The sequence below is a fragment of the Cervus elaphus genome, chromosome 19 (assembly GCF_910594005.1).
Source record: "Cervus elaphus chromosome 19, mCerEla1.1, whole genome shotgun sequence".
NCBI lineage: Eukaryota > Metazoa > Chordata > Mammalia > Artiodactyla > Cervidae > Cervus > Cervus elaphus.
This window is the reverse complement of record NC_057833.1, coordinates 14361992-14465724: the sequence shown is the minus strand read 5'-3', so window position 1 is coordinate 14465724 and position 103733 is coordinate 14361992. Positions and strand designations below refer to the sequence as shown.

The window sequence follows — 103733 nt, the reverse complement described above, 5'->3', positions numbered from 1 at the left end:
GACTACTAGAATAAAATGATACTGGAATGGTTATTGAGGGAGAATGCCTGGTCTTTTGTCAGGCAGATCATTAAGAAAGACTAACTTTCTAATAAAAGAAAAAATAAACAAATGGGCTCTAATCAAACGTATAAGCTTTTTTACAGCAAAGGAAACTATAAGCAAAATGAAAAGACAACCTAAGGACTGGGCAAAAATATTTGCAAATGATGCAGTTAACAAGGGTTTAATTTCTAAAATATGCAAACAGATCGTACAACTCAATAATGAAAAAAAAAAGCAATCAAAAAATGGGCAGAAGACCTAAATAGACATTTCTCTAAAGAAGACATACAGATGGCCAACAGGCACGTGAAAAGATGCTCAACATTGCTAATTATTAGAGAAAAGTAAATCAAAACTACAATGAGATACCACCTCACACTGGACAGAATGGTCATCATTCAGTTCAGTTCAGTTCAGTCGCTCAGTCGTGTCCGACTCTTTGAGACTCCATGAACTGCAGCACGCCAGACCTCCCTGTCCATCACCAACTCCCGGGGTTTACTCAAACCCATGTCCATCGAGTCGGCGATGCCATCCAGCAATGGTCATCATTAAAAGTGTACAAATAATAAATGTTGGAGAGAGTACGGAGGAAAAGAAACAGTCTTACATTCTTGGTGGGAATGTAAATTGGTGCAGCCACAATGGAAAATAATATAGAGATTCCTCAAAAAACAGAGTTGCCATATGATCCTGCAATCCCACTTCTGGGCATATTCCAGAGAAAACTATAATTCAAAAAGACACATGCACCTCAGTGTTCATAACAGCACTATTTACAATAGCCAAGACATGGGAGCAACCTAACTGTCCATTGACAGATGAATGAATAAAGAAGATGTGGTACATATATGCAATGGAATACTACTCAGCCATAAAAGAATAAAATAATGTCATTTGCAGCAACACGGATAGACCTAGAGATTGTCATACTGAGTGAAGTAAGTCAGGAGGAGGACAAATAATACATGATATCACTTATATGTGGAATCTAAAATAGGACACAAATGAACTCATTTTCTAAATAGAAATAGACTCACAGACATAGAGAATGGACTTGTGGTTGCCAGCGGCAGAGGGGGGGAGGGGTGGACAGGGAGTTTGGGATTTAGCAAATGCAAGCTATTATATACAAAATGAGTAAACAACAAGGTCCTGCTATATAGCACAGGGAACTATACTCAATATCCTGGGATAAACCATAATGGACAAGATATGAAAAAGAATCTGTGTGTATGTATAACTGAATCACTTTGCTGGGCAGCAGAAATTAACACAACATTGTAAATTGACTACAATAACCCAGCTCTAAAATGGGCAAAGGACTTGGATAGACATTTTTCCAAAGCAGATATACAAGTAGACAATGAACACATGAAATGACTCTTAACATCCTTTGTTATTAGGGGAATGGAAAAAAAAAAAACACCTTAAGATACTTCACATCCACTAGAATGGCTATAATGATAAAAATAGAAAATAACAAAGATGGCAAAGATGTAGAGAAATTGGAATCCTTATAAATTGCTGATATTGTGAAAGTGGTACAGTCACTTTGGAAAATACAGTAATTTGGCACTTCTTCAAAATTTAAAGAGTTACTGTGTGTGTGAGTTTCTCAGTCATGTCCAACTCTGAAACCTCATGGATTGTAGCCCAACAGGCCCCTCTGTCCATGGAATTTTCCAGGCAAGAATACTAGAGTAGGTCACCATTCCCTTCTACAGGAGATCTTCCAACCCAGGGATTCAACCCCCATCTGTTACATCTCCTGCATTAGCAAATTAGCAAGTGGGTTCTTTACCACTAGCGCCACCTGGGAAACCCAAAGAGTTATATAACCTAGCAATTATATGGAAGAGAAATAAAGTATATATTCATACAGGTATATACTCAAGAGGAATGAAAACATATAGTCATATAAAAACTTGTATACAAATGTTCATAGCAATATTATTCATAAAAGATAAAAAGTGAAACAGTTCAAATATCCATTAACAGATGCATGCATAAGCAAAACGTAGTATATACATACAATGGAATATCATTTTGCCATAAAGAGGAATCAAATACTATTACATACTACAACATGGATGACCTTGAAAACATAATGCCAAGGAAAAGAAGCTAAACACGGTTGGCTATGTCATTCAGTTTATATTAGACACAAATCCATAGATACTGAAACTAGACAATTTTTTTTGCCAAGGACTGGAGAAAGGGGCAAGGAGAATAACTGCCAACAGGTACAGGGTTTCTTTTTTGGGGGGGGGGGTGGTGGGAATATTCTGGAATTAGTGGTAATGGTTGTATCCATTATGAACTGCTCAAAACCAATGGATTGTACACTTTTAAAAGAGTAACACGTTATATACATCATATCTCAGTTTTCAAAAACGCTAATGAGATAAGACAAAAAAGTTAAGTAGATCCTGATCTCCCACTAGTTGAACCATGCAATAGCTTCCTATAGTACTCAGATAAAATTCAGTCTCCTCACCTAGTCCCACAAGGCCCTATATGACATCATCCTTACCTCCCTCTCTTATCTCATATCCCATGACTCCCCATCTCTCAGTTACATTCCATTCTGGGCTCACTGGCCCTCCCACTGCCAACTTTACCCCAAACCCTCCTCCTGCTAACAGCATTCTTTGCCTGGGGCTTCTCATGGCTGGCTCTTCCTTGTCATGGAGATCACACATCAATTTCACCTCTTTAGAGAGGCATCCCTCACCATCCCCATCACTATCAATCATATTACCATGTATTATTTTCTTCATAGCATGTCTGAAATTGTTTATACGCCCATTCTCTGAGATCAGAGATTTTGTCTACCTTGTTCACTGATATCAGCCAAGCACTAAGAATAGTGCCTGGCACAGAGTAGATGCTCAAAAATTACATTTGAATGGGACCTAGTTTGTGAACTTTGGAAGTTTAGATATTTTGACGGTACTTGGAATGCTGAGAGCTTCAGCTGATTTTTGAATGAGGGCCTCAGAAACTCCACGCCTGAATACATGGAGGCTACATATGAAGCCTCCAGGGAGAGTGGGTAAGAAACAAGAGGGGTGGGGCCTCCTCACCATCATTTCCAAATTAACAAAGACAAAATTTTATAGTTGTGGAAACCATGATTTAAAAAACTGTGCAAAGTTTATGAAATCGGCTGTATAAATCTTGCCACATAATTCATGATGCTGCGTGTTCTCTGAGACAGAGTTGAGGCACGCACACTCTTGATCTCGGGGCACTGGAGGAGATCAAAGCGAGGACCGCCACGAGGCGGCACAGTGGGGCGTCTCTGAGATTGCAGGGCAGCCCCGGGCTCAGGCTTTGTTCCTGGGAAGGGGCAGTGATAAAGAACAGAGCCCCTGAGGAGTACAGAACACAAAGCATATCTGCTTGGGGGCCCAGGAAGAGGGCAAGCTGGGAGAGCCGGGTGGCATGACAATAGTTGAGAATGGAATCGAGGAGCAACCCAGAATATGCCTGTGTTGGGAGGGAGGGGGATGTCAGGGCCGTGGGGACCACAGGGCTGACTCTGGAGGGCAGATGAGGCTGCCGGGAGCAGCAGACACCCCACTGTTCTGTGAAGGTTCTGAGCCCTGGAATCTCCATATCTTGCTGATGAAGACTGAACCACATGTGGCTGTTTGATTAGTATGACCTAGAGAAATGTGATTACACATATGACATACAGAACAGTGCTCATATTCCCTTATCCAAATGAGGAAAATATTCTTTTTTTTTTCTGAGATAATCTGTGAATCATATATCTGGAATCATTAAGTGGAAGCAACATTAGGGGGAGAACCATCTGCCACTGTATATTTTAGTGAATCTGATCAGGAGGCGAAAGATGCCTCTAAACTAAGCCAGGAAAAAGAATGTAGAGATAATTTAGATTTGGATTATCAAAGGGGAGGAGAAAAGGTTACTGAGGTAGGAAAGAAAACCTTGGAGGACTGAGAAAGTGAGGGGGTGCAAAGAAATCAAAGGCTGATTTAGAAACAATAGCCAGTATTATGAAATGGAAAGAGGAGATTTTTAAGCTTAAAAAGTTAAGGCTTAAAAATTTTTAATAAAAAAAGGTAAGGCTTTATTTTAAATCAGTTTGAACATTTACATGCAAAGTATTGAAAGTAACTGAAAGTGATTTTTAGGAAGTTTAAATATGAGAAAGTAAGCAAAGCACGATGTGGCTCAGCTTGCCCTAACCCACTGAGGTCACATCCAGGGATGACTTCGATCATGAATTGGACACATGTCTGGTTCTAAGAACCTCGGCTTCCCTATAATGCAGGAGACCTGGGTTTGATCCCTGGGTGGGGAAGATTTCCTGGAGAAGGGAATGGCTACCCACTCCAGTATTATTGCCTGGAGAATTCCATGGACAGAGAAGCCTAGCAGGCTACAGTCCATGGGGTCACAAAGAGACAGCTGCAACTAACACTGCAATTTCAGGTTCTAAGAGAGAACCTGCTGCTGGCTTGCAGAGATCTGAAATTTCCAGAACAACCTGCTAGATGGCCTCCACTGTCAAGCTATCCTGCACACTCCATCGCCCAACTAATCTGCCCAAAGCTGGACTTTAATCACTCTAAAGCCTTCACTGTCTTCCCATGTCTCACAATATCTACCCTGAACTCTGCCAGGATCTCTAGCCCCACCCTACCTATTCAATCTTTGCTTTTACTTGTCTCCAGGACACACCCCTCTCAGGCTTGTCTCTCCACTTGTCCTGCCTCTGGGTCTTTGCCCAAGATGCTGCCTGTGTGTGAAATGTACGCTGTCTCCCATCTGCCTAGCCAGATGCCAGCCTTCTGTCCAGGTGGAGCTGATGCTTCAATTCCACCATGGGTCTTTCCTTGAACTCCTGAAATACAATGGCTCAGTTACATGCTGCTGTATATTATTCATTATTTTTATTTTTTATTTATTTTATTTATTTGGCAGCCCCGAGTCCCAGTTGTAGCACATGGAATCTTTAGTTGTGGCATGTGGGGTCTAGTTCCCTGACCTGGGATCAAACCTGGACCCCCTGCATTGACAGCTCAGAGTCCTAGTCACTGGATTACCTGGGAAGTCCCTTATTCACTATTCTTATACATATATTAGCAGCAGGAGCTAGAGGAAAGAGAAGAGAGGAATTAATAACAGAGGGGAGTGAATTCCCCATTTTAGATAACCTGATTTGGAGGTGGGTGTCGGTAAAGGATAGAGGAGGCACAGAAGAGTGATCCCAGAGACTTTGGTGCAGGAAAGGAAGCCGGGTCAGCTGCAACAAGCACCTTGCCATTCCTGTCATTTGGCAATAACCTCTCCAGTTTTAAGTCCAGCATCATGAGGAATGAGAAATTTATCCGGCTGCTCCACAGAATGGAAGCTTACCATGCAAATTCTTGGGTTCCACCCCACCTCCTGAATCAGAATCTCTGAGGGTGGAGCCCAGCAAAGTTTTCATCACACTCAAGGGAATTCTGATGCATGGTAATATTAGAGAACCACTGCTTTAGAGTACAAAAGCTTGAAAATTACTTGTCTTTTGGAATGGAACAGACAAAACATAAAGTGGCCCCTTTCTTGTGGGGCCATCACCATATGAACATGAATTCCTGCCCAGTGCCATTGTAAACAGGCAACACACCAAACAGAACGCCCAGGCACCACGCTGCCAGGGCAACTCTCCACCTGGTCACCTCATTCAGGCAGCTGACCGCAACTGTTGTTTGCGTCCACTCAGCCCCGATGGCTGTCTATAACAATACTGGAGGGATTCTTTCACTTGGGGCTTAACAAAAACAATAAAAAGACTAACTGAAACTGAGTGAATCACAGCCAGAGAAAATGCATGCCTTTCATTAATTATACCCACGCCTAATACTATAGGACAGACAGGGCGCAGTGGTGTTCTGGTATCCTGCCTTCACTAAAGAAGTGGTGGGCATTCTTAGGCAACTCTCAGGAAATGTTTCTGTTCTCAGCTGGATTTCACTTCTTACATGGTCCAGGCGGTACCAGTCCTCCTCTGAATAATTGACTCTGTTTTTGTCGCATACCAGTTTGCCCAGGAACAACAGCCACTAGACAAGTCCTTTAACAGAGTTCTCAAAATCTGTGTCAGCAGTTGCTCAAAGTTCAGGTTTACGGGAATAGCTCCCTGGACCTCGGCAGTGGATGCTTAGCTTTCCTTGTGCCAAGCCTGCCGCCAGCTTTGTTCAGCCCCTTTGCCACACTCACAGCTTTGCCTCTCTCTCTGGCCAGCATCTCTGTGCTTTGCCTGTCCTGAGGTTTCCCGTGAGATTCGTAACCAGCTTAGTTCCTTTTAGAAAGAATTAACTTCCAGACTGAGTCCAAACTGAAGGGGATTTCCTTGGACCCCTATGAAAATTTGACAGACACTGCCAAAACACCTCTCGGGGGCGTTACCGATGTGTCCCAGAAACAGAAGTGTCTCACTGGCAGAGACAGAAATGTCTTCTTCCCGTGGCTACTGAGTGACCTATGACATCTTCCCGTGACAGTCACCACGAGAACTTCAATCATCTTTCTTCAGATGCAGGTCCTTCCTCTCAGATGCAGTTTTCGTTTTCAATTTAGTTCAAAGAATTGAATTGAGAACTTACTTTGAAACTAGTCCTCACAAGTATAAAATCACAGAGCTGGCTGTGATATTTGTAATGACCTCTATTCTTTTTCTCTTTGAAGATGAGTCAAGAGTTTTAAAATCAGCAAGAAAAGAAAATTTTAAAAGACCCTGCCCCTGTTTGTATAATAGAATTTGGAGTCTCATGTTATCTGTCTCCATATTCCAAGACTTCTCTTTTGTTTCTATTCATAGGAAAACACTGCTGTTTATTGAGAGTCAAAAGGTTACCTTACCACAACAGTACTGCCCTACTCTTCATTTCTAATACAGCAGAAGTTCAAAGGTTAACCACTAATGCAGAATATTAATTTCGAGGGAAACTGGACAGAAGAGAGGAAGTGCATATAGGATCCTTTTGCACTTTGCACTCAATTTTTCTGTAAATTTAAAACAGCTCTAAAAAATAAAATCTATTAATTGTAAATTATGCAAATAAGTCTTTAATACCACTCCATGATTATAATATTTGTGAGATAAGATAAAACCAAATACAACAAACTGTGTGTCTATTTCACTTCTTATAGAAGCTCCCAGAAGCTCGTTAACTGTCCCGATTAGAGAGTTCTCTGGTGGAGCCAGGACTTAAACCCAAGTATATCTAAGAAAAAAAGAAAATTTCTAAAGGTCATATGCTGTGTGATTTCATTTATACAACATTCTTGAAATGAAAAACTTGTGGGAGTAGAGAGCATATTATTCAGCTGGGCATTAAGGATGGTATTTTGTTGTTGTTTGGTTGCTAAGTGGTATCTGAATCTTTTGCGACCCCATGGACTATAGTCCACCAGGTTCATCTGTCCATGAGATTCTCTCGGCAAGAATACTGGAGTGGTTTGCCATTTCCTCCTCCAGGGGATCTTCCCGACCCAGGGATCAAGCCCGAGTCTTCTGTGGCTCCTGCATTGCAGGCGGGTCTTTTACCACTGAGCCACTGCGGAAGCCCCCTGGTTCACTGACCAGGGATTAAACCTGGGCCTCCTGCACTGGGAGCTTGGAGTCTTAGCCACTGGGCCACCAGGGAAGTCCCTGGGCATATATCTTGCTTTGCTCCATGTCTGTGTAACCAGACCTAGTTATGCACCTCAGCAAGTTTACATGGCTTCCACTGATGCCTGTCTCTTCTGCTACTTGCGGCTACTACCATTCCATCTTCTAACATCATCAACTTCTCAGCTTCCCCTGAGGATGAAGGCGAGGCTTCAGCAAGAAGTCCAACAGACAAATTCCTTCTCCTCCCTCCATGGACTGCTCTGTGTTTCAGGGGGGTTTCTTTTCATGCCTCATTTCTCTTTTACCCTCACTCTTGCTGCCCTGAGACTGCATCATTAATAAACCCTTTACATGTAGGTAAGGTTTACCTCTGCCTTGGGTTGTTTTCTAGGAAAACTGAACTGAGATAATGTGTTTTGCCAAAAAGTTATGCTCAAATCAAATTTAGTCAAATTGAATTATGTTTTAAATGAATTTAGGGGGATTGTTCTGCTTAAGATTATTTTAATGGGATGAGAACCTTTCTGTAATTAATATAAATACAATCTACTGTCACATTCACTTTTTGTAAGATTAGATTTTTGCCTATTAGTTTTTTCATAATTAAGTTTATAAAGCACAGGCAAATGCCTCATACTAAACCACAATTTAAAAATATATATGTTTCTAGGGACTTTCTTGGTGGTCCAGTGGTTAAGACCCTGGGCATCCAATGCAGGGGGCCTGGGTTCGATCCCTAGTTGGGGAAGTAGATGCCATATGTGGCAACTAAGACCCAGCACAACCAAAAACAAAAAAATTTAAATACATTTTTAAAGTTTCTCCCCAGTAGCAACAAGCATGCCCAGTGTGCCCAGATTTTGAATTCTAATACATTCTCTAATAAAAAGAACCAAGGCTCCTTTGGGAAATGGCTGCTTCTAAAGCTGGGACAGGGAAAATACAAGATGAAGCATGCTATTGTGCTCAAAAAAACAAAAGGATGAAGCATGTCAAGGAGATATGGGAGCCAACTTGAAGGAGCTCCCAAAACAAAGCTGGGAGAATTTGAGAGCAAAAATAATGTAGCATTGTATCAAAGTATAAATAAATGTCCAGGAGTCCATACTGATAAAAATAAATGGCTGAAAAGAGAAAAAAAGAGAGAGAAGACAAGTCTTTCTTTTATTAGAAATCCAAGTAATTGTTGGGGATACTTCCCTTCAAGGAGGCTGAGCTTAATCTGTGTTCCTACCTTGAATGTGGGCTGAGTTAGTCATTTGCTTCTATAGAGTATGGAGAAAGGGGGAAAGTTACTTTCCAGTGAAGAAACCTGGCAAACACTGCCTGAATTAAGTAAGCAAGGTTACCACAACTAGTGATAAGTTCTGTTGACAGTATCTATCCCTGATATCATGTGATGAGAATGGTACTTCATCTCTGTGGTCATCTCCTCCAAAATCTGTAACCCCAGTATAAACACAGAAAAACAAAATCAAATTGAGAGAGATATATGAAGCAACCGACTTGCACTCCTCAAAACTGTCAAGGTATGAAAAGTAAGGAAAACCTAAATAATTGTCACAGATCAGAGGAGGCTAAGGAAACATGATGACTAAATGTAAAGTGTTGTCCTGGATGGGATCCTAGAACAGAAAAAGGCCATTAGAGGAAAAACTAGTAAACTTCAAATAAAGTCTGGGGTTTAGTTCATAGTAGTCTATCAATGTTGGTTTTTCAGTTGTGCCAAGGTAGCTTGCTAATGTAAGATGGTAACAATAGGAGGAACTGGGTGAGGGGCAGACAGGAACGCTGTACTATCTTTGCAACTTTCTTGTAAATCTAAAACTATTCTATGTGCACACTGCTATATTTAAAATGGATAACCAACAAGAACTTACTGTATAGCAGGTGATACTCTGCTCAATGTTATGTGGCAGCCTGGATGGGAGGGGAATTTAGGGGAGAATGGATACATGTATACCTATGGCCAAGTCCTTTCTCTGTCCACTTGAAACTATCACAACGTTGTTAACGGCTATACCCTAATACAAAATAAAAAGTTATAAAAGATAAAACTAAAGTTAAGGTTTAAAAAAACAAAAATATTCTAGTTTACCAGTTGTGTGTGTGTGTGTGTTGGTCAGTCAGTCATGTTCAACTCTTTGCGACGCCATGGACTGTAGCCCACCAGACTCCCCCGTCCATGGAATGCTCCAGGCAAGGATACTGGAGTGGGTAGCCATTCCCTTCTCCAGGGGATTCTTCCCAACCTAGAGATTGAGCCTGGGTCTCCTACATTGCAGGCAGATTCTTTACCATCTGAACCACCAGGGATGTTCTAGCTTACCAGGTACTTGTAATTTAAAATCGGAAACCAGAAGGGAAAAACATTGCATATGGATTCAGCGGGAGAGGAGAAAAGATATTACTTATTTCTCACATGAATTATTGTACACTTTCTTTTTAAAAGTAGTTCTGTGATGATGTTACTGGAATATTGTAAACGAAGAGGAAAGCAGACACACAGGAGAGCAGGAGGCAAGGTCAGAGATTAGAAGGCTAAGGAAGCCGGAGTGAGAGGTCAGAGGCTGTGAGCAGGCATCACCAGTTCCAGGGAGCCCACAGGTGCCTGAGCAAAACAACTGCTTCACCTCTTTCCCCGGCAGCACCAACCTTGCCCGACACAGTGACTTGGTTGGAACTGAGCTTAATAATGCAGAAAGAGACATTTTGGTGTCTGGGGGATGTCACTAGGATCCAGAAATCTCCATATCCCAGAATATCCAGAACTGTCTGGGTCAAAATCTGGATATTGGTGAGGGAGGGGAGAAGGCAAGTGACTGAGGGAAAAATTCAGCTTAGATTGTAGTTACTGTTTTCCCTACAGGAGCTCACCATGGTGCAGTCCAGTTTTCTCAGATGCAAGATATTTAGAAATGGACAAACTGCAACATCATTTTCCCTTTCATGGGATGGTGGTGCTGATTCATATTCAATAAACTACTAAGAAAAAGTGCTTACTCCCACCAATAACACTGATTTTAATTGATTCTTGTAGCTTGTGTGTGTGTGTTAGTCGTTCAGTTGTGTCTGACTCTTTGTGATCCCATGGACTGTAGCCCACCAGGCTCCTCTGTTGATGGGATTTCTTGTAGCTTAAGTGACTATAAATTCTACTCTGCAAGAGAATATTAAGTCAGAATTAAAAATTTAGCTTATCTTTACTTTCATGTTATAAATGGATCATCATATAAAGTTTATAGTTTAGAAAATCTTAGCTGATTTTATTATATTGGTCCAGTGGTAGAATAGATATTGTTTCCATCTTATAAATGAGAAAATGTGAGGATCTGAATAATTAAGTAAATAGTTGAAGAGCATACAGCTAGTGAGTAGCTGATCACAGTTTAGACGTTTAGGATCCAAGTCACCTGACTTTAGTTCTCACTCCATACTCTCAACCTGCCTAACCCTGCCAGTTCCTTTTATTGGCTCAAAACTTCTAGCTTGAATGGGGTGAAGGTAGATTCTGGTACACTGTGTGAACGGGTTGTGCCTCTCACACTGGTGGGTGAGCTTAACCTCACAGATTCATGATGTCCTCATCATATGCTGTCAAGCAGTGGGGAGCTGGCTTTTTGCATAGCCGCCGTTTCACAGAAAACACCGGCTTCCAGGAAAGGCAAAGGAGATTTCTTCCGTGGCATTTAAAGTGTCTCCAGTGAAATGATATGTTGATTGAGATTCTGAGATTTTCTTTAAAATAATTGAGGAGAGAGCAAAGGGGAGAGAGGATGCCAATGACATGGAAATGGCCATAAATATATAGAAAAGCCCCCCCCCCACACACACAGGAAATAGGAGTGGCCCGATAAACACAGTTTAGTGACGGGTATAGGGCTTCTTTAGGGAGCTAAAGTGGTGCTAGTGGTAAAGAATCCACCTGCTAATGCAGGAGACACAAGAGACGCAGGTTCAATCCCTGGGTCAGGAAGATCCCCTGGAGTAGGAAATGGCAACCTTCTGCAGTATTCTTGCCTGGAAAATTCCTTGGACAGGGGAGCCTGGTGGACTACAGTCCATGGGAATACAAAGAGTCAGACACGACTGAGTGACTTGAACATAGGGCTTCATTATATGATTTCCTCTACTTTCATATGTTTGAAGTTTTACAGAGTAAAAGTTAATAAATTACCAAGCGGATACAGAAATAAATAACAAGACTAGACCCTGGAGGGAAAACTAGGTATCTGAGTTTTGAAGAACATAACTAATTAATTAGGGCAGGTTCACTTCTTTTAATACACAAACCTTAAAAGATAGTCACTTAATATAATGGAAGTTTATTTCTAACAAAGTTGTTCAGGGGGTGTATTCCAGCCTGGAGGGGTAGAGACTGTGCTCTGTGAATTCTTTCAAGGACTCAGCCGGCAGAGCTCTGCCATCTTCAACATGTGGCTGCCAGGTTCCCTCCACTTGTCACCATCCTTGCCCCAGGAGGAGGAGGAAAGGAGTGTTAACACCCACTCTCTTGAGTGCACGGTCCAGAAAGGAACCCAGTACTTCTGCTGCATTCCATTAACAAGAGCTTTGCCACGTGAAACACTTAGCTGCAAAGGAGGCTGGACACTCCTGGCTGGAGAGGCATGACCTAGTTACAGCCTCTATGGAAGAAAGAACAAATTATGCAGGGAAACTAGCTGTCTTTGCTGCAGCGCGTTAATAGACAGCCAATAACATTGGCAGATACCAATTTATTATAAAGCTTATGAAATTCAGACTTCTAGGCTTCTCACGCACATGAGCCTCTTCCAAGGCCCTGTGAGGGGCCTGCATTAGTTACCAGTTTCTTTTCTTTTTTAAACAATTTTACTTACTTATTTTGGGCTGTGCTGGGTCTTCATTGCTGCTCAGGGTTTCTCTACTTGCAGAGAGCAGGGGCTCCTCTGTAGTCTGAGTGCGCAGGCTTCTCACTGTGGAGCGCGGGCTCTGGGCTCCAGTCGTTGTTGTTCATGGGCTCAGTAGTTGCGGCTCCTGGGCTCCAGAGCACAGGCTCAGTAATTGTGACACACGGCCTGGTTGCTCCACGGCATGCGGGCTCTTCCCTCACGGGGATCGAATCCACGTCCCCTACACTGGCCGGTGGAGTCTTTACCACTGGGCCACCAGGGAAGTCCTCGTTACCAATTTCTGTACAGCAAACTACTTCAAAACTTATCAGCTTACCCTTTTGGCTCTCTGAACTGCACCATGGCGGTCGGCAAGAACAAGCGCCTTACGAAAGGAGGCAAAAAGGGAGCCAAGAAGAAGGTGGTTGACCCATTTTCTAAAAAAGATTGGTATGATGTGAAAGCACCAGCTATGTTCAATATAAGGAATATTGGGAAAACATTGGTCACGAGAACTCAAGGAACCAAAATCGCGTCTGATGGCCTCAAAGGTCGTGTTTTTGAAGTGAGTCTTGCTGATCTGCAGAATGATGAAGTAGCATTTAGAAAATTCAAGCTAATTACTGAGGATGTTCAGGGCAAAAACTGCCTGACTAATTTTCATGGTATGGATCTTACCCGTGACAAAATGTGCTCCATGGTTAAAAAATGGCAGACCATGATTGAAGCTCACGTTGATGTCAAGACTACCGATGGTTACTTGCTTCGTCTGTTCTGTGTGGGTTTTACTAAAAAGCGCAACAATCAGATCCGGAAGACCTCTTACGCCCAGCACCAGCAGGTGCGCCAGATCCGTAAGAAGATGATGGAGATCATGACCCGAGAGGTGCAGACAAACGACTTGAAAGAGGTGGTCAATAAATTGATTCCAGATAGCATTGGAAAAGACATAGAAAAGGCTTGCCAATCTATTTATCCGCTCCATGATGTCTTCGTTAGAAAAGTAAAAATGCTGAAGAAGCCTAAATTTGAATTGGGAAAACTCATGGAGCTACATGGTGAAGGTAGTAGTTCTGGAAAAGCTACTGGGGACGAGACAGGTGCTAAAGTTGAACGAGCTGATGGATACGAACCACCAGTCCAAGAATCGGTTTAAAATGCAGACTCTTAATGGTGACAAATAAAAGATCTTATTTGTGGTAAAAAAAAAAAAAAAAAACAAAACTTATCAGCTTAAAACAAAAACCTTATTATTCCACACAGTTTCTGAGTCTGGGGTCGGAGAGCAGCTTTTCTGGGCTTTTCTGGCTCAGAGTGCCTCATGAGGTGGTAGCCAAGGTTGCAGTGACTTAAAGGCTTGACCAGAGCTGGAGGATCCCCTTCCAAGATGGCTCCCACGGCTGTGGGCTTCTCACCATGCGGGCTTCTCCACGGGGCTACCCGAGGCTCTCACCACATGGCAGCTGGGTTACCCAGAGTGAGAGAGTGATGCAAGAAAGAGAGAGGTAGAGTCATACCGTCTTTTATAACCTAGCCTCCAAAGTGACATCACTTCTCCTATATTCAGCTGGCCTCACAGACCAATCTCAGTACAGTGTCGGGGAAGAATTATACAAGGGCATGAATACCATGCGATAGGGACTATTGGAGGAAATCTTCATAAGGGGAGGGTGGCTACCACCAGGCCCCCAGCAGTTTGTTCATAGGTTCTTGTAACATTTACAAAAGATACTTTTATATTCTTTCTCTTGATGAACCCCACCCCCACCTTAATTATGTAAACTTTTGGCCCCCATATTGGAAGGACTGATGCTGAAGCTGAAGCTCCAATACTTTGGCCACCTGATGTGAAGAACTGATTCATTGGAAAAGACTCTGATGCTGGAAAAGATTGAAGGAAGGAGGAGAAGGGGACGACAGAGGACGAGATGGTTGGATAGCATCACTGATTCAGTGCACGTGAGTTTGAGCAAGCTCTGAGGGTTGGTGATGGACAGGGAAGCCTGGCATGCTGCAGTCCGTGGGGTCACAAAGAGTCAGACACGACTGAGCGGCTGAATTGACTTGGCCCCCGTAAAATATGCATCCTTATGTGACCTTGCTTGAACTTTAAACATCATTTTAGAATTTGGTGAAACTATTCCACAAATCAAAGTCATAATTACTAAATTCTGAAGGGAATGAAGTAATTTTTTAAAATGTGTTTATTTGATTACCATTAATTTTACCTGATTTGTGCACTGCTGATTCTGTTATCAATGCTAGATGAGAAGTTAGGAGATCTGGATTCCAATCTAGAGTCTTCCTCTAACATATTAGGTGACCTCTTTTTCATAAGATGCAGCCTACTTTATGAGGTGGCCTTTTGTCAATATAGTGGGGTTGTATTAACTAACACATTCAGGGTACTGCCATCTAGTTCTTTAACAGTCTATCATTTAATGATGTCTCTCTGTGCCACAAATTCTTCATCCCTAAAAAAGAGGATAACAGTATCTACTTCATAGAGTTGTAGTGTTCATTAAGGTGCCTATAATATGCCTACATAAGGTGCCTATAATATGCTTGGCAAGCAATGCACACTCAGTAAATATTAACCATTCTTATTATCTTATACCTAAAAAACAGCCTCAAGAAGCCTATTTTGAATGCTTTTATACTATCACAGTAAGTTCAGTTTTCATCTTAGTTGTATAAATTTTTATAAGTTGGTAAAAGATAATATAAATATAAAGTAATATCAGGCTTCCCTGGTGGCCCAGTGGTTGAGAATTCACCTTCCAGGGACTTTCCTGGTGGTTCAGTAGCTAAGACTGTGCTCCCAATTCAGGGGGCCTGGATTCAATCCCTGTTCAGGGAACTAGATCCCACATGCCACAACTAAGAGTTCACACGCTGCAACTAAGATCCAGAATAGCCAAATAAATAAATATTTTTTTTTAAAAAAGAATCCACCTTGCAATGCAAGGGACACAGGTTTGATCCTTGGTCCAGAAAGATTGCACGTGCCTTGGAGCAACTAAACCCATGGGCCACAGCTACTGAGCTGACGCTCTAGAGCCCAGGAGCCGCAACTACTAAGCCCATGAGCTGCAACTACTGAAGCTCTCGCTCCTAGAGCCTTCAACAAGAGAAGCCACTGCAAAGAGCAGCCCCTGCTCGCTCTAGAGAAAGCCCTGCAACTACAGAAAGCTCATGTGCAGCGGTAAAGATCCAGCACAGCCAAAAAATAAAAATAAATAAATCAAATAAAGTAATATCAAGGATGTGGGACAACTGAAACTCTCATACATTTATTGAGTATAATAAACTGGTATGACTTCAGTAAAGTATTTGATAATATACTCACTTAAGCTGAACTTACTACATATCCTGTGATACAGCAAATCCTCTCCTAGCTATACACCCAACATAATAAGTGTTTATGTCGATCAACAGACATATAGAAGAATATTCATAATAGCTTTGTTAATAACAGTCCAAACTTGAAATAAGCCCAAATGTCTTTCACCAGTAGAATGGATAACGTACCATGTAGTCATACAGTAAGATGAGTACAGAAGTGTAAAAGAACAAAACTCATCAATGTGATATTGAGAAAAGGAAGCCGCTTCATTGTATGGAGTTCAAAATCTGGCAAACACACCTGCGGTTGTAAGAAGTCAGAAGCAGTTACCTTTGAGAGGATGCTCTTTGGCAATGAAAGAACCTTCTGTGCTACTGGAAATGTTCTACATATTAATCTGAGTAGTGGTTACCCTGGTGTAGAATATGCAAAAGCCAGTCAAACTTTAGATTTAAGATCTGTACATTTTAAGTTGTAATTCAATAAAACACTTTTTTAAAGTTGCTGTAGAGAAGCACAGTGCTAATATCCTTGATGTAGGAAGAAAGGCTTGGTTATTTAGATTTATACAACTCTGTTTCATTTTAGCTAAATCTTTGACAGTTATGTTCATTAGCCAGTAATTGATGAACAATTAATTATTTATTAGTCCCCTGTTGTTTACTACCTTGTTGTGTCAACTGTTCACTCATTTCACAAGTATTTAAGTGCCCAAAACTGCTAGGTGATGGGACCACCAACAGTGAACAAAAGAGACACAGCTCGTTTCCACTGAGTGAGGTCTATGGGGGAAAAACAGAAAAGTAAATCGGGAGTTACAATTGCTTGCCACAAATGTATTATGGAGAAGTAGAAGGTACCTCCCTAGTAGAAAACAAAGCAGGGGCCACAACCCAGAAGGGACAGACTTGCTAAAGAAAATAATATCTAAGTTGAATTCAGGGCCTTTAGAGTAGGAATACAGTGCTGTTCCTCAGGCCACAGAGAGTGTGGCATATTCTAGGACCTGAGGAAAGTTGAGCAAGACTGAACACAAACTGTGCTGGAAAGGAAGCAAACCGTGCTGAAGAAGCCAACCCGTGGAAGACCTGACAAGCCCTGAGAAGGTGGTTAGGATTTATTTATTCTATGGACAGGGGAAAGACATGACTTTGCACGTATTCTGAATGTATCAGTCTATCTTTAATGTGAAGAGTGGATTAGAAGGAGGAAAAGACTGGTTAGGAGGCAATAACTAGGCTGGAGATGATGGTATCTAAAACTAAGGGGGACTTCCCTAGTGATCCAGTGGTTAAGACTCCATACTTCCAAGGCAGGGGACATGGGTTCGATCCCTGGTTGGGGAATCAAGATCCAACACACTGTGGGGAGTGGCCCCCAAAATAAATACACAAATAAAATAGCCTATTCCCAAGCTCTCTTACAAAAACAAAAGACAGGGGGAAAAAAGACAACTAAGGCAGTAGAGGTGAGAGATGTTTGAGAAGTAGATTGTGTAGGACTTGAGGAATCATTGGGTAAGCACCGGAGAGTGAAGAGGGAAGGCCAACACCCAGTTTCTGGCTTGAGCGCTCCTGTTGATGCTGGTGTTGGTGACCAGGGTAGGAAATGTAATAAAGAAGTAGTTGGCTAGCTTGAAGGACTTTGAAGAGGTGAGAGGAGGAACTACTGAGTTCTGTTTTGTATATCTTATGTTCAAGGTGCTTTTGAGCCACTGAGGTAGAGATACTCAGAATGCAGCTGGTCCTGAGGAGAGGTAACTGTCCTGAAGGAGTAAATTTGGAAGTCAGCATTGTACAGGAATTCATTAAAGCTGTGGGAGTAGAGAAAATCTAAAATCACCCCTGAATACTATGTAGCGTAAGAAGAGGAGCAGATTTGGTAGAGAACACTGAGGAATACTCATCTAAAATGATCAGCAGCAGAGAAAGAAAGCCCCTCAGAAAATACTGAGGAGGAACAGAGAAAAAGAAAGGACACCATATGGCACACGCAGCAGTTAAAGGAAGGGAGATTTTTCTAGAACTTTTAGGTGGACAACAGGGTCAAATGTTGCCAAGAGATGACATCAGGGAAGTCTTGGTGATTTAACAAAGGCAGCAGCAGGAGAAGTAGATGTGAGATTTCAGTGGTTGAGGACTGAGTGGGAGGTAAGGGGGTTATTGTGTCTGAATCACAAACATTTGCCTCCCCCTCTCTGAAACTGGGGGATTCTATTGCTCTTGCATTGACTAGTTTAGAAACATATTCACTGGAGTATTCATTTTAGACAACAGAATACACGCATACTAGTTGAAGCAGAAAAAGATTTATTACAGGATACTGGTTAGTTTATAGGATATCCGGAAGGCTAAGGAACCAGCCTTGGCTTTTGTACAAGTTGTTGACAGCACAGCCCACTTTACATCCATGGTTTCTGGACCCATGTATTGTGGGCATAGAAGATATGCATTTACTACATCCTGACTGATAGCATTACCCTCACAAAGTATTATTTCCCAGCCTGTACCTTTACTGGATTTCCCAAAGGACTATCTATCTTCCTAAAAGTCCATCCACTTCTAGATGATGGGCTACATGATAAGATCAGTGAATCGCAACAGTATTAGTTCAGTGCTTTATTTCATTCATCAATAAACAAATTCCCTGGTTAGAAGCAATGATTAAATGGATACCACAACAATCAACTAGGTACTTAGTAGGACTAGAGATAATGGTACAGATAAAAATCTGGCATTCAGGGAAAGTAAACCTATATCTATAGTAAATACATATTCACAGGGAGGAAATGTTGCTGCCCCCTCCATGATGGAAGAAGCCTATGTAACCAATCTGCTGCTAGATGGCTGGTTAATACTCCAGGGTTGGGGCCGGATCAGGGCTCAGTTACTGATCACTGGTGCAGGTATGTTAGGTACTCAGAAGGTGAAGTAGCCCAATCAGCCCTGCTGGAGGAAGTTGATGTTAGACCTACACGTAATCTCCTTCCCTGCCACTATGGAGGTTTTTTTTTTTTTTAATATTTTGGTCGTGTAGCCTGGCATGCAGGATCTTAGTCCCCCAGCCAGGGATCAAACCTGTGCCTCCTGCAGTGGAAGTGCAGTGTCTTAACCACTGGACCACCAGGGAAGTCCCTATGCAAGCTAAGTCTCTTCAGTCGTGTCTGACTCTTTGCAACCCCATGGACTGCTGCCTGCCAGGCTCCTCTGTCCGTGGGATTCCCCAGGCACAAATACAATACTGGAGTGGGTGGCCATGCTCTTCTCCAGGGGATCTTCCTAACCCAGAGATCGAACCTGCGTCTTCACCTTCTGCAGGTGGTTTCTTTACCACTAGCGCCACCTGGGAAGCCCCTTTTTATTTTTTAAATTTTCATTCCAATCCCAAAGAAAGGCAATGCCAAAGAATGTTCAAACTACCCCACAATTACGCTCATCTTACACTCTAGGAAAGTAATGTTCAAAATTCTGCAAGCTAGGCTTCAACGGTACATGAACTGAGAACTTTGAGTTGTTCAAGTTGGATTTAGAAAAGGCAGAGGAACCAGAGATCAAATTGCCAACATCCTTTAGATCATCAAAAAGGCAAGAGACTTCCAGAAAAACATCTACTTCTGCTTTATTGACTATGCCAAAGCCTTTGACTGTGTGGATCACAACAAACTGTGGAAAATTCTTCAAGAGATGGGAATACCAGACCACCTGACCTGCCTCCTGAGAAATCTGTATGCAGGTCAAGAAGCAACAGTTAGAACTGGACATGGAGCAATAGATTGGTTCCAAATCAGGGAAGTATGTCAAGGCTGTATACTGTGAATCTGCTTATTTAACTTATATGCAGAGTACATCATGAGAAATGCTGGACTGGATGAAGCACAAGCTGGAATCAAGATTGCTGGGAGAAATATCAATAACCTCAGATATGCAGATGACACCATCCTTACGGCAGAAAGTAAAGAACTAAGGAGCCTCTTGAAAGTGAAAGAGGAGAGTGAAAAAGTTGGATTAAAGCTCAACATTCAGAAAACTAATATCATGGCATCTGGTCCCATCACTTCATGGTCAACAGATGGGGAAATAGTGGAAACAGTGACAGACTTTATTTTGGGGGGCTCTAAAATCACTGCAGATGGTGACTTCAGCCATGAAATTAAAAGACACTTGCTCCTTGGAAGAAAAGCTATGACCAACCTAAACATATTAAAAAGCAGAGACATCACTTTGCCAACAGAGATCCATCTAGTCAACGCTGTGGTTTTTCCAGTAGTCATTTATGGGTGTGAGAGTTGGACTATAAAGAAAGGTGAGCACCAAAGAATTGATGCTTTTGAACTATGGTGTTGGAGAAGACTCTTGAGAGTCCCTTGGATAGAAAGGAGATCCAACCAGTCCATCCTAAAGACATCAGTCCTGAATATTCGTTGAAAGGTCTGCTGCTAAAGCTGAAACTCCAATACTTTGCAAACTCCAACACTTGATGCAAGGAACTGATTCATTTGAAAAGACCCTGATGCTGGGAAAGATTGAAGGTGGGAGGAGAAGGGGACGACAGATGTTGAGATGGTTGGATGGCATCACCGACAATGGAAGTGAGTTTGAGTAAACTCCGGGAGTTGATGATGGACAGGGAGATCTGTATGCTGCAGTCCATGGGGTCACAAAGAGTTGGACACGACTGAGCAACTGAAGTGAACTGAACTGAATTTACCTTGATTCACGGACCTAACATTCCAGGTTCCTATGCAATATTGTTCTTTACAGCATTGGACTTTACTTCCATCACCAGTCACATCTACAACTGGGCGTTGTTTTCGCTTTGACTCAGCCACTTCATTCTTTTTGGAGTTATTTCTCCACTCTTCTCCAGTAGCATATTGGGCACCTACTTACTCGAGGAGTTCATCTTTCAGTGTCCTATCTTTTTGCCTTTTCATACTGTTCATGGGGTTCTCAAGGCAAGAATTCTGAAGTGGTTTGCCATTCCCTTCTCCAGTGGACCATGTTTTGTCAGAACTCTCCACCATGACCTACACAGCATGGCTCATAGTTTCATTGAGTTAGACAAGGCTGTGCTCCATGTGTGACAAGGGTGTGATCCAAGTGATCAGTTTGGTTAGTTTTCTGTGATTGTGGGTTCATTCTGTCTGTCCTCTGGACAGATAAGGATAAGAAGCTTGTAGAAGTTTCCTGATGGGAGGGAATGTCTGTGGGGAAATCTAGGTCTTGTTCTGATGGGTGGGACCCTGCTTAGTAAATCAGTAACCCAATTTTCTGTTGATGGGTGGGGCTTTGTTCCCTCCTGGTAGTTTGGCCTGAGACTCCTTATGGCCACTCTATACCAAATGACACATATTGGTGCTTTTCTAAGTCATTTCTTGACATCGGCTAACTGGAAGGATATTTTCCAAAATCTATATAGTAGAAATACAGATATTCCTGTGGTGAGATTGAATTACTTATTTTTCCCTGTACTCTCCAAATTTTCTCTAATGTACATTATTTTTTTGTTGTTGCTATTTAGTCACTAAGTCATGTCTGACTCTTTTGTGACCCCAGGACTGTAGCCCATCAGGCTCCTCTGTCTGTGGAATTTCCCAGGCAAGAATACTGGATTGCCATTTCCTTCTCCAAGGGATCTTTCCAACCCAGGGATTGAACCCTCATCTCCTGCATTGGCAGGCAGATTCCTTATCTGTGAGTCGTCAGGGAAGCCCATAGTGTACATAATCAGGAAAAAATACATTGTAAATATTTTGTCATGTATTCATTCATTCATTCATCCTTGTATTTAATTTTTTGAGTACTAGTATGTATGTGGGGCTTCCCAGGTGGTTCAGTGGTAAAGAATCCATCTGACAATGCAGGAGATGTAAGAGACATGGGTTCAATCCCTGGGTTGGGAAGATCTCTTAGAGGGGAAAATGGCAACCCACCCCAGTATTCTTGCCTAGAAAATTCAATGGACAGAGGAGTCTGGTGGGCTACAGTCCATGGGGTCACTAAAAAGAATTGGACACAACTTAGTGACTAAACAACAACAATAATCAGTTCAGTTCAGTCGCTCAGTCGTGTCCAACCCTTTGCAACCCCATGTACTGCAGCATGCCAGGCTTCCCTGTCCATCACCAACTCCTGGAGTTCACTCAAACTCATGTCCATAGAGTCAGTGATGCCATCCAACCATCTCATCTTCTGTTGTCCCCTTCTCCCACCTTCTTCCCCGCATCAGGGTCTTTTCAAATGAGTCAGGTCTTCGCATCAGGTGGCCTAAATATTGGAGTTTCAGCTTCAGCATCAGTCCTTCCAAAGAATATTCAGGACTGATTTCCTTTAGGATTGACTGGTTCAATCTCCTTGCAGTCCAAGGGACTCGTAAGAGTCTTCTCCAACACCATAGTTCAAAAGCATCAATTCTTCGGTGCTCAGCTTTCTTTATAGTCCAACTCTCACATCCATACATGACTACTGGAAAAACCACAGCGTTGACTAGATGGACCTTTGTTGGCAAAGTAATGTCTCTGCTTTTTAATAAGCTGTCTAGGTTGGTCATAGCTTTTCTTCCAAGGAGCAAGTGTCTTTTAATTTCATGGCTGCAATCACCATATGCAGTGATTTTGGAGACCAAAATAATTAAGTCTGTCAATGTTTCCTTTGTTTCCACATCTATTTGTCATCATGAAGTGATGGGACCAGATGCCATGATATTAGTTTTCTGAATGTTGAGCTTTAATCCAACTTTTTCACTCTCCTCTTTCACTTTCAAGAGGCTCTTTAGTTCTTCTTTGCTTTCTGCCATAAGGGTGGTGTTATCTGCATATCTGAGGTTATTGATATTTCTCCCGGCAATCTTGATTTCCAGCTTGTGCTTCATCCAGTCCAGCATTTCTCATGATGTACTCTGCATATAAGTTAAATAAGTACAGTGACAATATACAGCCTTGAGGTACTCCTTTCCCAATTTGGAACCAGTCTGTTGTTCCATGTTCAGTTCTAACTGTTGCTTCTTGACCTGCATACAGATTTCTCAGGAGGCAGGTCAGATGATCTGGTATTCCCATCTCTTGAAGAATTTTCCTGGACTTCAAGGAGATCCAAGCAGTCCATCCTAAAGGAGATCAGTCCTGGGTGTTCATTGGAAAGATTGATGTTGAAGCTGAAACTCCAATATTTGGCCACCTGATGCAAAGACCTGACTCATTTGAAAAGACCCTGATGCTGGGAAAGATTGAGGGCAGGAGGAGAAGGGGACGACAGAGGATGAGATGGTTGGATGACATCACTGACACAATGGACATGGGTTTGGGTGGACTCTGGGAGTTGGTGATGGACAGGGAGGCCTGGCATGCTGCACTTCATGGGGTCGCAAAGAGTTGGACACAACTGAGCGACTGAACTAAACTGAACTGAAAAAAAATAGCTGACTAGAATGAGATCTGAACCTCCTATGTTTATTCAAGTATAAATGTGTTTAATATTATTTCACTGTCTTCTATATCATTTAATAAAAGTTAGAAATGTCAAAAAAAAAGAGGAATTTTCCACAGTTTGTTGTGATCTGCACAAAGGCTTTGGTGTAGTCAATAAAGCAGAAGTAGATGTTTTTCTGGAACTCTCTTGCTTTTTTTTGATGATCTAAAGGAGATTGGCAATTTGATCTCTGGTTCCTCTTCCTTTTCTAAGTCCAGATTGAACATCCGGAATTTCTTGGTTCATGTCCTGTTGAAGCCTGGCTAGGAGATGTTCAACAACATGGACTAAGACAAATGCCCTTTAATCTGTCACTCATGGGACTTCCCTGGTGGTCCAGTGACTAAGACTCTGAGCTCCCAGTGCAGCAGCCCCAGGTTTGATCCCTGTTCGGGGTCTAGATCCCACATGCTGCAACTAAGAGTTCACATGCTGTAGCTAAAAGATCTTGCTTGCTGCAACTAAGACTTGGAACAGCCAAATAAGTAAATATTTTTAAAAACTGTCACTCTCATAGCTGCTTAGGATTGGATTGGAGAAGAGGTAAGTGTGAACAGAGTGGCCAGTTGGACATTTTTATGGTTGTCCAAGAAGACACCACAGTGGCTTGGACCATGGCAATGACAATGCAGGTGGAGAAGAGTGGACAAACTCAGTACATATTTTGAAGGTAGAAATATCACTTATTGGATGTGAATAAGTGATCACAGGGAGATGGAATTTTCAAGCATGACGGTCAGATTTCAGGCATGAGCAACTGGGTGGACAAATTTACCATTTACTATTAAGAAGAACACCCAGATAGGCATAGTTAAGGAGAGAAATTGAAAAGCCTTCAGTTAAAAGATGTGGGATGTTCCCTTCTCTTGACAATGGTAATAATAATAACAATAATGAAAGACTGTAGTGATTAGGTAAGAATTGACTCAGAGGATTTTTCTTTTCAAAATGAAATATGCCTTAAGAGTTAGAAGGTAGAAGTCCTAGTGTTTATATGCTGCAAAAGCAGGCAAGAATGTTACTGAACAAACTTTGAACAACTTATTTCTGAATGGAAATGCTAATGACTGTATCTTAGGTTGGTAATATCTCATAGTGAACCCCAGCAAGTTAGTTCTAAGCAGACCAAGCACCCCCAGTTGACAAATCATACCCTTGTGCATATAGTAGTTCCCAGAAAGTAAAACCCTTGAAACTAGGACCAAACAACTCTTTCAGCATTTGCAAAAACACAAGTTAGAATCATGAATGACCAGACGTTTCTCTTCTGAGTAGGACAGAAGAACATTTCTGAACTCTCATCCATTGACCTGAGGGTAGCAGGTGACGATTTCTCTAAGCAAGAGTAAAGTTTACTCTACTAATATTCTTATAATGTTTCACTGCCAAGTGGTGTCCATATTGTGAATATATTTTCTATGTTTAGTTTGGTTCAGTTCAGTTGCTCAGTCATGTCTGATTCTTTGCGACCCCATGGACTGCAGTACGCCAGGCTTCCCTGCCATCACCAAATTTTCTGTGTTAATATATCATAAAATTGATTTGTTCAAGTGTGTTTTGCTTTCCCACATTGGTTGGCCTCTCAAGTCAAACAATGTGAGGTTACTGGAAACAGCACTGTGTCTTACCCAACTTTGAGCCATAGTGGATATTCAAAGAATGTTTGCTAGGTGAAGAAATGAATGTTTATTGTTTGGAATAAAAAACACATAAATATGGTAAATGAATTCAATATAAATATTAAGATAAATGCATTGGAAGAAAGTAACTCACATCACAGTAATGAAATACTGAGTTCTGAGTTGTCAAAATACAACCACAAAAGTAATCTAGAGCATAAAAAACTAGTTTATGGGAAATATCTATCCTCTGTTTCTCTAGGATAGCAGCTTAATGCAATGAACTGTAAACAGAGACTATATTCACCATTATTTTAGATATATAATATTCAGATATTAAAGACAAACAGGTACTGACCACAAAAAGACAATTTTTCATGTGAGAAAAAATCAATTAGTGAATACAAAACAAAGTGACACATTACAATTAGGTTCATAAAAACAGAAAATAGAGTTACCTTGTAATATATCTATCTCTTTGGAAACCTATCAAAATTAAACAGTCATTCAAATTCTCTGATATTAAGGGAGGAAGAGGATTTCATAAAAATATAAATTAAAAGGAAATTGTTTCAAATCTCTGATGAATATTTTACTTATTACGGTTTGTTTCCATAGTTTAGTTTCTTTAGCATGGTTAAATTGTAACCGACATGGTACCTATTCAGTGATCCACAACAGGGCACTCTAATTTTTATTGTGCAATCATTTATAAACCTTGGATCACAGCCAGTTTACATGTAAATAACACCAACGATGACTCTTAGGAAACCAGTGCTGGGAGGTTCTTTCCAATAGTGCTGAGGCTATAGCCCAACATGTTGTTTTTTTGGTCCTTAAAGACTAAGACTGAGTTTCAAAAGGATTAATTCAGCACCTACTTATCAAGTTTAGCTTTAGAAACTGTTGTATTTTTTCAGAGGGAAATGAAGATTGGGAAGTAATCCGGGACAAAGATTTTATTTTTATTGGATAACCTCCTAATGTTTTTATTTTCTTTATGTACTTTTGCCACATGCATGTATTATCTCACAGTAACCACAAGCCACAATTTTTTTAAGTTAACTACATTTTTAAAAAACCTACATAAGTGGGTTTTTGGGGGGGGTTTTGGTTGTTGTTGTTTGTTTTTTAAATCTCTTCCTTGGAGATAGTCAGTGCTTTCCACAAAGTTCCTGAGAATTTACTGATATTCTTACTCTAACACTCTCTATTATATTATGTAAAAATAAAGCTGAACCTCTGCATAGCCAATAGAAATGAGTTCATTCTCTGTATTCCCAGGATCATGATACCAAAAACAAACTGGACTCTTCAAAATTCAGATCTCTTTTTAATCAAATGTTTTGATCCAAACTCAATAACTTTCTGTTAAAGCTATTCACAGGAAATAAAACGAGCTGAGATGAATGGTTAAATTGCCTTTTATTTCTTAACCTCAAGCTCCAATCAGTGTGCTGTAAGCAGTGGAAATGCATTTAAAAAAAAAAAAAAAAGGCAGAGACTCTGGACAAGTCATGAAAGAATTCAGTCACTGGATGGATAAGAAAGGACTGGCTGGCTGTGTAAGGCAGTGAGGTTAAGGTGCTAGGAAACAAAGCAAGTCGAAGTCACCTGGGGTCAAGGGTCCAACTTTGCCCCGGAAATGAGCCCCAGATAAATCAACTAATCTTATCTGTGCTCATCTATGGCTCAGTTGTACTAATAAATTAACTTATTAAAGAACACTGGGCAAAGAGATCTAGATCACCTGCACTTCCTTTCTCGATGAGGTAGGCCCACTTGGGGCTTGAAAGCCAGATCCAAACTGTTCTGGAGAAGTCCAATCCAGAACCTAGGACTTCTATGTTCATCAAAATCTGGATTAAAAAAATTCTTTTTCTCCTCCAGTTCTAGATTGGTTCAAAAATATGGAACCAGTTATGGAGAAAAATATTTTGCTGACAAAGTCATCCTTTTCTCTTTAAGACTTGTCAACATTCATTAGCCTAATGTTTTTGTGAAAAAAAAATTAGGGATAGGAAAGTTTTCTAGGATGATTTACACTAAAATATACAGCCTCTGCACATAGTTAAAATCTCTCTCCAGTTAGCCTTAATATTTCATATTTGTGATTTTCAGTCAGGGAGGGACAGGCTTGACCTGTGTACTATAGTTTGGAAAATATACCACAGTGATTTGAATATATCCAGTCAGTGCCTATCCAACTCTAATGAACACTTTCATGCACAAGCACGAAAATCAGGGTCTGTCAATACATCTCAGACTTTATCCCATTCCATTACAGTACCTTCTCACAGCTGAATAATTCATCCACAACTGAACAGATTTTATCAAACCTAATTCTCTAAGGTTGTATTAGGAAAACAATAGTAGTCATATTCGATACACTTTTTAAAATTACACACGCTCTCTCACTCTGAGAATAAGTGTTCTAAGTTTACCCTTCAATTATTCTGCTAACAGCACCCTTTTCTTAAATATATGTCTCACACCTTTATGATGGCAAAATTCCAAATTCATAAGAATGCAGTGTGACATCACAAAAGATTATTCTAATAAGTTTTGGGTGAATATCTACATAAATATAATGTCTCCATAATATATTGTGACATTTGCTGCCACTTACTAAATTCTCTTTTATGGTTTTGACTTTCAAAAAAATTTTATTCTCGTTTCACAAAACTCCCATGTAGTAAGGCACAGCAGACTTTGGATTAAAACTATAGGGCCTGAGATTTAAATGATAATTCGCTACTGAATTACAAAGTGAAATTTTCATATTTTATTTTAAAATTATCATCTTCACTAAATTTATTATTTTAAATTATTTTAAAGCCACTTTGAAAAGTGCAGTTGGCCCTTGAATAACACTGGGGCAAGGGATGCCAATCTTCCACGAAGTTGAAAATCTGCATATAGTCAGCCCTCCATTTAATTGGTAGGGCTTCCCAGGTGGCCCTAGTGGTAAAGAATGTATGCTTGTTATTTTACTCCTTATTCTTTTTCCTTATAACAATTTTGTATCACATCAGATCTTGATATGTTCTTGTTGCTCATTTTTATATGAATTCAGCTTTAATGGATTTTAAGAAGAAAGCTTTGTTCAGAAAACTTTTATAGCTTTGTTCAAAATAGAGCAGCTTGCTTTCAGATGTTTCCTGGTATTTCCCCTTTCCCACGTTAGTTTAGGTCTCCTTTTTCTTTCTTTCCTTTTTTTAAAAATTGAAGTATAGTTAATTCACAATACTCTGTTAGTTTCAGGTATGCAGTAAAGTGATTTAGTTATATATATGTTTTTCAGGATTATTTTCCATTATAGCTTATTATGAGATATTAAATATAATGCCCTCTGGTATACAGTAAATCCTTATTGCTTATCTATTTTATATATAGTAGTTTGTTACTGTCATATTCCCAACTTATCCCTCCTCCCACTTTCCCCTTTGGTAACCACACGTTTGTTTTTTATGCCTGAGAGTGTACTTCTGTTTTGCATATAGATTCACTTGTATTACTTTCTAGATTCCACATATAAGTGATACCAAAGAAAATTTGCATTTGTGTGACTTACTTCACTAAGTGTAATAGTCTCTAGGTCCATCTACATTTCTGCAAATAGCAAAATTTCATTCTTTTTATGGCTGAGTAATATTCCATTATAGTCACATATATACACCACATCTTCTTAAGCCCATAATCTGTTAATGGGCACTTGGGTTTTTTCCATATCTTGGCTATTGTAAGTAGTGCTGCTATGATCACTGGAGTGCATGTATCTTTTCAAATCAGAGTTTTCTTTTTTTTTTTTTTCTGAATGTATACCCAGGAGGGGATTTGTAGGGTTATATTGTAGCTCTATTTTTAGTTTTTCAAGGAACCTCCATACTGTTTTCCAGAGTGACTGCACCAATTTACATTCTCACCAACAGTGTAGGAGGGTTTGTTCCCTTTTTGATGATGACTGTTCTGATCAGTGTGAGGTGACATCTCATTGTGGTTTTGATTTGCATCCCTCTAATAGTTAGCAATGTGGAACATCTTTTTATGTGCCTGTTAGCCATCTGTATGTCTTCTTTGGAGAAATGTCTATTTAGGTCTTTTGCCCATTTGTTGATTGTTTTTTTTTAAAATATATTGATTTTTATGAGATGTTTGTATATTTTGGATATCAACCTTTTGCTGGTTGCATCATTTGCAAATATTTTCTCCCATTCAATGGGTGTTTTATTGATGGTTTCCTTTGCTGTGCAAAAGCTTTTAAGTTTGATTAGGTTTGACTTATTTTTGCTTTTATTTCTTTTGCCTTTGGAGACTGACCTAAGAAAATATTGCTACAATTTATATCAGAGAATATTTTGCCTATGTTCTCTACTATTTTATGGTGTCATGTCTGATATTTAGACATCTTTCTTGACCATCCTTGTCCTGTTGGATTTTAATTATGCTTCCAGTCATTTATCTTCAGTGTGAAGCCCCAGACTTGAGGTGAAACTGATGGGTCAGTCTTGAGAATTCATGGACTTACACCACCAGTTCAGCCTGTTGGCTTTACCTTGAGATCCTCAGTTTCCCAGGGACCTACGAGTTTTGTGACCTTGGACAAAAATTGCTGTACCTTTCTATGCCTCCATTTCTCCAGTTGTAAGATGAAAAAGTAATAGCCTGATGAGTTTTCATTCAAGGTGGTTAACACATTGACACTCAGTGATCACTTTTCAAATGTTAATGTTTCAAATGTTTGCTTAATAAGGGAGATATCCATCTGCTCATTCTTTATGAATTCATCTTTAAGTTGTAGAAGCTCTCAGGTTATCCAATCACAACTATCCAAAGTCCCCAGTGCTTCAGGGAGTCTGTTCATGAGCTGTGCGCTGTACTGTGCTAAATCACTTCAGTCATATCCTGACTCTGTGTGACCCCAAGGACTATAGCCTGCCAGGCTCCTCTGTCTGTGGGATTCTTCAGGCAAAAATACTGGAGTGGATTGCTATGCCCTCCTAAAGGGGATCTTCCCGACCCAGGGACCCAACCTGCATCTCATGTCTCCTGCATTGGCAGGCGGGTTCTTTACCAGTAGTGCCACCTGGAAAGCCCATTCATAGACTAGCCATAGTTTAATTTACCCACTCAACACACCTCACACAATTTGGTTATTAACAGAAGATTCAAGAGAAAGGAAAGCTCCTCACAATGTCGTCCTACTAAGAACACAAATGCCCTTACTTTGGTGTTGAGTCATTTCATATTACATTTGTTTGGTTTCATTCCTCCCTAGGCTCTCTAGGACGGAGAAGGCAATGACACCCCACTCCAGTACTCTTGCCTGGAAAATCCCATGGGCGGAGGAGCCTGGTAGGCTGCAGTCCATGGGGTCACTAAGAGTTGGACACGACTGAGCGACTTCACTTTCACTTTTCACTTTCAAGCATTGGAGAAGGAAATGGCAACCCACTCCAGTGTTCTTGCCGGGAGAATCTCAGAGACGCGGGAGCCTGGTGGGCTGCCGTCTATGGGATCACACAGAGTCGGACACGACTGAAGCGACTTAGCAGCAGCAGAAGCAGGGTCTCTAGGAACTTGGAAATAACTTTATTTGTATATAACCAAACAGGACTTCTCAACACCTGGTACTTCAGCAAAAGTGCCAGTCTTTTTAGAACAGCCCTGGAGAAACTGTTCTTGAAAGTCCAGAGCATTCCTAAAAGGCTTTTGAAGTTTTCATTTTGCACATGTGATTTACTGCTGATAACTTGTATTATCTACAGACGAAGTGTGCCACTTCTTTAACCTGTTTGATTGTATGTTTTCCCCTTTTAAGCAACTTTGCTTTAAAACATAAATACAAAAAATACAACCAGGTTTTTGGAATTCAAGTTGCCAAAAAGTATTTTTCTACATTAACCTAGGATTTATCTAGAAAAATATGACCCCAAAAAGTATGTGTGTAGAGGAACTCACGAGAACTAAATGTAATGTGTGCTCCTGGTTTGAATCCTGGACCAGCAAAGAAAAAAAAAAAAAAAAGTTTTCCTCTTTTTCTATAAAGTGTTGGGAATTGGTCACATTTAAATAATGCCTATAGAAACCAATATTGCATCATTTTTCCTGATTTAGATATGCACATTGTGATTATATAAGAGAATGAACACAAAACTTTTGGGGTAAAGGGGCTTCATGCCTGCATCTAAATCTCAAAACAGTTCAGATAAAAGAGAGGATGTGAAAGCAAATGTGATAAAATGTTAACATTTGGGGACTCTGGGTGAAGACTATATGGGAATTTTTTGTACTGTTCTGTTGCAACTTAGTCAAAGTCTGAAACTGTTTCAAAATAAAAGATTTTTAAAGGTTAGGGGTTAAAAACAGAAAGATAGTAAGATTAATGTTGGTAGGAGCTCTTTGAACATTTACAGTATCCATGAATATTGCACATGGAAAGCAAAAGCCTTGTTTTAATAGAAAAGCTGGGAGCTGAGAGTGCCTTAGATATCTTGATTAGGAATTCCAGCATAAAAACCACCCCCCAGAAGTACTCACTTTGATAGGCACACTGGTGCTTGAGTCAATAAAGTGCCATTCCATATTAGTTGAGCCAGTGTTACCCCAGAGAGCTAATAACACAGGCTAAGGTCATTAGAAATAGCAAGTACTATCAGATTGGCAGAGATGAAGTTATTATGATCAGTTAGCAAGTGGGGCAGCAATAGTGCTTGTAATCTGTTGGTGGGATTTAGATTGGTATAGTCTGATATAATCTTTTTAAGGAGCAATCAGATAGTATTACATTTTAAATGTTCATATCCTTTGACTCAGAAATTTTATTTCTAGAAATGTACCCTAAGGAAATAGTGGGGTAAGTGAGCACAGATGTATATTCTATCATAGCAAAGAATAGGAGACATGATGCACCCATCAGGAGGAGATAAAATAAATAATGTTTATCCATACAAGAAACCATTCTTCAGCTATCACAAAGTATGAGATAACTAACAGGGAGCAATATCTCTAATGTAGTAATTAAAAAATAGGCTGCAGAGGAGTATATACAGTATGATCCTATGTATATCTACATTACTTATTTATATTTAAAACAGAGATATTATATAGGCATTTATTTTTAAAGATTGAAGAAACATATGCTAGAAAGAATTTGGGGTGTAGAAAGAATATACTTGCACTGTCCATGGCAGATTACATAATTTGCAAGCCCAGTGCAAAATGAAAATGGGGAGCCCCTTGATAAAAAATTAAGAATTTCAAGATAGGGACAGCAGCACATTAAGTCCAATGTGGGGCCCTTTTGAGTGCAGGTCACAGGTCCACAAAGTTGGCCCTAGCACTGTACTATAGACTTAGATATATACTATACTCTAGTATATGTTACACTACGATGTACATGCTAAGGCAAACACTACACTAAGCAGTAGTATAAGGAAGGGTGGGTGGAAATATACATGCTGTCTGTCTACTCCACACACCTCTTTGTTAATTTGGATATTATCATAAGGGCAATATTTTGTGAGAAGGGCAATCCAGAGTGTATTTAAATTATTCCTAAAAGGAGCTAGCACATTAAGGGTGCCAAGATTAGCAATTTGTCAGTGTACCCTTTAGATCACTGTGCATGCCCCAAGAGTGCCTCCAAGAGGACTGCCAGAGACTCGATGAGGAGACAGAGATGTGCAGCTTTCAAAAGATTAGTCTGTGGCAGATCTGAATTACTTTTAAAGAGCTTCCATTTTAATGACACTTTAATAACTTCCATATTAAATGATGAGTAATTTTTTCCCTCTTGTCATGTGGCAAGTAAAATTTTAAAAAAAGAACACGAAATATAAACGTGAATTTTTTATCTCTAGAAATTAAATAGCTCTTCCAGGCCATCTGGGTATCCATAAATATTTTCCCACTGCTCTAATGGTTCTATGATATCCTTAAATTAAGCAAATAATAGTACTGCTATTTAGTTGACTTCATCTGTCTACAAGTTAAATGTTCCTCTGATACTTCTATTTATAAGTAGAACTAAAAACCTGGGAAGTCTAATTTGGGATCAGCATGGTAGCTTATGTTCTGCCATGTAGAACATCAAGATTTGATTAGGCAGATCCTAGGGATGTAGCCAAAAGGCAAGAGGATAAGACACCCTAACATCTAACAAGCTCTAAATAAGATGGTCTAACACTAACCAGGCTCTGATTCTTATTAGTTATAAAGACAGCAGGTTTTTATAGGACCTAATGAATATTGGGATAAGCTTAAGGATCTCAAGGGTTCAACCGAGTGGGGAAGTAGTGAGGAAAACACTAAAAGATTTGTTTGTTTGTTTGTTTTTGAAGTCCATCATAAGGTAACTAAGTCTAAATGGCACAACAGGAGCTACAGACCTTTGACTCTGTAGGCATCTGAGAAGTCTGTTGAAACTATCTGAGAAGTCCAACAGACTTCAGGGTTTTGTATAACATAGTGACAGAATCAGAAATAGAAATCTGATAAATGCTTTTGAGGTGTTGTGTATTTCAACACTAATTTCTATGTCTGTTTGAAGGTGTTCAATCTTGAACTATTTTTTAAGACATTTCCTAGAATTATATGTGTATGTATGGTACCATATGTCACATCTAATTTATCCTTAGTAAGGGGGAAAAACAACTAATAAATACATCAGAGTTCTACTTATATGTGATTATCCAAGACAGTCATCTGTTTTAGGGCATCAGTTCTGTCTTCATTAAAGTTATTAAAATCACTCATAACCATGAGAATTTTCACCAGTCTGACTAGCACAACTATTCTCAAATTTCAAAATAGGACCCATAATCCAGGTGTTAGACATTACTAAAAAGGTGGGAATGAATCTATCATTTTCACAATTTTTTTTAAAAAGAGCTCTACTTACCGCATCTGCCCTTTGTCTTGTCTCTAGATATTTAACTGCTTCATTCTTAAATATTACAATGACTTTTTCTTTTAAATGATATTACATACACACGAGTTTGACATGAACAACTTTCTAATGATATCCTCTTTAGACTGAATAGGCTATGATTCAAGAGATATTGAATTCCCCATTAACAAATGGGTTGCACTTGATGACAAAGTTGACATGAGAATTCAAGCACAAAATAGGTGGTTGAACTAGTTAACATGTGTGCTCTTTTCAAACTCTGAGACATCATGACTGTGAAACAGTTCTCAAGTCACCAACAGGGCAGAAAATGGTCACCAGGGGAGGGAAAGCGACACCATGAAGATGTCCTATTTACTCAATACAGTTTACCCTTGGTTGGACATGGAATACAGGAGAAAAGGATGAGGAATCAATAACACAATGTTTTTAGTTCAAGAAACTAAGGAGAATAGCACCATAAACAGAAATGAGAAAGGATTAAGAATGAACAGGTTTCTCTTCATTTTGATTGTGAAGGAATCCCCTGAACAGGGTGACTAAAAACAAAGGTAACTCTGCATTTCTGTTTTGTTTGTTGGTATCAGAGACAGTTCCAGGAGACCCCACTCCTGACTGAACCTGGGCAGGCGCGGCCCTGAGGAGGCAGCAATAGAGGAAAACCTGGCAAACAGGCTAGAATTCGGGAGCTGAGGAAGAACAGTTAATAGAGACACGTTCTGCTTCTTTGTGAATTGACTCAAGAACTAGGACGGATCTGAGACTTCAAGGAGCTAGGGAAGGCAGTAGCAGAGAACATGAGATTTAAGCTAACTACAAGGAGCTCAGATTAGATTTTACAGGAGCAATGGAGCTAATCTTTCAGAGCAGCAATCTCCAACCTTTTTAGTACCAGAGACCAGTTTCATGGAAGATAATTTTTCCATGGGCTCGGGAGCAAGGCGTGGGGGATGGTTTCAGGATGATTCAAGCTCATTACATTTATTGTGCACTTTCTTTTATTATCACATCAGCTCCACCTCAGGTCATCAGGCATTAGGTCCTGGAGTTTGGGGACCCCTGTTTTAGAAGAATGTCATCAAGAAGATGGAACCTGAGAAAACTCAAGGGGAAAACTAGAGGCAGCAAGGAAACCCAGGAAAATACGGCATCAATTTATTTAGAAAGTAAATGGAATTGAATATTACCGACATGTATATTCTATCCTTGAAACGTTAATTATGCAGTACCTTTTCCAAGTAAGAGTCACAGAACCATTATTTTATACTTGCAGTACTTTGAAAATTTGCTGATATATCATCATCTATTACTATGACGTCTGATCATCCTTATTTTAATTCTATCCTTCCCTTAGTCTGAAACCACCTTAAATGGGATGGCAGGCCAGATCTAGTAGTTCTCAAAGTATGTTCCGAGACCCAGTACCATCAGCATCAAGTGAGCACTTGCTCTTCCAGACCTACTGAATCACAAACTCTGCAGATGGAGTCCACCAACTGAGGTTTTAAGTCTTGCAAATTGGTTCTAAAACACTCTAAGGTTTGACAACCGCTGCCTTGGGTTTCAGACTTAGACCTCTTTAGAGCTTGCTTAGGAAAAAAAAATACTCTTCTATTTTCTGTCGACTCACAGCACTTCTCTCACTTCTGATCGCTTACTGTGTGATAGTTTTTTTTTTTTTTTTTGCCCCACCAAACAATGCTACCACACCAGCTGGGTTTCCTACATTTAAACTTAGTTCTGACACTACCCAGAGATACCATCAGATCAAACAGGTTAAAATCTTGGGGGACTGAGCCCCGCCCCTGATGAGTCACAAGTTCAAGTTGTTAACCTGTGCTTCTGATCCACAAGCAGTAAACTGGGGGTTCAAATAACCCTCTCCTGGGACTTGATTAATTTGCTGGAGCAGCTCCCCAAGCTCAGGAAAACAGTTTGCTTGCTGGATTACCAGTTTATTACAAAAGTATATATTAATAACTCAGGAACAGCCAGGTGGCAGAGATGCACAGGGCTCGGTGTGAAGAAGGGTGCAGAGCTTCCATGCCCTCTCTAGGCTCGCCACCCTCTCAGCAGCTCCATAGAGTCACCAACATGGAAGCTCTTTGAACAAGTTGGTTTGGGGTTTTTTAATGGAGGCTTCATTAGCTGTTGATTTAACCTCCAGCCCCTCTCTCCTCCTCTGAGGTCCCTACCCTTAGGGACTTTCCAAAAGTCATATTTACATAAACTCAGAGGTGGCTGAAAGGACATGGATTTCATTCAGGAGCTATTTCAGAAGCTGAGAAGGAAAGATATCCCCAAGATACTTATCATTAGGAAACTGCAAAGGTTTTTGTGCCAGAACTGTGGAGGAAGACCAAATATACATTTCTTAAATCACAATATCATTGAGGTCTGGCAGGGATTTGTGTTTAAAATCAGCAAGGTGGGAATTCCCTGGTGGTCCACTGGTTAGGACACTGTGGTTTCACTGCCAAGGGCCCCGGTTCAATCCAGAGTCGAAACAAACTAAAACAAAAAACAGGGAGGCAAAAATCAATTTTTGTGTATTCAGGCTGCTATAACAAAACGTCATACAGAAAACAACAAAGTTCTGTAAAGCAATTATCTTTCAATTAAAAAGTAAATAAAATTTTGAAAAGTCATAGACTGGGTGACTTATTTATAAATAACAGAAATTTATTTCTCATGGTTCTGGAAGTCCAAGGTCAAGGTGATGGTCAATTCAGGGTCTAGTGAGAACCTGCTCCCTCATAGACCACAGTCTTCTCATTGTAACCTTCTCACTTGATGGAAGGGATGAGAGATCTCCCTGGGGCCTCTTTTAGAGGAGAACTAATCCCATTCATGAGGGTTCTACCCTCATCACTTAACTACCTCCAAAGGCCCTACCTCCAAACACTGTCACATTGGGGATAAGGTTTCAAGATATGAAACACAAACGTTCAGTCCATAACAAGCGCCAACTAGAAATAGTGAGTGAAAAGTTGTTAGTCATGTCCGACTCTGCGACCCCATGGACTGTAGCCTGCCAGGCTCCTCCATCCATGGGATTTGGATAGAATACTGGAATGGGTTGCCATTTCCTTCTCCAGAGGATATTCCCGGCCCAGGGATCGAACCTGGTTCTCCCACATTCAAGCAGACTCTTCACTCTCTGAGCCACCAAGGAAGCCCAAACTACAATGAGCTTTCACCTTATACCAATCAGAATGCTGTGCTGTGCTTAGTCACTCAGTTGAGTCCGACTCTTTGCGACCCTGTGGGCTGTGGCCCACCAGGCTCCTCTGTCCATGGGGATTCTCCAGGCAAGAACACTGGAGTGAGTTGCCATCCCCTCCTTTAGGGGATCTTCCCAATCCAGGGATAGAACCCAGGTCTCCTGCACTGCAGGCAGACTCTGCCATCTGAGCCAGCAGGGAAGCCCAAGATACCAATGGCCAACTAGAAATAGTGAGTTTGCAACTAGTTAGACCTGGAATCAAACTGGGGCTCCAATAATTATTAGTTGTATAGGATCTTGAGCAAATTGCTTAGCCTTTCTGAACCTCAGGTTCCATATATATAAAACAGAAACAATAATATCTACCTTAAAAGGTTACTATGAACACTGAAGTCTATGTATCTACATGGCACTTGGGAGTGTTGGCTCCGGTGTCCGACTCAGTTCAAATGCTGACTCTTCTACTTAATGTGTAATCTTGGGCAAATTACTAAACCTGTGCTTCAGATTTCTCATCTGAAAAGTGAGTAATGAGATACTTTCTTCATAGGGTTGTTATGAGGATTCAATGAGTCAATATTATCAATTGCTTAGAAGACTGCCTGCCCCATAATTGCTCAATAATTGTTATAATAGTAAAAATGCAAATAACAATGATAATAATAATATACATCACGTAGATAGAATACCTAGACCTAGAATATGATAGGTATTAAATATTTGGTAGCAATTATTATTTTATTTTTTATTTTTGGTCTCAGTGCAAAGCTTGTGGGATCTGATTAATATTTTCCAACCCAGGCCCTTGGCAGTGAAAGCTCAGAGTGCTAGCCACCAATCAACAGGGAATTCCTGGTAGCAATTATTGTGTCATTGTAAAATCCTCTTCAAGCATAGGATTATAAGGCTTCAGTATATAGGTATCCCCGATCCTTTCTATAGTTTTTACATCCTAATGATTCCCCTCCCCTCTGAATAAGCTCTATGAAATATATCAACATTAATTTTCTCATTTGGCTAGTGTACTGTAGTTACTCAAGATGCTACCACGGGGAGGAGACAGAGCTGAGTAAAGAATATATACAGCCTCCTTGTACTTTTTTTTGGCAATTCGTGTGAACCTATAATTATTTTAAAAAATTAAAAGCTCCCCGCCCCCCAAAAAAGATAGGAGTTGGGGTAAAAGGTTGGGCCCAGTTCCTTATTTCTCAGCCCCTAGAATCTGAACATTCCTTTCCACTAGCTGGGGCTAACGGAAGCCATAGGAGCCTCACTAGTGAGAGTGAGGTGAGGCTCCCCTAACATTGGGTAAGATATGGATCTGCAGAATCTCTGATACATGTAATTGTACTTGTAAACAACACTATAACTTTCTCACCTAACACAGCTTCTGGTGCATAGAGGTAAAGAAAAGGAATGTGCTCCTCCCAACCGAAGTTATAAATCCAAATATTTTCCCGATAGAACTGTTGCCACATATTGTCACTGGGTTCCATGACATTCATATAAGTACTTTATAGATTAAATAAGCCCTTGTGGGCTAACTTGAACTCCTACTCCCTAGTCATGACCATGCTCTTATGCACATATTTCAAAGAACTTATCTTCAAGCAAACTTGAAATACCAATCATTTGTAAATCACTATACTTACAAACTGTGTTATTAACACAAAACTTTTAAACTGAAGAGGGATAGTGACCCTTCTAGGTTCACTTATTTCAAGTTTCCAAATAATGTTCTGCTTAACACTAATGTCCTGAAGTTCCTACTCCCCCCAACCCACTAAGTTCCTAAAAGTGTTAGGCCAGCAAAAGTGTGTGTGTGTGTGTTTAAGGAACACTTACTAACATCTCGATCTGGGGAACTCTGTTTGAGAAGCACTGCTCTAAGTCATATAATCAGTATCCTTGACTGTTTGGTTTAAGTGGCTCCTTCTGTTTTATTTACTTTTTAAAAGTTAAAAATGAAGAGTATGTATCCTTTCATTTTCCCAATATTTAGGTCAAAATAAAAAGCAAGTGAAAAAAGTTTTAGAAAGTCTATGGATGTTTCCCACATAGCAATACAAATAGATATTTACCAACAATCAATAATCTGTACACATGAATTATGAGCATTTCTCCAATTATTAATAATTAGTCAAAACTAAGCTTTACAACAAACAAAAATCTAACTTAAGAAAAGCTCATGGCTCATCTCTCTTAATCAAATTGTTATCAACAGCTAGCCTTTTCATCTCTTACCATTCAGAGCCCTGAGTCAAAATAAGAAGTGAAGTCTGAAAAAGCCTGGCAATAAAGAGGAATAAATAAAGTCCCTTAATACCTGATCAGTTCTGTTTTCCTAAGAAAATAAAATTGTGTTAACAAAGGTTCAGTGCTTTTTTCTCTCTCAAAAAAAGAACCACTCCAACTATAAAAAATATATAAATTACATTTTAATTAAGATTTAGCAACATACAAAGCTGCTTCTACTTACAGCGAATACTGCCTAGAGTTTTGCTCAAGAAATTGCACATAATTCCCCAAATGGTAAGACAAACTATAAGATCCATACTCTAGATTAAAGAGGGATTCTACATTCTTCAATTTAATGTATGTATCATGAGAATACTCCAAACTGCTTAAATGAAATAATGATAAATTATAATTATTTTTGAAATTACATTTGATCAACTGAAACACCATATAAAGCTTCACAAATCCTCTTCACAAATCTCTGCTGCAGAACAGAGAAGTAGTAAAGAAAATAAAGAAATAAATTTCTTTATTCAGAAAGTGACTCTAAGAAGAGAATTTCACGACACATTGAAAGTTAGTATCTCCACAGTATTTTAGACTTTTCTTATACCAAAGTAATAATGTCAGGATATTAAGTACCTGATATTGAATATCCTATTTAAAAATAGGTCTCATGGGCCTTCAGTGGCTAAGTCAAAGATCTCTCTTGGTAAATGTGGTTTATTTTCAAATATCTTTTGATGTTGATTTCTAACATAATTCTTCAGTGATAAGAGAATAGACTCTGTATGATTTCAATACCTTTAGACCATGAAATTTTTGCACTTTATGTCCCTGGATATGTTCCAGGGTCTCCTGGTTTATAGTCTATAGGAACTTGAATAGAATTTGTATCCTGCTGTAGTGTGAAAATTGTATAAATCTTAATTATGTGTAATTGGTTCATAGTGCTTTTCAAGTCTACTATATCTTTCTACTTTTCTATTTGTTAATTTTTGAGAGTTTGATACTGAAACTCCAACTAAAAATCCTAATTTATCTACATTAAAAAATTGTAATATATAGTAGAACTATGTGCAACTTTGTTCTGTATTTTCCAAGTCTCCTGTAAATGTGTTATCACACTTTCATAATTTAAAAAAAAATAGGCCTTGTGTAGAAGTCTTATAGTATTTGGTTATAATTTATATTTCATATACACAAAAATACTTGTTAATCTATGTTGAAATGATATTAATGGCTGCATTTTACTATTTCCTTAGTTTGGCAAGTTAAATTTCTGAAACCTCCTAACTATGCTTAGAGCTACCATATCCAGCCAATTAGATTGCCAATCTGTATTTAGATCTATTACTAACTCCAGGGAAAACAATGTACCCCTTTTATAAATTATATATCTTCTATCTGGAAAGAGGGCTTCCCAGGTGGTGCTAATGGTAAAGAACTCACTTGCCAATGCAGGAGACATAGAGACAAGGGTTTGATCCCTGTGTTGGGAAGGCACAGGCAACCCACTTCAGTCTTCTTGCCGGGAGGATCCCATAGACAGAGGAGCCTGACAGGATACAGTCCATAGGGTTGCGAAGAGTCAGACACTACCGAAATGTCTTAGAACACACGCACACATCTGGAAAGAACTGGAGGTACAGATACAAAACATATAAAGTGAGAGGCAATGGGTAGGGATAATTTCAAATGAATAATTTAGGCCAACAGACAGACTACCTATCCTTATAATTAAGGATAATTGTTCATTTTAGAAAAGTATGTTCCAACTCCTAAACATGTAAGGGGTTTGCCCTGAAGCCTATGTCTGAATCTACTCCCTTAACTTTAACCCTAAAATGAGCATGATACCAAATTACGAATTCTTAGAAGGAACCCAGTGTAAATTAGAAACTGTAACAACTCAATCAACATTTTTAATCAAGAAGTGTAAGCTTGTTTCTTAACTTAATGAAACACACACTCACAGCAGTTTAGCTGTAGGTCCTGGCTTGTCACTGAGTGCATACTAAGGGTGCCAAGCATGAGGTGCTGGGAATATAGAGAAAAAACAAATAGGAAAGACCAAAATTACAAGTTGTGGTTATTTCCTGTTTGTATTGCATCTCTCTTAGTGGATACTGTGATCACACCCTTCTTTTAGGAGTAGGGTATTCTGAAATGAATTTTCTTATTCTAAACTCAGTTTGAAGACATCAGTGCTACATGTGCAATGTTCCTTCAATTAAATGGTTCTATGGGGAATAAAATTTAAAATGAACATCATTTTAAACTTAAAATAGGCACTGAATTTACATTCAAGTTAATGTACAGTGTGAATTGTTTCCAAGTACAGCTTCTGTTTGCCTAGGTAGCTGAAAGCATACAAAATATTAAAGACTTTAAAGGCATTATTCTCATTTTAAACGTTTTAAAATATATATTTTAAATCATTTCCGTCTTCCGTTTTCTGAAGCACTTTTAGTACATTCTTTCGTAGACTGTGTTATTTCTATCTCTGGTAATAACATTTCTGTTAGAGATGTGTATCTTTGGAACTCTTTTCCCTTCTCAACAGAGTCAGAATATTACATTTCCTATGTCAGGTGCCATGGTTCCCGCCTTTCAGAAGTTGATACTGTGTGGCCGAGAAGTTCCTTTAACTTTGCAAGACGAAGTATCTAGGAGGATGGGGGACTTCCCTGGTGGCTCAGTGGTAAAGAATCCGCCTGCCAAGCAGGAGCCACCGGTTCGTTCCCTGGATTGGAAAGAGCACCTGGAGATGGAAAAGGCAACCCACTACAGTTTTCTTGCCTGGGAAATCCCATGGACAGAGGAGCCTGGCGGGCTACAGTCCATGGGGTCGCCAAGAGTCGTATATCTTTACCACTGAGCCACCAGGGAAAGCCCCTAAAAGAGTCCGATAGGTCTTAGCAACTAACCAACAACACAAGAATAACCACAGGATAAATCAGCGCTTCCCAAGTTCCCACCTGTTGCGGGACTTGGTCAGAAGGGATGAATCAGATTCCTCTAAAGCGTCCTTTTCCTTTCCCAGCCACTGACCCTCCCGCTTTCCGCTGCGACTCCGGAACGCAAGTCACTCTTTCCAGTCCAGGCCCCAAGGCCGGGCCCCCAGGCAGCAGAGACCCCTGCCAGGGTAGGAAGCTCGGTTGAGAATAGGGGGTTATCCCGATCCGGGATGGAACCGAGGCGCAGATCTCCTGTAAAGCACCAGGAGCGCGCAAAGAATGCCCTAGGAGAGAAGACGCACCGAAGAAGACAGGAACGTACTTTTACTGAGCTTCGGCCCCGGGACTCCAGACGTCTGGGGCGGGCCCTACAACCAGAACAAACCAACTCGTTCCCGGGCGTCTCCTTCCCCCTTCCCCTTCTCGCCTTCCTTCAAGCCTCCTACTTCTCTTTCGCTTCCTCCCCCCCTGCTCCGGGGGCACGTGGTCCCTCCCTGCTCTTCCTCGCCACACCCCCTCCCCTCCGGGCCCATCCCGCGGCCCCTTCCTCCCAGAGTCTCCCGCTTCCCCTTTCCGTTCTCTCTTCCGCCCCCGCTCTCCATCGTTCTTTCTGATTGGTCGCGCGCACCGGAGTCTGGTTGGCCAATCGGCGAGCGGGGCTGGCGGCGATGGGCGTGGCCGCGGCGCCGGGGCCCTCAGATCGAGGCTGCCTCCCCCTCGCAGCCGGCAGCACATTCCGCCGCCGTTGCCGCCGCCCGGCTCCGCAGTTGTCTTCGCCGGAGCTGCGGTCGCGCTGGGGTTAGGGCGGGGGGGGACGGGCGGGGAGAGGCGGAGAAGACCGCGGCGGAGGCAGGTGAGAGGAGGAAGGAAGCAGCGGCCCGGCGGGCACAGCAGCTCAGGCAGCGGCCCGGTTCCTGGGAGTGTCGGTGCGGCGTGGTGGTTGGGGCGGATCCCGCGGGGCCCGGGCGGGGGAAGGAGTCACCGGCCCGGCCATGGCGGACAACGAGAAACTGGACAACCAACGGCTCAAGAATTTCAAGAACAAAGGCCGCGACTTGGAGGTAAACTCGGGGGCGCCGGAGGGGTGAGGGCCGTGGGCCTCGGGTCGATCTCCGCCGGGACTCGGAGTGTGGGGAGTAGGGGCGGGAGCCGCCGCCGCCGGGCCGCGGGGGAATGGCGCTGGGGGCCGGTCCGTCCGTGACGCGTGTGCTAACGCGCCGGGAAGTTTGTGTCGGGCCTGGTCCGCCTCCGCGGGGAGCGAGGTGCCGGGGTACGGCCGGCGCGGCCTAGGCCTGCCCCGCGGAGCCGGCCCGGCGCGGTTGCGAGGGGCTGGGCCTCGCGGCAGGGAGGCCGGGCGCGGCGAGTGTGGAGGAGGCGTGCGTGTGCCGCGCCGCCCCGGCCCGCCTGCGCCCCCAGCCCAGGAGCGGCGGCGGCGATTCCGGCTCTGGCTCCCGTAACGACGTCTGGGGCCGAGGGTGGGGAGGGAGGAGGGACTAGCGTGTGGCGACCGAGTGGGTCTCGGAACTTCCTCAGCGAGGCCCGAGTCGTCTCCACTTAAAGGCACTTTCTCTGGTCTTCCCGACTGCCGCTTTACCCCTGCCTCCCCCCAATATCCAAACTACAGGAGTCAACTTCTCCGTTGAAAAAAAAACACCCCCGGCGTGAGAGGCCTTCCTGGTGATGCTAACAGTGCCTTCCAGCGGCCTGTGTTTTACTGTGGATATAGCTGATGTGGATGAGCAAGATGTGGCTCACGGTGTGCGCTCTTCCTGGCAAAAGATAACCCTTGTGTCAGTTTGTTCACAAATCTTTTTACCCCTTCCTGAGAGATCTCCAGCTGCATTCTTACCTATAAAGTCCAAAGGGTTACTCCAAGCTGTCTTCCTGTAGTCCTTTCCCTCCACCTGCCGATGGTGGTGGTAATGGGGGATGGGGTGGGCTGCGGAATGGCACCATCACATTTTATTATTCTAAAAGGGTGAAAAAAAATCCTTCATTATCTTAGATAACAGCTGCTTTTGAGGTTCTTAAGATACATAAGGTGTGTGAGTTAAACACCTACCGATTTTTGATAAAAGACTTTTTTCCTTCAGTTTTAGGAGTCTAGGTGAATATAGGGATTCTTTTGTTTGCTTTTTTTTTAAATTTTTAAATATTTCCATTCTGCATCTGAATCAAGAGTTTAGCTTTTAAAAGAAGGTGGTCTAGTAGTACTTTTTATTTTTTTGTACTTTTTTATACTGAGATCTTCAAATTGCCATCATCTGTTTCTGAACTTTGAGCTTTTGCCTGATTGAGATGGTGACTATTTTGGGGGGCTTTCCACAAAGCCATTTACTCTCCAAGGCAGTTAATGCTGTCTCAGTGGGTTTCTTAGTTTGAAGGACTTAAATACTATCTTGTTAATTCTGTGATTCTTTTAAGGTTAACATCAGGCATAATTTTTATAATACCTTTTTTTAATGAAAGAATTTTAACAACTTTATTGAGATGATTCGCATGCTATTGAAATTGCCATTTAAATGTAGAAGTTATGATTTTCATTAAATTTATCTAGTAGTGTAATGATGTGATGAAAAAAATTTTGACTTATGAATATTTAAAATGAGGGGAAAAAATCACAAATTACAAAACCTAAAAGCTTAAATATGGCAAAAATAGAAAAATCTAGAGAAATAGCAATTAAATGCTTGACAGTCCTTCTAATCTCTTTCCCTTCTACTTTTCTGGCTGCTTTTTTAATTTTTTAAGCAATTTCATTGAGTTGTAATTCACATACTATACAGTTCAGCCATTTGAAGTGATTTTTGGTGTTTTCACATTGTTGTACAGCCATCAGCACAGTCAATCTTAGAATTTCAGTTCAGTTCAGTCGCTCAGTCGGCATCACCCTCCAAAAGAAACCCAGACTCACTAGCAGTCATTCTGTCTTTTTAGATTTACCTATTCTAAATGTTTCATATAAATGGAGTTATACAGTATGTGATCTTTTGTTACTGGCTTCTTTTACACAGCATAATGTTTTCAAGGTTTATACGTATTGTAAAAATAATGTATTAGTGCTTTATTCCTTTTTATAGCTGACTATTCCAGTGTGTGCATATACTGCTTTTTGTTCATTCATTCATCATTTGATGGATATTTGCATTGTTTCCACTTTTTAATGATTATGCATAATGCTGCTCTGAATAGTCACCTACGCATTTTTGTGTAGACCTGCGTTTTCATTTCTCTTTGGTTTTACACATAAGGTAACTTTCTGTGGAATTGCCAAGCTATTTTTAGGTGATCCTTATTTTTTAAGTTGATGTTCTCCCCTCACTGTGTATCTCTTATTATTTTAGTCAAAATAAGGTTAAGGGCTGATTCTATCTTGGAACCATATTTGCTATGTGGTTTTTTAAAAATAGGTGTAAATACATATTAAGTAAAATGTTTTGAGAAGTTCGTTTTGCCTTATGGGCATCCTTTGGTGACTTTGATAACTCTGCATGCATTAGGAATATAAGTATCTTCATGTTTCCACCTAAGGAAATGGAATATGATTTTAAGAGAAAGTCATCCTTTCTCCTCACTTGTAATTTATTCTGTCACGTGTGCCTGCAATGAAATAAAAACATCTTTTATTATCCTTGGAGAATATTAGAAGGCCTATGTGTGTATGTGCTTGGTCGCAACAGTCCAGCTCTTTGTGACCCCATGGACTCTAGCCCGCCAGGCTCCTCTGTCCATGGGATTCTCCAGGCAAGAATACTAGAGTGGGTTGCCATGCCCTCCTCCAGGGGATCTTCCCAACCCAGGGATGGAACCCAGGTCTCCTTCATTGCAGGTGGATTCTTTACTGTCTGAGCCACCAGGGAAGCCCTAGAAGTCCTAGTGTGTGTATTTATTAATTACATACATGTCTGTGTTCCTCAAAATACTAACCATGTCCATTTCTTCCCCCTCAAATATGGTTAATTAAATATTTCATGTTCTTTTCATACAAGTCTTCAAAATCTGGCCTTTTACACTTAACAGAATATCTCAGTTTGGACTAGCTCCATTTCAGGTGCAGCTGTGACTACCTCATTGGGCAGCACTGATAGAGAGGATAGCAGGTAGAGTGAGATAACTAGCATTTTTGGTTTGATCTAACATTGTTTGTTTCCAAATTATGGGTATGAAATCCTGGAGTTTAGTTTAATATCTAACTTTGTGTGTGACTTTGGGAGAGTCAGTTAATCTTATGGTTCTTTCATCTGTAAAATTAGAGGTATTTGACATCTACTTCCTGTTGTGAAGATTAATAGGTTTAATGTTAGAAAGGTGCCTGGCAATTCTCTGAGTGTTTTATCACCTTCAGCTTTTCTTTTTTAGGGGGAAGAAGGGGATTTAATAGGATTTAGTGGAATTGATTGTCTTACTTCCTTATTTGCAATTGGCTTCTTGTTTTTTCCTCCATGTGCATATATCTTACGTTGAACTTAAAATTAACAGGAACATTTTTAATGTTGAGATATGAATTGCCCATTGAAAGACAGTTTGGGAACAAGGAATTAGTGACCCTTCTAAAGTCAGAATTTCTGTTAGAATTGAAACTGATTATATGACCTTCAATCTGATATTCATTCCTATCATTTATTCTACTGTTCTGGCTCCTCCAAAATATGGTCATGCTAACTTCCTGAAAAGGTAACAGCATTAAAGAAGGTGTATGTCAGTACCTGTTTAAAATAACTTATAGGGACCCTCAGATGGTATTGAAGGTGTAGCTTCTTTTATGCAATGTGATGGAGGATCAGCATTAGTTTGAGATAGTAACCATAGAGAGGGTATGCACAGTTTAACACAGGAAATGGGTAGTGACCAAATTTCAAATTAAAAAATGAGTCAGAATAAAGCAGACTGAGTTCATCTAGCTTATGTTTTAAACGTAGAGGTAGAGGGGAAATTCTCCTGTAGACTTTCTAATAAACCTGCATAATTTTTATAGAAGTTCTGAGATTATCCAGGTTTCAGTAGAGCATAAGTTTTTGTTAGGTAAATAATTAGATTTTATAAAAACTGCTTTGAGGAAAATGCTTACCCTAAAAATAAAAGAATATTAAAACAGTAGATAATTGGAAACTTGTAATTGTCCACGCAACATAAAATATGAAGTCAGCTTGAACTTCAGGAAAAAATAATTACTTGGTTGGCAAGAGTTTAATAAATTGATCAACTGTTTTGTTGTTTAAAAATGGCCTTGGTGATTTGTTAAACTGTACAGAGTGAAAGGCATTGTTAAGCTATTAAGTCTTGTTAACTTTTAGAGACTGACCTCTCTCATCACAAATCTTGGAACATATTTACTATACTTAAAATAACCACTGTCTAATTTTTCATATAATAGTCCAGGCATGTGACAATATAAATATCTGATAGAAATATAGTTGGGAATTAAATAATTGTTTTTGTGCTTTCTGCCAGCTTTCCTAGTTTATAAGGCAACCAATTTCAGAATTGCTTCATTGATAATTTTCTTAAAGATATCAAGATCTTTGTTTTTCATAGAGCCTAGTATGTCAGATGTGAATATAACAAGATTGGGAAGAGTTGTAGGAGTAATTTAGCTTTAAAAGAATGAAAATACTTTAGAAAAAAATGCATAGGTAAGTTTTAAACATTGATCTCTTGTATCTGATAGTGCTTGTGTGTCCTTAAGGTATTTTTTAATGTTGCTGAAACAGCATTCGTCTACTTGAGGCCTATAATAATGAAATGAGAGCTTCTCAAATCTAACCTTGAATGATGATTGTGATATTCACAGGTTTAGTTTTGGAACAGAGAAGTTTGATTAAAGGGAACTAACTTCTTCAGCATCTCCTTTATATATACTTTTACTTGTATTCTCATTTCTCTCAATCATAGAAGTAGGGATTACTGTTAATCATGTAAAGGAAAAATTCTAGAGTTACATGACATAATAGCATAACATTCAAGGGAATGACTTTAACGCTTGTGTTTCAAAGTGAGATCTGTACTATTTGTATTATGTTTAGCACCTCCCTTTAGCTTCTCTCAGCCTTAATACAGATCTCAAAGTTGATTAAAGGGTAAATGTGGAAGCACCTAGTATAGTCCGTGGGGTATAATAGGCATTTAGTAAGGGTATTTTGTTGTTGTTGTTGTTTTTACGAGAGATACTTTCGGAAATTGTGTTTCATTTGTAGACTTTAAACTACAGAGCACAATCCATTTACTTACTGTCCTTTCCATCTAAGTTTAGTAAGACAGGTAATGAAGAAGACTCCCCCCTTCTACAGATCAAATGAAAACAATCTTTGTATTGGCACCTACTAAATAAAAACAAAATATATGTCGTTGTAATGGCCTTAGTTCAGAAATTTTCAGAGCATTGGGTTTCAGGACCTGTGTATGCAGTTAAAAATAAGGACCCTCAAGAAGCCTTATTTGCAGGTTTCTATCAATATCAACTTTTACCATTTTAGAAGTTAAACAAGTAAGAATTTTTTAAAATATTAATTCATAAAATTGTAATAATAGAGCAGTTTTATATAAACATAAATTTCCAGCCAAAGAGAACTGATTTTTCAAAACCCTCCAAAATTGGTGAGAAGAATGGCCATGTTTAACACTTTCCTTGAGTCTCTTTAATATTTGGCTTTTTTAGAAAGGATAGCTGAATTCTCAATCTTTGTGGTATACTCTTTTGGTTGAAGTATATGAAGAATTGCCAGCTTGACACAATAGGCAGTTGAAAAAGGGAAGAACACTTAATAATCTTTTTAGATAATTATAAAAATTACTTTGATATACCATATCATATCATATAAGCCCAAGCTCCAGAAATAATAGTTTCCTTAAAAAGTTAGTTGCAGTATGGAATCTGAAACCACTTAGTAAACTGCTTACTCTTACGTTAAAATCCACTGGTCTGTCTGACACTTGGACATTACTGATTTTGTAACATCATGTGTTGGTCATTTGGAAAATATTAGTTCACTGAGTTATGTAGATCTTCCAGATGCGGACACACTTGATTATACAGTAAAAATTCACGGTTAGCATCACCACATAAGTTCATCAGAAAAATCTTAAATATTGGAAGTCTGTCAAGCTCACAGTGGTAGATAGAAGTTTTCCAAAGTTCTTATCTTCACTTTAAAGCTCAGACTTATCATTAGCAACGAATACTGAAAGTTGTTTTTCTTGAAGCCATAAGCTCACTTTGCTCATTTTTGTGAAAACATCTGCCAGATACTGAATAGCCATAATTTGTCTGTCAGTTGTTCTTTCAAGTAAAAATGATGTTCCATGAAAAAAGTGGCTAGTTCAATTAGCAACTCAAAACGGTCCCACAAGTACTTTTTCCTGAGGCCGTCATCCTGCTGCAGGAGTATTCTGTAGAAATGGTTTATGTGTGTTCCCCATTTATCACAAAACTTCAGAAAGGAAAGGCTTCTTTATTTTTTAATAAAAGTAACATTTTTTTTTTTTTTTTTTTTTACTGTTTTATCAAGGACATTGTCAAGTGAGCAGCCTTTTTTCTTTTTAGCTGAAATACAGTGACTGCTGATACTGCTTAGTGACATTGCCTTAAATGCTAAAGCACTAGCAGCTTTATCCGCTGCAGTGCAGTACAGTGCAAATGTTAACTGAATAAAAACAAGTATTAGTAGTAATTTAAGAAAATAGTTTTGCCCTGTGGACCCTCTGAAAAGGTCTCACTGTCCCCACAGGGGCTTGTTGACCACACTCGGAGAAGCATTGTCTTTGTGTATTATTGTAGGTTCTGTTATAGGTGATTGTCGCTTTTAATTGATAAAAGGCTCTTAAACGGCTTTATAGTATCACAGTTAAATAACATGGACCGTGGAGTCACACCTGGATTTGAACCGTAGTTCCTCTGTTCAATGAGAAAGAAATGGCAACCCACTCCAGTATTCTTGCCTGGAGAATCCCATGGACAGAGGAGGCTGCTGGGCTGTAGTCCACCGGGTTGCAAAGAGTCGGACACAACTGAGCGACTTCCCTTCTACTTCTTCCTCTGTTCAATAGTTACGGAAGTTAACTTAATATCTTTAAACTATTTAAACACTTAATATTGCAGGCAGAGTGAATGGTGGCTCTATTTCTACCAACTTGCTTCATCATCCATTACATCCAAATGACCCCCCTCCCCCAACGGTGTTCCCTGTCAGAGTAACATTTTGTTTGCAGTTCCTTTCTACTGCTGTGCACCATAATTCAAATCACATCACATGAATTGGAGAAGGCTTCTTTTTCCCTTCATTAGCACTCAAGTGAAAGCCTACTTTGTCCTGCTTGCTTAACCAAATTGTCACAAAATTACTAATTTCTGACTTCATTTCTCTAATCCTGTGTTGTAAGTAGGTTTGTAAATACTTTATGTCGATTTTGTTAACTGATGGCCCACAAAACTAAATTGAACCAGAAAATAGCTCAAATTCACACAATTTGGTACACATAATGAAAAATGGCTTAAGGCCATAGACATTTGCTGGTACTATAAGATTAGCTTGATTATAAAATACTAAACTTAAAAAAATAATAAAATGCTAAACTTTTCTGTTACTGTTTATTATTAGGATAAAATTTGATTAACTATCACTTTTACCCTCAATTAATTTACATTCAATTAATGTAAATTAACATTTTCAATAATGGTGTGTTTTGGCAAACTTGAAACTTTTTAATTAACAAAAGTCAGAATCCTAAGATAATGGTGGTGTTTTATAATTTGGTGATAGACATTTTTAATATTAGAAAGCAAATTATGTTCTGCTTCAGTTTCCAGTTCTTTAAATGAAAGCTTTAGTTGCCTGGTAACTACTCTTAATACTTGATTCATGTTTTTATGGCTGCACCACATGCGGAATCTTAGTCCCCCCACCAGGGAATGAACTCGAGCACCCTGCAGTGGAAGCACAGTCTTAACCACTGGACCACCAGGGAACCACCTTGTTTTAGTTTATACAGCATGTCTTTGTGGTTCCTTAAAGTAAATGTTACATAAATTTACTTAGAGTAGTTTTGTATACCTGGTTGTATTAAATAACCCTACACTTCTTGCCACCCATCCTGCCTATTTTCCTGTTCCTCTTTAGCCACTTTGAGCTTTTCAGATCCGGGGGGAAAAAAGCAAAATAAAGTTTAGAGATTTTTGAATAATTGTTACATTACTCTAGGTTCTCTAGTAATTATGAAGCCCTTTATTTTCTGGCTTTCTTTAGAATAGTGACTTTAAATACCATAAACTCTTTTTCCATAATGTTGATATTAAAAGTTAGGTCTGATAGCTTTAGACTGAAAAGGCTGGTTTTTTTTATATTCAGAGCCCAGCTTGAATTAGTTTAAGCACAGTGAGGGAATCTGGCCCTTCAAAACCAGTAAGTTCAGAACCGTAGCTCACTTTATAAGAGCTCTAATGAAAGTCTAGGGAGGACTCTGATCAAGATTTGACTGCATGCTTGTACCTGAATTTACCTGCTCACCTGACTGAGCAGAGGAATATAGCTTTGTGATTGGCCAGTACAAAGTCATGTGCCACAGGCCAGGTGTGTGTGTTGGGGGGGGGTGGGGGGACTGATTGGGAAAGGGGTTGGTGTGGTGGTTTAGTCACTAAAGTCATGTCTGACTCTTCGAAACCCCATGGACTGTAGCCCGCCAGGCTCCTCTGTCCGTAGGATTTGTTGGCAAGAATACTGGAGTGAGTTGCCATTCCCTTCTCCAGGGGATCTTCCCTACTCAGGGATCAAACCCGCAGACCCGCATCTCCTACATTGCAGACACATTCTTTTACTGCTGAGCCACCAGGGAAGCCCCAGTTAAACCACAGGTTTACCTGAAGAATGAGAGCCCTATCTGTTTTAAGAAAAAAGGAAGAAAAAGCCTACTGAAGACAAGATTATAAAACACTGCCATCCAGTATAGATGTAGAATGGTTTCTTATTTTACCTTTAACTTTTATGTAGAGATGTTCACAGGTATAGCTACAGATTTGAGTTCATCTTTTTTTTTTACGTAGATGTTTGTAGAGACTATTTGTAGTAGCCTCAAATTGGAAACATCTAAATGCTCATCAGCAGGTTAGTGGACAGTCTGTGGTATATACATACAATGGGTTAGCTCATCAATAAAAAGAAATGATTGATACAGGCAGAACGTGAATCTAAAAACTATCATACTGAATGAAATAATCCAGACCAAAAAAGAATATACACTATAATTTTGACTTCATTTGTTGACCAACTATTTTCTTAAACATCTTATATCAGTGTTCACATTGTTTTCTCTTGTTATCTTGAATAATTTTTCTCAATTCCCTTTTGTTCACCAGCTTTAAAATAGTAACAGTATTATCTTCAAATTATGAAAAAGCTTATTTAGGACCAATAAACATGCAATGTATGATCAACATCATTAATCATTAAGCTGAAAACCATAATGAGATACCACTTCATACCTACTAGTATAGCTGAAAGCAAAAAGATAAACAAGCGTTGGTGATGATATAGAGAAAGTAGAACCCTCATACACAGCTAATGAGAATGTAAAATGGTTCAGCTACTTTGGAATGCAGTTTGGCAGTTCCTCAAAAAGTTAAGCAGTTAACATGTGACCCAGCAGTTCCACTCCTAGGTGTAAACCCAAGAGAATTGCAAACACGTGTCTGCACGAAAACTTGACCAAGAATGTTTGTAGTAGCATTATCTAAAATAGGCAAAACATGGAAACAACCCAAATGTCCATCAAATGATGAATTGATAAATGAAATGTTGTATATGCATACAGTGGAATATTATTCTACCATAAAAAGATTTGAACTACTGCTGCACATTACTACAGGGATGAACCTTGAAAACATTATGGTATCCGGAAGAAGCCAATTAGAAAAAATCACATATTCTGTAATTCCAATTATATGAAATGTCCAGGATAGGGAAATCCAAAGAGACCAAGTTGATTAGTAGTTGCCAGGGCCTGGGAGAAGAGGCAAATGGGGAATGGCTGCTAATAGCCATGGGGCTTTTTGTGGTGAAGAATATGATCTGGAATTAGATGGTGGTGATTGATGTGGAACTTTGTGAATATACTAAAAACCACTGAATTTTAACATTTTGAATAGTAAATTGTGTCATATGTGGTTTATATCTCAATAAAGTTGTAGCTTAATTAAGAGAAATAAGTAGGAATTACAGCAACTTTCTACTACCTAAGGGACACAGATGAACTGTTGGCAGCTCGTTTTCACTTAGTTCTTCCATCTACTCTTCCCTGAATTGAATTCATTTGTTCAGCAAATATTTATTTAGTTTCTTTGTCTGAGGTTCTGTTGTAAGTGAGGCTTGAGCAATGAGTAACACAGGCTAAATTCCTCTTCTCATGGTTTTTGCATTCTAGCAGGTCACGATTTCTCAGAGCCATGCTCTGAACTGACCCTGTGGGGATATTTAGCCACAGTGAGCTAGTGTTGTAGATTCCTTATTTTTCTTTCCTAAACTCAAATTTATAATATACTAATTTATAATAATATACTAAAATTTATAATATAAATTTATAATAATATACCTCAAATTTGAAGAGAAAGAACATCCTAAATGTTTGCCTTACTATAACTCTTCCCTTGAGACTTGTGGAAAAGGTTGACTTTTAGAATGAGAAGACCTAGGATTGCATCTCATTAGCTATATGCCATTAGGAAAGCTTTCTCATAATTTTTTTTTTTTAGCCTCAATTTCTGTAAAATTGAGGGAAATTAATGTAAAATTGATTCTGGGAAAGATTGAAGGCAGAAGGAGAAGAGTGTGACAGAGGATGAAATAGCTGGATGACATCACCGATTCAGTGAACATGTATTTGGGCAAACTCCAGGAGATGGTGAGGGACGGGGGGCCTGGCATTCTGCAGTCCATGCAGTGGCAAAAAGTTGGACACGACTAGGCAACTGAACAACAAATTCTGTAAAATTAAAGTCTCACTTTAGTGGATACTTAACTTTGATTAAGCTTTTAAGAGTGCAAGGGATAGGGAATTCCCTGGCAATCTAATGGTTAGGACTTGATGCTTTTGCTGCTGAGGGTCCGGGTTCAGTCCTTGGTTGGGGAATTATGATTACACAAGCCGCAAGACACAGCCAAATAAGAAGGAAAAAAAGCAAGGAACACCCTATTCAGACTATGTCAAATAAGCATTAGGAAAATTAAGGAAACAGTTTTCACATTATCCAAGATTACTTCAGGTAGGAGTGTCTTGGTAGGAATTCCTGGATCTTTGCTTTGCTGCTCTGCCAGCCACTAATTCAGCTACTAAATTGTATTTTTCCTAGATTCCGACTCTCTTAGTCTTTATGTAACTTTTGTGTTGAATTGCTCAGAGAATCTGCTTACACTAATAAGCTGTGTCCAAACTGAGGCAGGTTGTTTTTACTGCTGGCCTGCTTATGAATTGGCTTTTCCCCTCCACCTCCCCACCTGTCATGTGTGGGGTAGGGGAAGGTGTGTGTCACATAAGTAACATCCTTTACTGATTTTGCAACAACATCCCTGGAAAGAAGTTTCTTTTAGATCTTGTTTTTAAGTTTGGCACTAGTTAATGTCACTTCATTCTTACTCTTGTGTTAACTTTCTACTCACTGTTAAAGTCTTTGGCAAATCATTATTATCTCGTCATTATCTCATATTCACAGTGGTTGCCTTATTTTTGCTATTGCTCTTTTCTAATTCATAATATAACCAGAGTGATTCTTTAAAAATAGATAAATCCAGTCACACTCCCCTACTTCAGTTGCATCCCACCACACTTGGCTTACAGACTCCTTACTGAGACCTAAAGGCCTCACCACACTGGGTGCTTGTCTCCTTCCACCTCTCTCGGTTTACTATCTCCCTTGCTGTTCTCATTCACTTCTTGTGATTTCTCTAACACAGTAACAGTCCTCCCTTCGGGCCTTTTACACGTGCTGTTGTCAGAACGCCCTCCTCACTCCCTTTACCTTCATCCCCTTTCCTTCACCTGCTTGGTTATTTCACATCTTTTCAATCTTCAATATCGTTTACCTAAAGAGGCCATCCCTGAACAAGCTGGTTGAAAGTTAAATCCCTCTGTTGTTTTCCTTAAGAATATTTAGCATAATTTGTTAGTGTATTGACTCAGTGTTCATTTCTCCCATCAAACTGTAAGCTCCCTGAGAATATGTACCTTGTCTATTTTGTACACCACTCTCTTCTGAATTCTCATCACAGAGCCTGGCATATAACTGGCACTTAAACAGTATTTCTGAGAATCAAATGAAACTTTAAAAACAAAAAGCCATGGACTCTGAAGGTTAAAATTAGTGACTAAATGAAAATTTTTTTTTTTTCAAATCAAGTTAATTTTTTTCTCTTGGAATGGTAATGGCATGGTAATCATAGAAATTGAAATAGGAAAAATAAAATAATCCTCTATAACCTTGCTGCTATTATCTTCTGGAATGTCTTCTTTTCCTTGTGTACATTTTTCAAGTATATTTGGCCTTAACTTGGGTTTGTAGTTGGAATATAGCAAAGTTTTCCAGCCTTGGCACAGTTGGCATCTTCAGCCAGATAATTCTTTGTTGTGGGAAACTTCCCATTGTAGAATATTTAGCAGTATCCCTTGCCTTTGTCCATTTGATTCCAGTAACATATCCATCTGTTCCCTTCTACCTGCAACTTGTAAAACTCAAAATTGTCTCCAAAAATAGCCAAATGTCCCACGAGTGACAAAATCACCCTGGGTGAGAACCACTGGAACGAAGTCTTGTGGGTATAGAATTAACAAAACACTAAGAAGGAGCAACCTGGAAAGGAAATTGAGAGGCATACCCATTTACAATAGCATCGCAAGGAATATATTGCTTAGGAATAAAACTAACCAATGAGAAGCAAGACTTTTACATGGAAAACTGTAAAATGTTGCTGAAAGAAATTAAAGAGGACACAAATAGAGACATAACTGGATTCATGGATTAAAAGACTTACTATTGTTAAATGTCAGTACTACCCAAAGTGATCTACAGATTTAATGCAATCTCTAGCAAAATCTCAATGGTGTTATTTGTAGAAAAAGCCATCTTAAAATTTATATGGAATCTAATGGGCCTAAATACCCAAAAATAATCTTGGGAAAAAAGGAGATAAAGTTGGAGATGCCATACTTCTTGGTTTTAAACCTTAGTATTATACAGTGTTACAGTAGTGAAAACTGTGGTATTTGCAAACTCAGGCATGTAGACTCTAGTGGGGTAGGATGGGGAGCCCAGAGTAACGCTTGCATATATGGGCACGTGATTTTTGGTGAGGGTATCAAGATCATTCAGTGGACATTCAAAAGACAGTCTTTTCAACAAATGGTGCTGAGAAAATCTGATATCCACAAGCAAAAGAATGAAGTGGGACAGTCGCCTAACACCATATACAAAAAGTAACTCAAAATGTATCAAGGGCATAAATATAAGACAAAACCATAAACTGTTAGAAAAAAACATAGGACAAAGGCTTCATGACATGGATTTAGCAATAATTTCTTGGATATGACACCAAAGGCAGAGGTAACAAAAGAGAAAATAGATAAATTGGACTACATAAAACTTGAAGATTTCTGTACATAAAAGGACCTGGTCAACATAGTGAAAAGGCAGCTGGGAGAATGGGAGAAAATATTTGCATATCTAGTATGTGGTTAACATCTTGAATATATAAAGAATTCTTACAACTCAATAATAACAAAAAAAAGCTATTTTTAAATGGGCAAAGGATTTGAATAAATATTTCTCCAAGGAAAATAGATACAGATGGCAGTAAAGAATCCGCCTGCCAATGCAGGAGACTCGAGTTTGTTCCCTGGGTCAAAGATCCTCTGGAGAAGAAAATGGCAACCCACTCCAGTATTCTTGCCTGGGAGATCCCATGGACAGAGGAGTCTGGTGGACTGCAGTCCGTGGGGTCACAAAAAGAGTCAGACACGACTTAGCAACTGAACAACAACTGGCATATGAGAAGATTCTCAGCATTACTAGTTGTTGAGGAAGTGCAGATCAAAATCACAGTGGGATGACCATCTCATGTCCATTAGAATGACTGCTTAAAAAACAAAATAACGAGCGTTGATGAAGATGTGGAGAAATTGGTACTCTGGTACACTGTTGGTGAGAATGCAAAATGGTTCAGCCACTGTGGAAAATGATATCCTGCTTCCTCAAAAAATTAGAAATAGGATGACCATATGACCTAGCAATTCCACCTCTGGGTTGGGAATATACCCAAAAGAATTGAAAAAGACTTGAAAGAGATATCTGTACACTTGATATCTATATCTGTACACTTAAAATATCTGTAGCAGCATTATTTATAGTAATCAAAACATAGAAGCAAACGAAGTGTTCTTCAGTGGATGAATGGACAAATAAAATGTGGTGTATGCCTACAATGAAATATTCTGACCTAAGAAGAAAGAAAATTCTGGCACATGTTACAATGTGGATAAAACTTGAGGCCATTATGCTCAGTCACAAAGAGCAAATATTAATATAATTCCACTTATATTAGGTAAAAGGTGGAAAAGCTCTATATAGTCAGCAAAAACAAGACTGGGAGCTGACTGGCTCAGATCATGAACTCCTTATTGCCAAATTCAGACTTAAATTGAAGAAAGTAGGGAAAACCACTAGACCATTCAGGTATGACCTAAATCAGATCCTTCACGATTACACAGTGGAAGTGACAAATAGATTCAAGGGACTAGATTCAAGGGACTAGATCTGATAGACAGAGTCCCTGATGAACTATGGACGGAGGTTCGTGACATTGTACAGGAGACAGGGATCAAGACCATCCCCAAGAAAAAGAAATACAAAAAAGGCAAAATGGCTGTCTGAGGAGGCCTTACACATAGCTGTGAAAAGAAGAAGTGAAAAGCAAAGGAGAAAAGGAAAGATACACCCATTTGAATGCAGAGTTCCAAAGAATACCAAAGAGAGATAAGAAGCCTTCCTCAGTGATCAGTGCAAAGAAATAGAGGAAAACAATAGAAAAGGAAAGACTAAGAGATCTCTTCAAGAAAATGAGAGCTACCAAGGGAACATTTCGTGCAAAGATGGGCTCAATAAAGGACAAAAATGGTATGGACCTAACAGAAGCAAAAGATATTAGGAAGAGGTGGCAAGAATACACAGAAGAACTATACAAAAAAGATCTTCACGACCCAGATAATCATGATGGTGTGATCATTCTCTTAGAGCCAGACATCCTGGAATACGAAGTCAAGTGGGCCTTAGGAAGCATCACTACAAACAAAGCTAGTGGAGGTGATAGAATTCAAGTTGAGCTATTTCATATCCTAAAAGATGATGCTGTGAAAGTGTTGCACTCTATATGCCAGCAAATTTGGAAAAGTCAGCACTGGCCACAGGACTGGAAAATATCAGTTTTCATTCCAGTCCCAAAGAAAGGCAATGCCAAAGAATGTTCAAACTACCCCATAATTGCACTCATCTCACACACTAGTAAAGTAATGCTCAAAATTCTGCAAACCAGGCTTCAACAATACATGAACTATGAACTTCCACATGTTCAAGCTGCTTTTAGAAAAGGCAGAGGAACCAGAGATCAAATTGTCAGCATCCGTTGGATCATCAGAAAAGCAAGCAAGTTCCAGAAAAACATCTACTTCTGCTTTATTGACTGTGCCAAAGCCTTTGACTGTGTGGATCACCACAAACTGTGGAAAATTCTTTAAGAGATGGGAATAGCAGACCACCTGACCTGCCTCTTGAGAAACCTGTATGCAGGTCAGGAAGCAACAGTTAGAACTAGACATGCAACAACAGACTGGTTCCAAATTGGGAAAGGAGTACGTCAAGGCTGTATATTGTCACCCTGCTTGTTTAACTTATATGCAGAGTACATCATGAGAAACGCTGGGCTGGAGGAAGCAGAAGCTGGGATCAAGATTGACAGGAGAAATACCAATAACCTCAGATATGCAGATGATACCACCCTTATGGCAGAAAGCAAAGAAGAACTAAAGAGCCTCTTGATGAAAGGGAAAGAGGAGAGTGAAAAAGGTGGCTTAAAACTCAGCATTCAGAAAACTGACATCATGGCATCTGGTCCCATCACTTCATTTCAAATAGATGGGGAAACATTGTAAACAGTTCCAGATTTTATTTATGGGGGCTCCAAAATCACTTCAGATGGTGACTGCAGCCATGAAATTAAAAGACACTTGATCCTTGGAAGAAAAGTCATGACAACCCAGACAGCATATTAAAAAGCAGAGACACTACTTTGCAAAAAATGGTCTGTCTAGTGAAAGCTATGGTTTTTCCAATAGTCATGTATGGATGTGAGAGTTGGAGTATAAAGATAGCTGAACACCGAAGAATTGATATTTTTGAACTGTGGTGTTGGAGGAGACTCTTGAGAGTCCCTTGGACTGCAAGGAGATCCAACCATTCCATCCTAAAGGAAATCAGTTCTGAATATTCATTGAAAGGACTGATGTTGAAGCTGAAACTCCAGTAATTTGGCCACCTGATGCAAAGAACTGACTCATTTGAAAAGATCCTGATGATGGGAAAGATTGAAGACAGAAGAGAAGGGGACGACAGAGGAGGAGATGGTTGGATGGCATCACCAACTCAATGGACATGAGTTTGGGGAAAACTCTGGGAGTTGGTGATGGACAGGGAGTCCTGGCGTGCTGTAATTCATGGGGTCGCAAAGAGTCTGACTCGGCTGAGTGACTGAAGTGAACTGAACTGAGTAATAGCAAAATTCATAGAAACAGAAAGTAACAGGGGTTGCTGGGGAAAAGAGGAAATAGGGAATTGCTGTTTAGTAGGTATGGAAAGAAGAAAATGAAAGTCGCTCAGTCATGTTTGACTCTGCGACCCCTTGGATTATATAGTTCATGGAATTCTCCCGGCCAGAATAGTGGAGTGGGTAGCCTTTCCGTTCTCCAGGGGTGCTTCCCAACCCAGATATGGAGTTTTAATTAAAAAGTGGGTGTGATAGTAAATTTTATGTCATGTATATTGTAAGTTTAAAAGAAGAAAAGAAAAAACACTTCACAACAGATGTTAGGATGTTGAGCAGGGGGAACTCTCATTTATTTCTGGTGGGAATACAAATTGGTACAGTCACATTGAAAGACAGTTTGGCAGGGTGTCTTACAAAACTGAACATAACTCTTGCCATACAATTCATTAATCACACTGGTATTTATACAAATGAAGGTGAGTAACTATGATACATCCAGACAGTGGAATATTATTCAGCATTAAGAAAAAATGTTCTACCAAGCTATGAAAAAACATGGAGGAAGCTTAAATATATACTATTAAATGAAAGATGCCAGTCTAAAAGGGTCACCTGTTGTATCATTGCAACTATGTTACATTCTGGAAAAGGCAAAACTGTAGAGACAGTAAAAGATGAGTGTTTCCAGAGATTATAGGCAGAGTAGAGGGGATTTTTAGGACAGTGAAACTAATCTGTATGGTACTGTAATAATGATGCATGCATGCTCAGTCACCTCAGACATTTCTGACTGTGACCCTGTGTCCATGGGATTCTCCAGGTAAGAATACTGGAGTGAGCTGGCATTTTCTTCTCCAGGGGATCTTCCCGACCCAGGGATCAAACCCGGGTCTCTCTTCTCCTGCATAGGCAAGTGGGTTCTTGGCACTAGCCCCACCTGAGCGGATACATGTTATTTTACATTTGCCAAAACTTGTAGAATGTGCCCGAATGTCAACTCTGAGTTTTGGGTGGTAGTGATGTGTCTTAGAGTCATCATTTGTAACAAAGGTGCCAGCCTGGTTCAGGGTGTTAACAGTGGAAGACGGGCTCGGAATGCGTGAGAGCTCTGAACTTTCTCTTTTTCTGTGGACCTGAAACTGCTCTAATGTTTATTTTTCAAAAAAGTATATATAGGAACTTCCTGACAGTTCAGTGTTTAGGAGTTTGCCTTCCAGTGCAGGGGGTGTGGGTTTGATCCCTGGTCTGGGAGCTAAGATCCCACATGCCTGAAGGCCAAGAAACCGAAACATAAAACAGAAGCAATATTGCAACATTCAATAAAGATTTTTTAAAAGATTCACATCAAAAATATATTTTAAAAATGTATGTATGGCATGACGTTATCCATATTAAAATGTTAAGTATATAAAGCTTTAACAGATGTATTGATACACAGTCAAAACACCCATGAGAATTCAGAAAAATGGTTGTTTCTGGCAAGGCAAAAGGGAAGGTTAGGGTAGAGGGTTGAGGTTGGAGTGAGATTTTAGCAATATCTGTAACACTCTGAAATTTTTATTTCTTTAAAAAAATGAAGCAAATAGAGCAAAATAGTGACATTTATTGATACATGAGTGTTTTACAATTTTCTTTTTTGTATATTTGACTTTTTAATAACTTCATTCTTATAGAAGTGACTAATTTGGGAATATATGTTAAAATGTAGTCTACTTCATTGACTGCATTGATAGAGGAGGAACCTTTATTTATACAAATTTAGTCTTTTCTTGAAATACTGTGACCTACTCAGAAATGAGAATGCCTGCAGAGTGACTTGAGAGAACAAGGACGGGCTAGAGAATGAGGTTTATTTTCATTTGAAGACATCTCTGTTTTGTAGATACCAGAGCTCACCTTTAAAAGTTCTGTAACTTACATACAGTACTATAGCACAGTAAAGGAGATGTGGATTAGAAGCTTTGATTCTTGGGTAGTGTTTTTTACCTTTTTAAGTTCCCAGAAATGGCAATAAATGGTTAACAGGAACAGACCAGAATTCATAGTAGATTTGGGGTGCAGGTATTGTTTCTATGATGTTGAGCCGTATTACAAAGTAAATATACAATAATCTGATGGTTCTCAGTCATCATCTTACTTTCCCTAAAACCAGCATTTGACATAGTTAATTGTGTATGTGTCCTTGAAAAAATCATTTTTTTACTTGATTCCAGGTTTGCACAGATCCTATTGCCGTCTGTCTCACTCTTAAGTCTTCTATCCCTTAGAGTGCCTGCAGTTGTGTTCATTTCATAGAAAATTATCAGATCACCTAGTTTTAAATACGGTTTATACACAGCCAGCTTTTTAAGTTGATGTTTTTAGTCCTAACTTCTTCCTTGAATCCTCGGCTCAGCTGACTGCTTGATGTCTCATTTTGATTCATTATAAGCATATTCAGCTTAGCATTTTCAAAAGTGGTATTACCCTCTAAACCTGCTCATCATTCAGTCTGTCCCATCTAAGTAAATGGTAGTTCCATCTTTGACTTACTTGGACCAGAAACCTTCCAGCTCTTATTGCTTCCTCTGTTCCTAGTCTTATCCATCCCATTAATTAGCAAATTTTGTAGGTTCAGTCATCAGAACCCACATCTCATGATCTCCACTGCTCTGCTCCAAACTGTCATCTTTTACTGGAATTCTGTAGCTATGATGTATTCCCAATGCAGTAGCTGGAATGATTCTATTCCTGTCAGTATGTCTCCCTTTGCTCAAAATCCATCAGTGACTTTCTGCCTCACTAAGTAAATGCCAGAATCTTTACAGTGGCCACCATTTCCTGCTCCTTAATTCATTGTATTATCATCCAGCTGGACTCTTTGCTTTTCTTTCCTCTCATGTCTGGTCGGTTTTTATTTGCTAATTCCTCTGCCTTGAATACTTTCTGCCAAATTACCCACATGGCTTGCTCACTCATCTTAAGGTCTTTACTTAAAAATATCCCCCTTCTTGACTTTATATTTTTTCTCTGTAATATTTTTCACTAGGTTCCATGAAGACGAGATTTGTGTCCTTTTGTTCCCTGCTGTGTCCTTAATGCTGAAAACAGTTTGTGGTACATAGTGATCAGTAAACATTTGTTGAGTGAATGACTGGCTTTCTGTGTAGATGTACACATCTGTTTAGTATGTGAACATAATTAGAGTTAATGTTTCTCAAATGATGTTTTAATGGAGTAATTCAGTGATTTGCCTTTCAGTGAAGTTTTTCTGTTGGCAGTGTGAAAATCTTTGAACTTCAGTTCACAAAGAAAAATTACTATTTTGAAAATACTGAGGAAAAAGAAGGAAAAGTAGCTTATTTGAAGAGAGATGCCACAGAAGCAGACCTAGAATGAAAAAGTAGTATGATCTAGTATAAAGAACGTCGGTCTGAGACCAGGATTATCTGAGCCTTGCTGTTCTTGGACAAGTCGTTGTATAAAATGAGACAGTTAGTTGATTTCTATTTTTTCCAGTTGCAAAATCCTATAATGCTTTTGTGTAGATTTTTCTGTAACAAAACCTTGACTTTGATTATGTTCATATGCTATACATACAAGGAAAATATTCCTTAATCTCTGATATCTCATATTTTATTTTAATCAGATGCTGTTTTGTAAGTGGAAAAAACTAATTGGTTTTCTCATCTGAGAATGCAACAAATAAGCAGAGAGAGCAGATTTAACTCAGCAGTGTGTTAAGCTTGGGCTCTGTTGACTTCCTTAACTTGGTTGAATCTTGTTTAGATTCCTGTTCATCATAATTTTTTCCAATGTCTTTGCCATATATTAAGTTTTCTTCAGCCTGTCAGTCACTTCCTCAAATTGTATTTCTTCTATAAAGTACTCAAAACCTTTGAAGAGAAATGATCGTTCTTGCCAGGATTTGATCAGTCTCATTATAAAAGAGAAGGGAGTACGTTCCCTTTTGCTCGTGTAAAATTTGAATATGTATTTGTTTGGTATAATAACAGGTTTCTCTCTGCATTGTCCTTCATCACTTTCTGTGTGATTCCGAAAGTTTACCTTGCAGTATTTCCCATCTTTTGAGAGGGTTCTTTTTGTGTGTCTCACCAAACTTGTCATTTCTTAACCTTTTTTCTTTCCCTACCAACCATGGGACTAGCAGCAATATACTAATAAAGTAGTTTAGTCATATTACAGTAACCCATCTTGGGAGAAGACATGTATGTGTTCGTATGTTTTCTCCTCTGCTGTGTGTGTGCATACAGCTCTTGTACAAGATGTTGTGCTTAGTTGCTCAGTCGTGTCCAACTCTTTGTGACCCCGTGGACTGTAACCCACCAGGCTCCTCTGTCCATGGGATTCTCCAGGCAGGAATATTGGAGGGAGTTGCCATGCCATCCTCCAGGGAATCTTCCCAACCCATGGATTGAACCCAGGTCTCCTTCATTGCAGTCGGATTCTTTACCATCTGAGTCACCAGGGAAGCCCCTTGTACAAGATCGGTTCAGTTCAGTTACTCATTCATGTCTGACTCTTTTGCGACCCCATGGACTGCAGCATGCTAGGCTTCCCTGTCCATCACCAACTCCTTGAACTCACTCAAACTCATGTCCATTGAGTCAGTGATGCCATTCAACCATCTCATCCTCTGTTGTCCCCTTCTCCTCCCACCTTCAATCTTCCCAGCATCAGGGTCTTTTCCAGTGAGTCAGTTCTTCACATCAGGTGGCCAAAGTATTGGAGTTTCAGCTTCTATATCAGTCCTTCCAATGAATATTCAGAACTGATTTCCGTTAGGAGGGACTGGATCAAGAGTCTTCTCCAACACCACAGTTCAAAAGCATCAATTTTTTGGTGTCAGCTTTCTTTGTAGTCCAACTCTCACATCCATACATGACCACTGGAAGAACCATAGCCTTGACTAAACGGACCTTTGTTGGCAAAGTAATGTCTTTGTTTTTTTTTTTTTTAATTTTTTCATTTATTCCTATTAGTTGGAGGCTAATTACTTTACAATACTGTAGTGGTTTTTGTCATACATTGACATGAATCAGCCATGAATTTACATGTATTCCCCATCCCGATCCCCCCTCCCACCTCCCTCTCTATTCGATCCCTCTGGGTCTTCCCAGTGCACCAGGCCCGAGCACTTGTCTCATGCACCCAACCTGGGCTGGTGATCTGTTTCACCATAGATAATATACATGTTTCAGTGCTGTTCTCTTGAAACATCCCACCCTCGCCTTCTCCCACAGAGTCCAAAAGTCTGTTCTTTACATCTGTTTTGCATATAGGGTTATCATTACCATCTTTCTAAATTCCATATATATGTGTTAGTATACTGTATTGGTCTTTATCTCTCTGGCTTACTTCACTGTATAATGGGCTCCAGTTTCATCCATCTCATTAGAACTGATTCAAATGAATTCTTTTTAATGGCTGAGTAATATTCCATGGTGTATATGTACCACAGCTTCCTTATCCATTCGTCTGCTGGTGGGCATCTAGGTTGCTTCCATGTCCTGGCTATTATAAACAGTGTTGCGATGAACATTGGGGTGCACGTGTCTCTTTCAGATCTGGTTTCCTCGGTGTGTATGCCCAGGAGTGGTATTGCTGGGTCAAATGGCAGTTCTATTTCCAGTTTTTTAAGAAATCTCCACACTGTTATCCATAGCGGCTGTGCTAGTTTGCATTTCCACGAGCAGTGTAAGAGGGTTCCCTTTTCTCCACACCCTTTCCAGCATTTATTGCTTGTATGTCTTTGTTTTATGATATGCTGTCTAGGTTGGTCATAGCTTTCTTCCAAGGAGCAAGCGTCTTTTAATTTCATGGCTGCAGTCACCACTTGCAGTGAATTTGGAGCCCCCCAAAATGAAGTCTGTCACTGTTTCCATTGTTTCCCCATCTATTTGTCATGAAGTGATGGGACCAGATGCCATGATCTTAGTTTTCTGAATGTTGAGTTTTAAGCCAACTTTTTTACTCTCTTCTTTCACTTTCATCAAGAGGCTCTTTAGTTCTTCTTTGCTTTCTGCCATAAGGGTGGTGTTATCTGTGTATCTGAGGTTATTGATATTTCTCCCAGCAATCTTGATTCCAGCTTGTGCTTCATCCAATCCAGCATTTCTCATGATGTACTCTGCATGTTAAATAAGCATGATGACAGTATACTCCTTTCCCAATTTGGAACCAGTCTGTTGTTCCATGTCCAGTTCTAACTGTTGCTTCCTGACCTGCATACAGGTTTCTCAGGAGGCAGGTCAGGTGGTCTGCTATTCCCATCTCTTGAAGAATTTTCCACAGTTTGTTGTGATCCACACAGTCAAAGGCTTTGGCGTAGTCAATAAAGCAGAAGTAGATGTTTTTCCGGAACTCTCTTGCTTTTTCAATGATCCAACAGACTTTGGCAATTTGATCAAGTGAATTTGATTCACTTGTACAAGATAGGTGAATATAGAAATTGAATTTTTTTGTATTCTTCTTACCTTGATTTTCTAACTTTTCTAAATATAACTTTTGAATTTAATCTATTTCCTTATTTGAATATTGAGTAAATAATGAAACTCTAATGTCTTAGAGTTAACAACTGTTAATGGTTTCTTAAATTTTTGTGAATTTTTAAAAAAATTTACATTGATGTACTAATAAATTTCAATGCTTAGAATTTAGATGTGAATCATTTTAAAGCATAGTATCTGTAGGTTAGAATTGTTTCTTAAAACTGCTCCTAAAGCTTGCCAAGGTTTCATCTGGCCTCCTACTGTGAATTTACTTATAAACTTCTCTTGTACTGAATCTGCATTCATCTTTATACTTGGCAGAGATAAGAACTTGATTCTGCTTGTGAAGACTTTTGCCTATCACTAGTAGTGCTAATTAGAACTTTTCTCTCATACTGCTGCTATTATTTATCACTGAGAAGTAAGTCCACAGTTAGAGCAAGCATTTAGTGTTAAGCATTTAACTTTTTATTGTGAAGTTGAAATTTATTTGCTGGCAAATAAATAAGCACCATAATGATTGCTGCTGCAGAGATCAACAGGTGGAGGTGAGAGGAGGAGAAATAGGTAAAGAATGGAAGACAGATTTTTTTATAGTTATTTTTATCTTTCACATTCAATTTACTGCATTTATTGGGTTAAAGAGCTGTTGTCCTTACTGAGTATGTTTAGGATATGGTGGTTATTGAGGTTGAAAACCCCAGTAACTCACTTTTCCTTGAAATGTTTTGTAGGTCAGCTTTTCATGTCATGACTGATTTGATTTCTTGCCTACCTTTCTGTTCCTGGCTTCTCATGTTCTTCAACAGATCCTGCACATGACATTTTTATGCATCTCTGTTTTTGTATATGCTGTATTTTCTACCTGGGATGCTTGTCTCTAGTCAAATTTCCATTCAATCTTAAAGATTCAGCTTATATTTCATCGTTATTACATAGTCTCCCTGCTGCTAAGATCAGTTTGCATGTTATAACACATTGCATATATTTAAATGAATAAAGTCAAGTAACCTGTTTGGAATGGTGTTTGGCACCCAGTGTTTGCTAAATGTTAGGCCTTATTACTATTAAATTATATTTCTCTGTCATAAGAGTACTAGCTACATAAGGCCATGGATATTCTTTGTCCAGTCCATCTAGTGCTTGGCATATAGGTGATTAATAAATATTTGGATGGTTGAGTGTATGCTTTTTGGCAGGCTTAAAGTGGTAAAACAGTAGAATCCATGTTGGAGGGATGTGTATGTGTTTAACTTTTTTTTAAAAACTACTGCAATATAGCTTTTTTAGGTGTACAATTTAATTATTTTTAGCAAATTTTCAGAGTTGTGCTGACTACCACAATCCCATTTTAAAATATATTTCATCTCTTCACAAAATATCTTATGCTGATAAGTTTTTTTATTCTTTTTCTTTTTTGTGCTATTACCTAACTGTCAATATTCCCAGGGTAAAAATGACAGGCTAGATGACATAAAGTCAAAGTATTATATTCCTTATCTCTTGAGTGACTAACTTTAGAATTTTCTTTAAACATTTAAGTTTCATACAGTATGTTGTTATATTACCGTTATCTTATATTACTAGTTTTTAAAGAAAACTGTACGTTGATAAAGGTGACTTAGAAATTAAATAGCCATAAATTAGAAAGAAAGTACTATACCCTACACCCCATTAGAGCAGAGAAAGTATTTAATCCCTAGAGCCTAGCTCAGTGATGGACATACAGTAATTATTTGTTAATTTTAATAACCACATTCCTTCTAAATGGAAGTTCTGTGTTCTGTAAGATTCACTTGTTTGAATTTTTGGCAATTTCTTGTCCCCTTTTGCCTGAATTTAGAACTTTGAAGCTGTATTACAAGCAAAGAAATACAGAAATTCTGGGTGATCAGACCAGCCTGAACCCTACTGTTTGTTGGAGGAGGAGGGGTGGAGGCAGGCGCCCTCTACAGCCTTTGTCCTTTAGATAGTCTTTGGCCTATAAATAAGCCTTTGGCCAGTTTGGCAGCCTTTTGGAATTCTGATTGACAGCTTACTGCATCAGTGTAAATCATGTGACTCCATAACAATTATGTTTGTGTGTAGTGTGTAAAAAACTGCTCTTTAAAATAAGTTAAAATTTAGAAAAGGAAACCTTATGTATCCCTTTCATGAGACCTCAGGGAAAAAAATCCTTGATTTGAGATGGGGTTATGATTTGAAAATGTCTAAATATCTAATACTACTTTTAAGACATTTGTTTTTTGCAGTAAAAAAAAAAACAAAACAGTAAATGCTACCAGGCTGGCACATAGGATGTCTTTCTACTATTTCATTCAGTCATCTCTTTACCTCAATCTTTCTCTTAAATAAAAACATCTTTTTTGCTTTATTATAAAAAAGATGGTGACTTCTCTTATTTTGTATGTTTCTATGGCTAGTAATAATCCAAAGCTTATGTCATAACTGTAGTACTAAATTAGTTTGATAAATCCTTTAGTAGTGGTTCAAATTATCAGAAACTCTAAATTTAATAAATAAGATAGATTAAAATGAGGGGAAATTTTGTGTATATATAGCAGTTGTTTAGGATTTATTAGTAGTTGCTTTATTAAAAAGAAGTTACAGCCCATTGATTATACCTTAATCCCACTTCTTTAAATGAGATGAGAAACCAGACTAGAAATAATCTCTGTCCCTCAGAAGTCTGCCTTTTACTGGACAAACCTTAGTACATTATGTAGGTTTTATTTTCTGTGTGAGACATAGGACATTGTTTTTTGTTACTGTTTACTTGAGTTGTTTATTGTTTTAGTATTGTGATACAGTGAAAAGCCCGCTGTCTTGATAGTGGTGCTTCTGCTTTAGAATGAACCATTGGCTCTAAAAACTGGCTTGAACTCCATTTGACTTGTGGGAGACAGTATCGCTTAGTGGTTAATTGACTGTGTATGAAACTCTGAATTCTGCGTCTCCCTGGTTGCTCAGACAGTAAAGGATCCTTTACTGCCTGCAGCGCAGGAAACATGGGTTCTATCCTGAGTCAGGAAGATCCCCTGGAGAAGGAAATGACTGCCCACTCCACTATTTTTGCCTGGAGAATCACATAGACAGAGGAGCCTGGCAAGCTAAAGCCCATGGGTCAAAAAGAGTCAGACACAATTGAGTGACTAAGCATGCACACACGCTCTAAATTGTAATACTGGGTGTCACACTTCTAGCCATGGAGCCTTGGCCAAGTAATTTAACTTTTCTAAGCCTCAGTTTCCTTATTTGCAAAAAGAAAGAAAGATTTCTTCTTCTAACCTCTGAAGGCTCTAATGATTGAACTACGGTGAATATTGAAACTCTTATTATAATATTTGGCTAATTGTTTTTACTTATTTGCAGCATACTATACAATACTAATACTTATTAGTATTTTCAGTTGTCATATTTTTAAATTTCAGAGCTTTACCAAAGCTCAAATGATCACTTAAACAAAGATGGGATAAATTGATTTGGTCAAAAATTGAGGTAAAGATCTCCACACATTTAAGATCAGTACATTTTGAGAAGGAATAATATTTATTTCTCATGTTATTCCTTATATATAGAACTTATATTCTAGTGGAGGAAGGGGACAATAAGCAAATAAAGTTTTACATAGTATATTAAAATGTTGTAAGTGCTGTGGAGAAAAATAAGACAGAGAAGCCCAGTACCCAGATATATCGATGTATGGCTGCTGGATAGTTAGGAGATGGTAACCAGGGAGGGGATGAGGTGGGAAGACTGAAGCCATTTTACTCCAAAGTGGAAAACCATTGGGTAGTTTTGAAGAGGGGAGTAAAATGATCCGATTTACTTTTTAGAAAGGGTATCTTTACTGAAAGGGTTTTAGAAAGGGTTTCTTCCCATGAAGTCTATGGGTAGAATTCAAGAGAACCTGGAAACTTAGAAAAAAATTAATTGCATCCTTGTTTTCACTAACTTTAAGAATGTAGCCAATAAACCTCCATATTTATTAAAGTTACCTGTGATTTTTGTTCCCACTTATAAAAATCAGAGTTTTGTTGCACAATATCCTGAAATACCATTCATGGTCAGCATTACTTTGAAAGTATAGTAATTGTTATGGAACTGCTAGGTTCCATTTAATATGATAATGAAGCATATATATCACAGTTTGTTGTTTCATGTTTTCTATATTTTGGGAACAAATAGTTTAATTGGCTTTTTTGTAATAGTCATATTTCATTTCTATATTTAAAACCACTATCTGAGTTCCAGAGAATAGCAGGGAGGGATAAGAAAGCCTTAAGTGAACAATGCAAAGAAATAGAGGAAAACAATAGAAAAGGAAAGACTAGAGATCTCTTCAAGAAAATTGGAGTTACCAAGGGAACATTTTCATGGAAAGATGAGCACAATAAAGGACAGAAATGGCAAGGACCTAACAGAAGAAGAGATTAAGAAGAGGTGGCAAGAATACACAGAAGAACTACCCAAAAAAAGGTCTTAGTGACCCAGATAACCACAATGGTGTGGTCACTCATCTGGAGCCAGGCATCCTGGAGTGTGAGGTCAAGTGAGCCTTGGGAAGCATCACTACAAACACAGCTAGTGGAGGTGATGGAGTTCCAGCTGAGCTACTTTAACATCCTAAAGAATGATTTGATGACATAATGCGCTCAGTATGGCATCCAGTTCTCATTCCAGTCCCGAAGAAGGGCAACACTGTATGATTGCACTCAGTTTACTTGTTAGCAAGGTAATGCTCAAAATCCTTCAAGCTAGGCTTCAGCAGTACATGAATCAAGAACTTCCAGATGAACAAGCTGGGTTTAGAAAAGGCAGAGGAACTAGAGATCAAATTGCCAACATCTGTTGGGTCATGGAAAAAGCAAGAGAATTTCAGAAAGACATCCACTTCTGTTTCATTGACTCCACAAAAGCCTTTGACTGTGTGGATCACAACAAACTGTGAGATGGGAATACCATACCACCTGACCTGCCTCCTGCGAAACCTGTATGCAGGTCAGGAAGCAACAGTTAGAACCGGACATGGAACAATAGACTGGTTCATAATTGGAGAAGGAGTACGTCAAGGCGGTATATTGTCACCCTGCTTATTTAACTTCTATGCAGAGTGCATCATGTGAAATGCTGGGCTGGATGAAGCACAAGTTGGAATCAGGATTGCATCAACAACCTCAGATACGCAGGTGTCACCACCCTTATGGCAGGAAGCAAAGAGGAACTAAAGAGCCTCTTGATAAGGGTGAAAGGAGAGTGAAATAACTGGCTTAAAACTCAACATTTCAAAAAGCTAAGATCATGGCATCTGGTCCCATCATTTCATGGCAAATAGATGAAGAAGTGATGAAAATAGTGACTGATTTTATTTTCTTGGGCTCCAAAATTACTGGTGACTACAGCCATGAAATTAAAAGACACATGCTTCTTGGAAGAAAGGCTATGATAAACCTAGACAGTGTGTTAAAAACCAAAGACATCACTTTGCCAGCAAAGGTCTGTATAGTCAAAGCTGTGGTTTTTCCAGTAGTCATGTACGGATGTGAGAGTTAGACCATAAAGAAGGCTAAGCACTGAAGAATTGATGCTTTTTAATTGTGGTGCTGAAGAAGACTCTTGAAAGTCTCTTGGGCTGCCAAGGAGATCAGACTAGTCAATCCTAAAAGAAATCGGTCCTGAATATCCATTGGAAGTACTGATGCTGAAACTCTTGTACTTTGGCCACCTGATGCCAAGATCCAACTCAGAAGAAAAGCCCCTGATGCTGGGAAATATTGAGGGCAGGAGGAGAAGGGGGCAACAGAGAATGAGTTTGTTGGATTGCATCACCAACTCAGTGGCTGTGAATCTGAGCAAACTCCAGGAGATAGTGAAGGACAAGAAAGCCTGGTGCAGTTCATGGGGTCGTAGAGAGTCAGACATGACTTAGCAACTGAGTAACAGCAACAGTTTGAAAAGGTGGTCGTTGATTGCACCAGGCTGCCGAAGAAGTCTGTGGCACATAAAAAGTAAGACTCCCTGTGAGGATTACTCTGGTTGCTGTGATAATAATGGACTGGAAGAAAGAGAGCAAGAACAGAAAGAGGGATGCAAATTAGGAGGCTTTTGCAGTTATCTAGAGGAGAGATAATGGTGAGTTGGATCAGAGAGTGGCAGAGGAAATCCATCATATGTAGTTGTATTTCAGATAAGTTTTGATGATTGAACCAATATGATTTCCTAACAAATTGAGTACATAATATGAGAGAAAAGGAAGAATTAGGGATGGCTTTAAGATATAATTTGATCTGTGCAACTAGAAGGATGGAGTTGCCATTTGCTGAAAATCTCTTTGAAATTATTAATAGACCTGGGATATTGGATATATTGCAAATTTTTAAAACTAACGTAAGGCTTATAAAAATAGAAAAATACTAAGGGTAAAAGAACTCATAATCTCACCCTCGTATGAACCATGTGAGATGGGGTAGAACATATGTTTGTTAAAGATCAAAAGTTTCAGTTTCAGATTTGTTTGATGTATTTATTAGACATTCTAAGTATTACTTCATGAATTGTTCTCTCCACTTAATATGTCTTGGCATGTTCAGTTATTAGAAAGAATGAGGTGGTCCTATACATAATGTGAACTGGTATCGTTTCTGAATGTCTGAATGTTTTACAGTGAACATGAATCCATGTATTAGGTAACTTTAAAGTGAGAAAAACAGGTTAAAAAACAGAATGGTTATAGTATGTGATAGAATAATTACGTGCTCCTTAGGAAGAATAAGATAGATTTGCATATACCATCATGAAAGATCTTCCAGATCTTTAAATAAAATAAATAAAAATAAGGTAAAGAACAGAATAAGTGTATCAGAATCATAGTAAACCTAGCTATGTTTATCTTTAAAGAAAGAGGCTGTGAATCGTCAGGAAGGTTTTCTCCCCCTCTCGCACCCCCCTTTTTTAATGGCAGTTCAGTTTACTAACCTTGTACATATATTCCTTTTTAAATAGGGGGTTCATATGGGAGTGAGATTACCTTGTACATATATTACTTTTTAAATAGGGAATTCTTAAAGGGGGTGACATTATGGATTATTCTTCATACTTTTGTGTTTTTAATAATTCCTGTGTTACAGTTTTAAATTTTTATGATATATCCAATATTATAGTTCCAGTAATAATTTCAAAGAGATTTTCAGTATTTAAGAATGTGAATATGAAATGAAGATAGGAAATCATCATATTATCTTTATTAGGAGTAAAATATGACTTTATGTATATATATGACTAGAAGAAAAGATTGGGGGTGTACATCGAAATGTTAATAGCAGTTTTCTCTGGGTGATGGAATTTGAGGTGATTTTTTTTAAACAATTCTGTTTGATTTCTTGTAGACTATGAGAAGACAACGAAATGAAGTTGTAGTTGAATTAAGAAAGGTGAGTCTGATTAGCTTCGTGTACTTTCAGGTGTAATCACAGCAGCCACATAGAGAGAAGATAGCACATGCACATGAGTGTCAAGTGCTTAAATGAGCGTTTCTTTTTTCCTTGAAAATGGAGGTATTGACTAAATTTGACAACTGTTGAAATTGACAAGGTGCATCTTGTCGACTATCTAAAATAGAGGTAAACACAGTATCTGATGGTTTTTTCTTCTGTAATTTTAAATGGTTTATAAAAAGTGTATGTCATAGTTATACTTAATAGTTCTGCTATTTACAATAATTACTCCATAAAAGGAACTTGGCATTTAAAAATTTTATCAACTTCTCAAGTATTAAAGTAGGTTAGTTGAAAATGTATTTGAAAATTTGTCCTGAACATTTTGGTGAAATTCAAGTGGCCCTTAATTTTTGTAAGACATTGTTAATTTTCGTCTGATTTTTGAACTGCCCAACTTTTGCTTTGACTTTGCTTTTAGGTAAAGAGAAGCTCCCAGATGATGTATAAAATGGTTCAGTACTTTTAAATAAATATGTATGTTTGGTTCTGGCTTAAACTATACTCTTATCTTTTTTAATCAGTTTTTTTTTTTTAGTTTGTTTTTACATTGTTCACAGTTCATTAAAAATGTAATGTTTGGATGGGGCTCAAATAGGTGTTGCTTATGTGTTTAATTCACAATTTGGTTTAATTGTCTGCATTTGCATTTTACTTTTAAAAGTCACTTTGTATTTTTTTGTAGGCACAGGATTGTCTAATTTTTATGTGAAACTACTTAGCTTTTTAAAATTTAACTGAAGTTCTGTTTTTTTAAGAATAAAAGAGATGAACATCTCTTAAAGAGGAGGAATGTACCACATGAAGATATCTGTGAAGACTCTGACATAGATGGCGATTATAGAGTGGTAAGTTATTGTTATTTTGGTAATTTAAAAATTCTGTGAAAGATTTTTACATGAATACAGAATTACAAGGTGAATTTTTAACTTGATTTTCTCTAACTTTTTCCTAGCAAAATACCTCTCTAGAAGCTATAGTTCAAGTAAGTTGATTTCCCCTCCCCCACCCTCATTCATATTTCTTGAACTTGTCTACTAATTATTGTGTATCTGCATCACAAATTGTTTGGTTTTTTATAGAATGCTTCAAGTGATAACCAAGGAATTCAATTAAGTGCAGTTCAAGCTGCTAGGTAAGTTAAGGACATATTTAACGTTTGTAACTTAGACAGGAGTTCTCTTTTGGGTTTTTACTATATAGTAGTCCTGTTATATTAACTTTGATGACAAACAATAAAAAATAGTCATAGACCTAAAGAATTTATTTTAAAAATTATTCTGTAAGATTATTCTCTAATTAAAATTAGCAATTTTCTAATTCACTAATACCTGGAAGCTTTAGTGTACATTTAATATGTGCAAACACTGGAAGAAAGTTGATTTGACATGTTATTGCTATAGACTAATAGAAAAACATTGTAAAACTTTTCATTCTTTACTGAATAATAGGTTTGATTTTATTAAAAGTGAGATTCTTCAGATTGTGCTTGGGTAGCTGATTGATCTCACAGTTTTCATATTGATCAAACGATCAGTTGAATTAAAGCTTCCTGCAGCAGTGTACAGGCTGCACGATGTGAAGATGTAGGGCTGCAGAGACTCCTGCTATCATTTCACACATTTCTGTTGTAAAACCTGTGCACTCGTATTTCAAAGGGAGAGCCAGAGAAACTTAACCACTGAGACATTTGTATTAATAAATAGCTTGGGGAAGACATGGTTGTGTCATAGTACAATATAGTGGTTTCTTTGTTTTTTTATATATGTAAGAATAATACCCTATGTTCTAATTATCAGTAGGAAAGAGCCACTTAAGCAAGACATTAACTGGTTATAGAATTTTAAAGTGGAAAAAGACTTCACACCTTCATGTAATATCTTATCCAGTGCTTTGAGTCCCTTTTATGTTTATTAGACTTTGCTACTTTTGTATATTCAGTGTAAATGGCCCAGAACAGATAAGGAAATTATAAGATTACAGTGTTGCCCTATACAGGTTAAAGAACTTATTAGAAAGGTCTTTGTTAATATAGGAAGAAAGTCACAGAAATTTTCATATCTCAAATAACAAATTAATGTTAATAGGAAGAATGGTTAAGAAATGAAGACATTATGCTCACCATTGTCAGTGTTAATTATAATACTGGAGCAGCTCTTCTCAACATGAGTTCTGCAAGATAATGAAAGTCCTAAGGCAGGGTATCTGAAAATACAGTGTGTGGATCCCTAGGAGATCCTGAGATAACTTTAGGGACTGTTACTTTCACAATAATTCTAAAAAAGAATAAGACTTTTATTTGCCTTTTTTTTCTTTAAACTGCAAAATTGCTGGGTAAATTACTGGCACCTTAGCACAAACCAAGACAGTGTCACCAAACTAATGATTGTATATGTGGTATGTACCATTTTGCAATTGGAGGAAAACCATCATTTCTCTTTAAGAATGTCCTCAGTGAAGTAGTAAAAAAGAAGTTTTCTTTTATCAAATTTGAAAGCTTGATTAACAAAGACTGGGTTAAAGACTGGCTTATTTCCTACTTTGTGTAAAGAATTGTGCCATATATTATGAGGAAGCATGTGGAATAATTGTTGCTCTGTAAGAAGTTTAGAAAGTAATTAGGAAGGCAAAACTATGTAAAAAATAGTGATGCTCAACAGTAAGTGTAGCTGTATGCCGTGTAAATATTCTTGGAATTTAGAGAAAGTAGGTCAGACGGTCAAGAATCTGCCTGCAGTGCAGGAGACCTGGGCTGGAAAGATCCCCTGAAGGAGGGCATGGCAACCCAGTCCAGTATTCTTGCCTGGAGATCTCCCCACGGACAGAGGAGCCTGGTGGCCTACAGTCCGTGGGGTTGCAAAGAGTCAGGCACAACTGAACAACTAAGCGTACACACACAGGTTGTATAGACAGAGTTTGAATAGACAGAAAAAAGAGCATTCCAAGTGTGGGAAATAGGATTTGAAGGGCCTGCAAATTAGATTGAAATGCTGGGAGAGACAGCTGACCCTTGAATTACAGAGGATTAGTTAGACAGATAAAATGGGAGTCAGTTTGTGGAATGTTACAAAGCTCAGTCAAGGAGTTTACATTGATAGGATAGTAAACTAGCAAGTATCACTTGGTTTATATAGGGGAATAACATTTCCTTTAGTTGTTGAGAATGTTGTTGAGCTTTTATGGTCTTTAATTTAGTGTATAGAGTAGAATAAAGAATTGGACACTGGTATCAGCTATAAACTTGTACCAGCATCCTGCATACTTTTGTCCTAACTTAAAAGAAGTGGTAAAGTGTTCATGTCTTTATGGTTGTTAGAACCATGTCTAATGGTTCATGTCTATTATTAATAATTTCTGTGAATTTATAAATTAATCTTTTTGTAATAGAGAAAATTGCATTATATAAATTTAAAAAGTAACTTTCAGGAAGAGTGTTTGTGCCAAATATTCAGTTTATTGTAATCAAATGTGAATTTGAATTTAATTATGTTTCATTAAGTTTCATAAGGGGTATATGTATATCTCTTACAGGAAGCTTTTGTCCAGTGATCGTAATCCACCAATTGATGACTTAATAAAATCTGGAATATTGCCTATTTTAGTCCATTGTCTTGAAAGAGATGACAAGTAAGTACATTATTTTAAGAAATAATTTAGGGTGTGTCCTTTGCAGAAGACAACATTTTCTTAGTAGTTAGTTTGATCTTCAACGAAAAAAGAGAAGGGCTATAAGATGGAGTTAAAAGCCAGCATGAAAAACAGTGTAAGATATGTTTACACCAAGAGACGGTAAAGATCAAAAGGGAACTTGCGAGTGATATATTTAGTTAGCCTTTAAGCTTTGAAAATTAGTAAGATCTAGTTTATCCAGATAATTACTTGAGAAAACTGTTTAGTTAGTAATGTGCAGGTATCTTAATAAAGAGTTCTTAATAAAAGTAAAGACACTTTGAGAGGATTATATGCATTTTATACCAAAGATATATTTTAAATAGTCATTGGAAGTTAAAAAATACTGGGTATATAGATCATTTGCATCAAAATATTTAATACTTTCAAAATTCTGGAAGGGAGGAATGGCTGGTAGATATTTTGGGCCAATGTAGAAATTCCTGCTGTTTAAAACAATTTGGTTTTTTTGTAGTCCTTCTTTACAGTTTGAAGCGGCATGGGCTTTGACAAACATTGCATCTGGAACCTCTGAACAAACTCAAGCAGTAGTTCAGTCTAGTAAGTTGGTTATTAAGAAACAAAATTGTAATTTTCCAAAAACAGGTTATTTAAAACAGTGCTTTTTCTGAAAGAATAGAGCTATTAAATTATAAAGTAATTATTTTGAATTCAGTAACACATAAGGCAGTTGAAATAAGCCAACTTAAGTATGTTACTTTGGTCATCTTATCCCAGTGAGGGACATTTTCTGTTTTATAAAGTAGCCGTTTGAGACAATGGCTTGAATTTTTTTCATTGTTATTATAGGATTGGTTATGTTCCAATAAATGTAAGTAGGAAATAATCACTACGTTATGTTATTGTAACTTGAGTTATTTCCATGAGTATTATTTGATTCTGCTTCCCAGGTGGTGCTAGTGGTAAAGAACCCACCTACCAGTGCAGGAGACAGTAGAGACGCGGGTTTGATCCCTGGGTCGGGAAGATCCCCTGGAGAAGGGAATGACAGCCCACTCCAGTATTCTTGCCTGGAGAACCAATGGACAGAGGAGCCTAATGGGCTCTAGTCCATAGGGTTGCAGATAGTTGGACATGACTGAAGTGACTTAGCATACACTAAACAAAGAAATTCATAAGTTTAAGAAGGTACTTTGAAAATCCGCTTCAAATATATAAGCAGTATTCTTGTCTAAGGGCTTCCCAGGTGGCTCAGTGGTAAAGAATCCACCTGCCAATGCAGGAGACGCAGGTTCAATCCCTGGGTTGGGAAGATCCCCTTGGAAAAGGAAGTGGCAACCCACTCCAGTATTCATGCCTGGAGAATTCTATGGACAGAGGAGCCTGGCGGGCTACAGTCCATAGGGTCACACAGAGTCAGACTCAACTGAATGACCGACACACACACACATAAGTATACCCGATTGATCTCTCTGTACTTAAATAGCATTTTTCAAAGCAATATCAGAAGGAAAAGAAATGAAAGAATCATTTATTCAGTGCAGTATTATTCTGTTAAATGTCTCTCTGTATTTCCTTGTTGTTAAGCAACAAGCATTTTCTGATTCAAAATGTCTCACATGGCCTGGTTAAAGACCCCTGTGATACTATTTTACATTTCTATGTTGAAAAAAAAAAGTTATTTTAACTATTGGAGGGTTTTTTCAAATATGAAGATAATACTCTATAAGGAATTAATTTTTTTAATTTAAATCCAGTTTAATTGTGAATAAAGTTTTATCAACTTAATTTGATGTTTGTCTGTATGTTGAAGCTGTCATTTTGATGGTGACAGTTTTGTCTGCTACTCAGAAATTTTGTACTACTGTTAATCTAATGAAAATCATTTAATGAGAATATATTTTATTTTTTTGGTAGGTTTGTTTCTTTTGGAATTTCAGCAAAGAAACAAGTTCAGTTTTCGGTTTACAGTATTTTCAACTTTTTTTTTTCCATTTTTTAAAAAATCTAACTGATATCTAACAGTATCTTCAGACTTAAATGATAGCATGTGTTTTCTTCCTTCAGATGCTGTGCCACTTTTCCTGAGGCTTCTCCATTCACCCCATCAGAATGTCTGTGAGCAAGCAGTGTGGGCACTGGGAAACATCATAGGTTTGTCTAGAACTCATAATACTAGTCCAGCAATTGTTGCGATCATGTACTGTGTAATACAAAATGCCTACTAGGAGTTGAAAAAGAGAAGCAGCTTGTTGTTTCAGTTCTAGTTTTTATGAACTATTTTACAGAAATTAATAGCTGTTTAAGTGTAAATGCATAGTAACAGAAGGAACATTTTGTTGCTTATGCCATTATATCTCTTTGTATATAGTCAGCTCTTAGTTATTTGAATAATTACAAAATATGTGTATGATTTAGGTATTTTCCTCATCCTCCTTTATTATGGTCAGGTCCGTTTTATTCCTCAACTCTCTTAACTGTCCTGGGAAATATTAAGAAAAAAAGAGGTGGTAAAACTTAAACCAAACTTTTTCTCTACAATAGCAGTTTTGAGAGGAATCTTAAGTTGAAATTTTTTATATCTCTTACAGATTTTAGTACAGTAAAATATGGTAATGTTGTCCACTATTATCACGAGGTCATCATCATACAGGTGTCTGTATGACTGTCATGTAGACAGTCTCGTTAAATGTTGACCACCGTGATTACCGTACCTTTTTGGTTTTCTCTGATAAATAATTGCAAGAAGAATAATTAAAGACAGCTGCAGTATTTCAGGAATTTGTTTTTTAACTACAACCTTAAGTTTACCCAAACTCAAAAATTCAAAAACCTGGAGAATGGAAAAAATCTGGGGTCTGAACTGTATTGTGTACCATTATATTAAAAGTTATTTTTGCCACAGATTTTTATTTTGCATGGAAGTAATCAGCCTTGCTCTGATAAAGCTCTTTATTACCCTTTTGGGGGCCAGGATGGAAGGTGAAGTATAGTTAGTGCCCCACAGTTGTGAGTTTTCAAATGGACAGATTTCCCTATAAACTGTTCTTCGTATACAATATATTGCTGTTAGGAATGCTGTCATTTGTATATCCAGAGTCCCTTACTTTATATCAAATTTTAGAGATATATATAAATATATATATATTTATATAAAATACATCTTGATCTTTGGTTTTTAATTCTAGTGACACTGTAGAATAAATGGATACAAAAAGAACAAACATTTTATCTTCAAATACTGTAGACATAGTTTATAAGTCTCTAGAGTAATTTATAGTTAATACTCTCTTGCTTTGACATCAGGTCATCGTATAAATTCTAGATATTTTTCTCTGTAATGGTATTCCCATGCATTTCTTTTTACAATATGAAGTTTTCTTAAACTTAGAGCACCGTTGAGAGAGAAGCCTAAAGTAACAATCCTCCACTCACGAAGCACTTGAAAACCTCATTTAGGCTCCTGGCGTTTAGGTGGCAAAAAAACATTTTATAGGTGAGCAGCGTATGAACCTGAATACATGAATAATGTACAAAGGAAGTCTTAGTACCTTACGTTACATCTCTTGACTCAAAGAACTAAAATGTGAGCTAGGTTATTATTGTCTTAAACTGTTGCATATATCAAAATAGTGTATATGGTTCAAGTACAATAAGCAGCATATTGAACCCAGTGCTTTATGTTTTCTGAATTACTTATTGTATTAATAAATCTTCCTTCCTACAGGTGATGGGCCACAGTGTAGAGATTATGTCATAAGTCTTGGAGTTGTGAAACCTTTACTTTCCTTCATAAGTCCATCTATTCCTATAACATTCTTAAGAAATGTTACTTGGGTTATGGTCAACTTATGTCGCCACAAAGACCCACCACCCCCAATGGAAACCATTCAGGAGGTAACAAGTGTTTTTTGTTTTGTTTTGTTTTTTTTAAACTAAAATAGATATTATTATGTGTATATTTTTATCTATGTATATTTAAAAATCTATGTATTTCTCCCTCTTTAGATTCTTCCAGCTCTTTGTGTTTTAATTCATCACACTGACGTAAATGTGAGTAAATGCTTCACATCATATATTTTTATGTGTATGTATATTTAAGGCTTCACCCTAGTTCAAGAGCTGTTACACATAGTTTGGTATTTTTGTATTTACTCTGTGTTTACCCATATCACAACATGTAAATTTCAAGTGAAATCAAGCCTGTTATTTTGGTCTGGGCAGTAATGTATGTGCATATATTATGTATTTGTGCTGCAAAAACTGACATTGGAAGTTGTTAAAGTTGCCAGTTAGTAAGCTCTCACTAAGATTATATATTTGACTGTTCATAATCATTTTATGAAAGCTCATTTTGACAGCTGGCCAGTGAGAGAACACATACACCTAGTGGTGTTATTTTTTGAAAGGTAAAAAAAAGCGTGTGTGCCTTTATGCGTGCGTTTGCATTCATACACCATTCTCACACCGAACCATAAACATCAGTTGCTCTTTAATTTCATTATTACTCTATTAATTCATTTATAGTGACTTTGCTAATGGTCTCACTTGGTATAAAGATAATTCTTGAGTATCCAAACAACAGGGGGGAAAAATAGGTGTAAACCAGATTTTAAACATAATTAAAAAAAATAAAATAAAATAAAAAATAAACATAATAAATATATCCTACTCATTCTTTCTAACACAGAGAGCAAAGGAAAAAGCAACTCAGGAAGAATGAATGAGTAGGAAACAGCTCTAACTGCTTATAAAGTCAGTCTAGCCTTCCTGTGTTAGAGGAGCTAGAAATGTTATGGGTAAAAGGAAATCGCATGGACAAAACGCATAGCATCCATCAGAAACTTGTGTAGTTCTTCAAAAACACAGTTTGGTATGATCAGTGTGTGACAAACAGCTTCATTTCTTCAGTTTCTTAGGTAGTAATACCTTTTTGCCAAGATCTCTCTAAAGATACGGAACAACTTAAACTTCAAATTATACTACATTAAGTTAGAATTATATTATGTGTTTGACATTGATAGAGTAACATGATCTTTGCTCTAAAGATATTTTTTATAGCTCCACATAGTCTAAGATCTTTAAAAGCAAACAGAAAACACACATGTAAGCAAATTTTGGTTTTGGCTTCTTATAGTCAAATTTTTCATATTTTAAAAGATTTCCAAGAAAGATTAATCTCAAAGTTTATAAGTCTACTGGAAAAACCAGACATCTTGGTTGACCTTATTCAGAGCTGTATTGTGTTCTTTCCACTTGTTTACTCCAATCCATTTGAGATTGTAACTCCATTTTTCTTGCTCTTGATGTTATCTTGAATTTCCCAAGCCAGTTTGCATTGTTTTTTTTTACTAGCATTAGTAATACTGTTCGCTAAATAATAGTGTTTACTAAAAATAAAATCTTCTTAGGTTAACACTTATAAATCAGGCCATCAAAGAAGTAAAAATAACTAAAATAATGAAACTGTTTCCATAAACCATAAGTGAAATATTGAAATTACACTAGAGTTGTAATTAGTAAACTTATCCATAGACTTAACTTTGCTGACACAAAAAGTGCATATGAAGTTACTTTTGTAAGTTGAAATTTAGTTGTCTCACATGTTTTGATACTTCATTATATGTGTGAATTTTTTCATTCAACGTCGTCTTTTTACATTAAAAAATATGCATAGTGCTTCTTAAATTTCTGAAAGGAAAAATGACAAAGTGCTATTTTCTTCTAGGGGCTTCTTCGATGTTATAAATATACCATTGATTTAGAACTTAAAGATTTCAAACTTATTTGGCTTGTCTTTTGACATAGAGTTCATATTCTAGAAAGGCTTTGAAAGTAAAGTTTCAGGCATAATTATTTATTACTGTCTTTGTCAATAATTGCATTATTTAGCAACTTAACAGTTGTTTGTCATACTTTGTTTTGCCGTAACTTCTAATTAGGACTTAACATACAAAGATGAAACACAATGGCCTGTTGTACTTTGAAATATAATCATAGTAAGTTAATTACATGAGCTTTTTTGAAAAAGTAGTTTTGGCAGCTGATGTAAATTGTAGTTTGGTTGGTTGGTTCATTGTTTTGTTTTTTTAAGCTAGAACATGTTTTTTGATTATAGATCTCACAGATTGACCTGTGGTTGCTTTTAATGTCTTTATCTGTAGCTGTGGGAGACTTCTCCTATTTGGGTAGTTGCCTCTAGTTTTACAGAGCAAAGCAAACTGGTTGGAAAAGATGAAAGTACTATAATCCTAATACTGGACTGTTGGCTTTAGACCAACCAACATGGTACTGATGTGAGAACACCTTGAGTATATTCACCTACCCCAGATGTTTTCATTGTGGATACATACACATATAATGTTGGATACATACACTCTTTCCAACTAAATGCATTTATCACAATGTCCTTGGGCCTATTACCCCTCAGTCTGAGCATCTGGGAAAGAGAATGTCCTTTTCTCATATGTTATGTGCTACATAAAATATTTGTATATTTGTATCTTTGAGATTGAGGAGTGGCTATCAATCTGTGATTGGGATCATAATTAACCTCAATATCCTAAATATGACTGGAACATGAACATACTTGATACAGACATTCATAGTTGATTATGCTTAGTATCATAGAGAAGACTAACATTCCAGTGATTTTAAGTGAGAGCAAACAGAAGAAAGAAGATGGTAGAACAATCAGAGTTTAGTCCATATGGTTAACAATTTTTGAAATGAGAAAGTATTCAAGGATTATTTGAATTTTTTTTATTCATTAGATATTGGTAGATACAGTTTGGGCCCTCTCTTACCTTACTGATGCTGGCAACGAACAGATACAGATGGTAATAGACTCTGGAATAGTCCCTCATTTGGTTCCTCTTCTCAGCCACCAGGAAGTTAAAGTGCAGGTGAGTTTTTTATTAATAAAAACATGCTACTGTCTGCTTTAAACATGACATTCAAATATGGATAATATTAATAGTTTAAAGTATTTTTTAGTCTAATAAAACATATCTGTGATGGAAAAGAGTGAGTTATTATATCCCCATTTTAAAGAAGGAGAAAATGAGGTATGATTTCTACAAGAATATCCCTTTTCCTTCAGAAAAAAAAGCCAAGTTGACTTCTTTGTAAATTACTGATCTCTAATGTAGAGCAGGGCAGTTCTTAAAGCAACTTAGGTAGCATCTGAAACAAGTGTTGATGATTTTATTTTTCCTGCTTTCCCTATTTTTCTTCTCTCACTCTCCTACTCTTTTTTCCTCTACAGCTGTCCTTTCTTACTCTTCTTCACTGCACCTGGCAAGCTTAGTTAATGCTCAGCATCACTGGCACTGTGATAAAGACTTGGTACTGAAATGTGCTGCTTAGGGGCTTCCTGACTTGCATTCTTCCAGTTATTTAAAATCGTTTTCTTTGATTTTTGTTTTATTGTATTATTTTAAAATCCTTCTGTAGAAGTATCCCAAAGAACCTACATCTAGAAAGAGCAAATAAAGAGAAGGTGAAAATTTCACACAGTTATAAGCAATAACTGTCAAACTATGGTGGTAAAGGGAGGTGCAGCAAGCTCTCCCTGTCCTTCTTAGGTAAATAGCATGCTTTAATCATAGAGTGACGAAGAACCTGTAAACTACAATAATAGCATAAGGAAAATTGTTAACCAGATTCACTTTATTAACCTTGGCTAGATGATAAAATCAGGTGTGTGAAGTTTAAAGAGAAAAATTGGCTTCCCTTGCCCAGCTTTTAGAATTTGTTTCAGTAAATCTGCTATATTTCCTAGAAATCTGGGCTTTAAAAAGCTCTTTAGGTTATTAATATGCTGTCAAAATGAAAACCCATCTCTAAAATTGAAAGCACTTGAAAGAAAAGAGGGAACACTTAGCTAAATTCAGAAATAATTAATTAATAGAATACTTTGTCATTTAGGGGTATTTGTAGTCTATTTTAAATATTCCTACTAAATCCTTATCATGAAGTTTGCATTTCTTAAGTGTGGTACTTAAGTCTTGGTATAGGTTTTTGGTTTGCATTTTGTTTTTGTTTTTTCTGAATGCATCTTCACTTTTAATACTGGACTTTGAGAAAATAGGGCTGAGACTTTTACTTTAGCCAGCCCTCAAAGAAATTTACTGTTCTATACCTTACCTGATAACTAATACAGATTTTTTTTAAACTTTTAAAATTTTTCATGCCATAACTTTGGAATGTAGAAAGAATAATGAACTATGTAGGTTTCCTATATATTTCTACTTTCCCTCCAGATTACTTTGACACAAATCCCAGATATTGTATAATTGCATCCAGCTTGCATCTGTAAGAAGTAAGCCTATTTTTTTTAACATTCACAGTACCCAGAGCACTTTAGAAATAATCATTAAAATCCAATCAGTATCTGAATTTTACTTTTTGCCTCATTTTTTTTCACAACTTGACAAAATCAGTAGGTCTTCAAACAAGGTCAGCACATTACATTTAGTAGTTATGTCCTTATGTTTCTGTTACTCTTCCTCTTTTCTTTCGCTTATTAAATTTACTTGTTGAAGAAACTGGCTCACTATGAAACATTTTTGAAAGAAATTAAATAAGACCTAAATAAGTAGAAAGATACTTATGTTTGTGGATTGGAAGATTCAGTATTAGGATGGCAGTGGTTCCCAAAATTATCTGCAGATGAAATGCAGTTCCTGTTAAAATCCATATTGAAAATACAGTGGACTCAGAAATAGCCGAAACAGTCTTGAAAAAGGAATCAAGTTTGGGGACTTCTCACTTCAAAACCTGACTACAAAGCTAGAGAGAAAACAAAATTTTGTGATTCTATTATAAGGATAGACATACAAATCAATGAAATAGAATCAAGAGTCCAGAAAGAAACTCACACATTTGTGACCAATTGATTTTCAACAAGGGTGCCAAGAAAATTCAATGAGCAAAAACAGTCTTTTCAGCAAGTGGTGCTGAGGCTACTGGATATCCGTATATAAAGGAATGAAGTTGGATCCCTATTTCACACCATATTTTTTAAAAATAAACTCAAAAATGAATCAAACAGCTATTATGAAACATCTGGAAGTATAAACCTCTTAGACGGCATAAATCTTCATAACTTTGAATTAGTAGTTTCTTAGATTTGACACTGCAAGAAGCCAAAGAAAAAATGGCCAAAAAAATAATTGGACTTCCAAAATTTGAAACTTCTAAAGAGACCATCAAGAAAGTGAGAAGACAACCCACACAATGGAAGGGGATATTCACAAATCATATATGAAATAGGATTTGTGTCCAGAATACATAAAGAACTCTTAAAACCCAACAAAAAATGGCAACCCAATTCTAAATGGTTTTTAAAAATTGATGTTTTCCAAAGAAGATATACAGATGGTCAGTAAGCACGTAAGATGTTCAACATCATTAGTCACTAAGGCAGTGTAAATCAAAGCCACAGTGAAGTACCACTTTATACATACCAGAATGGCTATAATCAAAAAGACAGTAACGTGTTGGCAAGAATGTAAAGAAAGTATGATCCTCATACATTACTGGTAAGAATGTAACATGGTATGCCTCTTTGGAATATAATTTGACAGTACCTGGAAAAGTTAGAGTTATTATATGACCCAGAAATTCCACACCCAGGTGTATACCCAAGAAAACTGAAAACATGTGTTCACACAAAAACTTTTGTGTTACCTTATTTTCTTTATAGTCATAATTGTTATCTAAAGTTATCCTTCATACTTACTTGTTTATTGACCGTTTCCTCTTACAGTAATGGAGGCTCCCTAAGAACTGAGGTTGTATCTGTCCTATTCACTCCTCTGTTTCTAAATCAGTGTCTGACACAACTTGCTCAAAAATACAGGTTGCCATGAATGAATGAAGATATTTCTCATAGCCTGCCTAATACACCTTTGTGTATAAGGAGTGATTCCTATAGAACAACATCTCATTAAATATTTTTATGTTTCAGACAGCAGCACTTCGAGCTGTAGGCAATATTGTTACTGGAACTGATGAGCAAACACAAGTAGTTTTAAACTGTGATGCTCTTTCACACTTCCCTGCACTTCTGACACATCCCAAAGAGAAAATTAATAAAGTAAGTATTTTTAAATACTGTTAAATAGCATGTGAAGAAACCATTTTCATTTATGAAATTAGGGGGTTGAGTATCTTTAATATTTGTTGTTAATATCAGTTGTCATTTAGACATTAAGAGAAAGTAAGATATTTTACTCTTTATGATATGGACTGGTACATGATTTTCCATTTTTACAATAAACCAGTTGCAAACAGTGCAAACTTGGCTCTCCTGGAAATGATGAAATAGAGATAATTGGGTGTTAAATGTTGTATGATTAGAAAATTTTAATATCTAAGTTAAGTAATCTTAAGTTTAATATTTTTTAACTGTCTGATAGTGTGTGTGTGTGTGTGTGCGCGCGTGTGCGTGTGTGCTTGTGGAGGCTATGAAGAGGGGGCTCTGACTGGTGATGCTGATACTGGAGTGCATCTGAGGCTGTTGTAGAAGCACGTGGGTTGTTGGTTACAACACTGCCGATGATTATAGCCCAGGAGCAGCTCACCTAAGTAGCCTGACACCCTAAAATCTCTGACAGGTTCATTGAACGTGATCCTGTGATCTGATCCAAAAGAGCCTTCTGCACATTAGGAGTAAAACTTGTTTACTTGTTTTTTAAAAGAGAGAAAATGTTTCCTTTAGTAAATTCATATGTTTAATAAATTTATTAAGTTTGTAAATTATACTAATATCCTACATAGGACACTAGGCAGATATTTTGTCTCATTTCATTCTGTGTTTTCAAGTGACTTTTATTTTCTATAAGGAAAAGCAACTTCTAATCATCTTGGTAGCAGTAGCACCATTGTGGTATAAAGGGTAGCATAAAAAGATCATTGAGGTAGACCAGTAAAGCAGTTGAACATCTGATTCTGTTTTATCTTTGCGAGAGATGGTGCAGTGAATGAATATTACAAACAAGTATACAAAAACAATCCATTGTTTCATTTTTGTGTGTTTCAATCATCATGAATAATTGAGATAGTCATCTGCTTTGGCTAGGACTCTTGATCAGAATAGAAGAGTATATAAATAAGATTTGTGTTTGTATTCAGTTCAGTTGCTCCGTCATTTCTGACTCTTTGTGACCCATTAACTGCAGCATGCCAGGCCTCCCTGTCCATCATCAACTCCTAGAGTCTACTCAAACTCGTCCATTGAGTTGGTGATGCCATCCAGCCATCTCATCATTTCTCGTCCCCTTTTTCTCCCACCTTCAATCTTTCCTAGCATCAGGGTCTTTTCCAGTGAGTCAGTTCTTCGCATCAGGTGGCCAAAGTATTGAAGTTCCAGCTTCAGCATCAGTCCTTCCAATGAATATTCTGGACTGATTTCTTTTAGGATGGGCTGGTTGGATCTCTTTGCAATCCAAGGGACTCTCAAGAGTCTTCTCCAACACCAGTTCAAAAGCATCAATTCTTCGGCACTCAGCTTTCTTTATAGTCCAACTATCACATCTATACATGACTACTAGAAAAACCATAGCTTTGACTAGACAGACCTTTGTCGGCAAAGTAATGTCTCTGCTTTTTAATGTACTGTCTAGGTTGGTCATAACTTTTCTTCCAAGGAGCAAGTGTCTTTTAATTTCATGGCTGCATTCACCATCTGTAGTGATTTTAGAGCCCCCAAAAAGAAGTCTGTCACTGTTTCCCCAGCTGTTTGCCATGAAGTGAAGGGACCAGTTTTCTGAATGTTGAGTTTTAAGCCAACTTTTTCACTCTCCTCTTTTACTTTCATCAAGAGGCTCTTTGGTTCTTCTTCACTTTCTGCCATGAGGGTGGTGTCATCTGCATATCTGAGGTTATTGGTATTTCTCCTGTCAATCTTGATTCCAGTTTGTGCTTCATTCAGTCCAGCATTTCTCATGATGTACTCTGCATATAAGTTAAATAAGCAGGGTGACAATATACAGCCGCCTTGTACTCCTTTCCCAATTTGAAACCAGTCAGTTGTTCCACGTCCAGTTCTAACTGTTGCTTCTTGACCTGCATACAGGTTTCTCAGGAGGCAGGTCAGGTGGTCTGGTATTCCCATCTCTTGATGGATTTTCCAGTTTGTTTTGACCCACACAGTCAAAGGCTTTGGCATAGTCAATAAAGCAGAAGTAGATGGTTATTCTGAAACTCTCTTGGTTTTTCTATGATCCAGCAGATGTTGGCAATTTGATCTCTGGTTCCTCTGCCTTTTCTAAAACCAGCTTGAACATCTGGAAGTTCACGGTTCACGTACTGATGAAGCCTGGCTTGGAGAATTTTGAGCATTACATTACTAGAGTATGAGATGAGTGCAATTGTGCAGTAGTTTGAGCATCCTTTGGCATTGCCTCTCTTAGGGATTGGAATGAAAACTGACCTTTCCCAGTCCTTTGGCCACTGCTGAGTTTTCCAAATTTGCTGGCATGTTGAGTGCAGCACTTTCACAGCATCATCTTTCAGGATTTGAAATAGCTCAACTGGAATGCCATCACCTCCACTGGGTTGTTACAGTTCATCAATTCCTTAGTATTTGTTCAGCCAAGCTTCTTTGTAGTCTTAGTGCTTAGAACGTTTTCAAGAAGTTTTTAGAGAGTTAGTTTATTTCATTAGCAATTTGTCCAGGGAAAAATACAGAAAAGGGGACAGGGAAATACAGATTCTGAAATTTTTTATTACGGAACTCATTCCATAGTAAAAATCATTTGGTCATGGTAGTGAATGCTTTTTCCTAGTTCAGCTGCAGATTTTGTTTTTTAGTAAGAAACATTAAAGGAGTTTTTTTCTGCAGGAAGCAGTGTGGTTCCTCTCTAACATCACTGCAGGAAATCAGCAGCAAGTTCAGGCAGTAATTGATGCCAATCTTGTACCAATGATAATACACCTTTTGGATAAGGTAAGAAAGTCATCTTGTTAGTGTCTGTGTAAGAAGAAAAGAACTTAATATAACTAATTATGTGAATATATATTTTTCTGTTTAATTAGAATCGATCCAGTGGCATAAGTAGTATAGTAATGTAGTATTAATATTAAAACTTTCAAGCAGTTTTTATATACATGAAGCATTTCTTTTTAGAAACCACTGGCCCTTTTTCTTATCATTCTTTTATCAAAATTACCATTATCTTGGAATTTATTAAAAATTAGATATGCTTGAGTATTGTTCCATGCACTTTACATATATTACCTTATTTAATACTGTATACTCTGTAAGGGTCAAGAATTATTCCCATTTGACAGATGAAGAAACTATAGTATAGACCAATTAACTGCCCAAGATCAAACAGCAAGTAATTGTGCTATTTAGTCATATGCCATGTCATCACATGCTTACATTAACGTTTGGGAAAGACACAGTTTAAAATGTCACAATCAAAAAATAAAATGTCACAATCACAACATATGGGTTTTTTCCTGACCAATGATCTGTCCGTTAAAGAGAAGTTATCTCTATCCTCTTTTCCTCCATGTTTCTTACAAACTGCTAGATTGGGTTCAGTGTTTAGGGAAAAATATTTAATGCTCTAATGATTCTCATGGGGAGATACATTCTGTTTCTGCTACGTTTAGTGATAATATAGATTGATAAGTGAGCTCAGGTGTTACCAGACCATTCCACCCATTATTTTAATGTTAGTCACCATTCTTTCACATAGTGGTTTTTAAGCAATCAAGATGAACATTTACCTAGATCCCTTATTTTACTAGGAACTGCAAAATGATGAGTTTGTAATTCTGTCATTCTTTATGTATTAGGCTGATTCTTCAGTAAAGAAGATTAAAGAGCGTTTCCTTATCAGCTGTTTACTCTTAAATACATTTCATATAGGAAAAGCAAGATAAATGTTTGATTCCTGCTTATTATCACTCAGTTTTTAGAATGACATTGTTCCGTAACAACCTCAAAAGGAGACTAGTGCAAAGTTTTCAGTGTCATTAGGAAATTATGGATTTACATTTATCTCTTTTTATTATAAGTTTCAGTCCTTTGTAGTTATTCTTTCTGACGCTCAGGTTGTCCCTGACCAATGGGAATCTCTTTTAAGTTTGGTGCCTGTCTTTTTAACATCACCCGAGTATTTTTTGAGAGCTTCCTACCTTTTGAATATGACATGATTCCTGGGCTTTTTTTTTTTTTTTGGTATATTTTCTCTTTTTTTTTTTTTTCTTTTTTCATTTATTTTTATTAGTTGGAGGCTAATTACTTTACAATTTTTTTGGTATATTTTCTGACCTAGACCTAGAATTAACTATTTTCAGGGTGTCTTGGTTCCTTTTTGTAGCAAGTGGTATTTAAAGGTCATTGTTCAGATACTAAGAATGATCATTGCTACAAGATTGTCATGGTATCGAGGCTTGAATGAATAAAATAGGTAATTTTTTCTTTTTTTAAGAAAATTAAAGATATACATATTGTAATTTTTGTAAACATGAAAATTCATAAAAACAAATCATAAATGAAAGAAAGCTATCAGATATCACTGAGTAAGATAACTATTTTATTTTCACTTCTTTGATTTTGTATTTTTATTTCGTCTATGCTGGAAATCTTTCTGTAGACATATTACCTAATATATATTGAGGTATATAATATAAAATCTGTCAAAATAACAAGACCACATTGATGCAAACAACATAACTACTCCACTTTTGGGATTTCCTTGAGGATTTTTTTGTCTTTAGGATATATTCTATCGATGATGTACTTAAAAATAATGTCACTTGAAATAATTTCTATATGTGTAGTTAAGCCACCAGCTTCATATACAGTTTTTTGTTTCTGTGTGTTTTTTATTTGGGGGAATTGCTTCAGTTTGGAGGTTTTATTTTTCTTTATTTTTGCACATGCCAAGAGGCTTATGGTTTCTCAGTTCCCCAGTCAGACCCTCAGCAATGAGAGTGTAGAGACCTAACCATTGGACTACTGGGAAATTCCCTTGTTTATTTTGTTTTTGGTTATGTGAAGCATTTAGAGTTTCCAAGTGAAAAATAAGTACCTTGTTTTTAAGGTAATACACAAAGGTCTAACTTCTGTTTCCATCTGTTCTTCCCTATTCTTTCCCTTAATTTTGGGGTTATTCTTCTATTGTTTCTTCCTTAAATATAAGCAAATGTCTATGTAAAGTTTTTTCCACGTGCCAGGTTATATTTAGGATCACTGGATCCACAAATAGACATAGGTATAAATTTGCTATATAATGCCCATTTATTGCTAGAAAGGTTGTGTACTGTTTTACACTTCTACCAGTCTTACTGACAGATACTTGGGTCTTCTCAATCTGATAAGTAAAAGTAGATATCCTACTGTAGCTTTTTTTTTTTTTTGAAGTATGGTTGATTTACAGTGTTTAGTATTAATCCATTGCAGTTTTTAAATTTTCTTGGTTAACTCTCAAAGGTGAGATTATTAAATCAAATATATGACTTTTTAAATGATTTTTAAATTTATTTTTTAATTTGTATGAGAGTAACCTTTATAAGAGTAGTCTCTCACAGTCTCATTAATGATGGGTATTTTTATTTTTAAAACTATGTGTTTAAAAGATACTTTATTTTACTTTGACATTACTTTGACTAAAGTAAAATTATAAGTTCCTTATTTTTTTCTAACTGATTTTTTTTTATCATTGACTTCATTTGATATTATGAACAGCAATATCAAGTCAGTTTGTTGTTGGGAAAGTTCACAAAATAGAATCTCCGTTTGGTTAGGTTAAATTGGGTTCAAAACCTTATCTTTATTATATGAATACATAAAGGCTAGAAGAAAACCAGGGGGAGTATGCAGTTGAAAAATCATTTCAGGAAACACCTTTTCCAGTTTATCTTATATTACAGTTTATATCCTTTACTTTGCTTTTATAGGGAGATTTTGGCACTCAGAAAGAAGCTGCGTGGGCCATAAGTAACTTAACAATTAGTGGGAGAAAAGATCAAGTAAGTTCAGCTCTTATATATTTCTCAAAACTGATAAGTAACAGTACTAATAATTCTAAGATTTGTATTTCAGTAAATCATAATTTAAGATAATAGCACGATAATAGACATCCTGTGATATATAAAAATGTCACCTTGACTTCCTTTAGTTATATTTTGTAGATGTGAAGTGTTCTCTTTCCAGCTTCTTGGCCTACAAGAATTTTTCTAACATAGGGTAAGATGAAGCACTTATATCGTTAGGGTTGTTTTTGTTTTTTTAATGTTAAGGAAAAAAACAAGACTTTTTAGGTTAATAGGGCAGAATGAAACTGCCTCACACATTCTCCTAACAAGTGAACAACAACAAAAATTATCTGACAGTAAACCAAGCAAGGAACTAAATTCAACTTAAAAACTGGGACTAGGAACTAGGGTGAATAATGTGAGATGCCTCGGTCATAAAATTTAAAGAAACACTCACTCTCAGAGTTGTGCAGGTAACAGAGCTTAACATTGTGCCAACTGGCAAAAGAAAGTGAGTTTTATTTATTTGTTATCTTCTGGCCACACTGCACAGCATGTGGGATCCCAGTTCCTGGACCAGGGACTGTACACCCTTGCCTCCTCCTGCATTGGCAGCACAGAGTCTTAACCTCTAGACTGCCAGGAAAGTCCCAGTACCAGATATGTTTCACAGACAAGTAAATAGGGGCAAATTTGGAGCACATAATTTTCACAGATAAGCCATAGACTGAATCCACTCAAATATGAATATAGAGCAGAATATAAATATATTGCATGGCAATAACTAATAAAATATAAAGAAGATAGAAAATTTGCAAATTTTATGGAACCATAGAATAGCAGATTGAGAGATGGCCAGGTATATGAGAGTGCTAAATGTTAAAGCCAAGAGAGGATGCTGTCACATTGAACAATTACAGTTTAAAAAAAATAATAATTATCTGGCCTCTTAACTGACTTCATAATTTAATATTAAAGGAGAAAGGATCTCTGAAGGAAGCACTCCTTACGGCAGAGAAGTGTGTCATATGAAGTTGAGTGATTCCTTCATTTTCACTTTAGTTTTTCTTCATGAAAAATAAACATACTGCATTAAAAAGAAAATAAGTTTAGTTTAATGTAGGCTGACTTAACATGTGAGAAATAAGGCCATATTTCCAAATTCAAGATTATAAAGTCAAAATTATTCCAGTGAGATAACAGAGTGCACAAATGAAATTCACTGAACATTTATTATATCATGTTGTTTTTCCTCTTCAGGTGGCCTACCTAATCCAACAAAATGTTATCCCACCTTTTTGCAACTTGCTGACTGTAAAAGATGCACAAGTTGTGCAAGTAGTACTCGATGGACTAAGTAATATATTAAAAATGGCTGAAGATGAGGCAGAAACCATAGCCAATCTTATAGAAGAATGTGGAGGTAAGTTTATTCTATGCTGTTATTCCACATTTTAATGTTCTTTTTGTAACTATTTTATTTTCAAATGCAACACTTCTATATTTTTCTGTCTTAATCAAGTAATAGAATCAAATAAATACTATATTCTATATGTACAGTCCTGCTCAGCTTCCTGCATATGTTTAGGTGACTGAATTGCTGCCACATATTGAACAGGCACTGTGCTAAAGGTACTGGGAAGACAGTGCTAAACGAGACACAGTCCTTGCCCTCAAGGCATGTGGTCTGATCAGGGAGATAGACATGAACTGATTTAATGTGCTGATTACCTAATAGAAATGTGCAACAAAGTGAAATACCTAATCTGTCCTGGAAGAAGTAGGAAGTGACCTGAGCTAGATTTTGAGAGATGGATAAGGATTAATAAAGTGAAAAGGGATGAAAGGTGTTCCAGGCAGAGATAACACCATGAGCAAAGTCTGAGGTGAGAAATAGCATTCAGCAAATTAAAAGTAGTTCAGTGTTGCTAAATCACAAAGTATGAAGTAGAAACCACCGAACGATGAGACTATGGAGTTAGCCGTTGATCAGGCCCCTAGTCTTAGAAGCTTTGCAGCACAGCAGACACTATAAGGCAGTGGGTCCCAAATCTGGCGGTGCACAGCATGCCGTAGCTTTCAGCTCTTAAGATGAACATCTACACAGAACATGGGAGTTTCTGATGTGGATGTGGAACAACATGTTACCAACCTAGGTGAGCATAAAAGTAAAGCTGTTTCTGATAGAAGTGAAAGGAGAGGTAGCTAAAAATAGGAGAACTAGTATCTTCAACTTATTTAATAGAATTCGGAGACTTGAAAATTAATAGAAAGTGTTTGTTTTTAAAGTTACTTAAGTGATACACAGCATACAAAGTGACAGGTAGAACAACAACAGCAAAATTCATAACTGTCAAGTTGGGAACAGGAAATGGGAAATACTGTTAGGAAACTAGTTAGGAAGTGAATTCCAGAAAAATTTAAAACTTAAAAAATTTAAAATTTAAAAGGAATAGTTAATTTTTTTTTCCTACTTGTGTATTTTTTTCTTTTACCATATAAACCTTTTAATAATTAAAATTTTATTTTTAAATATTAATATAAAAATATAGATCTTGAGCATTGCCTATTTCACTGGAAGTAAAACCTAGCTTACAAATTTCCCAAAGGATCCTCTGCCATAGGGTACAACAAGTCATTGGAAGATTTTACCAAGGGAATTGGTATGTTTAAATGGAGCATGGGTATGAGGGGAATGGAACCCTGGTAGAGCCTGGCAGGAAACCACCTAGGAAAGTATATAGCGATCACACCACAGTAAATGAAGGCAGTGATAATAGAGACAAGGGGAAGTGACAAGATTCAAGAAATGGATAGGATAGGCTTTGAGGTTTTTGAGATTTTGTTATAGAGTATTGAGGGAAAGGGGAACTTTAATAATTAGTCTTTCTCTCAGATTTCAAACTGTTGTTGATTATCACCAGTACGAATACAGTAGAATAAACAGTGTAAATGAAGAATGGCAGATAACATTGTGTTTGAACAGCTTGAACTTTAGGTACTTATAAAATGTCCTCATGGAATTATCAAGCAGGTTTAAAGTTTTAAGCATCTGAAGCTCAGAAAAATGAAGCCATAGATGAGTACAAGTCTTCACCCTATATGTAAATAGTTAGTTAAACCTTTTCATGGAAAGGCCCCATAAGGAGAGTGTGTAAAGTGAGAAATATGCCCAAAACAATTTCCTCCACTTAAGAAATAGAGGACAAATACTCCTGAAAGGGCAATTTCACTTTAATCAGAGATTTTAAAATTAATTATTACTCCTATTAGGCTTCCGTGGTGTCTCAGTTGGTGAAGAATCCGCCTGCGATGCAGGAGACCACCTCTGGGAGGCAAGGGTTCGATCCCTGGGTCAGGAAGATCTCCTGGAGAATGGAATGGCAATCCACTCCAGTATTCCTGCCTGGAGAATCCCATGGACAGAGGAGCCTGGTGGGCTACAGTCCATGGGGTTGCAAGAATCAGACATGACTTAGTGACTAAACCACTACAGAGCAAAACAGTATTCAATTTTTATATCAATAGATTGTTTACATATTTTGCTTATGATTTAATACATTTGCTAGTATTTACAGGGGAAAATCCTCTTTCCCCTGAAATATAGTTGTTGATCATGATCATTTTTCATTATACTTAATAGCTGTCTTAACATTCATATTTGTTAATCATGAGTACTTAAAAGTTTTTTCTTACATGCTCACTTGAAAAATTTGGCAAATGCTACAAAATAGAAAGAACTTGCTTTTAACTTTTTTTTACTTTTCTTGCACATTTGGGTTTTGCTGTTTGTTTTGGGGTATTTGGGGTTTTTTTCTTTAGCCATGTCGCATGGCTCATGGGATCCTCGGTTTCAACCAGCATTGAAACCAAGCCACATGACAGTGAAAGCCCAAAATCCTAGCCACTGCGCCGCCAGGGATCCCCAGCTTTAATAGGGCAGTTTCACATACTGTTACTCCTTACAGACACTGACGTATGATACATCATTTTCTTCTGAATAGACAGATGTCCTGTTGCTTAATTTATATGTAGTTAAACACTCAGGTGTTTGGGCTTTTTTTTATTTTTATTTTTTTGACTGCAGTGTGCCACGTGGCATATAGAATTTTAGTTCCCTGACCAGGAATTGAATCGATGCTGTTTGCATTGCAAGTGTGGAGTTTTAACTGCCAGGGAAGTCCCTCAGATAATTTTTTAAGATAAATATGCTATGTTTATGTTGTGAATAAAACCTTACTGTTTTTAAGATTCACCTTTAGAATAGATACCCCAAAATTCAATTATGTGTTCCCAAGATTATTGTAACCTTTTTGCCACTGTGTTGTTGTTGTTTTAATTTTATTATTATTTCACTTCATAAAATTTCTTACAGGACTGGAGAAAATTGAACAGCTTCAAAATCATGAAAATGAAGACATCTACAAATTGGCCTATGAGATCATTGATCAGTTCTTCTCTTCAGATGATGTATTTAATAATCTTATCATTTTCTTAGTTTTAGTTAATAAGCATAAGTCTGGATGAAATTTAAGCTAGGATGTATATGTATGTATTTTAGAGGAATGGAATTGAAATAGATACATAATATTTCAGTATTTTAAAGTCCTTTGGGTTATTAAAAAGTAGTATTAGCTCAAATGGCAAAAAAAGATGAGAATTTTCTTGACAGTGAATAAATTAGGCTTTATTTTCCCTTGATGTCTCTATAGTTATCATATTTTATATTGCTAATAGCTTAATGTGTTTATAAACAAAATAATGAAGCTAGTATATCCTATAATAAATCCATTATGACAATAATCAGTTAATCTGTATTTGAATATATTGCCACCATTAATTTTAGTTTGTGATCAAAAACAAATATGAAGATAAACAAATACAGTGAAAAAAAATTACCAAGAAACATAAGTTACTGTATAATATATACTATAGAAGAATGTTTTCAGATTATCAGTATATGGTAGTTGAAATTAAAGAATTATTTTTAGGATTATCTCTTTGGGAATGTTAAATCTAAAATTATAGTGATCAGATATAGCCAGCAGTGGATTTCTGGATTGATTTTCTCAACTTTTTAAAAAAGAAAATGGAATATTATTAAATATTTTGTTAAGCATATATGGTTTGTAGATTAACTTGACAACGACAATACTAAAAAAGAATTAGACTATTTATACCTACAGATTATCAAGCTAAGTCCTATTTAGAATAAAATATTTGTTAAAAAGCATGCTTTTTTAAAAGTAGCTTTTATCATGTATTAAAGTTGGATATTTTTAGAAGTCCTAATTGATAATTAGGTATACACAAAGCCTTAATGATTTTTAATACTTCAACATGCAGGTCTTACTTACTCTGTTACATTGTGAAAAGAATAATAAAGATGATTTGCCTCTTTATAGGAACTACACCATAGGCACATAACTTTGTGGTATTTCAACCGTTAGATATAAAGCATGTAGAAAGAACATCAGTTATCCATTTTAATACGGCTATTATCTTACTACTTTAAGCTCAAAAGTTGTCTCCAGTTGCTATTAAAATATTAACTGAAGAATACACTTACTCTCCAAAAGTGGTAGCGTTAGAATGAGTATACTCTCTGAATTTGAGTCATAGTACCATCTCCAATCTCTTTCATTCTTTCAGAAGATACACATTTTGCACATTCTCTTCAGTTTCTTCCCTTTTGGCATCCCTTAAGGAATAAACCTTTATGAAGTGTTTCAGGGTTCTCAAGGGATGGTAGGACAGTGTTGGCCACCCATATAATCTCTGATACTTTTTAAATAGAACTGTTAACTACAATACTGTTTTATAATTTAAAACTAACCATCACCTTCTTTTTTTCCCTCCCCCTTAGATTGATGAAGATCCTAGCCTTGTTCCAGAGGCAATACAAGGTGGAACATTTGGTTTCAATTCATCTGCCAATGTACCAACAGAAGGGTTCCAGTTTTAGAAAGATGTTGTGGAAGTTAGGTACAATGCAGCACTGGGATATATATATATATATACATATATATAAAAAGGTTTGATCCATCAAGCTTGGCTCATGGGATCTGCTGCTGCATTAAATCGGGAAAGAAAATGTGAAGATTTCATTTGGAATCACAGAAAATGCCCAAATGAGGTCAAGATGGCGAGTGGGTGCGAGTGAGAATGAGTGGCAAAATGTAATGAAAACTCTACATGGATGCTTATTTAGGTTGTTCAAAGTAAAAAGGGCTACAGGTCACAGATCTTCAGTGCCTGAGAAGGAACATTGACTTTGTATCAATTGAGGGGAAAGTGCAGTACTGTCATCTTCAAGCCTTGTAAGCATAAAAGAGATAGGATGCCCATAAAAGTCAAAGGAAAACGAGCCCAGGCCTTGCTATGAAGCAGTGTGTGAGTGGACAATGTTGAATGAATGTCTGGCTCAGTGATGGAGAGCCAGGTTCATCTTTCAAATCTAGGGCTCTTCATTCATGAAGCAGACTCCTAGTCCTGGAGTGACTGTGAACGAGAGTGTGGTTGTGGTGCGTATGTGAACGCATGCAAGCTTGATTTGCCTTCAGGGGGCTGATAAACTAGTAGAATCATCAGTGAGATCGTAAGTGTTACCGTACACTGGACCTGCCAACAGAGACCAGCTCAGCAGCAGACGGTGTGTACTCTGCAGCCTGTGTTTCCTCTTTCCCGCCCCCCCTCTTCCCACCCCTCCTTTTTTTTTTTTTTTTTCTTTTTTAGTTTTTTTTTTTTTTTTTGTGGGAGTTTTTTGTTTTCTTTTTAGTTTTTATTTACTTTACCTAGTATGGCTTTTTAGTTGCTTCTCAAGTCAGAAAACTTTCAGGAAGGTTTCCCTGTGCATTTGCACCAGATGAATGTTTGATGCTATGAAAAGCTTTCCATATCATCAAAACTAATTTGTGTAGATTTTTGCATGAAAAAAAATCATAAATTTCCCTCAAAATAGACTGTGTTGCAGTACACAAGTTGCCATAATAGTATAAAACAGTAAAATGTGCTTTTAAAAGCCATCCTTTTCATTTTCAGAGATAACATAAAGATCTTTGCATGAGGTAAATCTACAGCCTAGTTCATTTTTAGATTTTGTTGAGTCCTGTAAAGAAGAAGAAGAAAAAAGTTTCAGTTGTGGTAGAATACCGTGCTGTGTTTAAATGTTACTTGTTTTCAAACTTTGTTTTCTATGAAAATGATATGGAAACTTCTAAAATGGAATTTGGTGCATATGTACTGCTGAATAAAGACCGATGAAGAGGTTTGAGTAGATGTACAAATCAAGTAATGGTTTGAACACCTTTAATAATATGCCTAATCTGTTCAATTGTTTTAGAATCTTTTTATCTTAGATGTAGGCAGCCATGAACAATCTATTTTGAGCCACTTTAGGGAGAAAACTTTGTATTTTTAAAACTTGCATAAAAGTTATGCAAGTGGTTTTTATAAATTGGAATAATACCTCAGTTTTGAGGTTATACACACTAAATTAAATGTGACATAAATTAATTTGTACAAAAAGAACTCTTTATAAGGTGGCTCATTGTAGGAAATCCTGTGCCTTCCCCTTTGAGCACAAGTGTTGCATGAACAACAGTTTGCTATAAGAAACATACCAGATTAGCCACCATTAGCATCTATATCTACTTTGTGTTTAAAAATCAACTGGTAATTCTGAAACACTGTAGAATGGATAAAAATTATTTTGTGATCATAACTCTTTGTTGAACTAGAGTATTTTTGCAGCATTCCTTGTCATCAGAAACATGGTTAAAGTTTAAAACTAGAAGCAGCAGAAAACTAGCTTGTAAAATTTATCCAAGTAGAGTGCAGGCTAGGCTATCTTGGGGAAATAAACATTAAAACTCAAAGCAATGTTTTACATGGGGCATGTGTGTGTGCTGTGTGGATTTTTTATATATGTTAATGTAAAGTTAGAGTACAACTCAGTTGCTTGTGTTCACTTGTCTTTCATAAGCTTTTAACATTGACCCAACATTACAAAAGAAATTTCTTAAATTCTTTAGTTTCATTTCAGTATAGACGTATTAATATTCCAACTGACTGGATTTGTTCAGCTGATGCCATCTGTGCTTCTGCTTCTTCCCTGTCCAAACCAATATTCTGACCTTCCTTCACTCCTTCAGCAAAGTGGACTGAGAGAGACAACTTGAGCTATATTTTAAGTATTTCTATAGCTTCAGCATATGTCTGCAAATGACAGAGTGCACACAAAGTATGATTTTACAAATGGCCTAAGTTACCAGAAGATAAACATAACAGTGCTCTGCATAATTCTTGTTTCTTAGTGTACAAAAACCTGGTTAAAAGTAAGCCAGTGAGGTTATAGTAGGCCAAATGACTATAGAGTGATTTTCTTACGAGTGCAGGACTCATATCAAGGCCTGCAGAAGAAGCTAGTCTCAGAAAAGAACCTAAGCTCTCTTTTAAGGCGGCTCACCTGATTAAATCAGGCCCACCCCTTATCATCTCCCTTTTATTTTAATTGACCCAAAGCCAGACTGATGAGTACAGTATTGTATCCCTTCCTCTTTAACCTGTGTGTGTGCTAAGTTGCATCCAACTCTTTGCGACTCTGGGCTGTAGCCCACCAGGCTTCTCTGTCCCGGCACGAAGACTGCAGTAGGTTGCATGCCCTCCTTCAGGGTATCTTCCTGATCCAGGGATCGAACCCCCATCTCTCAAATGTTCTGCATTGGCAGGTGGATTCTTTACCGCTTTACCTGGGAAGCCTACTCTTTGGCCTAGTCACAGAGTGATATCCACCATGCTCAAATAATCCTGTCAACACTTGAGTAAATGGAATTATAAAGGGCATGTGTATCAGGGAATCTTGGGAGCCACCTTAAGAGCTGTACCACCAAGAAATACTAGCATTTAGAGCTGGAGCGATTTAGACGTGACCACCTAACATATCGCAAGCTTATTTTTGGATGAAGGTCCCCTGTGAGAATCTAATGAAAACTTCCTCAGTTTCCTTCCAAAATGCATATACATACAGTTGGGAGCTCAGTGGGAGTCTGCATTTCAGGATATGAACTGTCCAAGTCCTCCCTTTCAGATGATAGAGTTGCCAAGAGGTGACTTGACCAAGGTCACAACAGCTACTAAGGGCTAGATAAGACCCAGATCTCAACTCATACAATAGGGAGCTATGCTTTCAATTACTCCTTCGAAACTCATTTAAATTTGTGAGCCGATGCAAAAAAGCATTTATGCAGCTTTTCCTATTGTAGTTTGAGAAATGACTAACAGTAATTCTTACAGAAGCTTGTCTGTGAGTTTTGAAATTACAGTTGACGCTTGAACACCATGGAATTTGCAGGCCCACTTACATGCCTTTTTTTCCCACTAAATACATACTTCAAGGTCAACTGTACTTTAAATCAGCTGTCTCTACATTACTTGTAATACCTAATACAGTATAGCTGCTATGTAAATAATTGTTAAGTACAATGTAAATACTATGTAGCTAATCCCTTGAATACAGCTGGAGTTAGGGGCGCTGTCCCTCATCGATGGTTCTGCAACGAAGGATTCAACCAACCACAGATCATGCAGTATTACAGTGAAAAAAAGTCCACGTGTAAGTGAACCCATGTTATTCAAGGGTCCACTGTATTTTCTTTCTGATTTTCCAAAATTGAATCTTTCATTGTTTATATTAAGAAGGTAAACTATATGTAAACAGGCCAATTTAGCTTGAATTAGAGAAGTTACCTGTTGTGAACTCCTGAGGCCTAATGGGTTGTTTACCTCATGCACATGACATTTTAAACATTTAAGGAGAAAATGGTTTTTCTTTTTAGCAGACACATTAATGAAGTGTATGCTTTTTTAAAAATATAGGAGTAATGAACTTTATATGCCTTTAAATAAAATCAAAGTGCACATTCATAGTCTTACTGTATTCAGTTAATTCCTAAATTAAGGTGAAAAGAATGAAGATTTATAAAGCCCATGTTCTGGTGTGA

General features: G+C 37.8%; 2 protein-coding genes, 1 long non-coding RNA gene and 1 other non-coding gene across 6 annotated transcripts; 3 read left to right on the top strand and 1 right to left on the bottom strand.

Moving 5' to 3' along the window:
• Positions 1-12899: 12899 nt before the first annotated feature.
• On the top strand, positions 12900-13780 carry LOC122675932 (40S ribosomal protein S3a). The gene has a single exon (XM_043875137.1). The coding sequence runs from the start codon at positions 12923-12925 to the stop codon at positions 13715-13717; it is 795 nt and encodes a 264-aa protein (XP_043731072.1). The 5' UTR covers positions 12900-12922; the 3' UTR covers positions 13718-13780.
• Positions 13781-35042: 21262 nt separating this feature from the next.
• Positions 35043-42758, bottom strand: LOC122675398. Of its 3 annotated transcripts, none has more exons than XR_006335247.1 (3): positions 42650-42758; positions 40820-41007; positions 35043-36414 (listed from the first exon to the last, which is right to left on the bottom strand). It is a non-coding gene; the product is annotated as an uncharacterized LOC122675398 (long non-coding RNA). The 3 variants fall into 3 exon arrangements; XR_006335248.1 differs by having other exon boundaries at positions 42630-42736; XR_006335246.1 differs by having other exon boundaries at positions 42349-42710.
• A 416-nt stretch (positions 42759-43174) lies between these two features.
• On the top strand, positions 43175-101627 carry KPNA4 (karyopherin subunit alpha 4). Its single transcript, XM_043874056.1, has 17 exons — positions 43175-43388; positions 73993-74037; positions 74859-74948; positions 75056-75085; positions 75183-75235; positions 77632-77727; positions 78245-78330; positions 79798-79884; positions 81458-81627; positions 81739-81783; positions 84504-84635; positions 87704-87832; positions 90581-90685; positions 93655-93726; positions 94993-95155; positions 98108-98202; positions 99599-101627. The coding sequence occupies exons 1-17, from the start codon at positions 43320-43322 to the stop codon at positions 99695-99697; spliced, it is 1566 nt and encodes a 521-aa protein (XP_043729991.1). The 5' UTR covers positions 43175-43319; the 3' UTR covers positions 99698-101627.
• On the top strand, positions 88047-88385 carry LOC122676284. The gene has a single exon (XR_006335552.1).
• Positions 101628-103733: the final 2106 nt, after the last annotated feature.

Bases quoted from the DNA above. Each gene is read 5' to 3' on its own strand.
- LOC122675932 (XM_043875137.1), top strand. From the start codon at position 12,923: ATGGCGGTCGGCAAGAACAAGCGCCTTACGAAAGGAGGCAAAAAGGGA.
- KPNA4 (XM_043874056.1), top strand. From the start codon at position 43,320: ATGGCGGACAACGAGAAACTGGACAACCAACGGCTCAAGAATTTCAAG. The intron at 77,728-78,244 runs GTAAGTACATTA...GTTTTTTTGTAG, and splicing joins TGTCTTGAAAGAGATGACAA to TCCTTCTTTACAGTTTGAAG. The intron at 98,203-99,598 runs GTATTTAATAAT...CCTCCCCCTTAG, and splicing joins AGTTCTTCTCTTCAGATGAT to ATTGATGAAGATCCTAGCCT.